General features: G+C 36.0%; 3 protein-coding genes and 1 pseudogene across 3 annotated transcripts; all 4 read right to left on the bottom strand.

The window, feature by feature from the left end:
* Positions 1 to 4,907: 4,907 nt before the first annotated feature.
* On the bottom strand, positions 4,908 to 32,981 carry LOC145689226 (uncharacterized). Its single transcript, XM_081763364.1, has 4 exons — positions 32,919 to 32,981; positions 21,636 to 21,691; positions 14,809 to 14,977; positions 4,908 to 5,952 (listed from the first exon to the last, which is right to left on the bottom strand). The coding sequence occupies exons 1-4, from the start codon at positions 32,979 to 32,981 to the stop codon at positions 4,951 to 4,953; spliced, it is 1,290 nt and encodes a 429-aa protein (XP_081619490.1). The 3' UTR covers positions 4,908 to 4,950.
* A 16,190-nt stretch (positions 32,982 to 49,171) lies between these two features.
* On the bottom strand, positions 49,172 to 87,875 carry LOC145689225 (venom serine carboxypeptidase-like). The gene is made up of 6 exons (XM_081763362.1): positions 87,576 to 87,875; positions 66,365 to 66,548; positions 57,542 to 57,688; positions 56,678 to 56,752; positions 55,132 to 55,298; positions 49,172 to 49,687 (listed from the first exon to the last, which is right to left on the bottom strand). Exons 1-6 carry the CDS (start codon positions 87,855 to 87,857, stop codon positions 49,172 to 49,174), a joined length of 1,371 nt encoding a protein of 456 aa, XP_081619488.1. The 5' UTR covers positions 87,858 to 87,875.
* Positions 87,876 to 101,023: 13,148 nt separating this feature from the next.
* Positions 101,024 to 126,144, bottom strand: LOC145688895 (venom serine carboxypeptidase-like). The gene is made up of 6 exons (XM_081763060.1): positions 125,816 to 126,144; positions 124,970 to 125,153; positions 123,842 to 123,988; positions 116,728 to 116,802; positions 105,739 to 105,905; positions 101,024 to 101,652 (listed from the first exon to the last, which is right to left on the bottom strand). Exons 1-6 carry the CDS (start codon positions 126,095 to 126,097, stop codon positions 101,140 to 101,142), a joined length of 1,368 nt encoding a protein of 455 aa, XP_081619186.1. The 5' UTR covers positions 126,098 to 126,144; the 3' UTR covers positions 101,024 to 101,139.
* A 5,421-nt stretch (positions 126,145 to 131,565) lies between these two features.
* On the bottom strand, positions 131,566 to 131,973 carry LOC145689224 (venom serine carboxypeptidase pseudogene; annotated as a pseudogene).
* Positions 131,974 to 144,179: the final 12,206 nt, after the last annotated feature.

Below are 144,179 nucleotides of genomic sequence, written 5' to 3'. Positions count from 1 at the left end.
GCACATTTTTATAGCGTAGACGGATTAAAGTGGGTACCAGAAGTAAGTGCGTCAGCGTCATATTGAAAAAAAATGAAATCCTTAAGTTTTACGTCCCACTATGTACTCGGTTTGGCTAAAGGAGACGGTGATGATGAGTAATGAATGAAATGGTAGAATGAAGAAATTGGGAGGAAACGGGAGAACCCCTAGAAAACCCACGCACACGGTGTTTGTCCACCACAAAATTCACTTGGCGGGGGCTGGGATCAACCCGGAACCCCAAGCAACCGGGTGAACGCTCTACCACTGAGCCACCGTGATCCAGCGTCATATTGAATTCAGTATGGCGAATGTCGAGCTCGAGGAGCAAATCCTTCCTGACCAAGTTCGGGCCTGACCCCCTTCCGTTTCAAAAGTAAAAGGTAAGAAACCTTCCCCATTCAAACATATAAAATCAATTTTAAAACATAAAAAACACAAAGCGTTATACCTTACACTCGGATGAAAGAATAGAGGTAAATTAATCTAGCCTAACTTACCCTACTCTACTAATCTAACTTACTCTACAGATTTAATCTATCCTATTCTATTAACCTAAAGTAACTTAACGTAACTTACTTTCCTAATCTAACCTGCTCTATTAAACTAAACTAACATACTCTACTTTACTAAGATAACCAATTTTACCTCACTTTACTAACTTAACCTAACGTAACCTACTCTAGAGTTAAATTTAGTAAACTTTCCAGTGATAAGGAAAGTGTGCATGCACGTGAAAAGTATGTCATGTAACAAAATTGTAATCAGTACGTCAAACTGAGTTCAGGTACATAGTTACCACTAAGTTTCATGTGCCAGCTGCGGTACCACAGTCGACGGTTTTATCCTGTATTCAGTGATGACTTGACATATTTCATTCAGACTCTTGACCATTCGAGTAATACAATGAGTTTTATAAGAAACAAACGAGATTTAGCAAAGTTTGTAATGTATTTGTTTTTATCTCGTGTCTGATGAAGTTAAAGTGTTAGTTGACGAAACTGTCACACGTATGTAGTTATTTAATGTAAAAATATTGTTTTGCTCAGCAAATAGTTTGTTTGTGTTTAATTATATACAAAGCAGAGCTTCTACTTATGGAAAATATATTTGTTTCCCATACTGTTAGTATCTAACAAGTAGACCAGATAAGATCCTATAAACGTATCGTCAAGTACATTAAACACACCTAGGTACATGTAATAAAAATACTTTATTCAGTAAAAAAGAAATAATTTATAGTTACAAAAAAATTAGGAAATTGCCTCGATACAGTAAAGTAATGGTAAATTTAGTACAGTATATCTTATAGATGAGTAATACACATTATACATGTGTAGATGTAAGGTACTGTTCCTTTACAAAACGATAGTTACTTGAGAAGTACATATAACTTACAATTAATATCTTAAGTAGCAAATTTGCTTTCTATTTTAACACACTCTATATTTAGCCTCAGCACAAAATCATAATATAAATATTTAATTAATAAAAAAGTTAACATACAATGAATAATTTTCTTGGTGTAATATCATTTGAAAAATACATATCCAAGTTGAGTTTGCAACTCCAACACAATTGTGAGTTTGTTACACTGAACTCCCTTGTACTCAAGAGGTCGAGTAGGTTAACTACGCAGGGAGGTTGGAACCCTCATCAAAGCATGCATGCGAGATTGATACAAATTTGAAGAGCCATTTAAATTACATCAACCGTAAACAGTTATCTAATTGTTCTTTGATACAATTTAAAAAGATACAAGTGTGGGTTTTATTAAACATTTTTATCAACGGTAAAGTTCATTCTTAAGCAAATGAAATTAATTTTACATAAGGCTCAAAGTTTAAGACTAACATTAAACTTGAAACCTGGTCTTTTCACTTTGTTTATAATAACATGAGAGTTAACATAGAGAAGCTTATGTTAAATAAACAGCATACTTTTGTATCTAAGTTTTTTCGTTACCTTCTTGACAGCAATATTTCTGTTTTAATACGTATACTTGTCTTTGAAAAGTCTAATAACTGTTTCCCTAAAAAGTTAGCAATTGTGCATCGAACGTTTTCTTACATATTGTTTCTGTTAATCTGGAGTTATATTGAGAGTAATGTTCTTAAAATGCACTTTGAAATGAGTTCTCAGACGTACTATTCTCGATGATTTTCTCATGGTCTAATTTTGCCCTTGGTCATCCTTATTCCCCCAGAAAGCACCTTTTGCTATATGCTTTTTAAAAAGTTTGAAATGATATTTTTATTTCCAAATTTTGAGCAGCTGCAACACGCATTCTTTGTATCGTATTAGTTATTCATATGCTGGTTAATGCAAATAAAGTCTGAGGAATTTAGTCAAATGATAGGACACAAATAACTACAGTATAATTAGACTATGAACACTCTTTGGTTTCGTTACAGCAACCGAAGTCTTTTAACGTTTAGAAACGCTAGTGCGCTGTCTGTTTCTCACTCGCTCGGCAATTTTCTTACAAATAACTAACAGCTTTAGTTATTATTATTATTATTATTATTATTATTATTATTATTATTATTATTATTATTATTATTATTATTATTATTATTATTATTATTATTTTGCCGACTTGCATGTGGCAAGTGGAGACATTTGTGAGTCTAATACATTACCAAGTCTTAGAATTTTAAGTTTTCAGTTTGTTTTTTTATATAAAACTTGCAGTGAATTGCATAAAAATTGCATTACATTCATGTTTGGAAGTACGTTCGATGAACCTCAAAATGATGTATCATTCTTTAGATGTTTGCTATGCAAAGAATGATCTGTATTTGAGAAAAAATCACAGCCATAATTTACAGATAGTAACTATATCGAAATATAACACATATTTAGAGTATATTCCTTAAAGCTGAGAGGGGTGGTAACACAGAAAAAATTACCCTAGGAGATAATCTTCGTATTTTATATCTTATTATTGAAATTTGGTCTACAATATATTCTGTGTCTTCTCAACGGGTGCTTAAAACAGGGAAGGGTACAAGAGACGGTTTATTTGGGTAAGATTTATTGGAAAAGAGAACCGGGTAAATGAGATGATTATTAATTTTGACAAAACATTTGATCGAACGTACTTGATTGCCTTGGTGGAAGTGCCAAAGAAGTTAGAATGGGAGTGAAAGGAACAAAACGATTTTAATAAACATACATATGACCCAAAGTGTTAGAAGAAAAGAAAGAATGACAGAAGAAAGTATGGCTTAAGGAATTAGAGTTAGAAAAGGAGAAAAATGACAGTGGAAAATATGATCCAAAGTGTTAGAGTTACAAAAGGACAAAGAATGTCAGATTATTACAATGGGAGAGGAAACTATTAGTTTGAAAGATAATGGCCTTCAACGAAGACTATTAAATGTATATTTAGAAGAAGCAGTTTAGAAAAATCTACATAGGGTTTACACTATTTCCGTAGAAGATAAGAGCATTCAGTATATGAAGATGATATGGCTAGTAAAATTTAATCTGAAATGATAATTAACAAAATATTGAAAAAAAATCGTGGAAAAGTTATGAAGAACAAAGAATAAAACGGAACGTTAAAAAAGAAAATAATTGAGAAAAAAGAAACAGAGCCAACTAAGAAAATTAGAGGAAAGAAAGTAGATTAAATGACTAGTTTGAAATACCTAGGTAGCAGCGCATTTGAGAAAATGAGAACGGCTAGTAAGAAGTAAGAATATGAATGATGGATGAGGGTATAGGAAGAAGAAAAGTATATTGTGAGGATTGTTAGGTAAAGAATTATGGAAATGTCTAATTAAATGTTTCATGTGAAGCAGTATATTGTTATAGAGCAGAAAAGTGACTATTACAGAAAAGTAATGAAAAAAAAATATTAAAAGCGTTGGAAATAAGGTATGGATAGGAATGGAGAATATTACATAGAAGGAACAGAAATCCATCAAGGAAATTGGAGACAGAACAACAATACTGGAAACAGTTAAAAAGAAGAAAAGGAATCATGATATGGCATATTTGAGAAAAAAAATCCCATTAGAGATTTGATAGTAAGTACAATACAAATTGTGAGAGAGAGGAGAAATATAAGACCAGAACCAATCGAAGATATTTACGCCAAAACATAGAGTATAGCGTGGTACATGCGAGTTCCTAACGTATGACAAGTGAACTGATTCGGTGGCAGAATAATTATGCTGATTCAGACTTTAGCTGGGCGTATCCAAATTTCCAAATTTTGTAATGTAATCTACAAGAGTAGAGATGAACGCCTTCACTCATTTTGCTCACATAAGGACAGTCCTCATCCTCACTTTCTCTCATTTTACTAAATTAGAGTGAAGTTGAGAGTTAGCACATAGTTTGAAGGTAAAAGGGAGTGATTGTTAGTAAATATATCCACTTTTACTCAAAGCTATTTGACTAAATTTACAGAAAGAAAAGGTGGTTTTACTTATCAACATATTATCTTTATATTCAAATTTTTAAATCTTCCATTTTCTTTTTGAAAATGTTTCCACTTTCGAGGCTATTTGACTAGCTGTACAAAAAAACTTTCAATTTTTTTCTGCTTTCAAGGCTGTTTGACTAGTTTTGTAAAAGATAAATATGGTATTATTTATCAATATGTTCGAATCAAAATATTTATCAATATGTTATATTTATATTCAAATTATTTAAATCCAGTGGCGGGTTTAGCCCAAGGCCAAAGGGTCTAGGTCCCCAGTTTTTTAATAACAAAAATAATTTTAGCTATTAGATCTATTTATGTATTTTTGAAAGTTTATAATAATCTTATGACATACCTATTATAGTTTGGATTCAGGCTGCTAACCCCTTCCAGTTTTCACCTTTTAGATTCGCCTCTGTTTAAACCCTTCATTTTAAAAATCTTTCTGCTCCCTATATTTTGGTAACTAAGTGACCAAAAGAAATAGTATATTACGAGAAAAAGTTCAGAAGAAAATTGCGAGGAGTGTGTGACGATTTCATTCTTAAACATTCCGGAACATAGTCACTCGGACTACAATTGACTCGACCGTCAGGAGACGGAATGAATCCGAAACCTGGAGGACAACTTCCTCTATCAACAATATACCCATTAACACAAACAATATATTTGCTGCAATCAGCTGGAAAATTTGAATCTCGGAAAGTGCCATCCCTCGAGGGACAAGCTATCTCCTTGTCATTGTCATAGTCTTCATACTCTTTCGATGGGGATGCAGCGTTGCATCTTACAAAATACGAGTTCATGCAACGCCCCACTCCGTCGTTGAAAGCCTCGCCAAAATCACAAACACGAGACACTGGAACAAGTTGGTTCATACGGCTTCCAAAACTCTTACATTCAAAGTACCGTGTGCAGTCTTGTGAAGAAGGATCAATAAAATTTCCCTCATAAGGGCACTGGAATACAGAAGACGTCGGTTGATTCGCTCTGAAGCATTCTGGAGGTGCCAACAAAGGAGACACACACGCTTTAAACGTGTTACTGAACTTTGTATTGCCTCTACAGAATCTTTTCCTAGGTCGAGCACCTGCTCTCAAGCACTCATTGAAGCTGGAGCAGTCTGTGGACTCTGAATTCGAGAAGACTCCTCTTCTTCGACAGCGGAAGGGTGCTAAAGGAAAGACAGGCGCTGCTGGTGGTGGTTGTTGCGGCAGCACTTGAGAAGGCTCTCTTTCTCTTGCACATTGGGGTACTTCAGAGACACACGTGCCTTGAGCTTCGTCACAATAACGTGCTCCTCCGTTCTCCAAGCAATTAAAACTCAAAACCGGACTAGCTGAGCCATCATAGTTTCTATTGCACAACAGTAACGTGCTACATCCTAAGCAGTTAACTCCAGGGTTGCGACATTGCGTGAAGGGAGACAAACGTTCTGGGATTATATAAGGATCATCAACTCCTCCTCTTGAGGTTGTTGCGCATTTGTTATACTGAAATATAAAGAGAAATTATTACATATTATAGTAAAACAGAATCATCTCTACTGTAAAAAAGCCGAAAGTTAAAATTGAAACCTTATTTAATTTTAAAAGTGTACATTCTGAAGCAAAAGTCTTAAGTTATCCCCTATTGAACTCCGGATACAGTTTTCTAAACATTAACAATATATAAAAAAAATCACTCAAGTATCTATATTAACCATCTGTTTTCTTTGAAATACACTGGAACTTTATTGATGAGATTTTATTTATTCATTTTTCAAGTGTGTTTAAATGTCCCTATTTTAAAACATGAATTTGCATTATACCTAGATATGTACCAGTTAAATAAGTGTATTGTCTGCTATGTATATTGTTTTATTGTGAATTTAAATAACTTTGCAGTAGAAATCAGTAACAGGAAACAAAATTTCAGTTTATTTTTTTTTTTAAATAATCATTAAAATAATTCCGCATAAAATTAATTGATTGAAATGCAAAAATGTCTTAAATGTTTAAAATAATTAAATCGATCAACAGGCAGTTTAAAATACTCTTTATTATATTACTTCAAAGACACATTTCAGTTATTCTTGTTAGTATTATTATTTATTTAGCTTTATTTTCAGAGCTAGAAGAGCTCGTGTAAGTGATCAAGCATGCATTTCAAAAGTAATTTCTCCAATACATTTTCTTCATGAGATACTTTTAAATAATAATAATAATAATAATAATAATAATAATAATAATAATAATAATAATAATAATAATAATAATAATAACGCTAAGATCATGGTCTTAATATGAACAAAATTTTCTTCCTTGGACTGGTAACTTATTCCGGAAGTATGAACTAAAGGTATTTAGTCGAAAAATATATCTTTTACTGAAACTAAAATATTACCACATATATATATATATATATATATATATATATATATATATATATATATAGGGCGTCCATCAGAGAGCAAGGTGGGACGCTTGCCCCCCCCCTCTAGTAGAAATTGTACTTCGGAAGATCGAAAACTCAATAATTTTTTTAGAATAGTTACCTCAAAATTTGAGACTACATTTGAAATGTATCTTATACTTGCCCCCCACCCTGGCGACCAAAACATGGGCACCCTTGACAATATAGATAGATAGATAGATAGATAGATAGATAGATAGATAGATAGATAGATAGATAGATAGATAGATAGATAGATAGATAGATAGATAGATAGATAGATAGATAGATATAATATAAAGTCAGATAAAAACTAAGAAGTTCGTGTTTTTCTGCAATATAAGTCTGAATTATAATTCGTTTCTTTCCCTATTTTTATGTTTGTTATCATGAAATTAAACGTGCTTAGAGTTCTTAATATGTTTTCTCAATGTTTCGGTTTACATAAGTCATTTTCGGTGCCAACAAAATATAATAATTTATTTGGAAGAAAGATATATGAGTCAAGGTTGTTATTTCATTGCACATTAGTTAGGCGTGACTTATTTACGCCACGAAGTGGCATCTCTTTCTTCCGTTTGTTAATATTTGTTTTTTCTTTAAAAAATAAAATTGTCGTTTTTATCAAGGAAAGCTTAAATTAGCTTTTAAGCTAATTCTTACTTTTTTCCTCTAATTTTCTTATTCATTTATAAATAGCTCACAAGAGCCGTAGTAGGGTAGCCGGTAAGGCATCTATTGTTATTTAGGCGGCCCGAGTTTGATCTTCTGCTAGGATATGAAATTATTTTCTCGTTCTACTCTCGGGTCAATGTACTCTCAGATTCAACCAACTTCATTAAAATATGCACCTGGTGCAACCTGGAGAAGCAAAGGAGAATTAAGTATGATGCTGCTTGCTTCACTTCCATGAATACCTAAATCATGAAAGTAGTTGAGTCCTTACTGCCACACACATAAACCTTGGTTCTTCATGGCCTCTTCCGAAATGGGGATGACTTTTACTAAATATTTACATATTCATAAATAATGTTGTAAGAGCGAATAATGGTACATACTGGACTTTAAAATGCAACAAAATCTTGTACAGTATTACTAATTTGTATCAGACAATGCCATTAAAATCTCGTCTTAAGACAATTTTATACTTTTTCAACCATTAAATCTTACACACAAAAATAAGTGTTTGTTTGTATGCTTGTCAGGTATACAAATCCACAACGTTGGCTTAGCATATTTCAAAGAAACTGTATCTAACAGACTGAGGTCTGGAAGAGACTGTAGGCTATTCAAGTTGTTTGATGCGTGTTCTAAGGGAGGAGGAGGAGAAGTCAAAGGAAAAGAGGTGGTCTAAATTTTTGTCAAGAATAGAATATCTCACGAGCTTTTTATACGTGTATTAGGAACTTGAAATTTGGTATGTGAAGTTATTTTTAATTGCACATATGACTCACAATCTGGATTTAAGTGTGGGGCTTAGACATCCCTAGCATCCCTAAAAATAATCGAAAATGACCAATTTCAGTATTGAATCCATAGCTTTGAGGTTTGCTGGGCTGAATAGTAAAACCCAATACTACTTAAGTCCAAGTTCAGCCCCTATGGGAATGCGGCTAAGAAGATGTGGAAAATAAAAAAATCGAATAAAGGACTGTCCATAGTTTTCGGTATCTCTAAATTAATGGTGACAGTCTCGATGACCCGAAGTTTAGTTAAAAACGTGCATTCTTCCCGTGCGAAGCTGGCCACTTCTTCTACTAATTAATACTTGTCAACCTTGCCTGAATCACACAAGTCTCGACGTATTTATCTAAACCCTCAAACATACACTTCTTTCTAGTATTGTTACATATCTTTTCGATCTCACAAAATATCCGTCACTTGATCCCTGTCATGCGTTGTCATAAGTTCTTTCTATTAAGCAGTTTCAGGAGAACGCTTCAATGCCACTGAAAATCACCTGCCATATAAATTTAAGAAAACTTAAGGTCAGAATCAAATTAGGTTCTTCGATCAACACCATCAGATCTTGTAAGTTTCATCAGACAGAGAGATATCCAAATCCATGAGAAGAGAAAACAGAACGAAATAATAACAATTGTTTCTCTGAGTTAAGTTCCATCAGACAGAATAATAATGAAATCCACGAGGAGAGAAAACAGGACGAGATAGTAACATGTATTTTTCAGAGTTAAGTTCCAGCAGACGGAAGAATAACCAAATCCACGAGAAGAGAAAACAGAACGAAACAGTCACATATGTTTTTCAGAGTTAAGTTTCATCAAACAGAAGAATAATCAAACCCACGAGAAGAGAAAATAGAACGAAATAACAACAATTGTTTCTCAGAGTTAAGTTCCATCAGACAGAAGAGTAACAAAATCCACGAGAGGAGAAAACAGGAATATATAGTAACACGTGTGCTTCAGAGTTAAGTTTGATCAGACAGAAGAATAATCAAATCCACGAGGAGAGAAAACAAGACAAAAGAGTAACACGCGTTTTTCAGAGTTAAGTTTCATCAGACAGAAGGATAACTAAATTCTTGAGAAGAGAAAACAGTATGAAATAGTAACACATGATTTCTTAAAAGTGTGTTAATTAGTTCAGTCTCTTACAGCACCAGTGACAATGAGCCATTGACATTGACCTCTGCATGTTCAAAAGAATAATAGCTGGAAGTACTATTTTTATGCATAAGTGTTTTATCTTGTTCACTCAGCTGATGGAAGTGATTATACATCATTTGATTTTATGCCTAGAGAAGCTCTCACTTCCTTTTACACAATCACTTTTCTCAATCACATTCATTACAAGTAGTATATTTGCATAACTACTAGGATTACGTTAAGAGTATATGTGTCATTATTAGGGGAAATACCAAAACATACAATCTGCTACGTAATAAACTCTGCTAAAAATTGTAAAGGTTAGAATTAGGAATTAGATTTCTGGGCTTTGGTATCTACGGCCATGTTAGCCCGTCACATATGAGGGATGACGTCCCTCAGTGATCACACTATACGAGAAAAGGGAAGGAAGGAAGCGTCTTAGGGCTTATATGATAGGTATCATCCCGGCATTTGTCTGGTGTGAATGAAGAAAACCCAGGAAAATCTCACTCAGAAAGGCTGGCCTGAAAACGTTTTGCACTTTTTTTGACTGACTGTTCCCACCGAGAATCGAACCCGGGACTGCTCGCACCAAAGACGGGAGCGTTTAGCGGCTACGCTATGCAGAGCCACAAAGATAGTACAGAAGATCAAGCGAAATATACAGGGTGTTTCAAAACAGGGTAATTCCTCACACCAAGATAAGACAAAAAGTATAGATCAACCTGGGTGCACAACTGCTTCCTTTCGGAACTATGGGCTGCCGAAAACATGAAAAAATGAACTTTAAAAGTCCATAGCTTCAAAACTATGGGATTTAGCGTAGTCGGGTCATAATTTCACTAAGGAACTTATATGTGCCCTATCCAAAAGTTCATGTTTCATCATCTTAAGATATTAAAGCAACATTTTTTATAGGAATTTGGCTACTGGCATATAATTTGAAGTATTTACCAACTATCTCTAAGAAAATTGTCGCGGAAGTAGCGCAGGATTCTGAAACATGGATATTTGGATAAAGTACATACTAGTTCCTAAGCAATCTAGATCCGACTACGGTAGATCACATAATTTTTGAGCTAAGGAATTTTTAAAGTTCATTTTTTTTTCATATTTTGGGCAGCCTATAACTCCGAAAGGAAGCAGTTGTGCACCCAGGTTGGTCTATACTTTTTGTCTCATCTTGGTGTGAGGAATCACCTTCCAAAACGTTGTCGGTGTTGTTTTGAAATACCCTGTATTTTAATGAATGATTGGGTCTGTGTTCATAATAAAAATTAAAAATAACTAAATATGTATTTTTACCAGGACATTTATGCGACCTGTAACTCTTTCATGTTTTAAGGACTCCATATTAGCGTTGCACGGAAACGGTATACACTTAGGAATACACCCGATATTCGCAGCCAACATTGAAGTTACCGTTACCCATGACGTTGGTAACGGATTGATTTCAGTAATGAACATGGCCGAGAGAATCGCTTTTAGGCGTTTATCGCAAAAATATAGAACTGAAAAACTGCTTTTGTTCAAGAGTTATCATGAGGACTATCGGATGTACTAACATTTCAATCTTATGAGATACAGCAGCGTGATCCTAGTAAAAAAAAAAGCTGTTCCAGCAGTTTAAAAAATTGAATACTTTGGGGGAAAACAATGATAACCCTCATTTTGAAAAAAACTGAGTTAGTTACAGAAAATCAATGATAATACTCATGTGAGCTGAATTGTCGAAAGAGTTTAAGTTTGAAACAATAGCATATTCAGTGTGCTATTTTTTTTCTATCTTGAATAGTTTCCGCCATTCAGCTCACACATATAAGTGTTATTATTGTTTTTTGAAACCAACTCACGCGGGTTTTAAAATAAGGGTTATGATTGTTTTCCCCTGAACTTTTCAATTATCAAACTATTATAGCCAAGGAATTAGATCGTTTTTAATGCCATAGAAGTTTACTTTTCTCAATGTTCTCATAAACTACACATGAGAATTTACCTTCAAGCATGCAATTTTGTGTCAGCTTGATGTGGTCTATTGATATATAAATGTCTCATCTTCGGCTAATGTTTAAGTTGCGTTAGCCTGGTCAGTTCCCATTCAGTAATAAGGCCTGATTGTTTTTTATTATTATTATTTTTCTTATTAAGTTATTCATTAAAATTTAAAGCAAGTAGTAGTCTTATGTGTAATCCACGTGAAAAGTTTGGCTTGTATGGTATTATATTCTGTAAATATTGAAACCGGAAATGGTAGTATATTTCTACTATTTTCGGTTTAAGTTGAGAAATTAGAGTGGAAATTAAATATATTCTTCGGACGCTTAACTGAATGCAGAAAACAGTTTTTCGCTATCTATTACCGTTTCACTCTCAAACGATCAAATTTTCTGCCACTTCCGGTTTGAATAGAGGTTTAACATAAAGGATGATATCTATTTTTAGGACGCTAAAAATCGATGGCCAAAAACCGCTTCTCGCTATTTCTCATTGTTTGTGCTCAATATAGATCAGGATTGAAATCAGAAGTTGTAGTGGACTTCTATCACTTCCGTTCTTAGTAAAGAGTTAAGGATAGAGAGGAAATGTATTCTTTGAACACATAATCGATTACAGGGAATCGATTCTCGCTATCTATTACCGCGTTTGCTCTATACTGATCAACGTTGAAATCAGGAATAGGGATGCGCACGAGACGAGTCGAGACAGGATTTTCCTGATAAATAGTGAAATATATAGCTCTTCCAATAGTGAAATATACATTTTTCGAGTCTAGACATCACTTTTGCATCACATTTTCGAGACGAGACAGCCACAAATCTTGTCTCGTGCGCATCCCTAATCGGAAAGGGTTGATTTCTGCTATTTTGATTTGAACGTCACTTCCATCATCGAGATTCATTCCTATCTTTTAAGCCTCTATATCCTGGTCAAAATTTATGGTGATCCATTAAAGTAGTTTTTGAGATTTTCAATCTCCAAGGTGGACACATACACCGGATAGACAGGGTAAATATGTAAAAAAAAAAAAAAAAAAAAAAAAAAAAATCGTAAACGAAACTCCTTTAAAAAGTTGACTTGACTTAGGCAAAATCCTTTCAATCTATTACATGTAGAAAGAAGTATTCAATCTGTGTGAATGATAAACGATAATCTCTATACCACAATACTAGTTGAATAAGTGTGTTGCTTATATTAATATATTATTGTGGCAAGAGTCCAATTATAAGAGCTGCTGTACAAACCAAATCAATTCTCTACGGATACTAATTACACTATATCAACTCAATCAACACACTAATTCATCTTGTCAAACACGTTAACAACATATACATGGTACATAATAATAAGTGTTCTACGGATATTACCTCTTAAGCAATTTAAATTTCTTTCCTCTTTGGTACTAAATCTATATCTAGAGATATTCAATGTTTATATCAATGCAAATTTTCTCTTAATTACAACTTTTAATGCCCTCTATGAACATTTAGTCAAGCTAAAACTCCATGACAAACTGTAAATATTTCACCAAATATTTTCATTATCTTTAATACACACTTCCAATACACAAAACTTTGCACATACTCATTTTTAAAACGAAAAAACTACTTCATTTACACCCATTTCTTATACATTGCTGGTTACTGAAAATACAAAACCAAGAAGGGTGCAACGAACTGAATCAAAATCTGTAGAATGTGTTCAAAACGGATGGCCAGTAATAAAGTAATTACCAGTGCAACCTCGCAACAGGAACGGGAACCGAAAGCATACAAGACAGCCACAGATTAATACTGACTGAGTGGTAAAGTGACTCGAGTGTACCTGGATACTTGAACAATATCGTGTCTTCGAACGAACCAACCAGCAATATCGCAGAAGCATTGTGGGATATCGCGACCGCATGTGACACAGAATTTCCTACATTTACTGATTGGACACGACGATTCATTGCTTCCTTGACCCTCAAATGTATCTGGATGCTTGAACAATGTCACATCGTTCAACGAACAAACCAGCAATATCTCAGAAGAATTGTGGGATATCACGACTGCATTTGACACATAATTCCCTACATTTAATGATTGGACACGACGTTCCATTGCTTCCTTGACCCTCGAATGTATCTGATGCTTGAACAATGTCATATCGTTGAACGAACCAACCTGCAGTGTCGCAGAAGCATTGTGGGATATCGCGACCGCATGTGACACAGAATTCTCTATAGTTACTGAATGGACACGAGACGTTTCATTGCTTTCTTGATCGTCGCTTTCACCTGATTTTACGTTATCCGATAACCTGTAAGTGTTGCCTTTATAAAACACATTTTATTTCCAGCATGAATACTTCAGGAATATAAAATAAATTTGGACACAGACTAAGAGTCAATTGCATCATCAATACCCAGTTCCGCTTGCTTATACTTAGATAATGCTATATAGAAAATTTTATTTTACTAGTACTCTTATTCGATTATAGAATTATCTTATCATTTATATTATAATAAAAGATTTAATAAGCGTGTTGGGATGTCCATAAAAAGTATCATCAGTTAAAAAAAAAAAATTGGGAAGCTCTGCTTTATTTGTCTGCCACTTTTAGGATTATTATCTCTTCTTCTTAATGTAGTATTTTTAAAGTTCTCTAGATTGTAAGAAAAAGTACTAAGTGAATTTGATCATCTTATATCGAAATACTCGAATATAATCGAAGTTTAACGTTTCCCTACATTACTGACGCTATGTTATTGATTAACCTTTATAACATTAATGCAATAAGTTAATGTTGTCAATATACTTAATTTCAAGCCATGAAGTTAAATACAAATACAAAATGGCAACAACGATAGCAATTACAAAATATGATAAATAATCACTCACTTCTTATCAATCTACAGTATGCTGTGGAACAGGACTCTGAACGACCTTATTGTTACTTCGGAAGTAGTTCTAATATTGACTTCTAGATAGCGGGAATGTGCTCTCACTTGCGGCTTCCTTACGGAAGATGAGATCTACGCGTGTAGTTGACGTTAACATGTGGAGTGTTTATTCAATTCTGTAGTACATGAAGAATTTATTTCTGCTTCGATAAACAATCGTGATCATTAAGGCACAGAATTATTACTTGCCATGTAAGGTACGTCAGTCAGTATATTTGCTTCTTATTGCTTTAGCATTCTTTCCACCGATATGAGTTTAATTGAGGAATATTACACAATATATATATATATATATAACCACCAGTCTGAATAAAGAATATTATTTAAAAAACATACGTGTCGCTCATATGGATAATAATTACCTTCGTTTCTGGAACGCATGTTCTGGCACTTGCTGAGAACACAGTACTTGGACTGCAAGACCACACACCAGCTAGAGCGATGGAGGATCCATTTTTAACACAAATACGGAACGTTCTACAATCTGCAGGATGGGGTAATATTCCTGCTGCTTCACACTTACGGTCATCGCTATAAAAACAGCAAAAAAACATACATATTTTCAAATTCATTACAGAGAAATGTCTCCCTACACTTCAGTAGAGGGCTATGGTGAATATCGGTGGTGTATTTAGAGAAGGTTTCACTGACATTAAAGTAAATTATATCGTATTGTAATATATTTAGGTGAAAGGAACTAAAGGAGTCCAATCCAATGCAATTGACATTAGATTATTTATTTCCTCCTGAGACCAATTTCAATTAAATTGTGCTTAGTGTTCTTGACTTTTCACTGTAAAATCTGTATATACAGGGCTTGAAAAATTTTGCTTGCAAGTACTTGCCAGCCAAAATATCTACTAGCCAAATGGAATAAAACATGTCTTTGATTGATCGGACTTTACTCGCCAAATGTAAAAAAAAAAAAAAAAAAAAAAAAAAAAAAAAAAAAAATACTCGCAACTGGCGAGCAGGAGAGTGGATTTTTCAAGCCCTGCGCATTTATTTCTAAACAAATACACTACACAACATATCGATACATGATTTCGGCGTAATAAACAAACCAAATTAAATGTCTTCATGCCATGGTATCCTTTCTCAAAATATATATCCTCCCAAATTGATTGCATTTTGGATATACAATAATTTTAATTCTATTTCTCAACAATAATTAAATATTTGGAAAATAAATAAATATATTTATTACTAGCTAAAATGCCAGTTCTTCGTATGGGAAGAATAGGTTTAATAGGTCAAGTACAGCGTGAGACCAACTGGTCTCACATAAAATATTTCTTTACGGCCACGTGGTGGCAAGTTGGTCTCACACAACCTCTTGTTAGCTTATGGCCTGTGGTGACTCACTGATCTCACGTTTTACATTAAAATCTATTACAGAGTATAATAGTCGATCTGGTAGTACGAAAAAAAAGCTTTGGCCTGTGGAATTGTGAGTGCAACGTGGTCTGACAAGGTTCTAGCCAAAGTGGCTAAAATAGATCGTGCTTTGCACATTACCCAAATGTCTAATGTACTTTACATTCAAGTCACTCAAAACTGAGACAAGGCAATAATCACGTGGAGTAAAAATATAAGAAAGCGTGCAGAAATTGCAATTATATCAAACTTGTTACTAACTTACTGCGTTCGCATTTTCCCGCGAAAATTTGACACAATCGGTTAAAATTTTCGTGATGACATGTTGGTCTCACGCAGCTACTAAGCCTATTCCCAACGTCCGTCTACATGGATCACGTAAAACTAACGTATCACCTGCGACGATGCGCTAGATTTATAATAAAACACGCCGAAGGTGCCGGGTCAAAAACCCACATAAAATAATTTAAAAGTTTTATACTTAGGAGTGTTGTACACTAAAGAGACGAGCAAATACGATAATCGTAGAATTCTACCAATCATATAATATAAAATTCCATTTTTATTAATTAAGATATAGTATTTTAATGATCACTTTAGTTCAGAAAGTTCAAACATTACACAGTCTTTCACAATAGCACTGAAAGTAAAACAAGTTCTCGAAATGTTCTATTCATTTAAGACCTATTAGACTACATTCGCATTCTACCATTCCCAATTTAACTTCTGAATGTTCATTTTCTTTTTCCAGAATTAAATTGAACAAAATATAATGAATATGTACACCTTACCAGAAGTTCATATTAGCATACCATAACTGGAACACAAAATATAGATTAGCAGGCACCACATGCGACTTTGAAATCTTCCAGAAAGTAGGATACAGTCGTGTTAAATAGACAAATCCACACTTAACTTCTTAGATTGCTATAAACTTTTTCAATATAATTCAACACTATATAATGTATAGCTTGCCAACCATTTTAAACACGTAGAAAATTCTTTATAACATCCAGAAAGTATCACTAAAAATTATAACTTTCTTATCGGAGGCCACTTAAACAAGTAGTATTATTAATGCACCTATTTTGACTTCTATTCAGGTATATGTTACCTGAGTCTCCTTCAGAATACTAATGGCTTCCCAGCCACCTCCACGAAGCGTTCATAGTTATCTAAGTCTTCGCTTAACTTTCGGGGCGCTAGTAGTAACTTACTTTTTTTTTCTAAGGTAATATGATTTTCCTCACAACATATTACACACCTGAAGAAAGTGTGCATAATACCGATAGTACAGAATTACCTAAAATGAGTAAATTACTACTTAGGACACACAGAAACCAGAAATGAAGAAAATGCATTTTGGCCATATTGGATGTTCTTGTTGTAATATGTCTGGCACAGGAAAATATTTCAACGGTATATTAGGACACCTTCCTCCTCTCTTATAATATGTATTTCAACCAAAATCAAATAAAAAGAGCTGAGTTCGACCTAAGTGCTCACGATATTTAAAACAGCATTTTACACGACGCAGTCATTATTCTAATTGCAATTTAAACGCCATTCCTACTTAAGGTACGCATTTCAATCAAAGTGAATAGATAAAATTCCAGATCTATCCAACTGCGAATTATTTTTAAAAATCGTTCTAAATGGTTAAGAGCTTTCCTCACTCCGGTCATTTTGTAAGTACAAGTGTGAAATTAGATAAATTATTTTATAAATTATATCCTAATCCATTTTAGAATCGGATTCTTCGAAAACGCTGGACCACTTATTCCTAATAAGTTTATATAACGACTTTCATCTCCCTGAGAGACCTGCAAGACACTCAATTTTTGGTGAACATGTTAAACTCTCTCCACATTTGGATACGCATTCTAAAGTAAATCACATGATAAAATCACAGTTCAAGGCAAGTGGTCCAGCCTTCAGTAGTTCATTCCAAACAATTTAGAGTTTCCTGTAATGAAGAGACACACAACGTTGTCATTTTAATATATTGAGAAAAAATAATGGAAATTGTCCCCTTGTCCCTTTAGTGGCATTTCCGAGAACGATTTCTGCGTTTGTTCACTTGCTTTTAATAACGATTTTTTACTATATCAAGACGGTGAGGAATAACAAGTATTAATGAATAAAATGGATATGATAGACTATATAACACAAGGCAAAAGAAGATAAGGAATAAGAAGACTATATTTAATCTACAAAAGGACTTGATAGAATGTATGGTACAAGGCAATAGAGAATAATGAATAGGAAGGATAAATTTAATGGACAAATTGATATGATAGAATGCTTGGTAGAAGGTAATAGAGGGTGAGGAATAAGAATACTATATTTAATGTACATAGGGAGGTGATAAAATGTATGGCATAACGCAATACATAGTGAGGAATAAGAAGGCTTAATTTAATTAATACAGAGATATGATAGAATGTATGGTAGAAAACAAAAAGGTGGAAGAATAAGAAGACAATATTTAATGTACAAAAGCAGATGATAGAATTGTGTTATAACGTAGTGCAGAATGAGGAATAAGAAATCTAAATTTAATGAACGAGGAGACATGATATAATGTTTAGTTTAAACAATAGAGGGTGAGAAACAAGATATTATATTTATAATGTCGAAAAAAATACTATGGAGGTAAGATATCTCTAGGGTCGGAGAAGAAGTGGAGTACTAAATATAAATAATCAAAAACGACAAATTCTAGTGTCCAATCCATAGTTTTCGGGATCGTTGACATGAATAGTAACACTTCCGATGCCTTTAACCCCAAGTTCATCCTTCACTGGCATGGAGTGAGAAGAGGTGATAAATAAATTGACAAAAAATCCCAAAATTGATGTTGAATTCGTAGTTTTCGGGGTCGTTAAGTTGATTGTTAAAAGTTACGTTATCTGTTATTTATGATTGAATTATATGAAAACGGTACATTTGTTGGAAATTAATTTTGGAACATAGTTAGTACCTAACTTGAGCTAGATTTTTATCATGTCACTTCCATTAAAGAGTGTATCCTATTGCAGTAAGAAGATTAAAAATTTAGCACTTATGGAAAATAAAGTGCTTATGGAAATTTATTATTACAGTTTCATTGAAATGTGTATCCTCAGTGGCGGAAAAGGGTTCGAATATTAATCATAAACATTCTCCCATGCCAAACCTTTAACCCCAAGTTCATCCTTCACTGGCATGGAGTGAGAAGAGGTGATAAATAAAATGACAAAAATTCCCAAAATTTGTGTTGAATTCGTAGTTTTAGGGGCTGTTAAGTTAATTGTTGAAAGTTACGTTATCTGTTATTTATGATTGAATTATATGAAAACGGTACATTTGTTGGAAATTAATTTTGAAACATAGTTAGTACCTAACTTGAGCTAGCTTTTCATCATGTCACTTCCATCAAAGAGTGTATTATATTGCGGTAAGATGATTAAAAATTTAGTACTTATGGAAAATAAAGTGCTTATGGAAACTTATTACTACAGTTTCATTGAAATGTGTATCCTCAGTAGCGGAAAAGGGTTCGAATATTAACCATAAACATATTTTCCCGTTCCAAGAACGGACATTTCATTTAGTACAAATAATAGGAGAAGCTGACAGAAGAGAGAAAAAGGTGTGAATTAGTTCTGCTCACCAAACTATTTGGTTGTTCAGACAAGAAGAAATTGAAGTATTACATTCAACCTCACGTTTTTAATATATAAATCCAGTCTACTCCTAAATTAAGATAACTGTACCGACAAACTGTAAAAGGTGATTTCTCATATCAAAATAAGAAAGAAAAAAAAAAACAGTTCATGTGGGCATGTGGCGAAAAGTGAACAATTTTGGAGCTGGGACCGTCCAAAGTGTGGGCAAATACATCGCAGCACGCGTTCTTCCGAACGCAAGCTGGCGGTTCCTCTAACATCTGTTTTCCCGCCGGTGCATTCTTTGTTTACTGCTGTCAAGGCTTACATTTTTTTTATCTACTTTGCACCCACGTTTATGTCCGAGCATATCTGAGAATTTTGTTGGAAGCAGGTGTGGGAATTATACCCTGTGAGAAATTCCTTACAGACACATTGCAAATTGCCGAAATACGCAATTTTGTATGGCATAGCCTATGTGTGATTTCCTTTACGTTGATATGGACTGCCGTTCCATAGCTCCTCATATTCGAAATAACGTGTGGATGACCCTAGTTGTGAAACTATGGACTTCTCCCCACAGATCCATATGATTTTTTTTTTATTTTGATGTGAGGACTAATCTCTTAAACTTTATCGATATACACTGCTCCACAAAACTTAAGCAACCCGAGAGAACGTGGTATAAGTGACGTGTGGGGCCCATTCAACACTGGTTAGTGGCATGCACTTACACAGAGACACACAGGCAAGTCGAGCACCCACTCTATCGCATAAGCAGCATCGTTGCAAGCGCGGTGAACAACTTATGCCATGAGCCGTACACACAGCCCAATAGTGTCCGAGGCTCCAAGCATTGAGTTAGTGGTTCTTGTGTGGGGTACACACCTTGCAATGGCTGGTAGACGACATTTGAGTGACTTTGACCGCGGGCAAATAATTGGGCGGTGGAATTCGGCCGATCGCAAGTGGAAGTGGCGCAGGAATTCAACGTGAACAAGAGTGTTATGTCGAGGCTGTGCAATCGCTTTCAAAATGGAGGTGAAGTCAGTAGACGTCATGGAGGAGGCCGTCCGAAGAAGACGTCGGCCGTCGAGGACCGATTTCTCACAATTTCTGTCAAACGTAAGCGTCAAGCTTCATGCTCTCACCTGGCCAATGAGTTGTTTCAGGCTACAGGACAACGCGTGAGTCATGAAACTGTTCGTCGGCGACTCAATAGAGCAGAACTGTATGCAAAAAGGCCTGCGCTGTGTGTGCCATGAAACTGGAACACAAACGTGCGCGTTACACATGGTGTCAGGAACATGTTGTATGGGGGGAACACCAGTGGGCGCGTGTCATGTTCTCCAGTGAGTCGAGATTCAGCCTGTCGTCAGATTCTGATCGAACTTTAGTGTGGAGAGAGCCAGGAGCACGCTATCATCCAAACTTCATTGCTAAACGGCCCTCCTATGGCGGTGGTTCCATTATGGTGTGTGGTGGAATTATGCTGGACGGGAAAACGGACCTCCATATTGTGTAACATGGCACTTTGACAGCACAATGGTACCTGGGTGAAATTCTCAATACACATGTGTGCAATTTCCGCGGAGCATTTGGCCCAGACTTCCTGTTCATGGATGACAATGCCCACCCACACCGTGCACATCGTGTGTCCGAGTATCTGGAGAGCGAAGGCATTACGCGTATTGCATGACCTGCATATTCGCCGGACTTGAATCTCATCGAGCATTTGTGGGATGCTCTTGGGCGGCGAATAGCGCAGCGCAGTTCACCAGCACACACTCTCTCTGACCTGCAAACAGCTTTCCTCGAGGAGTGGCGCCATCTGCCGCAAGACTTGATCAACACTCTGATTTGCAGCATGGAGGCCAGATGTCGTGCCTGTATAGCTGTTCGTGGTGGTTACACGCCATATTGACTGCCTATGCCCTCGCACAACCCAGTTTCACCTGTTGAGGTATCGTAGTGCTGAACTTTTTGGTCAACCTGTACATCCTAACTGTATTGTTCGTCTTCACTTGTGTTGCATTGTGCATCTGGACCGTCTGTTTGTTCATTATACTTAGTGCAGTGATCGTGTCGTTTTATTTTCTGCCACTTTCTTCGAGTTGCTTAAGTTTTGTGAAGCAGTGTAGTTCATTAACTTAATTACTTACATTTTCCTGTCTCTGATAGATGTCTCAATTACTCGTTCCAAAGTTTGTGTCAGTGCCTGTAACACAAAGAAACAAAAATATTAATTTAATTTAGAAATTTAAACAAAAAAGCATGTATTAGTCATATGTTAACAATACAAATTCCAGAAGTATTCTGTTTCTATAGTTCAGAAGCTATCTGAGAAGGACGAAGACAATTGCTCTTTATCCGTTATGGTTTTAAATGTTTCCACAAATTCAGAAATAGATAATTTGTTACTATAGTAATTATAGTATCGAATAATGATTGTTAGTAGTTGTTAATGATTATGATGTAACAATTAGTGCTGCAGTATTTTTAAATTGTTAATTGTTCATTAATATTGTGATTAGAATAATAGGGATTTAGTAATATACATTACACGGAGAAAAATGCATAATCCAGTCGGCATGTAAATGCTGTTTTTACCAGGTTACGCGCGTCACCACATTAAGTAATGTTGTTTCATCCGTAGTACGATCTACACTACCGTCCAGCGAAAATTTTGTGTTGTGGGAGCACCATTTCAAATCTAGAATTAACGCCATACCCATTCCGATGGTGGTTACTTACGTATATAATGTTGTTACCACCTTCCTACGGCTGTCCCCTCTTGCTTCTTTCTAAATCTGTGACTCCCTACCTTACGAGAGTTATAGTTTTTAACACGAAATCAATCATGTGAATAAAATTATGCAATCACAGCGAGTATAGTTCGACGCTGAACTCCAGACTTGGCATGGTGTTCCCACCCGCTGTACTTTTATACAGAGCGCACCCGCGTAAATACGATGTATCCACACGGAAATCCTAGTCCTTTTTTTCTCAGTGTAAATACTAGTAGAAGATCGCTAACGCTAGCGTAGTTGTAGAGCGCTCAACTCCGATCCCAACACAGTAAAGAGTGTGTTGCGAAGGAGTAACATGTTTAAATAATCGAAAACATCCTATATTAGTGTCCAATTTATAGTTTTTGCGATCGCCAAAATAAATAGTACCACCCCTAATGTCGTTTAACTCCTAATTCATCTTTCATCGACATGAGGGGTTCAGAATAGTTTAGCGCTGGGAGTGGAAAAAGAGTAACAAGTAAAAATAAAGGGGGTAACAAGTAAAAGACCGATAGTGGTGTCGAATCAATAATTTCAAGGATCGCCGGACACTCCCGACTGCCGTTTAAGCGCAAGTTCCACCCCCGTAAACATGAAGGGATGAAAACAGCAGAGAGGTGAGGTTGGAAGGGAGCGCCATTACAGATTTTTGTCATTACATTTTCCTTAAAATGCGTATCCCATGCGAAGAACGGGACATTTAAGTTAGTTTGTTCTGTCAGTAAATTTATATAGCTTATTTTACTTTCAAAAAAGGTATGTTTTGGTTATGGGGCGGAATTAAGAACCTGAATTCAATTTTCATTTCTGGACCATTGCTTCTCTGAAAGAAGGCTACAAAAGTTGGTTTTTATTTATTTTTATATGGTCATTCTTTTATCGTATAGAGGTTTCTCAACCTGGGACTCGGGACATCTAGGGGGGTTGCGAGAGGAATATATGGGGGTTGCAAAGAAAAATGAAATCTTTAAGTTTCACGTCCCACGATTATGCCGGCCGGGCTAAAGGCAGTGATGCCAAATGAAGGAAATGGCAGAATTAACAAAATGGGAGGAAACGGGAGACCGCGAGAAAGCCCAAACACACAGTGTTTGTCCATCACAAAGTTCACTTGATGCTAGCTGGAATCGAACCAAGGACCCCAGACACAAGAGGTGAAACCTCCGGGGGTTGCAAAGAGAGATGAGAAAGATAAATGTAATTGAGATCTATATTCCATGTCATCCGAATTAGTGTATGGCATCAGCCAATAAGCTCGCAGTGATCTGTTACCAAACCTACAATGAAGGAATCTAATCATTCATAATTGTTCGCAAATACGAACAAAATCAATTATGGACTATTAGATTCCTCCCTGAAGGTCTAGTAACAGGGCACTGCGATCTTATTGGTTGATGCCACACGCCAATTGGGGTGACGCAGAATATATTAGCGGGAAACAACATATTTTTAAAAATTAATTTTAATTTCTTAGCATATTTTTATGTTCATATTTATTGTCAAATATACGACAAATAATACTAAATAAAATTTTTAAACTAAAAAAAAAAGCTATTGGAATTAAACAGGTCAAAAATTACATACTGAATTACAAGAAAAGTTTAGCCACAACAAAAACTGCATATTGATGTACAATTGAAAATGAAAGCTATACGCACATTTAACTGTAAGCAATAATAAATCAAAGAGCTTATCACAAACCGGAAATTAGTTATGAAGGACACCTTAAAAGTGGATGTGATAAAAGGAAGAGAGTAACATGAAATAGGTTGAGAAAGCCTGTACTTAGAAGTTTCTGTTCTTATTGTTTTTGATAAAAGAATCCTTGCACTGAGGAAGGAGGGACGGGTTTAGTAATTTCTTTTATTCGGAAATTCAAGTGTTTGTTTAGTCAGAAACAACACTTTATTTACAGTATTGTGCTAATCTCCCTTGTCCGGTATTTCCTTGAAAGTTTCTGACGGCTCAGTCTTCTACATGCAGGTATGCTTTGTATGTGCTTGATACAGTTACGTATTTATTTTGTAATCAATTTTTCAATTTTCAGAAGCTTTTACAATCACATTATACTGTGGTAATTGTTCAATGTGTTTCCAATGTTTTCGTTTCTACGTAGCTCATGTAAGAATAAACTATAAATCTAAAGTGAATTGAAGACTCCCTTACCCCCTCTTCTCCCCTCAAAGAAAATATAATGAACTGTAGCTACCAAAATGTAACTTTCAATAAAATGTAACATTATCTGAGTATTAAATAAAGTAATATCATGCCCATACTGGCAGTTATGGTTTTAATTTCGTAATCTGAACTGATATTAGGTTCTAAGGAAATATCTCAAGTTCACAATAAAAAACTACCCAAGTGGAGAATGAGATGTAAGCGAAATTTTATATTAAACCTAAAATTGTTTTGTATCTATTTCTTGGTTTATGGTATTTTATATTGCCTCCCAGTTTAAGTTCTCTAAAATTTATCTGAATTCTGTATGTTTTTGCAGTAATCTATGTATGCGTTTGTGTGATTGTGAGTGTATTTTTTATTACGAGTATCTATTACAATGCGCAAAAACTCATATTTTATACGTATTGGATTACGTACAAACTTTTACGTCTGTATCTGTAGATATGTGTACTATCATTATTCTTACAGAGTGTTTTAAAACAACACCGACAACGTTTGAGACGTGGTTCCGGACACCAAGATTTAAAAAAAAAAAAGTATAGACCAACTTAAGTACACAAACACGTCCTTTCGGAGTTATAGGCTGTCAAAAACATGAAAATTTGAATTTTAAAGGTCCATAACACCAATACTATGGGACCTATCGTAGTCAGGTCAAGACTGCACTTAGGAACTAATGTGTGCGCTATCCAAAAATATATGTTTCAGAATCCTGCGGTACTCACGCAACAAATTTTATAGAGGTAGTTGATGAGTACTTCAAATTATATGCCCGTAGCCAAACTGCCAATAAATAAATTCAAGCAATCCTGACACACATAGGACAAGATATAGGGTTGCATAATGTGTACTTTTGCTGACTACAAATACAAAGTGCCAGCTAGCCCCGAATTAATGGACTCACAAGCAATCATCGGTCTAAAAGTTCTTTTTCTGGGGCTGAGAGGTAAACTATGACAAGTCACTTTTTAGCCGAACTTGAGTTATCATTATTTTCTTACTTACATTAGTATGAGGAACACTACATAAATTGAGATGTGGACAACTGTTACGCAGGAAGTGAACAAGTTTTCCGTCAATAAAGAATCGACACAATTCAACAAAATATTGTCTTTCACACACTTTTTCGCTTCTCCTGTGAAATTAATATTTTATGACTTATACTACTTTACTTCTCAGCCCTAGTTTTAGTTGTAGAATCCACTGCAGGAAGCAAATGACAAAATAAAATATCCCATCCACAAAAAAGTGTTTATGGTTTGCTTCTATCCTTTAAAAAAAGTCAAGTTTTTTGCATTTCTACTTGGGTCCGAAGTTACTTAATATCTTTATTTTTTTGCGATTTTTCTAGGTGCACTCTTACACCTGGATGTTATTTATACTCGTATATTTCACCCAAATTACTGTACTTTCATGACTTTGCACAATTTTTTGATGATTTTCTTCTGAGTTTAGAAAGTTGTAATGCTATACTCGTTAAGCCGAAATTTTGATTACAAATCCTTTACAATAACGTTAAGAAAGCTTAAACTCGGCTAATTATTATTGCCAATTAGTGTTTGTTCCGTTACTCACTTTAATTATAAAATTACTTGTTATCGTTTCTAAAATGAAAACCACTTTGTTTTCCTCTCTCCCTCTCTCTTCTCCTATTTTTTCACTCTTTTTCTTCTAAGTCTTAGTAGTTAAAATATCCCGGGAAATTTTCCGTGCTTTCCCCGAATTTATTTGTATTTCACGAGTTTTGTATTCTTGGGGTATGTTTGTGATAGGCTATCTTAAAAGCCTGATAAATTATTGAAACAGGGGGCACGGTTGCTCAGTGGTAGAGCGATTTCTTTTTGTGTGTGGGGTCCCTGGTTCGATCTCCGGCCAAGAAAATTTGTGGTAGACAACATCGTGTCCATGGGTTTTCTCAGGGTACTCCCGTTTCCTCCCACTTTCTGATTCCACCAAACCTTTCTTCATCATTCACTTGCTTTAAACATTGTGTCCCTTAGTCTCAAAGACATAATCGTGGAACGTAAAACTGAAATATTCCATTTCATTTCATAATTACTAAAACAGTGACGTACGAACCATGAATTTAAGGTAACTAGGGCATACGCAAATACTTTCTGAATTTCATTTCTCATGCTTCCAAATTTTACACCGATTTCACACTATACATACGGTTTGAAAATATTCTTTTTATCTTCGTACTTATTACCCATATTTCAATAATTCGGAAAACATTTATAGACCGGGGCATGTGTTATTTTTTAGGTATCAGCGCCCTGTGCACTGCTATAGATATACCCCAAAAATAATAAGTTGTCAAAATTCACGATCTATGGCGAATACAGGTTGAATACTATACAAAATAGAGAATGGACTCACTCCAAGCTCTGTAATTGGAGTCTTATTCACAGATGCCGTTGCAATGTGAAGAAACTCAGGCCAGCGTGAATGCTGATTTTTTGTGAGAAAGCGGAGCGCATTTTGAATATCGTCAATTCGACTTTTGGCGTGACCTAGTGTCTGATGATGGGCAGGAAGGGCGTACTTTATTTTTACTCCTATACTCTTTAAGAATTTTTTGGTTTTTATGGAGGTGTGGCTGGTTTGACGATTTAAATATAAGGTAGATCGGCACGAGAAGGGAATCACAATGTGATCCATGAAAAAGTTAATAAACGCTTTTGATGTTGGGGATTTAATAGGTGCGGTGATGACGTAACCACTGGCGTGGTCAGTCGCCAGGTAGAAGTATTGATACTTATCCGGATCAGACGGTATTAAACGGCCAGCAAGATCAATGGAAAAACATTGTAAAATAGTACTTTGGGGCAATTGTTGAATAGTTTCCACAGAAGGGTTGTAAGAGCGTTTGAATAAGGAACACTTATGGCATTTTTGCAGTTTACTATGCAACCATTTCTTTATTTGTGGGAAGTAATATTTTGCCTTCAACAATTGATACAGCTTAGTAAAGCCTGGGTGGGTTAAAGAGTGCGTGTGCAACTTAGCAAAAATAGAATCCCTTAGTTTGTTAGGGATACATAGTATAAGTCTATCCTGTGGGATAGCTTTAATTTTTTGATAAAGAATTCCCTTGGAAATCGTGAATTCCTTTTTCCATTGATTATACTGTTTGTGCGATGTGTTATTTGCTTGTAGTGTTTTTATCACTTTGCCAAAAAATGAATCTTGGCGCTGTAGTTCGCCAACATCAACACGCTTATCAAGTGCCAACAATTGAAATTTGTGGGGAGTTTCTTTTGCCTTTTTAATGGTGTCTTCAGAAACCGGAAGTGGGTTTTGACTAAGCAAGTTGCTTAATGTGTTATTTTGGCCCTTTATATGTTGGATTGTAAACGAGAATGTACTAAAGAAATTTCGCCAACGCTGAAGTTTGCCACTCAGATGATCCGAACTTTTTAAAGCCGTGACTGCCGTCGAGTTGGTGTAAATAATGAACTCCTGACCTATTAGATACTTATAAAATTTGCGTAAGTCAAAATAGATTGCATACAGTTTTAATTTATAGACGGGCGGAGGTGTTTTTCGTGGGGGGTGACGCGATGATGCATATTGCACCGGATGCCATTTTGTGTTGGATGAACGCTTTTGTAACAGGCACGTTTCAACGCCAATGGTTGAGGCATCAACTACTAAGGCATGGGTGGTGTTAGTAGTAGAGTAAATTTGGAGGAGGGGTTTCCAAGTATAACATCCAATAATTGAATGGAAAGACGAATAAAGTCTACGCAAGTATTAAGTATGGATAACGCGATTAATATATTTTGTTTAAAAATTATTAATAAATTGATTAACCAACTGACCACTAGTAAATTTTTATTAGTGTTTTTATATATAATTTGTTTTTCCCTTCTATTATTTTGTTTTTTATTTTTGGTTTTTTTAACCACAAAATTTATTTTTTTGTGACGTTAATTAGGAAGTTTTTGTTTATCTCGTCACAGGTTTACTTTTTTATGGTTAAAAATAGTTGTTGCTTTTTTTATTTTACTTTGTTTGTTTAAAATAAAAGGATTATTTTTGTAAATTAATTTTTTAGGTATTTTTTAAATCAATTGTTTTAATAAACAATAAAAAATTTCATCCTAGTCTCTATTCACGTCACACTATTTAAAAGCGCTACAAGCAATGAACTACAAATCATTTATCAGGGTACAAGAAGAAGCTTCCTAGATTAAAGTATTCAATTTCCTTTAAAAGTGCTTTATTTATTAAAAAAATGGTCAGAAACTTTCGCAACATTGGTGTGGAGGGGGTATCACTAATTAATCGTACTAGATATTAACTATGTTTCTTTTTAAGTTAGATTCATTAAAAATATGCGGGCTATTTGTTAAAGTGATATTACCAAAATGAGGGGTCAGCTACGTATAATTTAAGGCAATAAAAACCCTCTAATTATCTCATCTTCCAAATTACCGTGCTTAAATAAAAAATAATAAAGAGCTTGACTGTAATAAGCTTCTTTCTACCTTGAGCATTATAATCTACACATCTCTCGTGTTTCAGCGTGACTTTTCCCCACTTGTAAAATAATGAGCTATTTATTCGCTACGTGTTTTCGAGGCCTTTTATGTGTACACACGTTACCATTAAGGAAGGTAAACGCTATTCTCAGGGTACCGATTGAGTCTTGTTGCAGCAAGCGGTACGTTGGGTTAGTGGAGCAAGAGAGATGGAAAACGAGAGTGTAGTTGGGGGGAGGGGGAAGTAAATATCAATTATACAGAAATTAGGGAAACAAGGCCATAACGAGACGTAAAATCACAGAGCAACGGACAAGATCCTCTGGGAAACCGCACGGCAGTTTCACCCAGCTGGTTGCAACCGAGCAAATGCCATGGAAACGATATAATCAGAGGGAAACCAATGCTTTGTATAAAATGCAAACAAAACACTGGATGCTATGGTGGAAATCTTGCTCTGACCGTATTCTGTCTTATCTCTCCACAATGGTAAATCCATTGTTAAAGGTATTTAATTAAAATGAGAGGAGAAGTTCGGTTCAAATAGCAAGTGGTTCCCAACCCCTTGTTTACCCGCGGCACCCTTTAGCAAATTTTGCATACTTCATTCCTCCTCTTTCCCATGACAAAGACAAAATGTTACACATGTAGCGTATAATAATAATAATAATAATAATAATAATAATAATAATAATAATAATAATAATAATAATAATAATAATAATAATAATAATAAATTTTTAAATATACGTTACTTTCCTCAGTGATTTGTAATTTTAGCAGAAACAGGAATATAAAGTAGAAACTGGATCCAATTAGCTAAGGACAGAAATCAAAGGAGAGCTTTTGTGAACGCGCTATTGAAACTCTGGTTTCCATAGGCCATGGAGTTAGTAAGTTAGTTACAATAAGATTGTTTCAGATTTTTTTAACAGAAGTAACTGAGCTAACATGATTTTTGAATACTTTGAACCAGTACTTAAATCAGTGTTATGTAGTGACTAATAACCAGATATTGCAAAACATTGAGGGTTCTTAGATATTTACATAAGAAATGCTCAAATTGTATCGGTTTTAACAGGTTTGTCAACTTTAAAGTTAGTTTTCTTCGTGAATAAAGAATAAGGAATGACTTGTTGCTTTCTTAAACTAAATGGGTAATAGGAAGCGAGTAGTTCCTATAGCTGAATCGGGACTTAACTATGACAATAGTTTCTTTAAACTTTAAGCTACCAAGTCCATTCTGTAAAGAAGTTCGATGATACCGAGTCAGTTTTTTTAAGTATTTAAGTTTACCAAAACTCCTTTAGATATTTATACTGTCTGCCGGTGTATCTGTCCGATCATCGGAGAGACAAAAAATGTGTTCATAAGTTTGGGAGATAAAAATCTAACAGCTACTTCGTGAGTTACCATCCATTTTGGCTACGATATAGGTCAAAAGTTTGGAATCAAATTCTTGATGGAAGTGATATACAAAACGAAAGAATCAGAAATAAATCATTTCCTGTTTGAATGTTGTTCACTATAGAACGAAAGCGATAATATTGTAGATAGCGAGAATCGGTTTCCTGCAATTGGTATTGGGAATGAACTCTTAAGTGAATTACCCCTTCGTAGATCCATGACTTTATGCTCAAAACGGCTCTGTTGGACGACCGGTTCTGGAAGTTGGTGCTTGTTGAACCACTGTTTTAACACATTCAGACTTCCGAAAAACACCTACTTTTCGTCGCATGGGACAATCCGTTTCACGGGACGCACATTACAAGGATTTTGCAGCAGTTGTCGACACACATCCTCTCTCTGAGTCTGAGCTGGGATCAACTCATGTAGGCTACCACAATGCTACAACAGCCCCTGATGCTTTCCCGGGTTCGTGAAGGTAATGCAATATAGTGTGCTGAGACATATTAAGTTGGTCTGACAATCGTCTTATACTGCTCGATGGATTTTCCTCAATGGTATGTCGTAAAAGTTCAGAATCTGTTACCGTGTGCCAAGGGCGCTGATTTCTCTGTAAATTTGAGGTGGGGCATTCAGATGCAGAAGGGAAATATGAAGATTTTAAGACAAATTGCATTCAAATTATGCCAAATATTGTATATTCATGTAGGAGCCCACATAAGCTTTAGGGGGGCCCGGGCCCACGGGCTCCCGGGATCGGAGCCATTGCCCTGGACCGACCGGAGGTTGGTTAATCTTCGACATTTTTACAATCTGCACGAAATTTCTGAAACCAACTTTCTGTGCTGTGGTTCCCTGCACCTTCCCCTTTCGCATAATAGATTTTGGGTTGCTGCTCTAGCGTTATGCCCAAGCTTGAACTCACAGAGTAACAGTTCATGGATCAGATGTTGTTGAGCACTTATCGTCACTGTTATTAAAACTTATTGACGAAATGGCGGCCTCCGTATTAAACTGTCTGCTTGCCACACTACCTTTTAGGCCAGTTTGATCTTGTGTCTACAGTAAACCACGACGTATACACACGCACGCCACCTGTTTGAGTTCTGGAAATATTGCAAGACTTGTGACTAACCTTGTATTATTGCAAATTGTTAGTAATTAAATGTTAGTGTAAATTAGGGTAGTTGGCTCGCATGTTGTAGACTGCAAGTTGGTTAAAATAATAACTAAATATTTGGTCTAGGAATTAATTCGCGCGGTTGGTACGCACACATTGAAGCTGTAGTACAAACACAAAATACATAAATACCTTAAGAAAAATATTGTCCATCGCTAGCCACCACTTTCGCCCATCTGTCAGGCAATGTACGGATTCCGTGGCGAAAGAAGTCCTCATCCTTGGAAGCGATCCAGTCAGAGACCCATGTTTCGATATCTTCTGAAGAAGTAAACCGCTGTCCAATCAAATCGTTGTTCATGCAATCGAACAAGTAGTAGTCCGAAGGAGCAACGTCTGGTGAATACGGCGGGTGGGGTAAAACTTTCCATCCGACATTTTCTAAATAGTTTTTGACCGGTTTTGCGACATGTGGGCGAGCGTTATCAAGTTGAACAATAAGTTTATCATGTCTGTTCTCCCATTCTGGTCGTGTTCTGGCCAGAGCTTGCTTCAAACGCATTAGTTGTCGTCGATAACGTTCTCCATTCATAGTTTCACCCGGTTGCAGCAGCTCATAGTACACCACACCTTTCATATCCCACCATATGCACAGCATAACCTTTGCACAGTGAATATCTCGTTTTGGTTGTGATGGACCTGGTTCACCTGGTTTCACCCAGGCCTTTTTTCGTTTAGGGTTCTCGTAATGGATCCACTTCTCATCACCCATAATAATTCGATGCAGAAACCCCTTTCTGCTCTGTCGTTGAAGCAGCAATTCGCAAATGGTTTTTCGTCTTTCAACGTCTCTGTCTTTCAATTCATGTGGAACCCAATGTGACATCTTTTGAATCATTCCCATGGCTTTCAAGCGTTTGAAGACTGTTGTTTGATCAACTCCTAATGCTGCTGCAAGTTGTTCCTGCGTTTGACACGAATCCTGCTCGAGCAATGCTGTCAATTCTTCGTCTTGAAATTTTTTTGGCTGTCCAGCTCGCTCTTGGTCTGCCAAGCCGAAATCACCACTTCTAAACCGTGCAAACCACTTCTGACACGTTCGCTCAGCTAGAGCATGGTCACCATACACTTCCACCAAAATACGATGACTTTCAGTCGCACTTTTCTGCATGTTAAAGTAATGCAGCAGGACAACCCGCAAAAACACTTTATCAGGCACAAATTGCGCCATGTTCACTTAACTACAAACTGGTGTTGTTGAAGCTTTAATCCACTGCCCTATACTACGAACGATACGCGATGACAGGGGTTTGCAACACATGTGTGGATACACGGAACTGTGGGACGCTCCGTTCGTTGCGCCATCTCTTTTGTCCACCCGCACGAATTAATTCCTAGACCAAATAAATAAATAATTAAGTTTAAAGTACACAAATGACCTTTAAAATTGTAACTTACTATCGTATTGAAGAAGATACTACAAATTAGCAGTAAACTAGCTTCTAGTAAGACTTCCTTCATTCTCAATTCTTGGTGAATTCGATAATTACAAAAGATGATTTGATTTACAAGATCTGGATTGCACAAATAATAAGTGTTAATACATCTCTGCTAAGTTCAAAACGAATACTAAAACAAATGTCACGTTACTACACTATTATATACTGTACATAACTTCTTGAACAGGAAGTACTCACCAACATCAATGTTTCCAAAGGCATTTAGTCCGTAAAACGAAGTACATAATGAACATAACAAAAGAATCACGTCACCCGGGTAACTTAAGTGGTGATTGTTTTAAAAAAAATGTTTTGGAGTTATGCAATAATGACTATGTTACCTTTCTAGTAGATCATACTATATGTATAAAATTTTAGAAAGACATCTTATTGAGCCTTTTGGACATTTCCACCAAAAAGAAATCAACCAATCACCTGTAACTTATCAGTTTTAAGTAAATAAATTTATATTTATGTCTTCCTTTTCGGATTTTCCAACTCGTTTAATCTTATTGACCGCATTTCCGTTTGAACTTCTCTGCTTCTTTGTATCGACAGGTGGAAGGTAAAAAGCCATATCTGGTTGTGTACAATAACCTCGTGTATCCTATCTCTTAATGCATACAACTAACTGAATGACCATGAACTTCATATGAGTGGTACTGATAATAAGTCTGTTGTCAATATTTTGCGTGTTATAAAACCGTTTTATGAAGTACAAAAACAAAAACAAAAAATACCTTGACAAATCAATTAACAGTAAATTGAAGCCAAGTTCATTAACAAACTGTTTTGTCATATTAAAAATTTATCTCGGGCACATTTCATATCAATCGTTAAAATTGCCTTAGCATTATATTTGTCTTGTGATAATTTTACCAAAGTCTGTTGTTAAGAACCATTATAAACCATCAGTTGTTAATTTAAAAAAAAATTAAACTATCGTTAAATATTTTTAAACACTTAGAGTAAAATGGCGTGATAAATTAGTTTTTATTAACAGTTTAGTATAATTGTTGTTATAAAACCATCCAACAACAACAACAACAACAAAAGAATCATATGGCTCCATGCTGTTTTTCTGCTGTGGAGAGGTTTCGTTTAACATATAACATGTAACGTGAATAGTATAATTAATATGATGTTAACTACAGCATAACACAGCAGCATCAGCAGTATTGTAATACCTTACATACCATAATTTAAAGGAATGTCAGTACAAAAAGAATCTTACAAAACTATTTTATGATACTTGTTCCTTAATAAATAGATTGGGAAAGTGTATAGTTTACACCCGTAATTTGTTTCTAAAACTGTTTTCTACATTGGAGTCTATCTTCAATTCTTCATATAGCGTACTGAAATTTAAAATATCACCATATTCATATACTTTAGGAGCCAGAGACACAGTCTCTGGGAGAGCTCAGGTGCTCGGGCACCCGTGAATTTTGTGGGGAAGGGGATTCAACAGCACACAAAAGTATAGAAGAAAATACAAAGAGAAAAGGAAAGAAGAAACAATCTAATATTTCACTGTATTTCTTAAATCATAAGAGAGCTCAATATTTTCATAGAGCAAGAAGAATATACAGTTTGGACCTATTTCGTCAGGGATAAAAACACATAAACTTTCGTAATTGTGATACTGACAAGAGAACATCTTGTATTGATAGTAGCGTTGCCCAATCGACAGAGGAGTGAAGAAAAGTGAGAAATCCAAAGTTTTACGTGCCAACACCCAGAAACACGGGAGATACAGAGGAAAGAATCTAGAATCATGTATAGATAACAATGCAAAAGATACACTGACACAGAAAGAACTTCAAAATGATTAAAGTAATCAAAATGACATTTATACAACAGTATAGTAAGCAAACATTGTACCCTAAGACATGCTCAATAACATTATATGTAATGCAGTGTTGCCAGTTGAACACAAATTGAAGTTTTGTTAAATGGCACGGAACACAAATTATAACATCTACCAAATTTAATTATGAGTAGAACCATACCTGTGAAATCTTGATGTACAGTGTTGCCAACGTTTGAGGATAGGTCTATATGAATTCCTATATGAATCTTGAATGTAGAAGAGGACATGCAGTACACGATTCGAATTAGTTAAAACCAAAATATGCGACTACAAACAAGAATATAATCACTGAAGTACGAAAGTAAGGGACGAAGCACAGTGTCGAAGCAGTTTTGCTTAAGTGGAAAATCAGCTTATGTATTGTGTCTTGGTACTATTCTGGCATTTTCCTTTGGCGAAAATGCTTAGACACTGTGCTTCGTCCGTACATCAAGACTTCACAGCTATGGTTGGTATTGTCGTGGTAGTGGTATAGACGTTTGATCGTAATTACTCTATTTTTTTTCTTTCTTCTATCGGCCAGAGAACCTGGTCGCTCCGCTGGCAGCGTGCTTCAAGCAAGAACAGAGAATAATTATTATTTTGAATTCCTACCTGAAGATTATTCGCAAGCAAACCAATGTATCTTGCACTGTTAGTTTTGCACCTCTTTTACAGGTAGTCCTCCAGTATAGCCCTTATACAGTCACAAAACATCTTTAGCATCACATTTCCGCAGACACTAGAGTCTTGAATTTCTTCGTCATTAGTAAATCTTTGTCTTCCCCTCCATACTTTCTCTTTGGATTATGACAAATAATGGAGGTCCTACGTTTCATCGCCTGTGACTATTCTAATCACAACTTTGTCTCCTTGATTGTTGTGGAGATGCTTTGTTTCACGATTATACGGGAAAGAGCGTAAGCAGTATACTGAGACAAAATACGTCCCAGCACGAGTTGTTTCGCGGAGCTTGCGGTCCCTAACACTTCAAACTTCCCGCCGAAATATTCCGTGTTTACCGTTGTAAAGTCTTATCTTTAGTCTACTTTGGAATCTCCTTGAAATCAGAGTATACCTAAAAATTCTATTAAGAGCATGTGTGGGAATTATACCCTGTAGGGAATCCCTTGCGCACCCATTGCACATTGATGAAATATGCGTTTTTGGATTGAGTATGTGTGACTTCCTTTATGCTGCTATAGACCACCACTTCTCGGTTTCTTGAGTTCGAAAAAGCGCGTGTTGAAATTTACTTTTTTCATGATTTTGGACAACCCTAGCTCTCTGAAAATATGTACTTTTCTCCACAGGCACATGCGGACTTTTTTCTTATTTAGTTGTGAGGAATTGTCTCTTAATGTCCGTCGGTACAGTTCGTATGTAGTACCTGCACACACACTAATATATATAACAAGTTATTACAAATAATTGATCCGATTTCATAAATGCACTGTAGCTTTATGATTGGACATATTATCACAAAACTTTGCAAACGTATTGAAAAACTTCAACAGAAAAAACTTTTTTTCTGTTGCAGGTTATCTTCTGATTTCTGCTAAGAGAGCACAGCAGTGAGCATTTATTTAAGATGGCAATAGCCGCAGAGAGCTTATACTGTATTCCAGTTTCTATCACATCAGTCTGTCCTAACAGTACAAAGATAGTTATGAACAAAGTTCAAGGAAGATACACCAACTGTCAAGTCCATTCAACGATGGTATTCACAGTTTACAGCTTCAGAAGAGGAAATTAAGTGGTCAGCCTACAGTGAGTGAAGAAATAGTCGTGGTGGGGGTGATGGTCAGCAATTCCTCTTATGGCCTCCACGCTCTGCAGACCTAACCTCAAGAGATATTTTTGTAAGGGATTATGCGGAAGATACAGTGTTTACGCCTCCTCTGCCAACAAACCTAACAGAATGGAGAGTTTGCATCAACAGTGCTTTCCAACGGGTTGAAAGGGACATGCTGCAGCAAGCGTCCGATTATCGACTTGATATTTGCTGAATTGCTAAGGGGGGCACATATAGAACACTTTTAATATTTCACTAAAAACTTTATGAGGTTTTCAATACGTTTGCAAAGTACTGTAACAATATGTCTAATATTAAAGCTACAGTGACTTTATGAAATCGGATCAATTATTTTTTCATTTGTCATAAGCCTACGTGTAACCCTGTTCTGCTGCACACTTGTTCAATTAAAAATATACCTTTTTGTTGCCTTCATTCTTGTCATTTAATTATCCTTGTTTATGTTCCCTTATTCATTGGTTCTATTTCTTTCTTCTTCCTGTCCCTTTCTTCTTCTTTAGGCCTAAGTAAAAGCCTCTCTCATTCTTTATTTATAGCAAATTCTCCATTCCAATCCATTACCTTGTCTCTGGCCTTCAGATATCCCTCGTATCTTTCCATTTTGTCATCAAAGTTCTGTTTTCTGCTTCTATGACTGCTCCTTCCCATCGTTTTTCTACTTCAGACCCATCGTTTTTCTACTTCAGAGCCGGATTTAAGTTTGATAAGGCCGTAAGCTATTGAAGGTAATGGGGTCCTTTGTATGTCCAGCTCTGTAACCAGTCCATTCAGAACGTAGGACCCTATATATAGAACTGAGCAGAACAGTGATATTTTAGGGAGCATGCTAGTAGAAGACAGCCACTTTACTTACAGCTTAGAAGCCTACACAACAGAAATTACTGTTGCTATATGTAGATTTTGTTTATTTTTTTATTTTACAGTGTATTTTGGAACTGTACATCCAGTTTTCTTTTCCTGTAATTTTCTGGGGCTCCCAAGTGAGTGGACCCTAAGCAACAGCTTGTTTAGTTTATACGTAAATCCGGAAATGGCACAAAATGCAGTAGAGAGTGCGTCCCAAGAATATGTTCCATGTCAACCTTACTCTCTCTCTCTCTCTCATAAAACTGAAAGTAGCTAAAAACAACTTCTTCGGAAGTATACTACTTCATGAAAAATATACACAGGATTGGCATTTCAGATCACTTGGCACGGAAGTACTCAGTTTGAATCCAGACGCTGACCTTTTAGATCTTACCTTATCGTTATAGAGCAAAATTGGTGACGGATAGTAAAAAATCGGATTGTTTCTGTAATCAATTAAGCTTCTCAATAATATATTCCATCTGATATCTCTACTAAAATCAGAAGTGACAGATATCAACTACTTCTGGCTTAACCATTGATCACTATAGAGTTAAAACGATATTAGATAGCTAGTAGCGGTTTCCTGTATCCAGTTAAGCGTCCCAAAAATATATGCCGTCCTTATTCAAATCCTAACTATATAAGAGTACATGAACTGACATAAAATAAAGGGAAACTTCCGGTTAACGTGGAAAGCGGAAATTTGGCATGATTGTACCTTTCCAGGATTAACCGACAGGAAAATTACCAAAAGTGACACCAAAAGTATCTTTAAGTTTTAGAGGGTCTTAAGGGTCAATAAAGAAATTCCAATTGTTATTAAAATGGGTCTTTTTGTGCCTATAATCTCATATTTAATGTACTTGGAATTGGAATAGAAACTTGAAATTCGGTATGCTAATACTTTTCGTTAGTGTTAACTAAGTAAATCACCAAAAATAATAATTTCCAACTCTAGAGTGGTTTTATGGTGGACTGAAATATTTTTCCCATGTTATTTATATGGGACATCTCCTACACTCCAAAATGTTAAGGCACTTCCGGCAAGGTTAGAATGATGAAATTTGACATAAATGTAGCCTTTCGAGACTAACCCATAGAAAAATTGCCAAAAGTGAATATTTTTAGTTTCTAAGGGGTCTAAAGAGAAAACAGGCAAAATTACATTGGCTATAAAATCCGAATGAAATAACTACACAAAATTTTGTAGACATCAGGCGGGAAACTTCCAAAACTTTTAGAACAAAGAAACGCGATTTTCTGAAAGCTAAAATTAAGAAACTTGAAGATAATAGTAAAAATAAAAACATTCTTGACGTATAAGGGGATCAACGAATTTAAGAAAGGCTATCAACCTCGTGCTTATATATTAAAGAAAGCTGACGGAATAGTTCTCACTGATACGGATATCATCTTAAATAGATAGAAAGATTTCTTTGACGATTTGCTGAACACGCAGCAGCCAAAAACTAATGTGCATTTAGAAAAGGAGATACACAACAAAGAACCGTATATTTCAGAACCTAACCGAATATAAATAGAAACCGCTATAAAGAAATTAAAGAAACACAAATCTCCGGGTGTAGATAAAATTCCGTCTGAGTTAATTTTAGGTGGAGGCGAAAAATTGTGGAACAAAATAGACAAACTCATTCTTCTTATCTGGAACAAGGAAGAATTGCCACAGGAGTGGAAAGAATCAATCATTGTTCCAATAAACAAGAACGGCGACAAAACTGATTGTAATAATTATCGAGGCATTTCTCTTCTATCAACATCCTATAAAATCCTTTCAAATATTCTATTAGCAAGATTAAGCCCATACCCAGATGAAATTATTGGAGATTATTAGTGCGGATTTAGACGAAATCGATCAAGTATCGACCACCTATTTACCATTCGCCAAATACTCGAAAAAAAGTGGGAATACAATACCTCGGTACAACTATTTATTGATTTTAGAAAGGCGTATGACTCGGTTAGGAGAGAAACATTATACAACGTTCTTACAGAACTTGTAATACCGAGAAAGCTAATTAGATTAATTAAGATATGTTTAAATGAATCCCAAAGTAAAGTCGGGTAGGAAAATTTTTGTCCACGAGCTTTCACATCGAAAATGGACTGAAACAAGGAGATGCGTTGTCGCCATTATTATTCAACTTTGTTCTGGAATACGCTATAAGGAAAATCAAAGATAGCAACCAAGGTCTAGAGGTGAACGGTATTCACTAGGTTATGGCATATGCTGATTAGGTAAATTTAATAGGGGATGACAGGCGAACAATAGAAAGAAATGCAGAGATCTTATTAAACGCTTGCAGGGACATAGGTTTAGAAGTAAATGCAGAGAAAACTAAATACATGGAAGTGTGTCGGGACCATAATACAGCAAATTATAGAGGCGTTAAAATATTAAATAATACTTTTGATAAAGTGGATACTTTCAAATATCTAGGATCAATAATAACAGACGAAAATCATATTCACGAAGAAATTAAATGTCAACTAAAAGCATATAATTCATATTAATATTCAGTTCAAAATCTCTTGTCGTAGCGAATTCTATCGAATGCCTGTTGTTCTGTATGGTTGCGAAACATGGTCGCTTACTCTGAGGAAAGAACATAGACTGAAAGTATTTGAGAACAAGATTCTGAGACGAATATTCGGACTCAAGAGGAACAGAAATGTGGAATGGCGGAAAGTTCATAACGAGGAACTACATAATTTATACGGTTTACCCAACATTGTTAGGGTCGTCAAGTCTAAGAGGCTTAGGTGGGCAGGTCATGTAGCTAGAATGGAAGAAAGTAGAAACGCTTTCAAAGTATTGACTGGAAAACCAATCGGAAAACGAGCATTAGGAAGACCTAGGCGAAGATGGGAGGACAATATTAAGATGGATCTCGCGGAGATAGGAATACAAAGTAGAAACTGGGTGCAGTTAGCTAAGGATAGAAGTCAGTGGAGAGCTTTTGTGAAAGCGGCATTGAACCTCCGGGTTCCATAGGCCATAAAGTTAGTTAGTGAGTTTACGAGGGGCTTTAAATATTGTTGTTGTCCAGAATATTGTTATTGAAGATAAAAAATGATGAGTACAGAAACGCCGATTTAAACTTCGAAACTTAAGATTATTAGATAATTTTATTATATAATATTATTATTAGTAGTAGCATTATACTTTTTTCTGCGATCATCACGTGCATAACGAATATACGATATTTCTTTGTAATATATGATAATTTTAGAGACAAAAATAGATTATTTTGTTCTCTGAGGTTGGCAACTCTGTTTCAAACCTCCTCCATTATCTTATCTGATAATGACCAAACAACAAGCTCTTCAACGAGTACAAGACTAAAAAACAAAAGCAAATTGCGTTTAATTTAACATATAATAGATTTTATTTTTATGATAGGAGTTTATTATGTAAACCTGGAGAGACATATATTCTCTTGAAAACCAGCTGTTCTATTGTTTCCTATAATAAATGAGTGACACAATTTCTTCTTATTCTTCTTTCAACAGCAACGTTCCGTGTCTTTATTATAATGAAGCACATAGGCAAAGCAAGGAATTTATTATGAGCTTTTAGCGTAACGTAAGACGTTACACTGCCAATTTATGTCCTAATTATAAGTTTATTTAAGATTTTTAATCAAAATCTTATTATATCAATTCGTCCTTGCAAAATGCTAATAATATCTGCACGTGTTACTGGAAGAAAAATATGATACTCTAATAAACTAAATCAAAAATAGATTTAGAGATTCTTTTCCTTTCATTTCATGTAATATCTGGACGAACTTTTTTTTATATATATATATAGAAGCTACTGAATAAATATATATATATTTAGTATGCAGAGCAATCTTGCACGTGGACATTATAGAGCCAGTCACTATTTCATATAAATTGTTAAATGATCTCTAAATGAATTTTCTCGAAGTCGAAAATACGATAATTTGTTTTCTTGTGCGGCCGAAAATGGTAGCTATAAATACAATAATCCTTAAATTTTCCCTTAATATAGGGTCGATGCATAAGTTCGTGCGGTTTTTATATTTTACATTTTATTTTTATTCTGCTATTCTGTTAATTCAAATACAAACACAACATGGACATAACATTAACATATTCTATGAGTGTAACAATATATTGCATACAATTTACTGTCACTAACTCACAATCACGTAGTGATATACAGATGGTGATCAGAAAAATGGAAATACCTGAACGAAATTGCAACTTACCAGATTAATACGGTGTCGTGCCACCTTTCGCCTTCAGAACAGGCTTGATGCGATGTGCGATGGAGGCATAGAGGTCGTGAATGGTAGCAAGTGGAATTTTACACCATTCCTCGTGCAGGGCATCGGCCAGTTCTGTGAGAGAGGATGGAGGTGGAAATCGTCGCCGGACCACAGATGTTCCATTATGTTGAGATCTGGGGATTGGGCGGGCCAGGGGAGGTGTTGAACTTCATCCTGATGTTCCTCAAATCACGCTGGAAGATGGCGTCATTGTTCGGGAACAACATCCGGACCATAGAATGCAAGTGGTCTCCTAAAATTGCGACATAATCGTTGGCAGTGATTCGTCCGCTAAGTGTGACCACAGGACCCAATGAAAACCATGATATGGCGGCCCACACCATCACCGAGCCGCCGCCATGTTTCACAGTTGGGCGGAGACACTGCAGATCATAAGCTTCTTTGGGCGTTCTCCACACATAAACACGGCCCGTGGTTGGGAATAGGGTGAAAGATGACTCATCCGACCATATCACACGTTTCCAGTCCTCAACGGTCCAAGTTGCATGATCGCGGCACCATTTGCGGCGTGCGAAAGCGTTATGGTCCCTGATGAGCGGTTTGGCCCGTGCAACACGACCCCGTAAATTCATGTCATGTAATTCGCGGCGGACTGTGATTGTCGAAACAGGGTGGGGGAGGTGCTGATTGAGCTCCTCCGTCACTTGCTCTGCAGTGGCACGACGGTTATGCGTGACAATGCGCTTTAATACCCGGCGTGACCTGTCACTCATGATTTTCTTCCGCTCACTGTTCCGCTTCCCCGATGTGGTTTTCCCGTGTGTTGTGTAGGCCGTCATCACCCTCGACACTGTCCCACGCGACACACCTAACACAGTAGCCACTGCCGTCACACTCACTCCACATAACCGCGCACCAACAATTTGCCCTCTTTGAAAATCTGAGAGGTCTCCCATTTTACACTACCTCCTTCTGCTGCAGCCACTGGACACTGCTGTTCCACTGCGCCTGACGTAGTATGGAGACCGACCTAACACACCACCACCAGCGGTCCGGTGCTGAGGGCGCCACGACACCACTGCCAACCCGTACATCTGACGTGTTGCCAACTACAGGTGTTTCCATTTTTCTGATCACCATCTGTATTTACCTCTACTATCTATGACCTTCTGCCAACGTTCAGGTAGCAGTTCAATGACTCGCCTGTAGAACTGTTTTGGTTTAGACTGGATGAAATCTGTTACGAATTGGTCAAGAGAAGCTTTTCTGTGCTATTCTTTCAACAATTGTTTCATTCCCGTACACTTCACAAATTGTTCTCGCAGCTTCTGCTGCACTGGATCCTTGGCTAAACTCGAAGAGTAAAATGTGACGGAAATGATCACTTTTGTTAAACAATTCCATATTAGTTTGTCTGATATACAATAATACGTTCAGAATCAAGAAAACGTGTGTTTTACAACACACAAACTCCAAACTACGGTAAAACAACGGAATAACGATAAGCAATCGCTTCACACCGCATTCTTGCCAACCCAAAAGAAAACCGCACGAACTTATGCATCGACCCAACAAAATGACTCAAAAATTATGCTACCTCGTAAAATACCTGAAATTAAATATGAAATTCGATTGGTAATGTATTCAAGTTCTGAAGCTCCCCCATTATAGCAAGTTTATGTGGCTTGTTTTCTTCTTGCCCTTTTTACTTTTCGTAGTTTTCGGAGTTGCTAAGCTGATTGACGACAGTGCCGTTGAAGCTGTCATGAGAGTTGAAAGTGACACCTTCTGCATTGCTCCTCGTTATTTTGTTCACTCATCTCTTTAGTTTCATGCCCCATCGCCATGGAAATTAAGAATAGGTCAGAAATAAAATATCCAAAATAATCTATATATTAATGTCGAATTCACAGTGTTCGGACTCGCTGTTTTGAATGATGAGTCTCAAGCCTTTTAGGCAAGAACGGTGAAGTTATCCGGACGGGGAATTAATAGTGCGTTGTTATCTTTTATTTATTTTATTCATAGGGGCCGCAGTGGTTCAGTGGTAGAGCGTTCACCTCTGGTGCTTGGGGTCCCGGGTTCGATCCCAGTCCCCGCCAAGTGACCTTTGTGATGGACAAACACCGTGTGGGGGGTTTTCTCGGGGTTCTCCAGTTTCCTTCCACTTTCTTCATTCCACCATTTCATTCATTTCTCGTTATCACCGTCTTCTTTAGCCTAACCGGCATAACCGTGGGACGTAAAACTCAAAGATTTCATTTCATTTCACTTTATTTTATTCATTTCTTTATTGTCAAATTGTATAAACCTTATTATCAACGTTTCAAGAACGGGAATTTCAGCTCATATGTATTTTAACCCAAACGTTGTCGGTGTTGTTTTGAAACCCATATATATATATATATACACTGCTGTGCAAAACTTAAGATAACAAAAAATTGTGCGTAGTTTATGAAAATGAATGAAAACACAAGGAATAAGACGTTGCATGGCATAACATCAGCGTGACTACAGAGCCCAATGGGTATGATCCCTCAACGGAATCCAGTTGAATAAATAGAAAAGATAATGTGTATCAAGTAGAAAGCTGTTAGAACGCATTGTAGTTGTGTCATTTACAGCAACGTGACCCGGAGATATTTGGGTGGCTTCACACGGGCAAGAATCGTCGGGAAACTGTAAGAAGGACTAAGTATGATGAATGTAACCAGGAATTTGGTATAGAAACTGGAAATTGGAAATTTGAATCACTTCCGGTTTAAATAGAGGGTTATCAGAGGACACGGAACTTATTCGTAGGAAGCTGAATCGAATGCAAAAACCTTTTGCTCCATATCTCTTACCGTTTTTGCCCTGATAACTGTCGGCAGACAGACGAACGGACGGAGGACGTACGGACAGAGACGTTTTATAAGACTGCATGACACTTAAGCATAGCCACTGAAGTCTATAAAAAAAAAGATAGAGTCTGGTATAGAATTTTGAGTATCAAACGAAAGTGTAACGAACTATAATTGCATTTAAAATAGCAATACAAATTGACTTTCTACATAAAAGGATTTGTTGTAAATTATCTTGTATTGGTAAAAACATCAAGGTGTAGTACGTTCAAGGTTTCTTACGTAATGACTGTCTACAGAAGTAGAGATAAGATATAAGGACAACATTTCAGTGTGACATACATCACAAAGGAACTGAAGGCAAAAATTACGTAAACACGCAGACAATGAGGCATACAATGTGTGAGTCAGGTGGGGAAATTTGTACGAAAAGATACGGGTTCTCAGGTGCAAATGACAGACAGGATAAGTCAATATACAAGTCGTTCTTGTTCATCCTTTGTTTTCCTGTAATGACAGAAGATAATAACAGGATGGTGACTAATTAGAACTTAGAGGAAATCAGATGAGACAAAAGGAGAAAGGGAAATGTTCTAATTATATGCTTTTTTCAATATTAGTGAAAAAACAGACATTAGGTGTTAGGTTTCTATACAGTATACATATGTGAATTTCAAGGGAAATTCGATAAATAAGAGAATTCTACCATTCATGTTGAAATAAATGAAAGCTGGAATGAAGATCAGGTTTTTAGACTTCTGTCCGTCCGTACGTCTGTCGACAGGTATCAGTCCAAAAACAGTACGTGAAATAGAGCTGCGATTTTTTGCAATCGATTAAAGGTCCCAAGAATAGGTTGCGTTTCCTCTGTAAAACCTTCATCGAAACCCCAAGTGATTGAAATGATCAATTTTCTATTTCAATGTTTATTATCTCCATAGAACAAAAACGGTAACAGATAGCAAGAAGCTGTTTTTGTAAAGGATGCAGCACCTCAATGCAACATATTATGAATATTCGTAACACTTTACCAGAAACGGAAGTAGTTGAAATTTACAATTGCTTCCCGATTTAAATATCTACCGATTTTTCCATACAGGAAAAACGGTAATATATATCGACATGCGATTTTCAACAATCGGTTCAGCGTCCAAAGAATAGGTTCCATCTCCTACATTAGTTCTCCATTCAAACAAGAAATGGTTCAAATTATCCACTTCCGGTTTCAACATTTATCACTATACAACGAAAGTGATAATAGATAACGACTAGTTGTTTTCTACAATTAACTCATGGTCTCAAGAGAACATACCATCACAACCTACAACATTCTACTTGAAACCGGAAGTGGTTGAAATTTACGACTAATTCTGGTTTCAATATTGATTTCGATAGAACAAAAACTGTAAATGATATCGAAATGTAGTTTTCTGCAATCGATTTAGCGTGCCAAAAATATATTCCATCTGCTCCGTTTATCCTCTACTCAAACTCCAAGTGGTTCAGATTAACCATTTCTGTTTTCAGCATTTATCGTCATAGAACAAAATTATGATAGTGACAAGTGGTTTTCTTCAATCGATTCAGGGTTTCAAGAGAACATACTACCACAACCAGCAACATTCTACCGAAACCGAAAGGGGTTGAAAGTTACTAAGACTTCCGGTTTCAATACTAATTTCCATAGATTTAAAAAAAGGCGGTAAAAGAAGCAGTTTTCTGCATTCGATTCAGCGTCCCAAGAATAGGTTTCATCTCTTCTGATACCCTCTATTCAAACCAGAAGTGATTCAAATTAACAATTTTAGGTTTCAACATTTGCCGCCATAGTACAGAAATAGTAATAAATAGAGACAAGCAGTTTTTTTTTTTTTTTTTTTTTTTTTTTTTTTTTTCAATTGATTCATCGTCTCAATAACAACCACAACCAAAGTGGTTGAAATTTACTGGTACTTTCGGTTTCAATTTTGATTTTCATAGAAGAAAACGGTAAAACACGTCAAATTGCTGTTTTTACAATCAATTCAGCGTGCCAAGAATAGGTTACATTCCTTCCGTTAACCCTCTATGCAAACCAAATTGGTTCAAATTAACCATTTCAAGCTTCAACGGTAATAGATAGCGACGATTGTTTTTTATGTGCAATAGGTTTAAGTGTACATTTAAAAAGAACTTTCATTTGGATTACTTTCCTGATAACTTAGGTGGCGCGAGTGAAGAAATGGATAAACAGTTTCACCAGGACACAAAAGAGATTGGACAAAGGTATCAAGGTTGCTGGAATACTTCAATAATGGCTGATTGATGTTGCACCAAGAAAATACACACCAGAAACACAAGAGACAAGGCTCGAAAAGAAGTTGATACGTCATGGAATACGTCACGAGGAACTGGAATTTATTTTGCTTATTTTTTGAGTTCTTAACCTCTTTTTTTAACCTTCAGCGTAATTTGGAAAAATGTCTATGGGAGGGTGAAGGTTGTAATTATACTTCCAGGCTGAGCGTCACACACACACACACAAAAAAAAAAAATCCCACGCCATTCTGGATTTCGTGTTTTTGATCCAATGATTTTCTTTAAATACATAAATATATATTGTACTTCATTTTCTTTCATTTTGTTTAGCGGAAAATGTTTTGCGTGATAGAGACAAAACATCTTGTTTTCTAAAATTAGCTCTCAAAAATACTTAGGAATCTGTGATCAAGTCTTAAAAAACGTTTTAAAAGTTAAAATTCGCAGGCTTATGTTGTCTTTCTGATAGATTAGTAAGTATAGAAAGAAATATCAATGGTTAAGCCAGACTGGTTGCAATGAATAAATTCAAAATCGAAGTCGGCAAGATTACTACCGGTACCTTTAATTACCATGAACACTATTAAATCACTGCTTTATTTATTCAACCAATAATTGTACATGACGTTAACACTGTGATGAATACTACAGTACTTTTCTATTTTAAAGTCATAGGATATAGTAATTTTAATCTAATTGGTCATAGAAATGAGTTATAAAAATGAAAGTTGCAAGTGTTAGGCCAGGTCAACTGGATACATTACTAAATTTATCAAAAGTTATGAGTAAATAGTAAGTTGTGCTTAATAGCAGTCATTAGTTACAGTTCATGATGTAACTATAATGACACGGATATACATCCAAACTGCCTGTATTCGTCTAAATTGATTCAATTTCCACTATATAAATTCAATTTCTCTTGCGTATTATAGAAGCTTACATAAAAGTATAACTTTTCCATAATTCGAAGCGTATCAAATAGTAGGATAAATGTGTGCCAAATAGTGATTTCAGAATACTTGTATTTATGTGGTCGTCATTTTCTCTCGATCATCCTTTCATAACCTCATTTCATGTTTTATATCCTTAGATTCAGACCTTGGTCAAAGTCACCTCTATCATTGTGTGGACGTATTTCCTAGGGAGTTCCGGAGCCTCTATGACCAATACCGCGAGTATGTGGCGCAGGAAGAGATGTACGTAGAAAACTAACAGATTTTTTTTCTGGTATCCTTAAGTATATTGTTTCGAGGTGGTCCCTAAGCTAAATTGAACATACTGTGTATTTCATTATTTTCTACCAGTGGTATAAAATTTTAGTTTAACGTCCAACGATTATACCCTTTAGGCTAAATGAGACGGATGATTAATGAAAGTGATTGATTGTGAAATAAGTTTTTGTTGTATTTTCACACCGGGAATCGAACCCGGTACCACGTGCGCCAAAGGTACACGCGTTAGTCATTAGACAAGATGCGCTAGTCATTAGCCATCAACGTTTTACTAGTCGACATGTAGCTGACATTAAAACATCGGTCATTTGTTGCCAACCCTTATAATCCTCATTATTTAATACCCAACATCTTTGAGTGTGCAAAGTGGTTACGACTTATTTACACCGTTTCTCCATTTCTGAGAAAAGAAGTGTTTGGTATTAAAGGAATTTACAGTTTTTTGTGTAAGATTTCTATGAACACTCTCATGCAGACAAATGGGCAAGGTGTTTACTTTTGTTAGTTTGGATGTTGTTCCAGCATTGTGAGTTAGGAAATGAATGCCTGGAAAGAAGTACCCTTTTGAATAATGAACTAATATAAGAGAATCAAAGATTACAGAATTTGGAATTTGATACTTTTTATTTTCCATGAAAAAGGACATTCAATTGTGTGACACATGTGTCCCAGTGCATTAAAACAGTAATGCTGGACTTAGAAGAAAAAGAAATTAGAAACAGAAAATATAAAAGGGTCAAATATATCCCTTGTATGACAAAGGGTTAAATTGGGAGATTGCGAATCCAGCCTATAAAGCAGATATAATGGTGGTGGGGTATAAACTTGCTGACCATATGTCACAAAGTTAAAATGATGCTATTAGTTCGTTTTCAATAGTATAGTTTAGTGATACAATCCTATTTTTTTACATGTTAAGAAAAAATTTCCATAAGTAACAAGATTTTTTAATTCAATTTTTATTAAGGCATATTTTTACATCATATCATTTCAAAGAGCAGCAATATATAAATCATTCTTCTCATTAAGATCATTAAATTTTAATTTATTGAAATCCTCTTCCAGTAAAGAATCTATCCAACATGTCCAAAGTGTGCACGGGTTGCTCTGTAGGAACCATATGACCAGCATTTCTTACCATAACTTCTGTAAGGTTACCATAATTTTTGGCGTATCCAGCAATGTCGTCACCAACTCTCCAAATTACACGCTCAGCGTTTTTGAAGCCCTCTGCTCCTGTCCAATTGAGGGTTTGCAAGAAGTTCTCACTCAGAACGTATGTTACACATATATCCAAATGCCCATTATATACAAGAGTTGGATAGTTGTCAACTAATACTTCAAACCATGGTTTCACACCTTTGCCTTGATCCAGCCACAAGGCGCCGAAGACATCACCGGAATCGAAAGCCTGATTTCCTGTATGAACAGCTTCTCTCACTTCTAGCTGTTGCATGTAAGTGTCCCAGGGGCCACTAAGCGGCTCCTCCAGTTCCAAATAATTGTACGGGTTAATCTCACCGTATAAGCTAGCTCCTCCGAATGCAAGATCTTGAAACAGCTGCAAAACAAACAGTTTGTTTATATTCGTTATTAGAACCACACAACTTATATAAATAAAGTGCACTATCTCTCTAACAGATTACTTTAAATAAAATCATGAGAAAACATTTAGTGAGTTTGATATTATCCAGTAGAAATTGGTAATTTAAAATGTTCCATTTTTAAAAATGTTTGACCTGCATGACATTAGAGTGAGGTATATTAGTCTCAGTTTCCCTAAGTTGCACATCATAGAAAACGGTGTTATTATAATTTTAGTTATGGTATTAGTAACACTGCCTTCATGGTAACATACAGCACTGTTTGGTATCCCTGCGTCCAATGTCACGTGAAGCATTTCAGTTTTGAAGCTATGGCTGCTATGAGTAGTTGTAGGTACACAGTTGAGAAGCTGTTAGTGGCATGTGTGTGACTACACGAACGACCAAACGTAGGTAAACAATGACACAGGGATTGATTGCATTGGAAGGATTCACCTGATAACTCTGAAATTGCTTGACTGGGAGAAACATGCATTACCTTCAAGATGTGTCCAAGGTAGACAGGGAAATGGACGTAAGAAAATGCATGAGAAAACTTAGGTTGCTATTTGTCTGTAGTTGAACTGAACGTTCTAGTAGTACGTAGGTTCTTTTCGCGGCAAATCCCTGATGGGTAAAGCAATATTTATTTCCAAGATTGAAGAATGAAAAATATTAAAAGGACTCACAAATCAATGATACATAGACACATGTACAGAAATTGTTCGTTGAGATGATGTTTTGAAATTGTTAGATTAGATTTTGAGAAATATTATGAATTCACGGAGAAGATAGAATTTCTGCTTAGTTAAGAATCCAAAATAAAATAGTTTAGAAGCCTGCAATCAAAAACTGAAGTTTTTAGTAATAAGTTTAGCTTCTCTAGACGACCAACGGGAGAGAGTTTTCTTCTTAACACGTGATTCTGTACTGCCAAGTATGTACGTTAATCATTTGACGCTGACTTCTGTCAATTCTAGCTGTTTATGTATTAAAGTGTTGCTGATCTAATTTTGTTGTTTTCAAGTTCACATCTCACAAAGAGGTTCCAAAAAGGAAGAAATATTTAATCTATTATGCAGGTTTCTTATTTTGACTTTAAAACATCCGGTATATATTGCCACCTATACGTTTAAACGCTAACAGTCTTTTTATAGCCAAGCACTGACTTAACTGCACGAAACTAGCCACCAGAAATGTATCTACAATAAAAACAAGTAAATCGGGAAGCAGAAATATTATCTATGTCAACATAAGAAAATGTGAAGTAAAGAGAATTGACCTAAGTAAACAAAAATGGCAACCAGAAATATTATCTACAAAAACAGACAACTTCGGCAGTTGAAAAATAATCCACAAAAGAACGTATGTGGATCACACGTTACTTAATTCAACATTTACTTCAAACAATAGATTACAGAGTTGAATCTTTATCAGTTTAAGAGGAAAAGTTTTCGTTCTCAAGAATTCTTCATACAGAAGGATAATTACATTCCAAACTTAAATATGTAATATCTCAACGAAAAAGTATACTGGAGATACAGCCACATACTACAACTAGGTCATATGTAATGTATCCAACTAAATACCTTCTCAAAAGAGCAGCTGAAATGAACATATTGCGTTGAACAATGTATGATCACAGTGAAAAAGATTTGAATACGAAAGCATTTAGACCAATATTTGTAAATGAATTACCTAACAACGACATGGAACAACGTGTTGCAACCTGCCTTGGTTTGTTAACACAGTTCCCAAACCCTATATCTTGCTGACAAATGTTATTTTCAGATGAATGTGCGAGATATGGCAGTTCACAAGGGGGGGAATGTGGTATTCTGGTCTAAGGAGAAAATTCTTTATACGCAAGAACTGGAGGGAAACCCGTTTCATGTTATGATATAGGCCGGAATGAAATCACGATATTTGTTCTACTTTTTACCTTATTTACACTCCTATTTACACATGTTGCAAACATGGTTAATACCTCAGTTGTAAGAGAAAAAATAATTGATGGATCTTGTGTGGGTACCACAGGCCAGGGATCCAGTACATTTTGCTCTTCAGGTACGTGGTTTGTCTATTGAAGAATTTCCAGGCCTCTGAATTGGATGTACACGTAGTTCTCAATCTACATCCCCATTGAAATTACCCCCAAGAAACCCCAACCTTAGAAAACCAGACAACTCGTTGTGGGGAATAATCAAATCATATGTCTCCCATTGTCGTTACAGGAAGCAACTGTAAGTCCCCTTTCACATTATCCGGCGATTGTGCCGGATCCGTTTCCGGACGAGGTAGAAAGGCATTGCAAGCAATGAAGCTCTTCACATATGTGCGGCGGTCGCCGGACATTTATCCGGCGAGCAAAAACAGCCGGGTCTCCCTGCTAGAATCCGGCGCGGCAAATCGCCGTGTATAGCCAAGCGGGACATTACAAGCAATGAAGCTCTTCACATATACGGGGCAAACTACCGGATGGGTGTTGGGCGAGGAAGCAAGTGTTGCCAGAAAAGAGCAGGAAGTGGCTGCTATAATATGGGAGCGTGTGGTTTTGTGTGTGTGTGGAGTGTGTTTGTGTATGTGGTTATGTTCTAGCCCAGTACATCTGGAGTAATTAACCAAACCTGTACATACAATATATGGGGACTGATGACATGTAAAATTAATTGAAAACGACCAATACTACCGAAGTGTCGAAATCAATATAAATTATTATTTTCGATGTGTAATAGAAGATTGGGAGATGTCCGGGTAACACTGGACAAATGAGCTTCTATAAATTTGTGGTGATCCAAAATTGAAGTATACACTATCAAATATTTCAGCAATACAGTATTTTGCTATATATTTATGTACTATTTTGCTACGCAAAGCAAGAGAGAATTCATGATGTGATATTTGATAAATATACCGTACTTTATATATTTTATAATTATCTGGCTGTAATTTCTTGAATAGTCCTCTGAATTCAGGGACTAGACCAGTGCTTTAAAGAGACTTGAGTCAATAGTCGGAACGCTTAAAACAAAAGAATAAATCCGAAATAGTACAATAATAATAATAATAATAATAATAATAATAATAATAATAATAATAATAATAATAATAATAATAATAATATTCTAATATAACTAAATTAAAAAGTTTATGTGTCTGTCTGTCTGTCTTTGTGCGGCCTGGGGACCATACGAGTGGACCGAAAGTTACCAAAATTTGGTCACGGGTACCTTGGTGCAGGCTGCAGATCAAGCCGATGCGTTTTTTTTTTAAAAATTCGAACCAGGAGGTCTCAGGGGGGCGTTTACCAGGCCATGTAAAAGTAGTAGAAAATGACCGATATTAGTGTCAAATCCATAGTTTTCGCGGTCGCTGAGATCAATGGTAACACTACCATTAGCGATGACTTCAGCCACCATTTGTATGCGGGCCGGGGGTCACCAGAGGGGGGAGGAATTTCGAGACATGTAAAAATAATCGACAATGACCGATATTAATGTCAAATACATAGCTTTAGGGGTCACTCAACTCAATGGTGAAACTCAAGATAGCGTTTCCTTTCACATTTAATCCCCATCAGCTAAGGAACTTGGGCCAGGAGATCACCGAGACATGTAAAAATAATCCACAATGACCGATATTAGTGTGAAATTCACAGTTTTCGCGGTCTCTGAGATAAATGGTGATACTTTCATTAGCGATGACTTTCAAATTCAGCCACCATTGTATGCGGGCCGGGAGTCACCGGGGTGGAGAATTGCGAGACATGTAAAAATAATCGAAAATGACCGATATTAGTGTCAAATCAATAGTTTTCGCTTCACTGAGATGAATTGTGATACTCCCAAGGCGTTGACTTCCAAATACAGCCTCCGTCGACTGGGAACCAGAGGCGTAGTTTTTTTCAAAATTGGAACCAGAGGATCACAGAGGCGTTTACTTTCTATGTAAAAGTAGTAGAAAATGACAGATGTTAGTGTCACATTCATAGTTTTTGCGGTATCGGCTGAAGGCCAGAGGCGATTTTTTCACAATTCGAACCAAGGTGGTCTCAGGGGGCGTTTACCGGGACATGTAAAAGTAGTAGAAAATGACCAATATCTGTGTCGAATTCATATTTATCGAGGTCGCTCAGATGTATATTGATACTCCCGATAGGGTTTACGTTCAAATTCAGCCCCCATCGGCCTTCCCAATGAAAACACGTACTTGTTGGATATATATTCACACAAAATGTATCTAATTTTAGAAATGTTTCTTAATTCTTCTTTTATTGTTCAGTTTGTTTACATTGATATTTTATCTGACCCGTGCGAAGAACGGGCATAACAGCTAGTAATAATAATATTAATGCCTACAGACCAGTCTTGGGGTCAGTGGCTGAATGTTGGCTTGAGATTCTCGGATAGACCTCAACGGTTGACTATCCCGAGAGGACTTTAGCCTGGTTTTCTCAGTCACAACAGTTGAATACCGGAACGGTATTTTAAATATTCAGAACCGTTCAGCTATTTTGCCCAAGTTTATCAATTGTGGAAACAGTATAGAAAAATCTCTTTCAAAATACCGCTTCTCTAATAAAAAGTGCACATGTTTTCTGTATGTTGCATCTTCTCTCATTTCGGTAACAAACAGGCCCGTATCCACAGGGGGCTAGGGGAGCCGGGCCCCCTAAACTTTGACTGGCCCCCTAAAAGTTTCACGGTAGGCTTGCAAATTAACTATAATATGGTGATGAAGTGTACTATGATTGGGTCGCCCCCCCCTAACTTCTACCGGGCCCCCTCTAAATTTTTGGGCTGGCTACGGACCTGGTAACAAAGCGAATAAAATGCATATTATTTTGCATTTGTCCACTGCAGCCACGTTAAGAAAACTAATGAATGACAATAGTTGATGCGATAGACATACGAAAGTAATTAAAGAATCTTCCTTCGTCTTCCCTTAATTGTGGAAACAGTATAGAAAAATCAGGGTGAACCCATATGTGTCTCTGACGTTTTTTTTTTCTGCCTGTGTCTTAACAAGGCGAGTAGAAAACACATTTTGCGTCTGTCCATTACAACCACCACAACACGACAAGAGTCACAGAGTTTTGTTTCTTCAGTTGCACAGCAACCCTGTTCGCATATTTTTCATCCACGGCAAAACGCCGGATAATATGAAAGGGGCCGAAACCGGATCCGGCAAATCGCCGGATAATGTGAAAGAGGCCTTAAAGTGCTTACGATACTTACATATGAGCAAAAATTTCAAAGAATAAAAAAGGAAGAGATGAGTGGTTCTCTTTATATTACCTATATAAATAATAATAAGAAATTTGAAACTGGGCCTTTATCATATTTCGAGCCTCACTAACCCTACGAAATAGAATTTCCCAATGTTTCACAGGTTTCGAGAAGTAATTTTAAAGGCTACTTACATTACCAGCGAGATCCCAGTTTTCTTCTTCAATTGCTCGTTTTGCAGTTTGCTCTTCTCGCCGATATTCATCTCGTGCTTGGCTATCAATAAGTCCAATTTCGTAAAGGAAATCTCCGAATCCCATCATTGAATAAGGATCTGCTACTCCATTACCAATAGCAAGACCTATGAGATGAATAACAATCAGTATTAAACTTTGAAATCCAATCAGTAATTCATTTGTTTCTATATCGTAGTTGTATCTGTCTGTAATCAACAAATTCTTCTTCAACATTAGTTATATCTCTCTGCAATCAATATATTTACTTCTATATTACTTGTATCTTTCTGTAATAAATTAGTCTATTTCTATATTGGTTGCATATTTCTGTAATCAATAATTTACAACTTGACACAATACATTGTGAGTCTGTCTGTTGTGTCAGGGATTCCCCAAAGGAACGTAGGGATCCGATATAACCTGGCAAGTACACGTATCTTGCGGAGGTTTGAAGCATACATTTTTCAATGAAGCAGGTATGACTTCGAGCAGGCACTCTCTACGTTGTCTTGTTTTTGAATTACAATTCTCTGAAGTTCATTTTTCCCACGCTTTCGGCACCTTATATCGCCGAAACTATCCCTCACTAACCAAAGTTCCAGAGGACTTTTTTGTAGGTTTCAGTGTCAGGAGTCAGCTCCCGAAGTTTGTTCAAATAGAAATATATATTCAATATTTCAATCTCTTAGACTTTTACATTATATCCAAAACCAGAAACACGTCTCCCAGAAAACAATAATAGATTAAAGCAGGGCGCAAAATTTCCGGTCGCCAGGTCACCATTGGCGATTAGAAATTTAGAGCTGGCGACCAGTCTTCAGTAGGAATTGTTTCTGACTCAACTCACAGGGCTGCGCAGTTTCTGTTTCGCACTCTAATAATTGCCACTGAGTGAGAGAAAACATGGAATGTGAAGTCTTCAAAACTTTTGGTTTCTTCTTTGACACTAAAAACGAACTGAATCAGACACTAAAAACGATTTAAAGTGAAAACTTCATTACGAGATTCGCAAATTTGCTTCCAATTGTCACATTTTGTGCAGTTTTACCTGTGCGTATTGCTAAGAGAGGCTTCAGCAGTCTCAATAGAGTTAACACTGCCTATGGGAATTCACTGAAGACTGATTTGCTGACAATTTCCATCAATGACCCTTTACTTAAGGACTTTGATCCGAAAACTGCAATCAACAGTTGGAAAGTCAATGCACAGAGAAAGCGATATACAAACGTGAAGTCTTAAAGTAAGATATTTTTTAACATGTATATGAATTGTTCCATTCAAAATTGATTACCCTGAATCTAATTGTCTGGTTTGAAATTTTATGCCCTTATGTAATCTCTTTCTTTGTCAAACCAAAAGCCCTGGGGGGGGAGGGAGGACTTGTTATAATTTATACGTGAGATAGTGGCGACCATTATTTTTGGATTGGCGACTGCGTCCGACTTTGAAATTTTGCGCCCTGGATTAAAGTATGAATCTGAATACAAACAATTACATTACATACCTTTAAAATTGATTTTCAAATCTGCAGTAGGATTTTCAGTATGAATCTTGTATGAAATCGCAGGAACATATTTTCCTGTAAAAAATTAATTAAATTAAAAAACAAAATAATTAATTTTATTGTTAAATATTATATCTCAAAGTATAGTGTAGAAAATAATAATAGTAGTAATAAAGGAACTGGGTTTTGTAACTACTGTATTTTAAAATAATTGTTGAATATAGTATGAACATATATAAAAGATTATATATAATTAGGATAAGTTACAGAAAATGCGTAATGATAGCTCATAACCGTTTATTTACAGAAATCATGAGGGCTACTAAAACCATCTCCCAGAGACAGGCGGGCACCCAGAATTTTTTGTTGGAAGAGGTCCAAGCATTGAAGGAGCCACTACATCTATGTAATATTGAACGGGTATTTCTGTGCACCTTACTCCACTTATATTTTCAGAAAAAAATATTATTGAACTAGATTGTTTCTATAAGAGAAAGAATATAGATGAAGCGTAAAATCAAAATTTCATGCTACATCAATCATTTCCTTGTTAAACAAGTATAATTTTGTTGAGATAGTGTACAAATGAATGTTGAGTTAGGAAGATTCTTTTTAGGTGGGGTAAAACCAAATTGTATCTTTTCTTATTTATTTCCTCCTAACCTTGACAAACACACTTCTAACAGTTATGTTCATATTACCTATAAATATGAAGATAAAAATAGGATATCCTTTCCGTGTTTTCTAAATATTGAAATAATATTTGGGACCACACATCACACTCCTGTATGCGTACATGCCATTGCTTTTACACACCACACTATCGCTACTGATATTAAGTACATTGCAAGCAAATATCCTTACCCGCATAGGATTCTCCAATAATGTAAAAGTCATTTTGTTGAAATTCAGAGAATAAAGTGAAGAATTGAACAAGACCGGCGTATAAATCTCTGGCCACATCTGATTGGTCTTGAGCCAAACCAGCGTCATCATCAGTGAAACTGTAACCTATAAAAGAAAGTGTGTTCATTATAATGATACATATGATCTAATAGTAAGATAATTATTTATATAATGTGCACTACATGATTTACTATAATTATCAATTCAAACGTCCAAATGATTTGACGAAAATAATAAGTAGTATGTAAATTTCGTTTCTTCTTCATCTTTCTGATATCAGATTCAGTTATTTTTATTCAAAACTCATTTCTCTGTATTACTACTCTACATTTTTATTGCTTTTACTTTTTTCTACTTACACGTATTTCTTCTTTACATTCCTCTCAGTATTACATCATATATTTAAGTATAATCCTTATTAGTGTTGCTCACAAGACGAGACGAGAATTTTAGTGTCGAGGTGCAAAACGAGACAGACCACGTCCAATAGAAACATACGAGAATAAGTCAATAAGAGTAACTGCAATATTTTTCTATTTCTTTTCAGGTTGCTTCTACGATATGTGTGCTCACCAGACGCTAGGTCACCGTTGGCTTCGCCTCTGGCAAGTTGCATCGTTATCACATCAGTCCGCTTTGAGCTATTGGGAAGTAATAGTGGCTGCGCCACTTTCTGTGTGCACCAAAGAACAGCCTTCTGTCATCCGTTTTTTGTGATCTGAAGGTGTATCCGCAGTAGAACTTCATTAAAGACTTTCAACACTATAAGGGAACAATGTGTTGCTACAGCGAAGTGTTTATCAGTGGACTGAATAGTTCAAAAGTGGTCGAAGGATTAGCAAGGAGCAGGGCGTCCAGCTACAGCAACAACTGGTGACGTTATTGAATGAGTCTGTGCCTTGGTTCTGAATAACAGACGAGTGACTGTTGATGAAGTGGCAGCCCATATACAGATTGGTCACGGTTCTGCATATGACATCATGCATAACAGGTCCAAATTTAATAAAGTCTGTGCAAAATAGATTCCGAAAAAATCTCGATGAAGAACACAAGCGAAAACGTGTGAGAACCTGTTAGCATTTACTCAGTGGTGCTATTCTAAATTTTTAACAACCGGTTTCTTATTATTAATATATATATATATATATATATATATATATATATATATATATATATATATACGAGGCCTGTCTAAAAAGTATCCGATCTTAATTTTTTCCACGCAAAGTAGTGATTCTCAGGCGGCGTCACTGTGCACGGTGGAAAGAGGAACCTTAATGCGCATGCTTGAATTTTTTCACCGCGTTCGCGTGTGCCAGTCGTGAGCTGGTGGTCGCGAAGTGAGGTGCTGTTGGTAGTGTTCGTCGGATTTAGTGTTTCTCGCAAGATGACTGAACGAATTGAGCAAAGATATTGCATCAAATTCTGTCAAAGGCTGGGTGATTCTCAAAGCCAAACAATTCGTAAGATTCAGCAGGTGTTTGGAGAAGATGCGATGGGTGTAACACAAATTAAACAATGGTTCAACCGATTCAAAGATGGCCGCACATCAGTCGAGAGTGAGCAGCGTAGCGGCAGGCCCCAAACTGCTCGGAATGCAGCTGTTGTTGAGCGGGTGCGAAATTTGGTGATGGCAGATCGCCGTTTGACAGTGCGGGTGATTGCAGAAGATGTTGGAGTGAGTAAAGATTCTGCACATGCAATTTTGCGTGACGATTTGAACATGAAACGAGTGGCTGCTAAATTTGTACCCAAGTTGTTGTCTCAGGAACAAAAAGACACCCGTTTTGACGTTGCACAGGACCTTCTGGACACCATCAACACTGATCCTGGGTATCTGAATTCCGTGATAACTGGAGATGAGGCATGGGTGTACGGGTACGACCCAGAAACAAAACAACAATCGTCTCAATGGAAGCATCCCGATTCTCCAAGGCAGAAGAAAGCGCGGCAGGTGCGAAGCAAAATCAAAGTGTTGCTGACTGTTTTCTTCCATGCCCGTGAAATTGTGCATCACGAGTACGCACCGGAAGGACAAACAGTGACAAAGGAGTACTATCAAGATGTTCTCAGGCGACTCCGTGACGCAGTCCGGCGCAAAAAACCAGACATGTGGACAGCGAAGAACTGGCACGTCCATCATGACAACGCCCCAGCACATTCATCCCAATTGATCCACACGTTCTTAGCCAAACATGGAATTACAACCGTTCGCCAACCTCCCTACTCTCCAGACCTGGCTCCTTGTGACTTCTGGTTGTTTCCAAAATTGAAGACGCCTCTGAAGGGATCCCGTTTTGAGAGTAGAGAAGACATAATGCGGAACACGACGACGAAGCTGAACAACATTCCATAAGAAGACTTCCAGCGGTGTTTCCAGCAGTGGAAGGATCGGTGGGCTAAGTGTGTGGAAGCACAAGGGGCCTACTTTGAAGGGGATTAGGGTCCCAAAGCTGTCAGGTATTCGCAACTATTTTCCTGGCCAAAGGTCGGATACTTTTAAGGCAGCCCTCGTATATATATATATATATATATATATATATATATATATATATATATATATATATATATATATATATATGTGTGTGTGTGTGTGTGTGTGTGTGTGTGTATGTGTGTGTGTGTGTGTGTGTCCAAAAAGATAGCATAATCCTAATCCACAGGGACCAAACATACCTGACTGTAGTGCTCTCAAACGGGTCGGGTTGACCCGACCCGACCCGTAACCCGACCCGACCCGAGTCGGGTCGGGTCAGTTCGGGTCGGGTTACGGGTCGGGTCGGGTCAGGTCAACTCGGGTCGGGTTATCGGGTCGGGTCAGTCGGGTCAGCTCGGGTCGGGTTGTCGGGTCAGGCTAATCGGGTCGGGTTGTCGGGTCGGGTCAGTCGGGTCAGCTCGGGTCGGGTTGTCGGGTCGGGTTATTCGGGTCGGGTTGTCGGGTCGGGTCAATCGGGTCAACTCGGGTCGGGTTGTCGGGTCGGGTTATTCGGGTCGGGTTATCGGGTCGGGTCAATCGGGTCAACTCGGGTCGGGTTGTCGGGTCGGGTTATTCGGGTCGGGTCAATCGGGTCAGCTCGGGTCGGGTTATCGGGTCGGGTCACTCGGGTCGGGTTATCGGGTCGGGTTGTCGGGTCGGGTCAGTCGGGTTATCGGGTCGGGTTGTCGGGTCGGGTCAGTCGGGTCAGTTCACTTTGGTCAACTGAGTTTAGGTTGAGTTTAAACTCGGCTGGAGTCGAAAGCTGCTGTTTTTCACTAGCTGCCTAATTAAAAATAGCAATTTTCAATTGATTTTATAGAAACCATAAATCTATTTTGAACACTTGCAGCTAGTGTTTTTATGATAAATGCTTATTTTTCTACTTGTGTGTACTTTAATTTTTAAATGTGGAAGATTGATTTTACCAATCGACTGTAATATTAATATCTACGCCAATATGGAGTCTGGATTTAGAACAAAATTAGAAGTTGTGCCTAGCGAACAATAGTAGATTTGGTCGACTTGTTTTCTTCTCATTGGATCAACTTCGATTGGAAACAAAAGAAAGGTAAAACAAGTTACGTAACTTGTTTGTATTTGTCCACGTTTTAAGTTTTCAGTTTCATATTTTGTTTTATTTAAAACTTCTTTTTTCTGAAACATTATTCTCGGCTTCCAATATTCAGAGGATGTGCTTATAACAGCTTAGTTTGCAACTACCAGGGCTTAATTTTTTGAAGGAGATAAAAAGAGTTGTGTTTTCCCTTCCTGCAAATGATAATAAAATTATGGAATGAAATTGATTCCCAATAAAATGTATTGTCAGAGTGCTGATCTTTAGTTAGTAATTGGTTTATACTAGTGCTCCTTTACTTATTTTGTTTCAAAGTACTGACGTGACGTCTACCATATTGACTAGGAACTGCTGAAAAATTCGTAGCCCAACCCAGAAGGAGTGCACGTGGATTGGTGAAGTTTTACTTCTTCTTCTCTTCCCCCGAGAGTCAATATACTACCTTGTACAGTGCTCCAGCTTTTGCAGAAAAGTTAAAAAAATCTAGATTTCCTCGCACCACTGTTCGTAGCACTACCCCTATCAGATCTAAAATGGCGTCTTTCAAGTCTTATTTAAGTTTGGGAAATAACTACACGTAATAGTTAGACGGAGCTAAATCTGCGGAATAAGAATGATGATCTAGACATTGAATTTCTGGATTATGCAATGTCAGTTATGTTCGCAGGGGCTTGATGGACAGGTGTATTCTCCTGAAGAAACAGAATTCCTTTCTTTTCATTTTCCGCAGCGTTGAACTTTGAATTTTTCTTTCAGTTTTGTAAGTAATGTAGAGATTCTGGATTAAATATCTGACCATTGAGGAGGTAGTCTACCAGTCCATACTTATACCAGAAGAATGTTCCAAACAGTTTCTCAACCTACTTCTGTGTCTTGAACTTCTTGGGGCGATGGAGAAATGAGTGCTACTGCTCCATTGACTGTTGTTCCGATTCAGGATCATAGTGGTACAACCATATTTCATCTATGGTTACTATTCGTCAGCGAAATTGATCAGCATTACGGTCAAATTGGAAGAATACTTCTCTTAATGCCGTTACCCTTTTATTATCCTGACATATATTTTGGGAACCCATTATGCCGAGAACTTGCGCATACCCAAGCCATTCTGAATTATGCTACCGACGAGTTCCAAAGAAATGCCCAGAATCCCTGACACAAGTTTTTCTGAGAAGGTAAAAACTGAGAAAGCGGGGTGCAGACCTCAGACTATAATAAATATAAATAGCTTAAATTATTTTTGTCACACAAAAACTGGGGTGGCCTAGGCCCTCCGGCCCCGGGCTATATCCACCACTGGCTGAAATGCTGCAATTTTCAAGAATAATGTCACAAATTGCATCCATGATTCCAGGAAGAGTCATTGCTTTTAATCATCCTGGATGTAAAGCATAATTTGTTGAGAAATTGCTACGTTTATACTAAGCCACTTACTTCTTCACCACTATATATAACGGAGGAGAGTCCCGTGGTGTTTCACTGATTTCCTAATTAATTTACTTCGGTGACTTTCCTTGGTGGAACAAAAATGTTATAACAGTAAGAATCTGGATGTTAGTGAAATTATCTGTTTGGGCACACATAATCACTTCAGAGGCCTGAGAAACAATAAGAATTTCCTTATTAATATGAAAATTTATATTTGTACATACAGAGATATGTTTTTCTAAACTACGGTTTCATTTTTCTACCTAGTACCTACACTCCTTCTGGATTGGACTACGACATTTTCAGCAGCTCCTCGTAAATTCTCTCTCTGGCTCTCTCTCTCTCTCTCTCTCTCTCTCTCTCTACATATATATATATATATATATATATATATATATATATATATATATATATATATATATATATACAGTGACGTACTTAGGGGGGTGGCTTCCGGGCTTAAGCCCCCCCCGAAATCTTACTTAGTATAGTAAAGTAAAGTAAATATCTTGCAGAATTTTCACATTTCCAGGCAAAGCCCCCCTCCCGAAAGCTAGCAAAGCCCCTCCCGAAACAAAATCGTAAATACGCCACTGTATATATATATATATATATATATATATATATATATATATAGAGAGAGAGAGAGAGAGAGAGAGAGAGAGAGTGATACGTAGCATATAGACGAATGTATTACTTGTAGCATACGCGAAAGTAATTCAATTTATGTTTAGGCTTCAAAAGTTTCATTGAAAAATATTTCATGTGCAGACGTTATTTATTTGTTAGTTACAAATTTTATTTGAAATAAGTTTAATTTATAATCATATAGATCTAACATGAAAACAGCAACGAAATACACAATGTAATGTAAAATAAGTCAAACGTAATAAATAAGTTATTTTTGGTATGGCAAATAGCCGCCCCCGAAAATGTATCTGCCCCTCCTTCACCCCCTAACAACTTAAAGCTGGCGTTGTCACTCGAACAATATGGTATGGAGTTCTTGCATACTATTCATTGTTGGCGGAAAATTTTCTTCGTTTACTTTCTTTTCTCCACATCAAAGGATTACACCGAAAAGTTTACAGAAATGAAAATAAGCTTTTCATTGTTGCATTGTTATGTTCTCAATGATTTTGCATTGTAAATATTTGCTTTAAAAAATATTAACACAGTATGTTAAACTTTCAGTTAAAGAGAATTTTCCAAGAACTGTGCTATATATTTTAAATTATGCTTTATGCTTTATTTTCTAAAATAATGCTTTTAAAACTAGTTTCCCAATGTGAGTGCACTTTGGCGTTCACCCAGTGTCGTGACCATAGTGCTCTCAAACGGGTCGGGTTGACCCGACCCGACCCGTGACCCGACCCGACCCGACTCGGATCGGGTCAGTTCGGGTCGGGTCAACTCGGGTCGGGTTGTCGGGTCGGGTCAGTCGGGTCAGTTCGGGTCGGGTTGTCGGGTCGGGTCAGTCGGGTCAGCTCGGGTCGGGTTGTCGGGTCGGGTTATTCGGGTCGGGTTGTCGGGTCGGGTCAATCGGGTCAGCTCGGGTCGGGTTGTCGGGTCGGGTTATTCGGGTCGGGTTGTCGGGTCGGGTCAATCGGGTCAGCTCGGGTCGGGTTGTCGGGTCGGGTTATTCGGGTCGGGTTATCGGGTCGGGTCAACCGGGTCAGCTCGGGTCGGGTTATCGGGTCAGGTCAATCAGATCGGATCACGGTTCGGGTCAGTCGGGTCGGGTCGGGTCATCGGGTCGGGTCAGTCAATTCGGGTCACGGGTCGGGTCGGGTCGGTCTTCAACCCGACCCGACCCGACCCGTTGAGAGCACTACCTGACTGATCCTAAGCATCCAAAACGTGGACAACTCCGTGAAAAAAGTGTGCAAGGGAAGAAGAAAACACCCAACACACAGTCCCAACACCTTTATTTGACAAAACTCACTATAGTTGAAAATGAACTAATGTGTGTGGCGAGAATACAAATGAGTTTGTAGTGGATCAAAAGTATCAGTAAGGCGTGTGGTCACCCTCTGCGGCTACACAGGCTGCACAACTTCGTTTCATGCTTCAGATCACTTCGTTGATTAGGTCCATCGGTATCCTTGGCCACTCCGCCCGAAGAGCAGTACATAGGTCCGGAATCGTTCGTGGTGGTGGTTTTCGGGCTGCAATCCAAATTCCCAATGCATCCCAGACATGTTCTTTGGAGTCGTGTCTGGGGATCGTGCAGGCCACGGCATGCGTCCAATATCTTCCTCGTCCAAAAAATCATCCATTACACCTGCCCGATGACAACGTGCGTTGTCATCCATGAATATGAACGATGGTCCAACTGCACCGTGAAACAGCCTCACATACGGTTCCTGCATCTCATCACGGTACCAATCAAAGTCCCGCCCTGATAGACGTGTAGGTTAGTACGGCCATTCAGCATGATGCCCGTCCAAACCATCACACTACCACCACCAAATTGGTCCCTTTCAATGATGTTCTGCGGGTTGTGGCGCGTCCTCTGTTCTCTCCACATCAGTGTCCGTCAAGAATCGCAACTCATCCGAGAACAGAACGTGACCCCACTGTTCCTTGTCCAGTGCCTGTGTTGTAACTCAAGCGGTCTCTGCGCTGCACACGAGAGAGAGCGACACACACGAGGGGGCTTCTTGCGTAAAGACCAACCTCATGCAGTCACCGGTACAGCGTTTGTCTTGAAACACGTACTCCTGTAGCAGCTGCGAGCTCTGATAACAGTTGCTGTGCTGACATCGACCGTTTTCGACGTGCTCTTACCGACATATACCGGTCCTGTTGAGGGGTTGTGACTCCTAGGCAACCCGGAATTGGTGCACGTGCGATGTTGCCGGTGGTTTGAAACCTGTGCCACAGCCGTGAGATCACACTTTGTGGTACATTCATTGTTCTGGACACCTCCGTTTGTGTTTGCCCAGCTTCCAGCCGTCCGATTATCCTGCCCCGCAAGACAGAGTCTAATGTGAGTCCTCGGGGCATGTTGAAGCCTTCACGACGCACTAACACTATTGCGAACACTTCTGCTTTGCACACGACTCAGCAATCGACTGTGGTGCGGTGCGCTGTTATCAGCTCTTCTTCGGGCATTTCTCTTCTCTCCCTTTAGCAGCCCTTGTATGACCTTCAGCACGCTTTCTTCTGTGTGGCAAGGTCATTTCTGATCGCACTGTTCTATGACGGCTGTATGCTGCTGTTACCATTGTGTGTTCCCACGTTTTCCCAGTTTTCGTAATTATGCTATCTTTTTGGACACCAGTATATATATATATATATATATATATATATATATATATATATATATATATATATATATATATATATATATATATATATATATATACATGTGTGTGTGTGTGTGTGTGTGACCCTATATCTGAGAGATAGGTATAATTCTCTTGTAACTTTTTATGACTTACATAGCATACTAATACAAGGTGTTGTGACGAAATTAGGTATCACTTCAAATATGTTGGAAACAAATGTTTGAAAAGCTGGTTGAATATGTCGAACAATAATATGAATAAAAACATGCACTCTCTTGTAATAAATAATAAATATTGATTGCAGATACTTAATTGACTCACCCTTGTGTATACTTTTCGAGACGAAACTGCGCTCTCATTATATTTCTTCAAGACTAGAAATCCTCAAATCTCGTATCATAGACAACTAGTCGTTATTATTTTTACATTCAATATTTGGCATATGATGGATTACAATTGAATAAATAATTGAAAAAGAACAAAATAAATATTACTGATCTTCTAGTTACCTGTTCCAACAGGACTGTCTATGTAAACAACAGAATATTTCGTGGTCCAAGCATATTCTCTGGGGAATACATTCAGATCTTCATCAACAGAGATAGGCCCATTTTCATTGAACAGGGCATAAGTGGAAGCTACTCCTGGACCACCCTGTAGCCACAGAATTAGTGGAGTCGTTTCAGGGTTTTCCTATAAAATAAAGGTTTTTCAAATTTGCTCGTTATTTTTCAAAAATCTTAAAACAGAGTCTTATAAAACTACGTTGTTGATAATATTGTTGATTACACCTTAAGTGTGCCTAATTTCGAATCATCCCCGAATTTATAGTTCCTACCTCATAAAATGCAAAAAAGTACAAAATTGTAAAAGGTTGCGGAAATAGTTTTCTTCACTGATAATTGAGAAATCTCTCAGTTTACGGTCACACGATTATGCCTTTTAGGTATCGGATGATTACGGTAAGTGCATGATGATGGAAGAATTGGTCGAATGAGAATGTAGGAGAAGATAGGAGTATCTCCAGAAAGTCTACGTCACGATGTTGTCCAATACAAAGTTAATTGACCGGGAATCGAACCAGGGACCCACGCACCATAGATAAGTACTCTATCACTGACCCATCGTGCTCCACAGTTCCAAAATTGATAGAGTATGTCTTTTTGTTTTAAACTTCTATTTTAGATAGATTTATTTGTGGTTTAATATTTATTTGTGGCAGTGATACTATATAACACATACATCCTTTGTTTAACTTGACATTTGAACTACATATGACTTAAATGTAAAGAAGTATTGAATCTTTCTCAAGAAAGGAAGGAAGAACTGTTGGTCATTTATAAAGGACATTATTTCCCCTTAGGACAATGGTATGAGTGCTATTGTGTTCTGTTAAGAGCATTTTGTATAATACTACAAAAACTTAATCCTATTTAGTTTATTGGTAAAACTGCAAAAGGAAATCTGATTATTAGAATGGAGAAAACCAAGACTTCATTTCTAGCCAGTCCAATTGTAAGGTTTTTTTCTTATTCCTCCTCCTTAAAAACGTTCTCCATTTTAAACTGCTTTTGCGTGAAAGCGTTGTCCGAGGCAGATAACAGAAGAATTCTTTATCAAAACGATCCACATAGTAGTGAATTGTTCTCACTAAAATAAATGCCACAGAAGACGTTTGACTAGTTAAAGCTTGAGCAAACGTTCCAGTGTGTCAGTCTATGTGTCACGGAAATTAGCCTAAACACTACAAGTACAATCTCATTGTGTCTGTTTCTTTTTCTTTAAGTAATAATCTATTATGTTAGTGAAAGATAAAGCAAACAAATCTGCAGAGAAAAGATGGTAATCCTTTTTATAGTATTCAATATCAAGCAACAATCTCAATAAATCAGTTTGCAATTCTAGTGCAACTAGATCTTTTATCTTTATTTCTTAAATTTTCTTCTACATCTGTTATAAAGTAAAAGAAAACTTGTTTCCACATTCAATGATAAGGAACTCGTTTGTGACAAAGACAAGAATAGTTTTCATATTAAAACTGTGATAACTAACTACAATGGAAAAGATGTTTCTACTATTCGAGAATTGAGTTATTGTATTTGCCAACAATCAAGCAATTCATGCTGGGATTTGTTTGACCATTTGCTGTCTATGTGATTTTAAATTCATGCAACTTAAACATGATTTAAGAATGTAGTATTCTAATAGGTCAACGTAGTGAATTTAACCATCATCATGAAGTCTGTTTCCAACAAGAAATATTTATTTTAAATAATATAGTTATGACAGAGTTTGCCATCCCTCGAAACTTGCCACCCCGTGAAAATGCACATGCTGCACATACAGGCATAGTAGAGCCGATCTGCATGTACCATAAATTCCTTGAAATCATTGTAAATCGTTGTAGAAGCTACTTTCAGTATTATTAACAATCTATTATATGGAGTTGTTTTTATTACATACAGGCCCGCAACTAGAGGTTATGTTACCCGGTACTTCCCCTCAATGTATACATATTACCCTTTTATCAACCCTTCCAACTAGTGGAGACCGGGACTAGTTGTCACACGGGTTAGTTGTCACAACAGCAATTATTCAGTTCATAGATGACCCATAAATCTGTTCCTCTCTTCAGTGACGTGTAATTATCCAGAGTGCATTGTGAGTTAGTTGTAGCAGGAAGACGTCATAAGTATTTTTGTGGCTTAGATTGTGCGTCGTGTTTTGCTTTTCACCTAGGAAACCTGGAAGTTTCAATAAAGTATTATAAATGTTTATAATGCTATAATTTTAATAATTTATATTTCTTGGATCTCGTTCTATGTTCCATGGAGATCGTACAAAAATTAAACATGGCGAGTGGGGTTGGTTGTCACATACTGAATAGGGTTGGTTGTCACGTTATGAATGGGTTTGGTTGTTTCGGTTGACTCTTTTCAGAGCACAATGGTTTGGAATTTCAAAATATCAACCAACAAAGGGGAACTCCCGCCCGATATTACCAGTAGCTAGAAGTGTTAAATTGGAAGGACATTAATTCCCATTCAGGCTGCTAGAGACTTTAATGTGAATTATAGGTCTTGAGCTCAATACGTATAGAAATTTCCTGACAGCGATCTTAGTAATAAGAATGTATCGACACCAACAATACATAAAAACCAACAATGCCCGTTGGATACGTAAAAACCGCTAATATTTTCCAAATGCCGCAGAACAACAATTATCTGCGTACTTGCTACGTGCCGCCGATATTTACTTTAGATTGAATACAAGAGAAGTTCGTAAATTGGCATTTTAAGTTGCCGAAGCAAGTAACCTTAAAATGCCGTCAAATTGGCGTGAAAATAAAATGGCTGACGCAGATTGGTTGACTGCTTTTTTGAAGAGGCATCCTAAACTAGCTGTTCGTGTACCAGAGACAACTAGTTTATCAAGGACTTCAGCGTATGTGTGTGAACCTGGCAGAACCCATTTTCGGAAATTGAAAATAAAACATGTAGATCGTTTGTTCATCGTTTGTTCACGATTGTTCACATAAAATTTTCGTTTGTTCACGATTTATAAACAATTTATACGAAAAACAAAATGGGCGGTGCCAACTTCACGCAGCAGAACCCATTTTCAGAAATCGAAAATAAACCATGCAGATCGTTTGTTCATCGTTTGTTCACGATTGTTCACATAAAATTTTCGTTTGTTCACGATTTATAAACAATTTATACGAAAAACAAAATGGGCGGTGCCAACTTCACGCAGCAGAACCCATTTTCAAAAATCGAAAATAAACCATGCAGATCGTTTGTTCATCGTTTGTTCACGATTGTTCACAAAAAATTTTCGTTTGTTCACGATTTATAAACAATTTATACGAAAAACAAAATGGGCGGTGCCAACTTCACGTACCTGAAAATTATTGGAAATCGAAAATTAACCATGCAGATCGTTTGTTCATCGTTTGTTCACGATTGCTCACAAAAAATTTTCGTTTGTTCATGATTTATAAACAATTTATACGAAAAACAAAATGGGCGGTGCCAACTTCACGCAGCAGAGCCCATTTTCAGAAATCAAAAATAAACCATGTAGATCGTTTGTTCATCGTTTGTTCACGATTGTTCACATAAAATTTTCGTTTGTTCACGATTTATAAACAATTTATACGAAAAACAAAATGGGCGGTGCCAACTTCACGCAGCAGAACCCATTTTCAGAAATCGAAAATAAACCATGCAGATCGTTTGTTTATCGTTTGTTCACGATTGTTCACATAAAATTTTCGTTTGTTCACGATTTATATACAATTTATACGAAAAACAAAATGGGCGGTGCCAACTTCACTTACCTGAAAATTATTGGAAATCGAAAATTAACCATGCAGATCGTTTGTTCATCGTTTGTTCACGATTGTTCACAAAAAAGTTTCGTTTGTTCACGATTTATAAACAATTTATACGAAAAGCAAAATGGGCGGTGCCAACTTCACGCAGCAGAACCCATTTTCAGAAATCGAAAATAAACCATGCAGATCGTTTGTTCATCGTTTGTTCACGATTGTTCACATAACATTTTCGTTTGTTCACGATTTATAAACAATTTATACGAAAAACAAAATGGGCGGTGCCAACTTCACGCAGCAGAACCCATTTTCAGAAATCAAAAATAAACCATGCAGATCGTTTGTTCATCGTTTGTTCACGATTGTTCACATAAAATTTTCGTTTGTTCACGATTTATAAACAATTTATACGAAAAACAAAATGGGCGGTGCCAACTTCACGTACCTGAAAATTATTGGAAATCGAAAATTAACCATGCAGATCGTTTGTTCATCGTTTGTTCACGATTCTTCACATAAAATTTTCGTTTGTTCACGATTTATATACAATTTATACGAAAAACAAAATGGGCGGTGCCAACTTCACTTACCTGAAAATTATTGGAAATCGAAAATTAACCATGCAGATCGTTTGTTCATCGTTTGTTCACGATTGTTCACATAACATTTTCGTTTGTTCACGATTTATAAACAATTTATACGAAAAACAAAATGGGCGGTGCCAACTTCACGCAGCAGAACCCATTTTCAGAAATCAAAAATAAACCATGCAGATCGTTTGTTCATCGTTTGTTCACGATTGTTCACATAAAATTTTCGTTTGTTCACGATTTATAAACAATTTATACGAAAAACAAAATGGGCGGTGCCAACTTCACGCAGCAGAACCCATTTTCAAAAATCGAAAATAAACCATGCAGATCGTTTGTTCATCGTTTGTTCACGATTGTTCACATAACATTTTCGTTTGTTCACGATTTATAAACAATTTATACGAAAAACAAAATGGGCGGTGCCAACTTCACGTACCTGAAAATTATTGGAAATCGAAAATTACCCATGCAGATCGTTTGTTCATCGTTTGTTCACGATTGTTCACATAAAATTTTCGTTTGTTCACGATTTATATACAATTTATACGAAAAACAAAATGGGCGGTGCCAACTTCACGTACCTGAAAATTATTGGAAATCGAAAATTAACCATGCAGATCGTTTGTTCATCGTTTGTTCACGATTGTTCACATAAAATTTTCGCTTGTTCACGATTTATATACAATTTATACGAAAAACAAAATGGGCGGTGCCAACTTCACGCAGCAGAACCCATTTTCAGAAATCAAAAATAAACCATGCAGATCGTTTGTTCATCGTTTGTTCACGATTGTTCACATAAAATTTTCGTTTGTTCACGATTTATAAACAATTTATACGAAAAACAAAATGGGCGGTGCCAACTTCACGCAGCAGAACCCATTTTCAAAAATCGAAAATAAACCATGCAGATCGTTTGTTCATCGTTTGTTCACGATTGTTCACATAACATTTTCGTTTGTTCACGATTTATAAACAATTTATACGAAAAACAAAATGGGCGGTGCCAACTTCACGTACCTGAAAATTATTGGAAATCGAAAATTACCCATGCAGATCGTTTGTTCATCGTTTGTTCACGATTGTTCACATAAAATTTTCGTTTGTTCACGATTTATATACAATTTATACGAAAAACAAAATGGGCGGTGCCAACTTCACGTACCTGAAAATTATTGGAAATCGAAAATTAACCATGCAGATCGTTTGTTCATCGTTTGTTCACGATTGTTCACATAAAATTTTCGCTTGTTCACGATTTATATACAATTTATACGAAAAACAAAATGGGCGGTGCCAACTTCACGTACCTGAAAATTATTGGAAATCGAAAATTAACCATGCAGATCGTTTGTTCATCGTTTGTTCACGATTGTTCACATAAAATTTTCGTTTGTTCACGATTTATAAACAATTTATACGAAAAACAAAATGGGCGGTGCCAACTTCACGCAGCAGAGCCCATTTTCAAAAATCGAAAATAAACCATGCAGATCGTTTGTTCATCGTTTGTTCACGATTGTTCATATAAAATTTTCGTTTGTTCACGATTTATAAACAATTTATACGAAAAACAAAATGGGCGGTGCCAACTTCACGTATCTGAAAATTATTGGAAATCGAAAATAAACCATGTAGATCGCTTGTTTATCGTTTGTTCACGATTGTTAACTTAAAGTTCTTTTGTTTGTAGAGAAATTTTCTATGAGCGAAATTCACTCAGCAAACTTTACGTACGGGGTATAGGCATAGTTGTTTGTCCTCGAAGCAGGCCCGGAACTAGACGGAGGGCTAGGAGGAGCCTTGCCCAGACCTAAACTTTGGCGGCAACACGTAAGAATGATATTAGCTTAAATCACTTATACAATGCCTTATCTTTAATTTGGCACCAGAACGAAGTTTGTATCTCAGTTCCGTGATGAGATATTACCGCATAAGCATAAGTAGTCGTAGTTGCGTGGCCGCCATATTGATGACGTAATTTCAGGCGGTTGCCCACGTGGGACTTTTTAGGACTTTTGTGTGGAGTATCAGGGGAGTCCATAGAATGTGTTGAAATGAAAATTTGAATTCTCATTTTTTTCCGTCTCCAACCCTAATTTTCCTACACTATAACGGATTTTGTACCTCAAGAATTTCTGTAGCCCACTGCACACAGAACCTATCTACATAAGGCTAATTTTCTTTGAAATTTTACTCCATTTCTCTAAGATTTCCTGACCAAAATATTTATTATTCATGACTGAAAATCACAATAATTATTTTATTAATAGCTATATCTCAGTTCATGTTCGGTAAGGACCAGTAAAAAATTTAACTTACGTCAAGTTGGCGACCACACTTGTAGCCACCACACTAATATTAACAAATCTTTTTGTGCTCAATTTGTGCTAATTTATGCTGCAGTTATCAGAATTTGTGCTACAATAGTTACGGAACTAAGTGAAAAAGAAAGTTGGTCGCCAATTTGATGTCAAGATAGCGACCACATTGTGAAAAATAATTCATACCATAGAGATATTAACAAATTATTTTGTGCTCAATTTGTGCTGATTCATCCAGCAGTTATTAACTTTTTTTTTGCTGCAATAATTACAAAAGGAAGAAAAACAAAACAGGTTGGTCGCCAAACTGACGACCAGTTAGCTACCACATCGCGGAAAAACAATCCCAAACGCACTATACCAACAACTTATTTCGTGCTCAATTTGTGCTAAAATATCTGCAGATTTTAGAATGTGTTCCGCAATAGTTACACAATAGAATAGAAAAGAAAGTTGGTGGTCAAATTGACGTCAAGTTAGCGACCACATTGTGAAAACCAACCCCTACAATACAGATATTAACAAAAAAATTTGTGCTCAATTTATGCTGATTTATGCTGCAGTTATTAGAAGTTTTTGCTGCAATAATTACAGAATGAAGAAAAAACGAAACCGGTTGGACACCAAGATGACGTCCAGCTAGGAAGGGAAATATTAAAATTTCAGCACCACCCATTCTACACTTGAAAGAGGAAATTAATGCGTGCCACAGAAGTGTCTCTCGATGCTTGTATTTGTGGAGCACAAAGCAGAATTTGTGCTCGCACAGTTAATTAGATACAAGGCATTAATAAAAAGTAGAGGGAAATATTAAAATTTCAGCGACCACCCTTTCTACACTTGAAAGAGGAAATTAATGCTTCCGATGGAAGTGTCTCCCGATGCTTGTATTTGTGCAGCACAAAGCAAAATTTGTGCTCGCACAGTTAATTAGATACAACTCATTAATAAAAAGTAGAGGGAAGTATAACATTTCTGCGACCACCTTTCTACACTTGAAAGAGGAAATTAATGCTTCCGATGGAAGTGTCTCTCGATGCTTGTATTTGTGAAGCACAAAGCAGAATTTGTGCTCACACAGTTAATTAGATACAAGGCATTAATTAAAAGTAGAGGGAAATATTATAATTAAGCGACCGCCTTTTCTACATTTGAAAGAGGAAATTAATGCTTGAGATGGAAGTGTCTATCGATGCTTGTATTTGTGCAGCACAAAGCAGAATTTGTGCTCGCACAGTTAATTAGATACAAGGTATTAATAAATAGTAGAGGGAAATATTAAAATTTCAGCGACCACCCTTTCTACACTTGAAAGAGGAAATTAATGCTTGCGATGTAAGTGTCTTCCGATGCTTGTATTTGTGCAGCACTAAGCTGAATTTGTGCTCGCACAGTTAATTAGATACAAGGCATTAATAAAAAGCAGAGGGAAATATTAAAATTTAAGCGACCACCCTTTCTACACTTGAAGAGGAAATTAATGCTTGCGATGCATCGAGAGACACTTCCATCACAGTGGCGACCAACCTGTTTTGTCTTTTCTTCATTTTGTAATTATTGCAGCAAAAAATGTTCATAACTGAAGTCTCATATAGCTTCGATGCTGAAACTAAAATATATTAGTATCCCCTAAAAATTATTTTAATTTGATTTGAGTTCAGCATCCCTTTCAGCATCGAAGCTATATGAGACTTGGATCTACAGCTTAATGTGGGATCCCAACCACATAAGCTCCCGCCGGCAATCGAACCCGGGTCTCCCACGCCAACGTCGCATATACTAACCGAATAGCCACGAGGAGCTCCAGAAAAAGGCGAATGTGTATTGTATTGAATTGTCAATAATACTCAAATATAATCTTGTTCGCTTTCTTTTACTGCGGAGCTCCCTCGTGGCTAAGCGGTAAGCGTACGTGCCTTTTGCATGGGAGACCCGTGTTCGATTTCCGGCGGTAGCTCATGTAGTTCGGATCCCACGTAAAGCCACAGGTCCAAATCTCACGTAGCCTCGCTGCTGAAAAGAATGCTGAACTCAAATCAAATTAAAATAATTTTTAGGGGATACTAATATATTTTCATTATTGCTATTATTATTTCGAATAAAACTTCCAGTAGACCCGCGTAGCGTAGCCACTAATGCTCTCGTCTTCGATGCGTGCGGTCCCGGGTTCGATTCCTGGTGAGGCACTCGGTAGAAAAAGCTTTTCCAGGCCAGCAATCCACAATGCGGGTTTCCTGGGTTTTCCCATTCACACCAGGCAAACGCCGGGGTAGTCCTATCTTACAGATTCCTTTCTTCCTTCCCTTTCTCCGGATAGTGTGCTCGTCGAGGGACGTCATTCTTCTTACGTAATGAGCTAAATGGCCAAAGCCCAGAAATCTAAATCCTACATCCCTAAATATAACTTCCCTTTTCCACTTCGAAATTCAATGAGAAGTTAGTTATCTTACAGTGCAATTAGAATTCTAACCGAATTCTTGCTCAAAGAACGTAAGAATCTGCACTGGGTAGTATTTTCCTTCTCTTTTTGTGTTACATTGTTTTTTGTATGTATTGTCATCGGTGATTTCAAATTTGAAATCCGTTTTCCTGTAATGCTACAGTTTTCATGCAATTTCAAACTTGTAATCTTTCCGGAGAAACTTTGGCATGTTGCGTAAATGTTTTTACCTCTGTGTCAGTAGTTTATCAATTTGTACTGTAATCTGAAGTAATCCTGTCATTGCTCTCAACAGCCAAAACCAACAACTACTAGTAGTAGTACTATAATAATAATAATAATAATAATAATAATAATAATAATAATAATAATAATAATAATAATAATATCAACAATGGTTAAAGTAATTTATTGACGTTAACTAGGAAGAATAATCTTTTAAGACGTGCCTGAAGTTGGCCCCCTCACTTCTCCCAAATTACACCAAACATCGCACATCGTTAGTGCATCGTTAGTGCACTAAGAACTAACGTTAGTGCTATCGATTTTACGAGTTATTGAAGATTTTGGCGCGAGGCCTAACTTCATATTAAATTAATTCTCCCGCCCCTCGTTATGAAGACAGATTTTCACCAAACTTATCACACCGTTAGTGCATCATTAGTGCACTAAAACGCACTAAGAATTAACGTTAATGTTACCATATTTTGGGATTTATTTGAGATTTTTGGTGGAGGTCAACTTCAGAAATATTACATTGCATACAAATTGATGTAGAAACATGGAGTTAATGGCAACTGTTAGACCATCGTTAGTACACTTAAACGCACTAAACACTGTTAGTGTTACCACATTTTGGATTTTTTGCAAGATTTTTGGTGGGGCACACCTTCAGAATTATCAATTCCATACAAACTGTTAGTGTTTTCTAGAAGCACTAACAGTAAGAATGCACTAACGAATTGCACTAAATTTTTCGTTATCGCTTGAAGTGGGACAAGTTCAAGCTGACCACCAAAAATATTTTACTTGTAGCACCTACACTAATGAAGCACTAACGTTAGGGGTTGGTGCACAAAGAAGCAGTAACGATTGCACCAGAAGAGATCATTATTGCCTTGAATTTTGCGAAAATTTGATGCAGTGAAAAATTCTCCATAAATTTCTTATGTGAGTTTCGTGTCATGTAATTCGTCATAACTACACTAATAGTGAAGCATTAACGAACTTTAGTGTTTTCTAGGACCACTATTTCCTTTAGTACTTAAAGTTGGAGCCAGGTTCACACTGGCCCCCAAAGGTTTTCTAACTGTAGCACTTACACCCATCAAGTACTAGCGATAGGTGTTGGCGCAGTAAGAAGCACTAAGGATGCACTAACGAATGGCACTAATTTTTTCGTTAGTGCTTGAAGTAGCTGGGGCAGCGTAAACTTGGCCTCCCAAAAGGTTTCTATTTGTAGCACGTACACTAATAAAGAACTAACTTTAGTCGTTGATGCACTAAGAAGCACTAACGATTGACATTAAATTATCGTGCATAATGTGGGGGCCAATTTCGTGGACGTCGTTAATACTTCATTAGTGTAAGTGCTACCAGTGAAAATCTTTTGTGGGAACAAGTTCACGCTGGCCCAGCCTCTTAAAGCACTAACGAAAAAAATAGTGCCATTCGTTAATGCATCGTTAGTGCTCCTAGATATCACTAGCAGTTTTGATAGTGCTTCACTATTAATGCAGTTATGGCCAATTACATATTATGAAACTCACAAAAGAAATTTATGGGATATTTTTCATTGCGTCAAATTTCTGCCAAATTCAAAAGCACTAATGACCTCTTCTAGTGCAATCGTTAGTGCATCGTTAGTACTTCTTTGTGCACAAACTCCTAACGTTAGTGCTTTATTAGTGTAGGTGCTACAAGGAAAATATCTTTGGTAGTCAGCGTGAACCCGATTCCCACTTCAAGCATTCACGAAAAAATTAATGCTATTCATTAGTATAAAAAATTAGTGCTATTATACATCGTTAGTACTTGTAGAAAACACTAACAGTTTGTATGAAATTTGATATTTCTGAAGTTGTACCCCCACCAAAAATCTTGAATAAATCCCAAAATGTGATAACACTAACGTTAGTGCTTAGTGCGTGTACTAACGATGAACTAACGGTTGCTGTTAACCCCAAGTTCCTAGGTATATTTGTATGGAATGTGATATTTCATATCCCTCCTCCAAATCTTGAATGAATCCCAAAATATGGTAACAAAAACGTTAGTGCTTAGTGCGTTTAAGTGCACAAATGATACACTGTCGGTTGCCGTTAACTCCATGTTTCTACGTTAATTTGTATGGAATGTGATATTTCATATCCTTCACTCCAAATCTTAAATACATCCCAAAATATGGTAACAATAACGTTAGTGCTTAGTGCGTTTTAGTATAATAATGATGCACTAACGATGTGATAGGTTTGGTGCAGATCTGTCTGCATATTGATGGGTATTCAATCTTAAAAAAAAAACTCTGCAATAACTCGTAAAGTGCGATAGCACTAATGATAGTCCTTGCACTAACGTCCATTAACGATGTGCGACATTTGGCGTAGTTTGAGAGAAGTGGGGAGGCCAACTTCAGACCCCCGTGAAGATAGCGACCAAAAGTTTAATAAATCGATATTTTTTTTTTTTTAGAGTTCTGAGTAGCACTCAAAGAGTTCTAGAGTTCTTGCTAGGTCAGACCAATAGTTCTGGGTAAAAAAAGGTTTTTTAGCGATTTTAAAGTTTCGGTGCTAACTTCACGAAAAACCAAAAATCTTAAAATATCTATATTTTTTTTAGAGTTCTGAATAGCAAAGAGTTCTTGCTAGGTTAGACCAATAGTTCCGGGCAAATAAAGATTTTAGAGCGATTTTAAAGTTTCGGTGCTAACTTCACGCAACACCAAAAATCTTAAAATGTCTATATTTTTTTTAGAGTTCTGAGTAGCACTCAAAGAGTTCTAGAGTTCTTGCTAGGTTAGACCAATAGTTCTGGGTAAATGAAGATTTTATAGCGATTTTAAATTTTCGGTGCTAACTTCACGCAACACCAAAAATCTTAAAATATCTATATATTTTTAAAGTTCTGAGTATCACTCAAAGAGTTCTAGAGTTCTTGCTAGGTTAGACCAATAGTTCTGGTAAATAAAGATTTTATAGCGATTTTAAAGTTTCGGTGCTAACTTCACGCAACACCAAAAATCTTAAAATATCTATATATTTTTAAAGTTCTGAGTAGCACTCAAAGAGTTCTAGAGTTCTTGCTAGGTTAGACCAATAGTTCTGCGTAAATAAAGATTTTAAAGTTTCGGTGCTAACTTCACGCAACACCAAAAATCTTAAAATCTCCATATTTTTTTAGAGTTCTAAGTAGCTCTCAAAGAGTTCTAGAGTTCCTGCTAGGTTAGACCAATAGTTCTGGGTAAATAAAGATTTTATAGCGATTTTAAAGTTTCGCTGCTAACTTCACGCAAAACCGAAAATCTTAAAATGTCTATATAAGAGATTATAAAAAGTTAACGGACCGATTTCATTTTGTTAGAATAAAAAATAATGAAATTTTCATTGGGCTTAATTCAACCATTCTTCAGTGTAGTATGTAAAAATATTTTTAGATAACACTACTTGCATTTAATATGCGATAATTTTGTATAAAAATAATAATTGTACCTTTTACTAGAATGAGATAATTTCTAAGGCGGAACTATGTGGACCACTTGATGGTCACCTTAAGCTACTACTACCGCTACGTATACAATTTCAGCTGAAAACAATTTATTTTATTATATTGTCAATGTAAATTTCATTTTTTATATATAAAAGGAGTATATAGTATTTTTTATGGTATTTGCTGCAGAGTTCTTGTTGACATTGTTAAACACAAGGATTATTGTTGACATTGTTAACAAAAAAGTCGGGCGACAAAATTACTTTTTTAAAATTATAAACAGGTCACAAAATATACGATAATGCCCATTAGTCAATACTCGAAGATTATGCTGTTTCCTATCCGGGAATGGTTAACTTTTTATTTTATAGCAACTTAAATCAACAACTGAGGAGCTTGTTTCTAAAATGTACTATATCACAGTTAGGAATTTTTAAAGGAAATAGAAAAAACAAATATGATCATTAAATTTTGCTGTAGAATGGTGATTCAGTTTCATGTAGGTAGAATATTTTACAATTTATTTTTATGATACATAATTCGGTGAATACATGTAATTAGTAATTTTTAATAAAATATTTAAAATTTTAGAAATTATGGATATGGTACCTTCTGGTTTTATATGTGGATATAGTACATTTTGGTACTGTACATTTTGGTGCTGGGTAAGAGTTCCGAGTAGCATTCGTAAAGTTCTACAGGGTTCTGTTGGTAGAATGGTTAAATATTTGTTTGTAACAATTTAAATTAACAATTTATGCGCCACTCGCAAACAGACTCTGAACAAGGTGATAGAACTCTTTTATTTCGCAATGAAATAGAGTTCCGATGAGAGTTCTCACTAGCACTACTCAAGCTCTATTAAAATATTCTATAAGAATTTAGATTAACAATTTATGGGACGCTTGCAAGCCGACTGTGAGCAAGGTGTTAGAACTCTTTTATTTCTTGATGAAATAGAGTTCTGATGAGAGTTTTGAGTAGCACTTGTCGATTCCTATGTTTTGGGTAACATTGTTTAAATTTTATTAGGCACGTGTTATATACTTGTTAATGATTTGCACCGAATGCATGTGTGGTCAGTACATTATGACGAAACATTTATTTCCAAATTTATTCCCTTATTTTGCGAGAATTGTTCTAAATTTTCATGAGAAACTTTAGAACTCTTCAAGTGCTATTGACAATTCTAAATACATAAAGACATTTTAAGATTTTCGGTTTTGAATGAAGTTATCAGCGACAATTTAAATCGCTATACAATCTTTATTTACCCAGAACTATTGGTCTAACCTAGCAAGAACTCTAGAACACTTTGAGTGCTACTCAGAACTCTAAAAAAATATTGATTTATTAATCTTTTGGTCGCTAACTTCACGGGGGTCAATTACCGGCACGTTCTTTTACCTTGTCAAATGCATCTCATATTTGCCAGATGGTGATTGTTGTTTTTATTTTCTCAAATAACTTTTAACTGGACTAAATGATGTAATTAAAAATATATGGTTTCACAAGAACTAAGAAAGTTGTTTAATTTTTCCTTCTTAAATATGATTCGTCTGTATACGTTCTTAACACACTCTTTTTCCAGTCTTCCAATTGGATCACGGCTTCTTCAACTAAATACAGATGCATAAAACTAAGCCTGATGTCTTCTGCTACATATGTGGCTGTATCAAACTTCCCGTCAAAACCGGAATCTGGTTTGTCAAGGTTTATATATAAAAATAATTTTAAATTCTCCTGGAGACTTTATTTGCAACATCCACTATATTTCTAGGTACGTGAAGATGTTACTATCAACTCTCTTTTTGGTATAAATTGTTTATAAATCGTGAAAAAACAAAATTTTATGGCAACAATCGTGATCAAACGATGAAAAAACGATCAGCATGGTTAATTTTCGATTTCCAATAATTTTCAGGTACGTGAAGTTGGCACCGCCCATTTTGTTTTTCGTATAAATTATTTATAAATCGTGAACAAACGAAAATTTTATGTGAACAATCGTGAACAAACGATGAACAAACGATCTGCATGGTTTATTTTCGATTTCTGAAAATGGGTTCTGCTGCGTGAACTTGGCACCGCCCATTTTGTTTTTCGTAGAAATTGTTTATAAATCGTGAACAAACTAAAATTTTTTGTGAACAATCGTGAACAAACGATAAACAAACGATCCGCATGGTTAATTTTCGATTTCCGATAATTTTCAGGTACGTGAAGTTGGCACCGCCCATTTTGTTTTTCGTATAAATTGTTTATAAATCGTGAACAAACGAAAATTTTATGTGAACAATCGTGAACAAACGATGAACAAACGATCTGCATGGGTAATTTTCGATTTCCAATAATTTTCAGGTACGTGAAGTTGGCACCGCCCATTTTGTTTTTCGTATAAATTGTTTATAAATCGTGAACAAACGAAAATTTTATGTGAACAATCGTGAACAAACGATGAACAAACGATCTGCATGGTTTATTTTCAATTTCTGAAAATGGGTTCTGCTGCGTGAAGTTGGCACCGCCCATTTTGTTTTTCGTAGAAATTGTTTATAAATCGTGAACAAATGAAAATTTTATGTGAACAATCGTGAACAAACGATCTGCATGGTTTATTTTCGATTTCTGAAAATGGGTTCTGCTGCGTGAAGTTGGCACCGCCCATTTTGTTTTTCGTATAAATTGTTTATAAATCGTGAACAAACGAAAATTTTATGTGAACAATCGTGAACAAACGATGAACAAACGATCTGCATGGTTAATTTTCGATTTCTGAAAATGGGTTCTGCTGCGTGAAGTTGGCACCGCCCATTTTGTTTTTCGTATAAATTGTTTATAAATCGTGAACAAACGAAAATTTTATGTGAACAATCGTGAACAAACGATGAACAAACGATCTGCATGGTTTATTTTCGATTTCCGATAATTTTCAGGTACGTGAAGTTGGCACCGCCCATTTTGTTTTTCGTATAAATTGTTTATAAATCGTGAACAAACGAAAATTTTATGTGAACAATCGTGAACAAACGATGAACAAACGATCTGCATGGTTTATTTTTGATTTCTGAAAATGGGTTCTGCTGCGTGAAGTTGGCACCGCCCATTTTGTTTTTCGTATAAATTGTTTATAAATCGTGAACAAACGAAATTTTTTTGTGAACAATCGTGAACAAACGATGAACAAACGATCTGCATGGGTAATGTTCGATTTCCAATAATTTTCAGGTACGTGAAGTTGGCACCGCCCATTTTGTTTTTCGTATAAATTGTATATAAATCGTGAACAAACGAAAATTTTATGTGAACAATCGTGAACAAACGATGAACAAACGATCTGTATGGTTTATTTTTGATTTCTGAAAATGGGTTCTGCTGCGTGAAGTTGGCACCGCCCATTTTGTTTTTCGTATAAATTGTTTATAAATCGTGAACAAACGAAAATTTTATGTGAACAATGGTGAACAAACGATGAACAAACGATCTGCATGGTTTATTTTCGATTTCTGAAAATGGGTTCTGCTGCGTGAAGTTGGCACCGCCCATTTTGTTTTTCGTATAAATTGTTTATAAATCGTGAACAAACGAAACTTTTTTGTGAACAATCGTGAACAAACGATGAACAAACGATCTGCATGGGTAATTTTCGATTTGCAATAATTTTCAGGTACGTGAAGTTGGCACCGCCCATTTTGTTTTTCGTATAAATTGTTTATAAATCGTGAACAAACGAAAATTTTATGTGAACAATCGTGAACAAACGATGAACAAACGATCTGCATGGTTTATTTTCGATTTGTGAAAATGGGTTCTGCTGCGTGAAGTTGGCACCGCCCATTTTGTTTTTCGTATAAATTGTTTATAAATTGTGAACAAACGAAAATTTTATGTGAACAATCGTGAACAAACGATGAACAAACGATCTGCATGGTTTATTTTCGATTTCTGAAAATGGGTTCTGCTGCGTGAACTTGGCACCGCCCATTTTGTTTTTCGTAGAAATTGTTTATAAATCGTGAACAAACGAAAATTTTTTGTGAACAATCGTGAACAAACGATAAACAAACGATCCGCATGGTTAATTTTCGATTTCCGATAATTTTCAGGTACGTGAAGTTGGCACCGCCCATTTTGTTTTTCGTATAAATTGTTTATAAATCGTGAACAAACGAAAATTTTATGTGAACAATCGTGAACAAACGATGAACAAACGATCTGCATGGGTAATTTTCGATTTCCAATAATTTTCAGGTACGTGAAGTTGGCACCGCCCATTTTGTTTTTCGTATAAATTGTTTATAAATCGTGAACAAACGAAAATTTTATGTGAACAATCGTGAACAAACGATGAACAAACGATCTGCATGGTTTATTTTCAATTTCTGAAAATGGGTTCTGCTGCGTGAAGTTGGCACCGCCCATTTTGTTTTTCGTAGAAATTGTTTATAAATCGTGAACAAATGAAAATTTTATGTGAACAATCGTGAACAAACGATCTGCATGGTTTATTTTCGATTTCTGAAAATGGGTTCTGCTGCGTGAAGTTGGCACCGCCCATTTTGTTTTTCGTATAAATTGTTTATAAATCGTGAACAAACGAAAATTTTATGTGAACAATCGTGAACAAACGATGAACAAACGATCTGCATGGTTAATTTTCGATTTCTGAAAATGGGTTCTGCTGCGTGAAGTTGGCACCGCCCATTTTGTTTTTCGTATAAATTGTATATAAATCGTGAACAAACGAAAATTTTATGTGAACAATCGTGAACAAACGATGAACAAACGATCTGCATGGTTTATTTTTGATTTCTGAAAATGGGTTCTGCTGCGTGAAGTTGGCACCGCCCATTTTGTTTTTCGTATAAATTGTTTATAAATCGTGAACAAACTAAAATTTTATGTGAACAATCGTGAACAAACGATGAACAAACGATCTGCATGGTTTATTTTTGATTTCTGAAAATGGGTTCTGCTGCGTGAAGTTGGCACCGCCCATTTTGTTTTTCGTATAAATTGTTTATAAATCATGAACAAACGAAATTTTTTTGTGAACAATCGTGAACAAACGATGAACAAACGATCTGCATGGGTAATGTTCGATTTCCAATAATTTTCAGGTACGTGAAGTTGGCACCGCCCATTTTGTTTTTCGTATAAATTGTATATAAATCGTGAACAAACGAAAATTTTATGTGAACAATCGTGAACAAACGATGAACAAACGATCTGCATGGTTTATTTTTGATTTCTGAAAATGGGTTCTGCTGCGTGAAGTTGGCACCGCCCATTTTGTTTTTCGTATAAATTGTTTATAAATCGTGAACAAACGAAAATTTTATGTGAACAATGGTGAACAAACGATGAACAAACGATCTGCATGGTTTATTTTCGATTTCTGAAAATGGGTTCTGCTGCGTGAAGTTGGCACCGCCCATTTTGTTTTTCGTATAAATTGTTTATAAATCGTGAACAAACGAAACTTTTTTGTGAACAATCGTGAACAAACGATGAACAAACGATCTGCATGGGTAATTTTCGATTTGCAATAATTTTCAGGTACGTGAAGTTGGCACCGCCCATTTTGTTTTTCGTATAAATTGTTTATAAATCGTGAACAAACGAAAATTTTATGTGAACAATCGTGAACAAACGATGAACAAACGATCTGCATGGTTTATTTTCGATTTGTGAAAATGGGTTCTGCTGCGTGAAGTTGGCACCGCCCATTTTGTTTTTCGTATAAATTGTTTATAAATTGTGAACAAACGAAAATTTTATGTGAACAATCGTGAACAAACGATGAACAAACGATCTGCATGGTTTATTTTCGATTTCTGAAAATGGGTTCTGCTGCGTGAAGTTGGCACCGCCCATTTTGTTTTTCGTATAAATTGTTTATAAATTGTGAACAAACGAAAATTTTATGTGAACAATCGTGAACAAACGATGAACAAACGATCTACGTGTTTTATTTTCAATTTCCGAAAATGGGTTCTGCCAGGTTCACACACATCTTCAGCGTTCAACCGCACAAGTATAGAACGATTTTCTCGCAATCTTTCTGACGACTTGAAGAGGCACAAGTTTTTGTCACAAGACATTTGGAATATGGATGAAAGAGGAGTAACAAGTGCAGAGACCAGACAAAGTAATCACTCGAAGAGGATTTAAGCATGTGGGAGCCATGGTTTCTGTCGAAATCGGAAACTTAGTAACTTTAGCTACAGCAGTTTCGGCAGTCAGAAATCACATACCACCCTTCTTTGTTTATCCGCATGTTTACTTCCAGGATCATTTTATTGCACGTGGACCTCCAAGCTTCAAGCAATATGCTAACTCGTCTGGATGGATGACAGAATCACGTTTTGTTACATTTCTTCAACACTTTGTTTCTGTAGTTCGATGCTCATCTGAGAAACCAGTTTTGTTTTTCCTGAACAACCACATTTCCCACCTAAGCATTGAAGGTCTTGGCTTCGCAAAGGAACACAATGTAATCATGTTATTGTCCCCGCCACATTGTTCCCCCCATCTACAGCCCTGGGACCGAACTGTGTTTGGACCAATAAAAAAGTACATTTATTCGGCATGTGACTCTTGGATGCTCAACAATCCTGGTAAGACGATGACTATTTATAACACCCGTAAAATAATGGCTAATTGTTATCCCCTTGCTATGACACCAGCAAACATTCAATCTATTTTTCAGTGTTTTGGCATTTATCCTTATAATGAATATATTTTTTCTGAAGCGGACTTCCTTCCATTGTATGTAACTTATCGACTAGAATCACAAATGGATCTACCTCATAATACTTCCAACCAAATTGATTCTGACGTTGGACCTAATCCTGAATTTTCAACTGATGACAACCCTGACATCCAGACATATCCTACTGATCAACCTCAACCTACGAACAACTCTAAAATACATAGGCCTATCCAGATTGATGTAATTTGGCCGAACATAAACAGTCCAGTTGGAATCCCTGATGATGTAGTAAGCAAACCACTACAAATTTCCCCTGAAATGATTAGATCACTGCGAAAAGCAGAACAGCGTAGTACAAATTAAAAAAAAAAAAAAACATTCGCTAAAGAGAAACCGCTATCTTGAAAGACACTCCAGTGGAAAGAAAATTAGGAGATGAACAAAAGAAAAGAGAGCATAAAAATAAAAAGATTGGAATCAGACAACACTTCCAATGAACAAGGACAAAAATCCAAAGAGAGAATGGCTAAAACTTCACGACAACTTTCAAGAAAGCAGTTATTTTCTGAAAATGAAAGTTCATATAAATCTGCAGCCAATTCAGACAGACGAGATAGGCCTAGAAGGACAAAATCCGTACTTGACATTGACACTGACTCTGAAAGTGACGAAGAAGAATCTTACTGTTTAGTTTTCTAGAATCATTTTCAAATAGTTTGTTCAGAGAAGGTTGGGGACAATGTGTTGAATGTAAAGAATGGTCGCACGACCAATGTATCCCTGATCCAGGATGTAGTTCTTATGTTTGTCATAACTGTGAGTCCTCTATTTCTTGCGCAGAATCTGACTAATGGGCTAAATCACAGCCTCTTATTCTTCTTTCATGCTTATATTTTAGTTACGTAAGTTACAGCCTATGAATCAGGTAACACAAGTTATTTTGTCTTTAAATTCTAATACACATTATCTGTCCTTCTACAAACTGTATTATGTGAATTCACATTTATTTATTGTTGTAGGTACAATTTGCTGGTTTATTGAATTATATTTTTCCATTATTGTCCTAATAAAGATTAAGTTCAATTTTAAGATCTCTAATACCTGAAACAACTATCCTTGCACAAAGTATGTTTTTTTGTATTATGTTTTATAGTTTAAAATTTCTAGCGGATGAACAATTTTTTGAGTTTTCTTTACTGCACTTTTGAAATAAATTATTTTGGTTGAAGTTAAAATTTACTGTATTTTCTATTTAAAATAGCTGGGACAACCGACCCTGTTCAGTGAGACAACCAACCCAGAGATGGGACAGGCTGTCACATACCGAAGACATTTTTCAAACATCAAAAATGCCTCTTTTGAAATAACATTTATCAATGAAAACCATGGTATTGTGTGAAAGAGATACCAAAGTTAACATAGATTAATCGATACTTTCATAAGTTTCTTTCCTGCGGAGTTACATTCCAAAATCCAAAAACTGTGACAACCAGCCCCGGTCTCCCCTACACGTCTGGAGCACATGGTCTGTTTACTTCCCCTAGTTGCGGTCCTGATTACATATTAGTTCACTTACCTAATTAGAAGTAGATATTATTATAACTTACCTCAGCAAGGAAGAACCAGAAGAACAGGTTCGAGTTATAATCAGGGTTCACAGTTAGATATCCTGCATAGCTGGTAAGATTAGTAATATTATAAACAGCAGCTAATTCTTTAGCTTCATCCAAGCGACCATCTTGTATTAGAGGGGTCAAAAACAGAGGATCTCCAACATCTCTTTCAACAGGTAGAGACTTGCTTACTTTCTGTCCTCGGCGAAGAAGCATACAGCTCCCAGGCTGCATTGCAACAGCAAATAATAACAGAAGTGCTATTATGGATCTCATGATGATCTATGTAAGATGTCTTTCTACTGAATGAGAACGAATTCAGTATTTTGTTGTCTTTTATACATGTCTGGAAGTTTTGACCTTGGTCAAAAAATTTATCAAATATACATTAATCAATTTAACTCTTAATACTGTCTGTAAGGTAAGTAAAGAGATTTCTTTTTTTAATGAAATCATTCTGCTTCTTTCTGATAGATATTATTTATGAGCTATTAATACAAAAAGTTGTGTTATCAATCATCTTGGATTTTGCAAATGTCACCGCTGCACGTTCTATCACATACATACAAAATGAGAAATCCGTTATTTTGTCTTAGTAATAACAGAAGGTCTATCACTTGCATGTTCATTTGCGTTTACTCTTGTGAGCATTCTTTATCTCACTTTTGGGATTTAGGGTTTAGATTTCTGGGCGTTCTGCATCTGTGGCCATTTAGAACGTCACGTATGAGGGATGAAGCCCCTCGTCGAGCACACTACACGGGGAAAGGATTGAGGAAGGAAGGAAGCGACTTGGGAGCTATATGTTAGATACTACATCGGCATTTGCCTGGTATGAATGAGGAACAACGTCATTCGGGGTGGCTGCCTGAAAAAGCTTTTTACACTTCTTCGATGGAGTGGCCCCACCGGGACTCGAACCCGGGACCGCTCACACCGAAGGTGAGAGCATTAGCGACTATGCTACGCAGGACCACTATTGCACTTTTGGATCAAAATAGGAATGACAAATACATTATGTAAGAACGAAGAAATCAAATTCGAGATTTCAATAGACTTTCACGTTTCTTAACCTCTAAATTCCGAATTATAGTTGACAGTTATGCGGAAAGGTCGTTCTTTGATTTTCAGAATCGATATAATTCTTTATCATACCAAAGCAGTTCTACTCTTCACTGAAGCGAGACTTCCTAATATGACTGCATCATTCAAAAGTTCAAGAATATTTAGAACTCTTGTCATATTTATAACTTTTTTTTTTGCACAAAAAAAATGGAAAGTGCCCATAAGTTGTGAAAAATCTTTTAGTTCACCTATCGCATACATATTATACCTAAAGAGACGACCAAGATAATTATAAACTAAACGAAACTAACTCTCTAGTACGAAAGATTCCTCGTAGCGTACTTTCTTCATGTGTATTCTGCGTTCAATTTCCCTTGGAATAGCACCTCTTATACCAACTTGGACAAAGAAGATATAATGGGTCAAAATCTTCAAATTTTGAATTTTTGACAATTTTTTTATCCATAAAAGAAACTAATAGAACCGCCAAATTTATAGAAATTTATTTTCGAGTCCTAGATATCCTAAATCTAGATTCCGAGGCAATTCCGAAATTTTAAAGTCATAGTCGTATATGTCCCATTCAAAATTTAAGTTGATTACACTGTGATACCTGTGTCCTATTCAAGAGAACGGGTACCTAAATTCACCCATATTACCAAATTATATGTTAAAGTATCGTAAAAGAGGATAATCTACAAGAGGATGGGGTACAACGTATTGCACTTATATATCATTGGCAATTTTTTACCCATAGAGGGGTATACAAAGATCATCCAAATTTACAAAGTGATATATTCGAGTCCTATGAAACTTTTCCAAATTTTGTTTCTTGACTATTCTCAAATTTAAGGGATAGTCCTATGTACCCTTTCCGAAATTTAGAGGATGTGTTAATATACCTATGAAAGGGAATGGACCTCTTTACTCAACCATATAACTATAATAAGTGATAAGGCCTCATCAAAAGGGATACAATTAATCAAAACCCTCATTTGGCAGTTTCTTACTCATAAAAGAGAACGAGATAGATCGACCAAATCCATATAGATACATGCTCCCATTCTATACCATCATACCGAGCTTTTAGTTTTGTTAATTTCCAAAATTTTATGGGATACCTAAATCAAGGTGGGCCAAGGTATCCATGCCAAAATCAAGATATCATTGATCCCAATGACTTTATTACATGTAATCAGTATGCCTGACGTCTCCCGGCCAATTAGAGCCTAGTAAGTCATAAATCAGCAGGTACTACTCTCCGGCTACGTCACTGGATCAAGTTGAACGTACACTCAAAATTCTCATTTACAAATCAGGAGCGTTTTTTCAAAACTCGATAGAGCACAAAACATTTTCTTTACAATAATTGCATTTTTGTTGTTATTATACATAACCTCTATCGACTTCTGACAAAACATTTATGATTTAGCATTTTTCGATATTTGTCAATTCTGATTTCACAGCTCAATTGGTAGCATAAAAAGTATGCCAGAAAAAAGCATAGGTCCGTTTTTCAAAATTTGCTCTATCGAGTTTTGATAAAACGGTCCTCAAATTTATTCAGAGTGCAAATTAGCTATGTGAGAGTGGAATTTCCATCTCCTTGATTTACAGTGAGAACGTGCTACTAACAAGATAAATTCGCGAAATTTCCCCTCGGGATTCGTCTAAAATTGATTCAAATGCAAAGTTCTCAGCAACCCAATGTGTATTGTACTAATTTTAGCGGTCCATAGGGGTAATTTGCAAATTTATGGACCTTCATATGTTCGGAATTCAATCATTCACTACTATAACGCTTGGTCACAAAATTGCTTTTAGTTTCTTTAGATGTAACTGGACATGCATGTGGGTATATGCAAAACAAATTGAATCAGCTACTGTTCCTCTGACACGTGTTACCCACCCCGAATGGCATCTTGGATCCGCCATATTGGATTCAACTTCCGAGTTTTTCAAATCGGAATAGGTGCATCTGATACAGTACATCAAATTCATATAAAATTTCCTCGAAAATTCATTGGTGCAGTTTGCAAGGTGTTGCATGTTAAATATCAGGCACATCACGAATATTGAACCAAATAGAAAGTTGTGCACGGCTCGTTGTGTATATGTAATCTTTTACGTGATTTATCGTTGACGAAATATTCTCTGAACGTAGATACATATAGACACACAAACTAAATACGGAAATGGTACGTCTTTACCCAAATCTGGTCGTGTCTGGATTTAGATTAGGTATTTTGACCATAATACAATATTTCCTTGTTATAGTATAACATGGAAGTAATAACAATCACTGAAAGAAATGTAGTAAGATTATGACACCAATGTTATAAAGAGTTTGTTTATACCTACAGTATTTTTCCAGTTAGAAATTATTTCGAATTGTCAACATCAGAAACGTAAGCATAACTAATATTACTCTGCAATGTCTATTCGCGAAGTGCCTGAAGGGATTTTACATACAATACCTTCCAAACGATACAAGCTAGGGTAAAATTCACTACACCAATGAATTTCCGAGAAAACTGCACATGAATTTGATGTATCACTTGCACCTATCCCCATTCGTAAAACTGAAAGTCGAATCCAAGATGGCAGCCGGGTTTAGTAACATGTGTCAGAGAAGCAGTACTTGATCCAATTTGTTTTGCATATGCCTACATCCATTTACATATAAAGAAACTAAACGCGGTATAGTAGTGTATGATTGAATCCTGGATATGTGAAGGCCCATAAATATGCAAATTACCCCTATGGACCGCTAAAATTTGTATAATACACATTGGGTTGCGGAGAACGTTGCATTTGAATCAATTTTACAAGAATCCCCAGGGGACACTTCGGGAATGTACCTTGTAAGATACAATGTAACGTTTAGAAGAGAGAATAACAACTAAGAATTATTGTACAACTAACAATAAGAAGGATTAAGAAAATAGCAATTAATGGTTTATTCCAATTTTATTCATTACTAGCAATTATTACCCGCTTCGCTGGGTTGAAATGATAATTTAAATGCACAACTCCGTATCTCATGAGTTTAGTACCCGTGAAATATGCTGTTTTCGTTTTTAATGGCATCGATTTAAACAGCATCGGAAAGATCATCTCGGCGACCCCAAAAACCATGAATTCGTCACTAATGTCAGTCATTTTCGATCATTTTATTATCTCCCCCTCTCCCAAGTTGCGGGGTTGAATTTGGCTTTAAACAGGATCAGAAGTGTCACTCTTCATCTCAGCGGCCCTAAAAACTACGGATCTGACACTAATGTCGGTAATTTTTGATCATTTTTATATATCTCCTTCTCCTCCTCCTCCTCCTCCTCCTCCTCTTCCATGTTCCGGGGCACGGCATCGGAATTGTCACCGGTCATCTCAGCGACCCCAGAACCTATAAAAGCGAGTAATATATGCTAGTAAGGGTTATTTTTGATCAGTTTTATGTATTTTCCTTTCCCCCTCCCCATGTTGCGGGCCATGGCATCGGAAGTGTCACTGTTCATCTCCGCGACCCCAAAGATGGGAATTCAGCACAAATATCGGCCATTTTCGATCATTTTAGAAATCTCCTCCTCCTCTCCCCCAAGTTGCGGGCTTGAATTTGAATTTAAACGGGATCGAAAGTATCACTGTTCATCTAAGCGACCCAGAAAACTATAAATTCGACACTGATAGTGGCCATTTTCGATCATTTTATATATATCTCTTTCTCCCACTCCCCCTGCCAAGCGAACTTTGTAGTGGACAAATACAGTGTGCGTTGGTTTCCTAGGGGTTCTCCCGTTTCCTCCCACGTTCTTCATTCCTCATCATCACTGTCTCCTTTAGGCTAGCCGGCATAACCGGGGTACGTAAAAGTAAAAAATTACATTCCATTCTCCCCTCCCCTAGGTGGTAGGGCTGATTTTGAATTTAAACCGGATCAGAAATGTCAATGTTCATCTAAATGATCCCGAAAACTGTGGATTAGACACTAATATTGGTCATTTTCGATTATTATTATTATTATTATTATTATTATTATTATTATTATTATTATTATTATTATTATTATTATTATTATTATTATTATTATTATATATAGTTCCCCCTCCCTATCCTCAGTGCTGCGGCACACGGCATCAGAATTGTCACTGTTAATCTCAGCTACTCCTAAAACTATGGATTCGACACTAATTAGTCATTTTCAATCATTTTTAAATGTTTATGCCCCTCCTCTACCTTGTACCCTCTCCAACTATCAGGGCTCAACTTGGATTGAAACAGCATCAGAAGTGTCACTGTTTCTCTCATCTACCCCGAAAACTATGAAATCAACACTAATATCAGTCATGTTTGATCATGTTTAAATTTCCCTCCCATTCCCCCTTCCCTACGTTGCATCGTCAAAGTGAATAGCCTAAAATAGTCCCTGCCCCTAAACTCATGTATGTTGAAAATTTGATTGAGATAGGTTGGGTAGTTCAAGAGTGATGAAATCACAAATGCAGTCATTTTAATTTTTTTTACATATATATCCCCCTCACCGTCCCCTAGGTTGGCTCGTCAAGGTGAAACGATAAAAACTCTCATATATGTTGAAAATTTGATCGAGATTGGTTGGGTGGTTCAAAAGTTATTATGTTTTATTATTTTTATTTATAAGTCCCCCTCCCCTAGGATCTACTGTTAAAGTGAAATCACAAAATTGTTTCCAGATCCGAACCTCATGTATCTTGAAAATTTGATTGAGAGCGGTCGGATAGTTCAAGAGTTATTAAGTTACAAAAATAGTCACTTTCAGTCTTTTATAAATTGATTTTTATATATCTCCCCTTCCTTCCCCTCCCTTACGTTGCTCCGTCAAATTTAAATCATAAAAACGATTTCAGTCCTGAACCTCATCTATGTTGAAAATTTGATCAAGATCGTTCAAGTGGTTTAGAAGTTATTAAGTTTTATTTATTTGTATACCCCTCCCCCTCCCCTCAGTTCTACCATCAAGGTGAATAGCCTAAAACCTGCCCAGCCTCAAACCTTATCCATGTTACAAATTTGATCGAGATTGGTCGGGCGGTTCAGGAGATTTACAGTCACATACATAGTGATTTTCAATTTTTTTATATATACAGATAGATTTTAAAGATGTTTCGATTGAAAAAGAATTACCTGTACACAGAAAAGGTTAGTGGCAATTTTAACAACAAAATTGGTCAAAATTCTAACTAGTAGCTAAACTATGTATTCCCGCTGGCCAAACACCGCGTGAAAATGGCTAGATTTGGCCATAAAATTGTTAAATAACAAAACTGTAAGACAGGATTGTTGTATTTGCTTTGTGAAAAATGCACTCTGCAATTTACAACAATTATTATTGTCCTTCCTATTAACTGTTACTATTGAAGATTTCGAAACAGAAAATTAACTCTACAGTTCAGTGGCGTATTTACGATTTTGTTTCGGAAGGGAGCTTTGCTATCTTTATTCCTCGAAATTCTTTAAATGCGAAAATTCTGTAAGATATGTCATTTAGTTTAATATAGTAAATAAAATTTCGGGGGACTTAAGCGTGGAAGCCTCCCTTAAATACGCCACTGCTAGAGTTCATTCGAAACTAATTGAAACGGGGAGTGAACAAAGAACATTCGACAAAACCTTAATTTTGGCAAATGATAAACAAAATCCCTTAACGGAAATGCATTGCTTATCTAAGCAATGCCTGGGAGTGTGTATGATTTCACTTTGATGGTTCAACTCAGGGGAGGTGAAGTGGGATATATATATATACATTAAAATTTATAAATTCAGACCGCAAACCAAACATTGCTGGAGATCCATCAGTACGATTCTTAAAACTCTGTCTCAAGATTCCAACGAAAAATTACGATTTTTCATTTCCAACGAAAAATTACTGATAGAGAAAACGTCAGGATCTTTGGATGATATCTCCAAATTTTTGAAAACACTGCTTCTTCCATTAACTTCTTGTCATTTCCAAACCGACATTACACTATTAAATGACAACACTGAGATATGTCCGTGTAATCATCACACTGTAGGGCAAAAAATTGAGATTTTCAAACCTTTCCAACTATCTGATCTTTTTAATCCAAGATATTTTATTAATTCTACGTTTCACAGTATTGTCTGAAAGATATATTTCGTCACTTTTTCCTGGCTTTCTTCCTCAAGTACAATTTTGGTTGCCTTAAGTATGCAAGGTTTGATAAGTCTCACCAATAGTATTAGATTTTTTTATCTTTGAAGAGAAAGTTCATACAGTGCTTCCAGCACCTTCTCATTTTGCTCGTAGAAGCTTCCAGAAGAGTCTAACTCCATGGTCTCAGCGGGATTCTTTTCATAATAAAAGTTTTTTTTTTTTTTTTTTTTTTTAAGATTTGTCTTTGAGGGTTGAATGTACTGTTAACAAATGTCATTCCAATTGGACGGGGTGAAGAAGCATGACACACAGCACACTGTGGTAGTTGAATATCATATTTTTAAATGAACGTAAAATCATATCAGACGTAATCTTCACTATACAATCATTTCTTTGAACTGCAAGCTGCAATTTTACTTTATGCGTACACTGACACAAATGTGAAATTACAAAGTCAATATAATATTGACAAAATAAACTTCTCAGATCGTAACACCGGCCTGAAAAATTACTGCAGATGACGACAGTCTGTTCGATGTTTATTATTCAAAAGCACATTACGTAGTGATACTGTTGAAACGAGAAAGATCCCGTTATCACGATCACTAATCAGCTTCAAACTAAGTAATGTAGGCTTTTAGTAAATTAATTGTACCAACAGTACCGAAGATACTAAATACTACTCTGTTCTATTTTGATTACCCGTAACTTTTCGTTTTTAAAGCTATGTGTTAACAGTTACATTTTTCAGATTGTCGATTTGTTTGAAAGTACTAAAAAAAATTGAAAGCTACATTTAAACAATTCATAACTGATTTACTGCACTACGATAGATGCAGAAGTCTTGATATAAACAAATATAAACTTATGAGAATAGGATAGTAGTATTATTATTATTGAAGATTTGGAAATTCAAAGCTATATCTGAAGTCGCAGAAGGAGTTAGCCAAACACCACGTATGACCAACGATCAAAAGGGACAGGGGAGGGGGATGCGTGAAGTATGCAAAGTTTATGAAGGGACACCAAGTAAACAAGGTTGGGAACCACTGTCATAGACAATCGGGACCTCGAATTTTGCTGGTTCTGGAACATTAGCAAAGTTTTTGAGAACTTTTATAATTAACCCTTTGCTTTTATAGATTAATGTATGTGATACGGTTTATAAGTTAAACGGTTAAGTGATGTATAGTTGCTAGTCCGTCCCTGGATACAATTAATGATAGGTAAATTAATATTTGCCTTTAAATTAAGTTCCTGGGCCAATAGAATGTTTTTAGACCCTGCACATTCCGGGCGGAACCCATAGATTTGTCAATGTTACTTAATAGAAATAATAACAAACAGCAATTATTTTAAAGAATATATATATATATATATATATATATATATATATATATATATATATATATATATATATATATATATATATATATATATATAATCTCACATTTTAAACTATCTTTGAAGGACACACATATCACCTGATCAATGACAATGCATTCTACAGTCTCTAGGTCACGAAGAAGATACACTTTGGAACAATCTCTTCCGGATAGATTAATAGCGTGTCTAATTTGTTGATATATTGCCGTTATCTTATCTCTGAATAACTTTATTTTGAGATTTCAGAAATATTTAAATTATCATGAGAAATTCTCAGCACCTTTTTTATCCTACATTTGATTTTTTTTTCTTTGGAAAGATTACATTACATACACAGTTCTTACTATTCTTCTCATTTTATTTTATTTATTTAAAGAAGAATGCAACAGGCTACTGCTCAATTATAATATTCTAAGTTACAGTAATTATATTCAAGATATTATCTAATTAATATAACAAAGTAATACAATATTATTATGACTATTCATGTACGTTATTAGAATATAAGATGTACAAGATACTGATTATAACTAAACATAATTTATCAAGTTGCATTTTTAATTTATTCTCATTATCTTTAACAATATCTATTGTTGACCCAAAGTAGTGAAATCTGTTTTAGGACGCACATATCTGCTATGCAGCAGATGTTTTTATGATATTTTTCATATTTTTGAGCTTATTTTAATCTCCCGTATTTGGATGAAACACTCTAAAATGAACATTTTCTAACAAGTCAACGTAGTCAATTCTATTGTGTAGTATTTTATGTAAAACTACAAAATCATGAATAAATCTTTTTTTCCTAGGATGGTAAATGAACATTAGCGTTTACATGAGAAGCTGAATCATATTTGGGACAGTTCTGAATCTTATGGAAAGTGAAAGGAAGTACGCTTATTTGTAGGAACACATTTAGCAAATATATTGTGAAGTAATTCGTAAAACCTCTCAAGTGCAACATTGACATCCTGGTGTGACATCCCAAATTGGTCCAATAAATTTGGGTTAATTTCCTATAAGGAATTTCGAAATAGGCTTTCCGAAATTTGTAAGTCCGAACATTAGATTTAAGTTTTGATCTATAACTCATAGTAACAGCTAAGGTGTGACAATTAAAGCAAGATGTTGCATATAGTCTGCAGCTAATGGGGTGCTTTCATGCTGCACTATGGTGTTATCAATTTTAGTCAAGACTAGATCAAAGGTGGACCATTTTCTATTTAATATTTGATTGCATAATTTTAAATTATGAAATTAGTTAATTCTCCAAACCGTGGTGATGCGTCAATTTCGTAAAAGTCACCCAAAACCCAGATTGTACTTCCCGGAATGTAATTTTCCTCTAGGCACGGACACAAAAACAACTGTTCATAATAATCCGACTTACATTGTTGTACGAGGTTTAAAATATACGAGAAAAAATAAAACTTTGGAAACTGATTTGCATATGTAATGAAAATACAATCAATGTCCAAAAATAGATTATTATTACTTAACATCATACCCACGAGCTAAGGCAAGAAGAATCGCTCTCCTCTACGTTTTTCTATTGTTTCAGTATGTTTTTACTTTAGTCATTCAAAAATAACTATCTTTTAAAATAGTGAAGATTTTACTTTATTCCTCAAAAACTTTATGCAGTACTAATGCAAAGCAGGCGTGCACCCAGATATATTTGTTGGGAAAGCTCCAAGCTTTGTGATGGGTGGCGCAATGCTACAAGCCACTACGTCTGTTTAGTATTGAATGGATATTATTATGCACCCGAAAAGACGATAAAAAAAATTATAAAATATTTCCACGTATATTTTCACAAAAAATATCGAACTAGATTGTTTTATAAGAGAAAGAGTACAATTGAAGATAAAATCAAATTTTCATTCTACATCAATCATTTCCCTGTTAAACGAGTATAATTTTATTGAGAAAGTGTACAAATTTATGTTGAATTAGAAAGTTTTAGGTTCAGTTCGGACCCGGTGTATTCCCCGTGGGTGCACCCTTGTGCAAGGAAATAAAACAAATTTTACTTACGTAATAATTAAATAAGAATCTCAGTTATTTATAAATTTATTCTATTTTCTTTACAAGCAACTGGACTTTAGTGTTTTATAATTACGAAACTTAACACTGCGGTAGAGTTTCATATTTAGTACATTTCATTAAAAAGAAACATTTATTCGAAAGCTTTTCCAGTAAAAAGTCGACCTAGTGTATCCAAAGTTTTCACGGATTGATCTGCAGGGTTTGTGTTAACTAACAATAATTTTTTAGCGTGTTCAGCGATTTCCTCACCAATTCTCCAGATTGAGCGTTTAGCATTACTGAATTTTTCCGCGCCTGTCCAGTTAAGTGTTTGCAAAAACTTATCACTCAAAACGTACGTGACACATATATCCAAATGTCCATTATAAAAAAGAGTTGGATAGTTTTCCATTAATACTTCAACCCATGGCTTCACACTTTTAGCTCTATCCAAATCTAAATCTGTGCCGAACACTGAATCAAACATTTGATTTCTAACATGATTAACTTCTCTCATGGCAAGAAAACCACTTTCGTCTGTTTCTCAATTCGTTCAGTATGTTTTTGCTTTAGTCATTCGAAAATAACTTTCTTCTAAAATAATGAAATTTTTACTTTATTCCTCAAAACCTTTATGCGATACTGATGCAAAACAGGCGCGCACCCAGAACTTTTTGTCGGAAGAGGTCCAAGATTTGTAGGAGGGTGCAAAACAAACGCCACTATGTCTATGTAGTATTGAAGGGGTATTATTGTAAAATATTTCCAAAAAAAGAAATGGAACTATACGAGGTTTGTCCGGAAAATACGTATAAATGTTGAATAATAACTTTATTTTACAGGTTGCAGTCACCGCCAGGTGGCACTACTGCTGTAGCCAATCCCATCAACGCTCAGTTGGAGTCAGAGCGCTCTGCGTGTCAGTAGGAGTGTGTGGCTGCTTGTTGAAAGTTACCCTGTTTCACCTGCCGTCGGCATGGAGCTCTCTCTGATTGAGGAACAGCGCATCAACATCAAGTTTCTTGCAAAGCTAGGTAAGAATGGCCGTGAGATTTTTGAGTGTTTGAAACAAGTGTACGGAGACAATTCTCTGAAGAAACCAACCGTGAACAAGTGGTTAAAAAGGTTTCGGGAAGGCCGAGAAGACGTGAAAGGAGACCCTCGCCCAGGACGCCCGTCGACATCGAGTTCTGACGAAAATGTTGAACGAATTCGGACTTGTGTTCGAAATTCTGACACAAAAACTTGAAATGAAGAAATTGTGTGCGAAAATCGTACCGAAGCTCTTGGCTCCACAACAGAAACCAAAGAGGGTTGAGTGCTGTGAGGATTGGTTAGAAGCAGAGGAAAGAGGGGACTTTCTCAACCGAGTCATCACTGGAGACGAGTCCTGGTTTTACGAATTCGATGTGGAGCTCAAATCTCAAAGCAAGAAATGGAAGCTACCAGGAGAACCGAGAACAAAAAAGTCGCGAGAAGCAAGATCCAATGTGAAGACAATGTTGATTGTTTTCTTTGGTTCTAGGGGCATTGTTCACAAGGAATTTGTCCCTCCCGGCCAGAGTGTGAACGAACAGTTTTACGTGGAAGTTTTCAGACGTCTCAGAGCTCGTGTGGCCCGAGTTCGACCGGATTTGGCACAAGGAGGCAGGTAAATCTTACATCACGACAATGCGCCCGCTCACACGTCGCTCGTTGTGCGTGAGTTTTAGGCCCGAAGCTCAATCACCGTGACAGACCACCCGCCTTATTCACCCGATTTAGCCCCTTGTGACTTCTTTCTGTTCCCGAAATGCAAAATGGTGCTTCGGGGGCGGCACTTGGGAGATGTGGAAGCCATCAAGGCAGAAACGACACGGCAACTGAACAGTATCTCAACTGAAGACTTTCAGCAATGTTATCAACAGTGGAAACGGCGTTGGCAGAAGTGTATCTTATCTAAGGGAGAGTACTTTGAAGGAGACCATATTGTAATACCTGAATAATTGTAAAATATTGTTCTTATTCAACTTTTATACGTATTTTCCGGACAAACCTCGTATTGTTTTTATAAAGGAAATGAAAGAAATGAAATCTTTAAGAGTTTTACGTCCCATGGTGTTATGCCGGCTAGGCTAAAGGAGACGGTGATGATGAGAAAGCAAGGAAAATAGCGGAATGAAGAAAGTGGAAGTAAACATGAGAAACTCTAGATTATCCACGCAGACGGTGTTTCCTCCTCAAAGTTCACTTGGCGCGAGCTGGGAGCGAACCAAGGACCCCATGAACCAGAGGTAAACTCTCTACCACTGAGCCACCGCAGCCCCCGTTTATAAGAGAAAGAGTAGAGATGAAATGTAAGATCAAATTTTCATGCTACATCAATCATTTACCTCTTAATGTGGCCGCGTGGCTCAGTGATAGAGCGTTCAATTCTGATGCATGGGGTCTCTGGCTCGATCCCAGTTCGCGCCAAGTGGATTTTGTGACAGACAAACACCGTGTGAGTGGGTTTTCTCAAGGTTCTTCGTTTCCTCCCACTCTCTTCATTCCACCATTTCATTCATTTCTCATCATTACTGCCTCCTTTAGCTCACACGGCATAACCATGGGACTTAAAACTCAAAGATTTCATTGCATTTCATTTTCATTTCCCTGTTAAACAAGTATAATTTTATTGAGAAAGTGTATAAATTTATGTTAAGTTAGGAAGTTTTGGGTTGGGTCCGGACCTGGTATATTCCACGTGGGTGCATCCCTCATGCAAGGAAGTAAAAAAAAAAAAAAAAAAAAAAAAAATTATCTACGTAATAATAAAATAAGAATCTCATTTATTTATAAATTTATTCCATTTTCTTTGCAAGCAACTAGACTTTAGTGTTTTACAATTATAGAACTTAACACTGTGGTAGAGCGTCATATTTAATACATTTCATTTACAAATAACATTTATTCGAAAGCCTTTCCAGTAAAAAATCTATCTAACATATCCAACGTATTCACCGGTTGCTCTGCAGGGACCATATGACCAGCATTTCTTACCATAACTTCTGTAAGGTTACCATAATTTTTGGCGTATCCAGCAATGTCGTCACCAACTCTCCAAATTACACGCTCAGCGTTTTTGAAGCCATCTGCTCCTGTCCAATTAAGTGTCTGCAAGAAGTTTTCACTCAGAACGTATGTGACACATATATCCAAATGTCCATTATAAACGAGAGTTGGGTAATTGTCTACCAATACTTCAACCCATGGCTTCACACTTTTAGCTCTATCCAAATTCAAATTTGTGCCAAAACCTGAATCAAACCTTTGATTTCCAACATGAATAGCTTCCCTCACACTTGCTTGTTGCATGTAAATGTTCCAAGCTCCATTTACAGGTTGTTCATACGCATACTTCAAATAATTGTATGGACTAATTTCTCCATAATCTTGTCCAAATGCAACTGAATTGAATAGCTGAAATTTAAGTGAAAGAAACTTCAGTAAGTCATTTGGAAGATTATCAAACGTACTAATAATAAATCAACGTTGTTCCGTATCTGGGTAATATTAGTAGATATATTGAATCTACCCAAAAGATATAACAGCAGCGTCATTTTAGAATTTGCTAGAGGGACGGCAAAATTATCCACTCATATAAAAGATTCACCGTTTTTATTAATATACTACTATACAATCGATGAAAATATGTATTTCTCAAACTCAGGGTAGAGCAATTGTCCCCTCTGCTCAACCCAAATGACGCCCCTGATATATAATTGTAATATTTAGTCGTAAATCAGGGTAAAACTAGAAGTTGTATTATAATTCAAGAAAACTAGTTTGGATTTAGGAAAGTAAGGTCACCAGAAATTGTAATTGATTTTTTAAAAAGAGTAATTGCTGAAAGTTAATAGAAAAAGGAAAGGAGATGTATGTTGTGTTTATTAATCTTGAAAATACTTTTGATCCAGTGAACTGTAAATTGTGGTTAAGAGTTCTGAAAGAAGGTTGGGTTGAACGGTCAAAAGTGTTTTCAAGATCAATAAACACAACATACACCTCCTTTCCTTTTTCTATTAAACTTTCAGCAATTACACTTTAAAAAGGTCAATTGCAATATCTTGTGACATTACCCTTCTAAAAACAAACTAGTTATCCTGAACTATAGTACAACTTTTAGTTTTATCCTGATTCAGAAACTAAATATTACTATTATAAATCACGGGCGTCATTTCGGATGGGCAAAAGGAGCAATTGCCCTCATCTGAGTGTGAGAAATACATACGTTCATCAATTGTATAGTAGGTATTAATGATATCAATGAAAGGAATGATTAAAATCAGTGCCAGGGGTAAAAGAAACCTTGAATGTAGCTGGCACCTATGTTCCGCAAGTTGGGTGTGATGAGGAGACAGAGCAAGAATTTTGGATGGAACTAGATAGTACTCTGCAGAATCGTACGTTACATGAAAAGCCTATTTTAGCAGGAGATCTAAATAGGCATGTAGAGCTATCAAGATCAGGGTGTGAAAGAATACATGTAGGATATGGATTGCAAGAAAGAAATGAAGAAGGTGAAAACATAATACGAATGGTAAAAGCATATGCTCTTGCTATCCGGAATAAATTCTATAAGAAGAAAGAAACACCTTATTACATATAAGAGTGGCACCACAAGGTCTTAGATCTACTTCATCCTATGGAGGAGACAAAACTTACTTAATGCAAAGGATTGCAAAAGTGATACCAAGTGAGAGTTTAATGGAGCAAAACCATCTAATAGTAGCGGATGTCTACATCAAGAAAAATGGTGACAAAATGTTCCAGTTCGAACAAAGTGATGGAAACTAGATGAGATAAGTACTGAAAAGACTCGAAAGGAAATTATCTCATCGCAAGTCCTGCAAATGAAGGAAGAAGAAGTGCTCGTGGAAGACGAGTGGACTAGAATATCAGTAGCACTCAAGAAAACAGAAAAAAAAGTCGTGGGAGAAAAGAAAAGTTAGTAGCATCATTGTTAAAGGAACATGGTAATGGAATAAGGAAGTTCAAGCACTGTGAAGTACAAAAGGAGCGATACAAACAATATCAGAACTATTGCAATCAACAAAATCCGAAGGAATACTAGAAAACAGAGAGGAATACCAAGAAAGAAGTCGTTGTGGTAAATGGCAAGAATTATGATGAGCTGTACGACAATCTGGATACCAAAAAAAAAAAAAAAAAAAAAAAGTGAAAAGATACAAACTTTCGCAGGTAAGAGAGAGGCAAAAGATTAATATTTCACATGAGCACTATATCAAAGATGAAAATAATTAAGTGCCGACAGGTGAGTAGAAGAGAAAAAAAAAGCGGTGGAAAGAATATTTTCAGAAACTTGTCTATGAAGAAAACTCAAAGTAAACTTACAAAAATCTACCCATGAATCAGGAACTGGTTCAGCCTGAAACTATAGTAGAGGTAGAAAATGCCATAAAAAAAAAGATTAAAATTAATGAAACCCCAGGGTCGATAATATCCCTATTGAAGCACAACAAGTAAGGTTAAGAAGGGATCCAGTTGTTTATTCAACTTTTTAATGGGATGTCGCAAACATACAATATGCCAAAAGAATGGAGAAGCAGCCACGTTATGCGACTTGTAAACATAGGAGATATGGAAGTATATGGCAAGTATAGGGAAACGAAACTTATGGGTCATGTACTCAAGCTCTGGAAGAGAGTGATAGAAGTAAGATACAGGGAAGAAATTGAAATAATATAGAATTAATTTGGTTTCATGCCAGGACGGTGGACAACGGATGCACTTAGGATGCTAATGGAAAATTACTGAGAATACCAGAACTTCCATCTGGTTTTAATCTACCTAGAGGAAGTGTATGATAGAGTGCCGCGGGATCTTATTTGGTGGTCACTGAAAAAGAAGTGTGTTCCAAACACATGCATCTGTAAAATTCAAGATATGTACTATCAGAATTGAAGAGCGTGCGTAGAAAAACACAAGAAGCCACAGTTCAAATGAAAATCCGGGATCTAATCTTAGTCCATACTTTTAGGTAATTGTGATGGACAAGCTTACAAAGGATATTCAAGCCTTTGCACCTTGTAATATTCTATTTGCGATCGAGATTGTGCCGATGAGTGAGATCAATTCAGTATTGAAAAAATAATTTAGATAACGGGAGAGGAGAATAGCAGAGCAAAGGACTAAGAATTAGTAAAGCCAAGACAAAATCTGTATATTGCAAATTTAGCAAAAAATATAATTGAAAATGGAAGAATAATACTGGACAAAGAAGAGGTGTTAATGATGAAGATATTCAAGTACTAGGGATCAATACTACAGGAAAAGAAGATGTTTACACCATCTTCCGTAGATGTTTAGTAACACCATTGGTTGGACAAAATTTAGAAAAACAGCAAGAGTATTGTGTGACCGAAAGATAGCAGTAAGCCTTATACGAAACGTTTGGAAAACAGTAGTGAGATCTGACATGTTATAGGGAGCAGAATGTTGGAGAACGAAGAAGAGAGAACAGAAATTGCATATGTGGAGATGAAGATGTTGCGGTGGATGTGTGAAGTCACGCGGGAAGGCAAAATTTAGAATGAAATGATCCGAGAAACAGCAAAGATGAGACCAGTAATAGAAAAACTGCAAGGTAGTAGTAGACTTCGATGGTTTGGACATGTAAGGAGAAGACATTCGGAATACGACCTCACCTAGTAAATGCTATAGAATTCGTAAATGAGAAACGAGCCTGAGGCCGATCAAAGAAGTGGGATAATTTGATGAAGAACGATTTTGTGCAGTGTGGTGTTACAGTGAACATGACAAAAGATAGAAACAGGTGAAGGACAGCGATCTGAAATGTTGACCTCAGCTAACAGGTAATAAGGTTTAGAAAAACTAGAGTAAGAAGAGTGTATTAAGGCTCTTACAGGATCCCCGGTGCTTGGAATTGAAGTCGGTCAAAAATGAGGAATTATTTTACTCCCCTCACTTCCCTACACACACAAACGATAATTTAAAAAAGAAGTTTCACGAAAGCTTGTGCAAAACAAAATTGTCGATTTTGGTGGAATGTGGCTTTTTCATTAATTTTTATTTATTTATTTACAATTTGCAACAGTTTTTACTGCTTGATACGTGTTTGAGTACGAGTATACTGAGTTGATACGTGTTTTGGAAAGACTGCTCCCACCTATCCTTCTAGATTGCAAATTAAATTTTTCCATCAAAATTTCGTAAAAATACTCCGATATTTCTAAAATATAATATGTATTTTTTCACGACTAGAGAATTGCTCCTATAGTTAAGGTTTGAAAATTAATATGAAAGAAGGGACAACAAAAGAGATAGTTTACTTGCTTCTATAGTGCACAGCATATCTAGTACAATTTCAATTTCAAGAGACATAACTTGCCTGCCAACAATAGAGATTTATTCAAGCTCGATGTTTTCATCAGTATGAAACTCCAACTGTCATCATAACATAGTGCTACGTCGATTCCAGATTTTATATAAATTCACTGTACTTACTCCTTAAATGTTACTCACATATTCTGCAGTCCCCCAATCTTCCTCTTCAATTGCTTGTTGAGCCAGTTTTTGACGTTGGCGATATTGTTCTCTTGTTTGACTATCTATGAGCCCAATCTGGTAGAGAAAATCTCCATGTCCCATCATCGAGTAAGGATCTGATAGACCGTTGCCAATAGCAAGACCTGAAGTATTCATTAGTATTAGAGCCAAATATTATTAAAGTACATAAAATAAAACTTTTGATGTTCATAAACAACGATAGCTGATAAAGTACATTTTTGGCCTATGACATTTATATAGATACTATATATAAATGCATGATTCATAATCATTTATTGGCGATGCAAGGGATTCCTCAAAAGGAAGTGAGGAATTCCTAATATTCCATTAGGAAAGGTGGTTTAATGACAATGGCATCTTTAATTTTTTGGAGAGAAGGCAAGCGGAGGGCAGAGTATTTGGGGGGTAGATATATCTTATACTAAAAATAATTGTTTTATGCGTATTAATTGACGTACATTATAACACATAATATGTTTTGTATGTAGTAGAGTTGTGTTGTGTAAAATGTTTCCCCATATTATATAATATCTACCATTCGGCTACTATAACGTTTGACATTCTAATACATGCTCAGATTGCGTTGAATTTGATAGCGTGAAACTCTTATGTTGCCATCACTATAAAAAGTTGAACTGGAATACATATGAAAACAGGCTCGTTTATCACTCAATATGCAGCCAAAGTGTTCATAGTATCCTTGTGTTCATGTGCCAGTGTAACCTTGTGTCTAGTCAATCCAGCGTTCCACATACGCCGCCGAACCGTTAAAGAGCTAACACTATGAACGACGCTGTGGCGTCCGCGATGGCATGTGGACATGATATCTATAATACTATGACCAGAGCCGTAGCTAAAGGGGGCGAGCGGGGCTGTGGACCCGGGCGCTGACAGCAAGAGGGCACCGAACGAACAAGAAGAAAGAAAAAGTGTTGGAAAGAGTAAATGACGCGGCGCCCCATGTGAAGGGACACGCGCAAGGTGTTGTTTGCGCGGAAATATTAAAAATGAGGGTAGAGCAGGGGGAATGATAACATTTTCGAACTTGTAGAATAGGGGCTTAAGAGGTCAAAACTTAACCAAACGATTTAGTCTTTGTAAAAGACTGATTACTACCAGTGATTTTTAAAATCCATTGTCATATGAAATGCTTCCAATTTGAAGAAATTTATTGGGATAATTTCTCCATCAACTACTTGTATCGCCAGGATATTTTTTTCTGTGCATACATATCTAGTTGTGTTGTGTGTGTTAACATATTAGTGTATTTTTAATATGTTAATTATTAATAAGTAATCTTAACTTCAGAACTTTCATTCATTAAGAAATTAATTAATTACTATAATTTCAAGCATATGTAGTAGACAAACAATATGTTGGATTTTGAGTACAAACATTAAACATATTCTTCACCCCAATCGATCAATATTAAGAAATTCGCAAAGAAGGCTCCTTCTGAATTTCATTACATTTTTCAAAATATTTTTTACAGTAAAAGAACTGATTCTATGGCTTATGGAACCTGGAGGTTCAATGCCGCGTTCGTAAAACATTTCCAATGACTCTGTCCATACCCAACTGGATCCAGTTTCTACGTCAACACTTCTGCGAGATCCATCTCAATATTGTCCTCCCATCTGCACCTATGTCTTCCTAATGAACGTTTTCCGATTCGATTTCCAGTCAAAACTTTGAAAGCGTTCCTACTATCTTCCTTTCTTGCTACATGACCTGCCCACCTGAGCCTCCTAGACTTGATGACTCCAACAATGTTTGGTAAGGGGTATAATTTATGCAGTTCCTAGTTATGCAGTTTCCGCCATTACTCATTCCCCTTTCTCTTCGGTTCGAATATGTCTCAGGATTTTATTCTCAAATATTTTCAGTCTGCGTTCTTCCCTTCAAGTAAGCGACCATGTTTCGCAATCATACAGAATAGGCATGATTATCGTTTTATATATTTTAAGCTTCAAATTCCTCGACAGAATTCGCGACGACAAAAGATTTTGAATTGAATGATAACACAAATTCCCTGCTTTCGTTCGACATTTAATTTTTTCGTAGATATGATTTTGATCTGTTAATATTGATCCTACACACTTGTAAGTATCCATTTTATCGAAAGTATTATTTGATACTTTGATACATCCATAATTTGCAATGTTACGATCCCAGCGAACTTCCACTATTTAGTTTTCTCTGCATTTACTTCTAAACCTGCAAGCGTTTAATAAGGCTTCTGCACTTCTTTCTCCTATCAGATTTACATCATCACCATAGGCCATAACCTGGTGAATACCATTCAGCTCTAGGCCCTGGTTGCTATCTTTGATTTTCCTTATAGCGTACTAAGTTTTTCTAAAATCAATAAATAATTTATGTACTGGGTTATTGTATTCAAATTTCTTTTCGAGTATTTGGTAAATAACTGGTCGATAGTTAATTGATAATCTGCAATAATTTGACCTGCATATGGGATCAATCTTACTAATATAATGTTTGAGAGCATTTAATAGAATGTTGACAGAAGAGAACTGCCTCGATAATTATTACAATTCGCTTTGTCGCCTTTCTTATGAATTGGAGTAATGATTGATTCTTTCCACTCTTGTGGCAATTCTTCCTTGTCCCAAATAAGGAGAATAAGTTTGTATATCTTGTTCCAATTTTTTTCCTCTCCAGATGAAATTAACTCAGTCGGAATTTCGTCTGCAGTCGGAGATTTGTGTTTCTTTAATTTCTTTATAGTGATTTCTACTTCTGTTCGGCTAGGCCCTGCTGGAATATATGGTTCTGCTGTGTGCATACCTCTTTCCCGACGAACATTAGTTTCTGGCTGCGTGTTAAGCAGATCGTCAAAGAAATCTTTTCATCTATTCAAGATGCTATATGTAAACGAAATCTTTGAGTTTTAAGTCCCATGTTATGCAGGCTAGACTAAAGGAAACAGTAATAATGAGAAATGAATGAAATGATGGAATGAAGAAAGTGGGAGGAAACGGAAGAACCCCGAGGAAACCCACGCACACGGTATTTGTCCACCACAAAGTTCACTCGGGGCAAGCTGGGATCGAATGAGGGATCCCATGCACCAGAGGTGAACAAAATGCTACCTATATCAGTGAAAATTGTTTCATCGTCTCTCTTTAATATATACGCGCGAAGTTGATACCCTTGCTTAAATTCGTTGATGCCCTTATACATGTCTCGAATATTTTTGCTCTTTTTACTGTTATCCTCATGTTCATTAATTTTAGCTTTCAAAAAAATTGCGTTTCTTTGATCTAAACATTTTGGAAATCTCCCGTCTGATGCCAACGAAATTTTGTGTAATTACATCTTTCGGATTTTGTAGCCAACGCAGAATCGCCTGTTTCCCTTTCTCCGCTAGTTTGGTGCATTCTGGTCGAACCATGACTTGTTCCTACGTACTTTTGTCTCATTTTTTCTCTTTCTCAAATTTTAATGCTATCCATAATTTGAACCTAAGTATCCTCAACACTAGTGCTCTCAAAACCTTCTAACAGGAAATCTATTTGACACTTCAATCTGGCATTCCTCTTTCGCTTGGTTCTCCTCTAATTTCTTTCAACTAAACCTCTCCTTTTTCAGATGTTGAATATTTCTTTATTCAACTATAATCTCTCTCTTATTATCGCTGTTACCAGATAGTGATCACTGTCACAGTCAGGTCCTCTGAACGACTGAACATCAATTATGCCAGACGGTCTTCTTCCATCTACTAAAACGTGACCAATTTGATTGTGTATTCTTCTATCTGGCGAGGTCCATGTGTACTTATGAACGTCGCGATGTGGAAATTTTGTACTCTTCACGATAAAGTTTTTGGATGTTTCAAAGTTCACTAGCGTATTGTCGTTGTCATTACTTTCGTTATGCAGACTTTCTTTTCCTATAATTGGTTTGAAAATATCCTCTCTCCCTACTTTCGCCTTGGAATCCCCCATGGGCGGCGATTAGGGGGGGGGCAAAGGGGGGCAGTTGCCCCCCCACTTTTTTGAAGTAACAAATTAGTGTATATAGTTTCGTTTGGAAATGTAAAGTTTTTTGTATGTAGTACTGGTTCATATAAAAAAAAAATGGTGCTATAATATTTGCCGTTGCGTGTGTACGTATTGCTTTTCCCGTGGAGTTAAGAAAGCTACAGGAATTGCTACAGGAAACCAACTGAGATAACATTTCGCAAAAAAAAAAAAAAAAAAAAAAAAAAGTCTCACAAGTAATTCTTTAATTGCACAAAAATTGAAAGTTACTAAAATATATTTTCCTCTTTCTATAAAGGTGCCGAAGAAAATTGTGTCGCTTTTTGTGGAGGTCTGTGTTCAATTGGTCCTTACATCGTGAGTTGAATGCGAATGGAGATAAGGCGAAGGTCAGTTGCTGGTGTGGGTATATCCAACATATTACCTGGTTGCGGCAGTTCAGTTACATTGTGAACTTACGTAAGGACAGAGTGAACATGGGGCCTCTACAGAGCGTCATAAGGGCGTATGCTCTACGAGTTCAAACGGGTCAAACGCCGTTGCAGCGAGGCGGAAGATATGCCAGGCCTTTGATGATGGTGTTGTGACTACGCGGACAGTGCAGCGGTGATTTAAAAAGTTTCAGAACTGTGACGAAACACTCGAAGACGCACCACGTGCCAAAATACCCACACATGTGATGAACTGGGACTACAATTCCGTGTCAGTGGAGAAACCGTTCGGTAGCCTGGGGAGCATTACAAGTTGGGTCGATGGGTCCCATATGATTTGACTCCGGGCCAGAAGGCAACGTGAGCAGACACCTGTATTATTCGCTGTCTCGTCTGAGGAAGGAGCTATTTCTGGACAGAGTGTTGACATGTGATGAGAAGTGGGTCCTGTACAAAGCTCCGCGGTGCAGTCATCATTGGTTAGTATGGAATGAGCCGGTTCCAAAACAGATGAAATCAGCACTGTACCTGAAGAAGATCCTCCTGTGTTTTTGAGAGACTGCTCGCGGGATCGTGCATCTAGAATTGCTACCAGGTGGTGAGAGTATCAATGCTGCTGTGTTCTGTCAGCAATTAAGCCGTATTCAAGAAAACTCAAAACTCTGGAGCCAGCATTCCTGAATCGCAAAGTTGTCCTGTTACAACACAATGCTAAGCCCTGGATGAGCCGGAACACTATTCTACACCTTGGATGGGAATCACTATTGCTTCCACCATCCGTTCCGGACATTGCATCGTCCGATTATCAGCTGTTTCATTCCTTGGCCAATCACCTTAGAGGACGCCAGTTCAAATCCCTAGTAGAGGTTCAAAATGCACTTGATACCTTCTTCGCTTCACAGCCCACCAAATTATACCGCGATGGAATCCATGGCCTTCCAGAACGTTGGCAGAATGTCGTCGATGCTGATGGGGACTTTTTAATCTTCCATGTACGTCTTAGGTGACATATCGCTGTTCGAAGGTGGTGGGTGAAAAGTGACAGACAGAACTTTCTTGGTTACTTTTATAATATTAAGGAATATTGATTAAAAAGAAAGTAATAAGAAACAACTTCTCCTTTTCCATTGTGTTGCATTGTAATATACGAGTCAAATGGTGTGTTTAGTCGTGTACGAGTGTATACCCTATATACAATTAAATTTAGCGAATTCAAAATAATTATAGGTTTTAGGATTATTTTGTATAACTGGAGTGTGGAGTGAGTCTAAGTATTGTGTTTTGATGTATTCCGAGAAAGTGAAAACCACCTAATGGCAACGAACATGTCGCGGGAAGCTGCAAAAGTAAATATTTCTTTAAATGTCATAACATATGCTTGTATGTATTTACCGTCTTATATTTTCTAAGAGAAATAATATACGTTTAATAGCATGTGTAGGATTAAAAATTAAGTTGTTCTTCAATACCCAGTTTCTATTTAACTTCTACATACAAACCTCATTATTCATTGCTATGATTAATGTTATTCTTTCTATTTATTTGTTTTTCAAATTTGTTATTAAATAGTCTGATTACACAGTTTTCTCAGACAGATTTTTAAGATGTTCATGTGCAATGAATCAAATCTCTTCTTACACCTTATTTGTTTAAGAGTGCAAAATGCTAGTACATCTACATCTAATACAAGGGTCTGGAGCTTACTTCCGTTGTTCTTGTCAATTTACTTAATAAAATATGAAGTACGATACGGTATTTTAAACGAAAAAGATAGTATCCTATTAGTTATACATTTCGTCAAAGTGTTAGAAACAACCAGGGAAATAAGATTGATATACAAATATTCAGATCATGTCTTGCTCCCCCACTTTCAATATCCAATCGCCGCCACTGGAATCCCCTAATAGAATTTTCATATAGTATCGCGGAAGTTGGTCAAATACCCGTTCTACTACCTCTTCGCAAAATCTATCGTTTATATCGTCATCCTTATCTTCTGTTGGGGCATGTACATTTAAAAGAATAATATCATACCACTGACCATTAAGAGTAATAAAAGAAAATCTATCATAACAAATTCAACCAATTTAATTGCTGATATTAAAAGAATCGAAATTAAAATGCTATTTGTGTGGTCACATACAAAGTAATATTACAAAACTTTACAATTATTTCTAGAACTTATCTATTTCGAATATTTTAAAAAAACACAGTTTCTAATGTCTTGAAATTTCATTTCTTATCGATAGTATGAAACATTAGTATGATAAGTATAGGGGGCGCCGAATTCTACTTCATCCCGGGCGCCGTAATTTCTAGCTACGGCTCTTAGTGTGACATAATGACACTGTACGATTCACGCTCAAACGTTGCAAACTTTCCCCTTCTGTCTATCGCTTACACGCATCATTGTCATGGCAGTATGGCGCATCACCTTCGTGATTCAAGAAAAGATTCCTGTAAGCGTGTCATGGAATTTAATCATGTGTTTTTGTTACGTTCATTGATATAGATGAGTCATAGTAACCCTTGTCCGCATATTTATTGTTCTCTTGCCCAGAAGCTCCACTACCTAACGGTAAGTATGAGTAAACTGTCCTTTCGCAGTGCTACCCCTAGTAACAAACCGAAGATGGCCAAGCATATGTCATACTGCTAACATTATAATAATTCGTACTTCATGCTATATTGTACAAATCCCGTCGGTTCGGACCCATGTCCGTCATACCTTCCTAGTGTTGAGATTTTGTTTACAAACAGCACTGTATATGTACTCAACGGTTACAAATCGAGAATATAGAGAGACGACTACGTATAATCTTTGTTTGTTAACATTTTAGTCGAACCAATTTTATATTTTCATTGAATTAACTAGAACTGAACTTACAACAATTTTCTCAATTTCTAATTCTAAAATACTATTATATTAATGTTTAACGGAAAGATGTCAAGAGATTAGACATATACTAATCTATAGAATTCATTAGACTGATACAAATGATATAAGTGACCTTAAATTATCATGCGTAGTTTTCGAAAAAATCGATAAGATTTATGTTTGAAAATTAAAAAAAATTATGCTCTACGACACCCATGTCATAAATTAAGACAAACTGATACTGATACAAACACTAATCAGTCTTTTCATTATGACACTACTAAGATAACAATATATTGTACGGTTCATGATATATAGCCCAAAATTATCTTCAACTCTTTTTTTTAAGTAGTTAATCAAAACTTGAATTTTTGTTTAACTATAATATTGCTGAAAGGTGATACATATATCAACCGATAGGTAACATCTATTACACGCTAAAAGTAAATTATGATATATTTTGGGCAATTCATTTTCATAGCGTTAAAATATTATGTCCTTTAGTCAGTGGTGCTATTCTAATTCTCTAACAACCGGTTCTTTCTCCCTCTATCTATCTATCTGTCTGTGTCTATCTATCTATATCTATATCTTATCTATATCTATATCTGTATATCTATCAATCTATATCTAACTATATATATATATATATATATATATATATATATATAGAGAGAGAGAGAGAGAGAGAGAAGCATTTTTTTTTATTGAATACCGTAAGTGACAAGTAGAGTGCTGCACAGCATCTGAATACAAGGTGGTGTAACGAAATTAGGTAGCACTGCTAATATCTTGGAAAGAACTTATCGAAGATAGATGCTTGTCAAAAAAGTATTGAAAAGATCTCAATTCAGGAATGGATCAACAATTGTTGATAATGATATATGCGTTTCAAATATAATTAACTTTACCACTACACTCATGTGATCCTAGTCCTCATTCTTGATATTTAAGAATTTGAGATTAAAAAATAAAGCTTATACCTTGCCCTGAGTGATCAATGTTTAACCTTGTAGCTGTAAGGATTTCTAAAAACGAAGGTACTTAAACTAAAATTTACTGCCATGCCTGGGAATAACAAACGGTTCTGGGAACTGTAAATACTTTAACAACCGGTTCTAGCGAACCGGTGCGAACCGGCTGAATAGCACCACTGCCTTTAGTGCATGTATGTTCAATCTGACGTACTTGATAATTTTTATTCTGTTGGGACAGAGTGTTTATTTCTGTATACAAAAAATATACTTTGTTAAGTAGCAAATTATGGCGTGTCTCAGCATTACAAGATTTCTGTAGCTGATAAGGGAAGGTAAGACAATGACGTATGGGAAGTGGTGACGACTGTGTGTTATTCAGTCAAAAGAAGCAGTATCGAAAACTAGAGGAGATAAGCGCAATAACAATATGTTTCGGAAACACGAATAACATGCGTGGATCAAGATTGAAGTGGTACGTGAGCACAGTGTACAACAATGTGTTCAGTGGCTCCGTGACAACCTTTTTAATCAAAATGAAGTCACCATTTTGCAGGAAGCCATCATTTGTGCCATATGGCTACGGTTGACAACTTTCCTTAAGAAAAAATCGAGACGGGGCAATCAGTGTTGGAACCCCTTCCCCCTCTCCCCTGGAGGCGAAAAATGAAAAAAATTAAATCTTTGAGTTTTACGTCCCACAGTCATGCCGCTTAGGCTAAAGGAGACGGTGATGATGAGTAATGAATGGAATGGTAGAATGAAGAAAGTGGGATGAAACGGGAGAACCCCGAGGAAACCCACGCACACGGTGTTTGCCCACCACAAGGATAACTTGGCGGGGGCTGGGATTGAACCCGGGACCCCAAGCACCAGTGGTGAACTCTCTACCGCTGAGCCACCTCGGCCCCGCCCCCGGAGACGACTGCACGTACAGCGAGTCGTTGAAAACAATGCAAATAATCAGCTGAATAACACGAACCTAAATGAATGCGGCACTTTACTTTTAATTTTCCCACCCACTGCTCATCATTAGGCATAAGCACTATATGCAACAAATTCAAACCAAAACAACTGCAATTTATTTAATATAAACAGTTTTGAGAGAAAACTATATAGATTTTTTTTCACAAATGAGTGTATAACAGTGTTAAGGAAGTACTGACAAAAAGTATTACTAAAATCAAATCTTATTCTTTGGCTATCATCATACAAAGTCTTTGACCCAGTAAAATATTAATTAACTTTGAAAATCGATAAATCGGGACAATATGCGTCCCGACGAATGTCCGGTCGGGACGCGGAACAAATAAGTCAAAAATAGATTCTGTCGGGACGGTTGGCAACAGTGCATATGGCAGACTTTGTGGGACAACGACAAAGCTTGACGCTTTGACAGTGTAGGAGGCCTTCCACACGTGAGGCAGAAGGTGATAGAAATGGGAGAAAATTACCTCGAAGGGATGTAACAGGTGTCCTTCTGTGCATAAAACCAGTTACGAATTATAACAATGTTGGCATTACTTGTTAAGCAGCATTTATATTATTGCTTGATTTCTTCTAACGGTAACACAAATATTCATGACAGTGGCACATATATTTAAAGCAATACTACTTGCACAGCCACATTTAGATTTGGTGGGGCCCTAAGCTGTTGAAGGTAATTGGGTCCTTTACATATCTCGATAAACATATACGCCCTATATAAAGAAATGAAGAAACTAGCGATATTTTAGAAAGCAGACTAGCAGAAGAAGCCTCATTACTTACATTATAGTAGCCTACACAACAGGAAGTAATGTTGCTACGTATATGCATATTTTATTTTATTTATTGATTTTCTTGGAGCTAAGTTTCAAAGTTGATCGTCCGTTTCTAGCGAAATTTTGAAAATTTACCGGCAAGAAATTAATACTTTTCTTGTTTGTGTGCGTGATAATGTGGAAGGAGAGAGAAAGTTGTGTTTATTTTTTGATATAAATGGTTCTAAACATGGAACTATTTGGCAAGCGGAGGGAACTACTTGGCGCAAGGTTACTTCATAGTAGGATTATGGGAATGTAACGAGCATTTGATTTGTAAACATGGCTGATAATCAGGAAAATCAATTAAAAGTAAGTAAATGTCATGGCTTAATAAATCTAAAAATAGATTGAAGTAAACGCGGTAAACAAATAATTGTAAAGAAACGTGGAGAAAGTTATACTTGTCAATGTAACGGTAAGTAACGTAAACAACATGGCGGCAAGGTTCCAGAACACAGATCCTCGTTCTATTTAACTGTAATAAAGACAGAAAACAACGTGCCCTGCGGGGCTCTAACCCGCTTTCACTCGCTAACGCTTGCTCAGCAATTAAATATTAAACTTTGATACACAAAGTAACGAATTATTACTCTTTTATCTAAAATACTATTCGGATGACCAACTTCGGAATAAATGCCTTTTCTTGTATTTTGGAAATGTATGTCCAGGTTTTTCTTTAGTTTGTTGGGTTTCCCAAGATAGTGGGACCCTAAGCTATAGCTTGTTTAGCTTATACGTAAAACCGGCACTTACTACTTGTAATGACTGGAATTATTTTATTTAAGCTAAAACAAATAATTAAATATGACAATTTAACATTACAATCAAATAATATTATCACGAATTACGTACCTTTGAAATTGATTTTCAGCTCTGCTGTTGGATTTTCAGTGTGAATCTTATATGAAATTGCAGGAACGTACTTTCCTGTAATGTGAATAATTTTAATACACTAACTTTAATGACACATTTAAAACAAATTACGTATATGACACATATTACGTGTATGTTGATAGAATTTATCCAGAATTGATATTTCTTTAATTATGAGTAACGATTTTACCTAGGTAATTAGGTTTTTCTTATTTGTTAAGCAACAATTGATCAAACCAGATCGAAATTATAACATTACTTTATTTGTATGGACTTTACAACTGATGCGTTATAAATTAAAATATATACACACATTATCATTTATATATATATACAGGGTGGTCGTGCATGAATGTCGGAAAATTCGTGAGATGAATCTACAGGTAAAAACAAGCAAAAAATGTCATATGAACATTGGGTGAATGCGGCTTCGTTTGGACGCTAGAGGCGTCTGAAATGTCACCTTCCGAGGCGGCAATTTGCAATATCTCAAGAACGGAGAGAAATACGAATGTCGGGTCAAAACATATCAAAGGAAACCCCATCCGAAGAATCCAATTATGCATAAGTGGTGGCGAAACAGTGGCGGCGCTAAAGGGGGCCACAAAGAAAGTGAATGAAACATGGAGAAAATTTAACAATTTACACTGAAAAATTATAGGAGGGGATGTTACTTGGAATATGCAACAACAAATGTTAATGAACAAAGGCAACAGCGGCTAGTCTGTAGGGACTTTATGAGAGGCGGATTGTAGGAATACAGTATCTTTGTAATGGTGAGAAATAGGAATGTCGGGTCAAAAGATATCAAAGGAAATGCCATCCGAAGAATCCAATTATGTATAAGTGATGGCGAAACAGTGGCGGTACCGGGGGAAGCATAAAGAAAGTGAATGAAACATGGAGAAAAGTTGAAATTAGTGAAAACACAACTATTTGAAAGCAATCAGGAAACAAGGAATACAACTCTAGGTGTACTGCATGATACATGTCCGATGACAGAGGGCGCATAGCTACAGTAGGTGGAACAAGGGGGCGTGCAGAGCGTCGCGTAGTAGAGTTAGTTATAGGAGTAGTGAAAGCGTGGGTAACGAGAGCGTTCGCATCGAATGTGTAGAGGACAGCGCACAGTTCATTCGTACTGAATGGGGCAATGACAGTAACAGCAGAAGCGTTTTAGTGCTACACTCTACAGGCAGGGCAGTAATCCATGTGTATGTGAATGTGGTTTACTTTGTGTCGTGTGAAACAGTGTTGATGTTGACAAGCGCTATATGTAATGCACCACAATGAATAGGGTAGTATACACTAACGCCGAAATGGCAGATATGCATTTGATGTACGGCTTAGCGGAAGGTAATGCAGAAGAAGGACGTAGGTTATATGCGGAACGCTACCCAGATCGACAAATTCCAGCACCGGGGATGTTTATTCGTATTCATCAGCGATTGCGGGACACTGGGTCATTCCTTTCCAACACAGACATTCCGAGACGACGACGCGTTCGAACACCCCCTTCCCCTGGAAGAGAGGGTACTCCGACATGTGACCCGGAACCCGAGATTTGTACCCGACGAATAGCAAGGCAGGAACACGTTTCGCATCAAGTCGTGCTAAGCATCTTGCATAGTAATAATCTCAGACCATACCACGTACAACGAACGCATGCGTTATACGATGGTGACTATGAAACCCGACGACGTTTCTGTCGTTGGTTATACCGCCGCTGCCGTGTATCACCAGCCTTTCTAACACAGGTATTGTTCTCGGATGAGGCATTATTCACACGGGATGGCATCACAAATTTCCACAATGACCATCGATGGGCACTCAACAACCCGCATGCAATTGTAGAGACGAAGCATCAACAGCGTTTCAAATTGCATGTGTGGGCTGGTATTATTGGCGACAACGTTGTGGGACCACATTTCTTGCCACAGCGATTGAACGGAATATCGTATCTCCAGTTTCTGACTCAGAACCTACCTATTCTGCTTGAAGATGTGCCACTGAGGACACGACAGTGTATGTGGTTTATGCATGATGGCGGCCCTGCCCACTCATGTCATACCATTCGTGCATATCTGAACAAAACATTTCCACGCAGGTGGATAGGTCGTGGTGGAAGACAAGCATGGTCCCCATGTTCACCCGACCTGAATCCCCTAGATTTTTTCCTGTGGGGTTACGTGAAGAGTCTCGTGTATACACGGCCCCTGCATGATGTTGAAGATCTTCGCCAGCGTGTATGTGCTGCATTTGCCACATTACGGCAAACGCCAGCGATATTGGCACCAGTGAGACAATCCTTACGCCATCGTGTAACTGTCTGTCTCGAAGAACAAGGAGGACATATTGAACAGCTGCTATAGAATGGCATTATGTTGACCATGGTAAGTACAATACCTCTTGTTTTTACAGTACACTGGGTCTCATCTTCCATTCGTGTTTTTTACGATCTGCACGTTTTATCACTAAGAGTGTTTAACAGTTTCTTTGCAGCTCCCATGCGCCGCCACTGTTCCGCAGTACGTGTGCATAGTTGGATTCTTCGGATGGGATTTCCTTTGATATCTTTTCACCCGACATTTCTATTTCTCTCCGTTAAAATGATACTGTATTTCAACATTCCACCTCTCATAGTGTCCCTACAGCGTAGCCATTGTTGCCTTTGTTCATTAACATTTGTTGCTGCATGTTCCGTATAACATCCGCTCCTACAGTTTGTCAGTGTAAATTGTTCACCTTTCTCCGCATTTCATTCACTTTCTTTATGCTTACCCTGGCGCCGCCACTGTTTCGCCATCACTTATACATAATTGGATTCTTCGGATGGCATTTCCTTTGATATCTTTTGACCCGACATTCCTATTTCTCACCATTACAAAGATACTGTATTCCTACAATCCGCCTCTCATAAAGTCCCTACAGACTAGCCGCTGTTGCCTTTGTTCATTAACATTTGTTGTTGCATATTCCAAGTAACATCCCCTCCTACAATTTTTCAGTGTAAATTGTTAAATTTTCTCCATGTTTCATTCACTTTCTTTGTGGCCCCCTTTAGCGCCGCCACTGTTTCGCCACCACTTATGCATAATTGGATTCTTCGGATGGGGTTTCCTTTGATATGTTTTGACCCGACATTCGTATTTCTCTCCGTTCTTGAGATATTGCAAATTGCCGCCTCTGAAGGTGACATTTCAGACGCCTCTAGCGTCCAAACGAAGCCGCATTCACCCAATGTTCATATGACATTTTTTGCTTGTTTTTACCTGTAGATTCATCTCACGAATTTTCCGACATTCATGCACGACCACCCTGTATATATATATATATAAACAAATTAATGTTACGTTTAAAATACTGTACTAGTGAATTTGTTGAAAATCTATACTTAACCTCTTCACGGATATGGCATCAAATGATGTCACATATTTATCAGGAAAATAATCCGAATTTTTTTCACGAAGAAGAGTGCGAACTGAAGGTAAGTAAAAATAATATTTTGAAGCACTTGTTTTTCTTACCTTCAGTTCGCACTCTTCTTAGTGAAAAAAGTTCGGATTATTTTCCCATAAATATGTGGCATCATTTGATGTCATATCCGTGAAGAGGTTAAGTTGCTATATAAAAGTTCGTTACATATATTTGATTTTTAGACTAATAATTATAGTAATAATAATAAGAAGAATAAGAATAAGAATAAGAATAAGAATAAGAATAAGAATATAAGTTTTGAACTTTGGTGCTAGTGACTATATAAGAATGCCATAAAATAAATTAAAGAACAAATAAAAGATCATCTTTAGATTTACATTCCTACCGTATGATTTGAATTTCCAAAGTTATCCCTACGGAAAATAACATTGAACTTCCTGACTGAACAAGTATCCTGATCATTTTTATGTGACAATGGTTTGTAATAATAATAGTAATAATCTAATCCAAAGTTTGGAATTTTCACTACATGCACTCTGAATATATACAGGGTGATTCTTATAGGACTGGCTCCATAAATTTGCTAATTTTTCCGTAATTTCTGCTTGAAGTTGCCAAGATTTGTGACTAATCCTTAGGTCTTGTGGAGTCGAATAATGTTCCTTCCAATTGGCAGACGGCAATCCTTACTCTGTCAAGACCATAGAATATTAAGCTCTGTATTTCTGAAGCATAACAACATTGAGTATGTGACAACCATGAAGCAATGAGTGCTTCTTGTTCACACATACTAGGAGACAGGTTCAATTGTCACCTCGCAAGTGGAATTCAGAAAGAAGTTTGAAGTGCGAACAAGAAACACTTGCTGCTTCACGGTATATTCCATGGTTGTCACGTGCTCACTGTTCCTATGCTTTGGCAATGCAAAGCTTATCGATCCATGAACATGACCGTGACCATCACCGCGTAAGCGCTGTCACCGGCCAATTGGACTGAACATTGTTAAACTCAACAAGGTCCAAGGATTAATATATCACAATTGTTAGCAGCCTCAATGAAAAACGATGGAAATATTAGCACATTCATTAGACTGGTTCTACAAGAATCATCATGCACCAGTTGTTGAGAGATAACGAAATGCGATAGTAGGAAACTGATCTAGAACCTTGACAAATTATTTAGAGTGTATATTTGAAGATTATATATAAAAAATAATAAGGTGCCTTCTTGGAAGAACCTTCACTCCGTATTTCATATGATTTTTGTTCAAAAACTAAATGAAAGTCATAGTATAAATTGAATGTGCCTTTTAAGGATGCATCCAAACTTATAGAGATCGTCGAGTCTTTCCTTTGGGACATGTTACAGACATTGGTACAACGTGTGTAAATTTAAACGTCGAGTCTTTCCTTTGGGATATGTTACAGACATTGCTAGAACGTGAGTAAATTAAAACATCGAGTCTTTCCTTTGGGATATGTTACAGACATTGCTAGAACGTGTGTAAATTAAAACGTCGAGTCTTTCCTGCCTACATGTGTCATGTATAAAACGAAGGAAGAGACGCCGAACATTTATAATCGTATGATTGAAGCTTATGAATAATATTTGACAAAATAAAATTTGATTTAAAATTAACTATTTTTGTTCCAAAGCTAGTGGAATTAACATTTATGTTTTCAACTTAATCCAAATTTTCGAAAATACCGAGACAAATACCGAGAAAACGTGTAAGCAATTTCATCATTAAAGACCAGAAGTTATGGCAAAATAAAACACCAAAAATGGCATGCAAAATAGCAAAATAAGTTCTAAAAATTGCTCTAAAAATGGCCAAATAAATTTCAAAAATGGCACCTTATGTGGAAGAAATGAACATATTCATTTTACTTTTAAGGCTTCGTCTTAGTAAAAAAAAAAAAACGTTGATTTCTAATAACTACGCAGATTATTAAAATTAATAGAAAAATAATGACGAATAAAATAATCATTGCAAGTATCACTAATTTCATTCGTGATCTTGGAATTATGAGAAAACAGGACACCTCATTTAAAAAAGAGTACATAGTACATAAATGAAGCGCTTAGAGGATAAAGGTGGTATGTAATAAATTAAATATTTCAGGAATTGACTTTTACAACTTCGTCCGTTAACGTACCGCCTTCGTCGTTTCTAAACATCTGCATTCAGACGAGAACTCACTAAATAATGTGTTAGGTAGCACGTGCATGAACCGCCAGAACGCAACATATAACATGTGCATGAACCGCCAGAATGCAACGTTTCAAAAAAAAAAAAAAAAATCTAACATAACACCTTTATCCCCTAAGCGCTTCAAATATTAGCAGATTTTGTAGCACAAGACAGTCTTAACAGAAGTAAACTATGAAAAAGAAACTTCTAAAAAATGATCAGAGATAAGCCTGCCTTGGTTCTTGAGAAAGCAGTCCTGCTACAGTGCATAGTTCACTCCTTGTTGCATGAAACAATAAGAAGTTTTCTTTCTTTGTTTATTTTCCACCATAAGATTATGTCGTCTGTGTGTTAAGATTCATTTGAGACGCGGAAACGATCTTTTAACATTACCGTTGTGAAAAGAGCATATTGAAAGCACGCGACAACAATGGGATCCAAACCCACATCAACCTTGCTCTTACCATCCAAAACTTTGGCATAGTGACAGAGGAACAGCAACTCACAGAACAGCACCAAGAAACTAACAAGACTGAATTCCTTTAACTGAAGAAATTATTTGTCATCGCAGCATCTGCTACCTTTGTTTCTTTCCAGGAATTTGTGGGACTTGGTCAATTATACGGTGATTCAGCCCCTGAGGTGAACCAGCTAGAAACCTTAAATTCCCTATCTCATTGGTGTGAGCGACAATGCGTTCCGCTCTATCAATTAGCAACATTACATGCATTTTGCGTTGCAAGGAAAATTTTAAAAGAAGAAGCAGTCAGGAAATGGCAAATATGACAATTAATTTAAGAAATGGCATTTATCAAACATTTTTTTCTTAAAAATGACAAAATATGGCATTTACTGCTCTTTACTTATCATGTAGTAGAAAGTACAAGGAAAAATCCAAATGCATATCGTGAAAAGCAGAGTTAGAATCCTAATCTAACTGAATGTTATAACCATTTGTATGTTAAATCTTCTGTATTTTGTATGTAAGAGAATCATGACCTGATTTGGTTAATTTAGAATCAATGAAAGCTTATTTATTCGACGTTACACTTTACTATTCACTATATAGCTAATATTTTTCCAGCACACAGCAAGATTATTTCTAGTCAATGCTATAATTGCATGAAATTGGCATTTTACATGTGACTCAAGTCAGCTTAAAAAGCTTCAATCATTAATTAAAAGGCCATTAAAGTTCAATCTTTATGAATATCGTAATTGCCCATGAATCAACAGTCCTTATACTATTCAAATATTACTAGTTCTTAAGCATTCAGAATATAGGGCACGTCAATACACCCTGGTATGAAATCCATCTTACTAAGTTTCAAGAGTTTCACTGTAAATCTGATGTGTTTTAGCTTCCTTTAAAAAAGAAAGAAAAACATTTTTTTTCTACAGCAAATAAAGAGTTTAAATCTTGCAAAAACAATATTCACTCTAATACAATTGTTTTCCTACCTCCATAAGATTCACCAATAACGTAAAAGTCATTCTGTTGAAATTCGGAGAATAAAGTGAAGAATTGTACAAGGGCTTCGTATAAATCTCTTCCAACAGCTGATTCGTCTGAAACTATGCCTGCCTCACTTTCCGTAAAACTGTAACCTATAAAAAAAATGGAGAATGTTAGTTATTACATATTTTTAATAAATTGTTGTTTTACCATTATGTTCACTAACATTAACTAATTAGTTAGATTTGAGTTTAGTGTCTCTTTCCATTACGTTCACTAACATTAACTTATTAGTTAGATTTGAGTTTAGTGTCTCTTTCAGCAGCAAGGCAATATGAGACATGGACCTATACCTTAATGCTGCTAATATAGCTGCAGTATATAAACGAATGTAAGTTTGTATATTACCTCGGCACGCAATAAGTACTGAACCGATTAAAATGATGCTTGATATGATTATGAATCTTAGGCCTCTCAAGGATTTGATGATATTACATTGATAAATTTTCACAATGGCGGAGAAGGGGTGGGAAATAGTGACGTAAAAATAACCTAAACAACCGACACTAGTGTCCAATTCATAGCTTTTGGAGTCGCTGAGAGAGAATAGTGACAGTTTCGATGCCATTTAAGTCCAAATTCAGCCACATGTAAAGATAATCGAAAATAGTCTCTGTTACTTTCCAGCCCATAGTTTTCTGATTTTTCTGTCACTATACTTTCATTAAAATGCATATTCTAATTAGTAAGATGTCAAAATATTTTTCACAAATCTATTTTTCCCGTGCGAAGAAGGGTCATATATTAAATTTAAAGCTCTTGAGCATCAAGAAGGTCTATAATCAGAGAAAAATAGTGTACATCTGGTATGTTTATGCACTATTAGTTTTAACAACAAAAATTATTTACAAAATTGTGCTTCATAACCCTTGTGACAGCTATTAGCCATGATAACTATCCCTCTTAATTTTACCTCACAAATGGTACTAAGAAGTGCTATAACTTGATAATTTTCTGCCACAGTCAACATAGGACATAGAACTTCACTGATATTGTTTTAATAAATCGATTCAAGGGATCTTTATCAATCAAAATTATTAAATGCTTTAAATTCACTTGTTTCTTACACTTACCTGTTCCAACAGGATTGTCAATGTACACAACAGAATATCTTTCGGTCCAAGCATATTCTCTGGGTGATATGTTCATATTATCATCAACAGAGAAAGGTCCATTCTCATTTAACATAGCATAAGAGGAAGCTACACCTGGACCACCTTGTAGCCACAGAATTATCGGAGCCGTTTCTGGGTTTTCCTGTAAACATGTTTTAATATATATATATATACTATTTATAGTATATGTAAATACATACGTTTCATGTCACATAATTATATAATTGGAAGTAATTAAATTACAAGTTGAAGCCAGGAAGCGTTAACCATGATTTTCGTTATACACTTTGGGTTGTTGATTTAATTTCTGAGATGTAATATATTTGCTTTATACGAAATCTCATTTCAATTCAAACAATTTGAAACACGTTTGAACTTTTTATCATTATTTTCTAACAATTGTCGTTTTAGTTTCAGAATTGTTATAGTTTATTATGTAGTATATTAATGCATTGTGAAGCCTCGTGTACTCCTTGCCTCGTCTATTGTATAGATAACACGGTGATCCTCTTTCCAGGGGTTTACTTTGTTTTACAAACCCTTATATTTTGAGATAATATATCAAAAATATTTCTATATTATTTCTTGACTTTTATGAAGTTAAACCTTAATTTTTACATAATATTGTCAGATAGTTTCTTTGCTAGCAGTAACTGATAAATCAGTTTTAGTGAAATATTCATACTGAATCATATACTAAAACATAAGCTTTCACCCTTTTAAATATGCATGGCATAGCACTCAAGAACAGCACAATTTCGCCATGATAAATTGATTGTGAAAATAATAAGTGTTCAAACTTACCTCAGCTAGGAAGAACCAGAAAAACAAGTTGGAATTATAATCAGAGTTCACAGTAAGATACCCAGCGTAACTGGTAAGATCTGTAATGTTATGAACAGCGGCTAATTCTTTAGCTTCGTCCAGACGACCATCTTGTATCAGAGGAGTCAAAAACAAGGGATCTCCAACATCTTCTAGAACAGGCAGAGATCTACTTATTCTCTGTCCCGGAGGGAGAAGCATACAGCTTCCTAGCTGCATAGCAACTGCAAATAATAAGAAATGCGATACGTAACACCACATTGTAAACAGTATCAGTTGCCTTTCTACTAGTGATGTGGTATTGTGACTGCTACGTCTACTTTATATAAAGATTTGCTCATGTATAAAAGTATGATTTAAAATTTCTTGATATCAAGTTATCAAGATAACTAGATAAAGTGTGTCAAGATAGCAGTATGGATATCAATCTATCCACTTATTTTTTTTAAATAAAGTTTTTTCAAGCATTTGTCGATCTCAAGGTTGTAAGATTCTGTAGTACCGGGAGTTTTTCAAACTTTACCTTTAAATATATGTTTTCTTCCCTCTATTTGTTTGTTTCTGAGCATAAAGTTGAGCGTCACTATTCGGTCAAAAGTGTTTTATTCTATGTTGTTCCTAGACTGTATTATTTTAAAAACCAAGTTCAATAAGCATAATATGCATTTTTATTATGTTTAGAAACACTAAACTAATTACACAGATTTCTTTACTCAAGCAGCTACAAAATAGTACATTATGCAACCACACACTTTTCTTTCTCCTTCTCTATCCAAAATGGTAAGTAGTATATACTTAATACTAAATATTAACTACGGTCACCCATTAAGATTTTTTCGACCATGTCACTTCAAAACTGTTTTATGCAGAGATTGATTAAATATCAAATTAGTTACGCAATTTGAAGTTTATACTGCAAAGTACGGATAGCACATTCAGAGCAGAAATCGCCTGTTTACACACTAAAAAGTTTTCCATCAGTAGATTATCGTAAACGCAGTAATAGTCTGACACTAAACGTCATGATATTAGGATTATAATTAGGAATTAGATATCTGGGCTATTGGCATCTATGGAGGATATCTGGGCCAGTCCCGTCATACATATCAAACTGCCCGGGGAATTGGAATATAAGGTATCAGATTATAGTAGACATTTGCAGTATCGTATGTTACTATATACAGGTTTTGTCAATAGAGAGAAAAGATATATTTTACCATGAAAGTCAGGACTGGCCCTAGGCAATTTGCTGCCCTCTTCTCCAGAAAGAACAAATATTAAAAGCAATAATTTTAAGTATCATGAACAACAGATGCACAGACAGCAAGAACTGCATCATGAACAACAAAGCGGAAGAGCACTCAAACTCAGAAAGGCCTAAACACTACAAATATAGTCTCGTTGTGTCTGTTCCTTTTCTTTTAATAATAATCTATTATGTTAGTGAAAGATAAATCAGACACACCTGCAGGGGAAAGATGGTATTTTTTATATAAAATTCAACATCAAGCTTCAATCACAATATAAGTTTGAAATTCCAGTGCAAATAGCACTTTTATTTATATTTCTTGATTTTCCTTCTACGTCTGTTACATTCTTTTTTTTTAAAAAAAAATCTCGTTTCCACCTTCAATGATAAGGAACTTGTTTGTAACAAAGACTAGTTTTCATATTTAAAACTGTGATAACTAACTAAATGGAACAGATGTTCTCTACTGTTCGAGAATTGAGTTCTTGTATTTGACAATAATCAAGAGATTCATGCTAGTATTGGTTTGACTATTTGCTTTAGCATTGTCCATGTGACTAAACTAATGCGACCTAAACATGATTTATGAATGTAGTGTTCAAATAGAAGGTGAGCTTAGTAAATTTACTTATCATCATCATGAAGTACGTTTCCAACAAGAAATATTTATATTAAATAATATTGTTATGACAGATTTTGCAGCCTCGATCGGGACAGTAATAGCGCCACAATTACTACGGTACCCATCATTTGCCTCAGGGACATAAGAAAATGAAATCACAGCAATATTGCCACTTTAATCTAAATGACCGTCGTAATAATATACACGCAATCGAAGAGTTCCTTATTATATATTTTTGATTATATTGTATTAGTGTTGAACTTTACATTCTACTGTTGAACTCTACACCAACATTCAGGTAACTATAATAAATATATTAACCTTCTTTACTATGATCCTCGTTTTCATACAATAAAAAAGACGAAAATATGTATATCTACTGGCATGCTTACATTACACGCTCCAGTGTGCCTTCATATACGTACATCAAAAAGTAGAACTAGTTTAGAAGTATTTGTATTTTGCGAAAAGGAACCAAAAGCCTCCATAACATAATATTTGACACGCTTATTTAGCAGATAAAGATCTACCACTATACCACAATTGACCTTGATCAAATGAGTTCATTGTATGTGATTTTTGATTTCGCAAATATGATTGCTCATAACCTGGGAAATAATATATCACACGCTTATATAGAAGCTCAACTTCTACCACCATCCCAAATTTGATCTCGATCGCATGAAGTTTTATTTTCGAAATACTCAATAGACCCCCTACTTAAACTAGATGTAGTAGGTTTATAACTTAGAGGATAAGGTCAGAGATGGAACGTATTCTTGCGGTACTGAATCCGTATCAAGAAACGGACTTTCTTATCTTTATCGTCTTAACTGCATGGCGACCAACGTTGAAACCGGAAATGGATCATTTTTATCCCTTCTGGTTTGAATAGATGGTTAACGGAGTAGATGGAATCTGATGTTAGGACATTAAAGCAATGTTAGAAATCAGTTTGTCGGTATGTTTTACAGTTTTTGCTCTCTGGAGGTTTATATGTTGAAACCGGAAATAGTGGCAAATTTCTAATATCTTTCCCAGTTTTATTAGAAAGGCGGGAAAGATTGTATCTTGTCTTTAAACGGTGGATAGATTCCAAAAGCCGCTTCTCGCTAGTTGTTGCCGTTTAAATTTTACAAGAACAACGTTGAAACCAGAAATGGTTAATTTCAGCCACTTCTAGTTTAAATAGAAGGTTCACTTATGAGGTGGAACCTATTCGTGTGATACTGACGCGATTCCAAATAATCACTTTTCGATATCTTACCGGTTTAGATTGGGTACTTGTCAATATACAGACGGATATAGCTATTCTGTAAGACACAGTTATGCATAAAGTAGTTTGGAAGTCAAAGAAAGTCGTCATATCAATATATATATCAAACTATATATGTTAGGGTTTCCAACCGCCCGGTATTTTACCGAACAGTTCGTTTTTGATTCCTCTGTGTGGTGTCCGGTACTACCTCAAAACCGGACGTTAAATGTGTAGTATTTTAATTTTTTCTCTTACTAGCCCTATTCTCTGTTCTATTCAGATTATTTATGAATTCCGTGGAAAGTAGATTTAGTTGAATCTGAATCCTAAAATGAACAACATTTGACAACCAGCTAATCACGGTCATATCGTAATTCCATTCCACAACAAATTTGTTGTTCCGTCGCAGTGATGTATTATTGATGGTAGACTACAAAAATTGTGCGTGCTGACTCAAACAAAACTGGAGTAAGTAAGTTTAATAAATTCTTCAAAAGTAAATAAGTTATTCAATTAGAACTCTGAATTGAATTTTATGTGAAGTAACTACTTTCAGGTTGTCCAAATTTTTGACAAGCGATAATGTATACGTACTCCAAGACGGTGATCGGTATTTCCCTTTTTCAAAAGTTGGCAACCCTTTTATATGTATATGTTTGTTGAGTAAATAACCAGAAGGTTGGTTTAGTTCCGTTTTGGAACCCTAAAGAGTAGCTAGTTGGACGTCATCAGGAGCACACTTGATGTAGAATGGCCAGTTTTTTTCCCTTAGTGGTAGTAGAAGGAATGTAAATTTAGTGGAGAAAACTGATAATAGTCAATATAGATAGCTGTGTAGTAAATATTGTGTTACCTAATACTTTATATCTACTTCAATCTAAAATTACTGGAAAAAATGTCTCTTCATTGACAAATGTTCCAGGTGATACAAATAAGCAAAGGAAACGTCCAACTCACATGTTCATTTTGGGTAAATAACTGACAAAAAATAAATATCCATGTATTTTACATCACTAGATAAGCATAGCGCTTGCTTTCAGCTCTGCAAAGAAAGTAGCAGATCTCGTTTCGCCGCCACTATTTATCAAATATAGGTTGTCTTACCGAAAATTTAAATATGAGAGACGAATGGTACTCAACAACTATTTCCGTTCCTACCTCTTAGTATGTTCGAGCTCATGGGTATGATTGCAAAATGGTTCGAGAAACGATCGAGACCAAATCGACCTGCCAAATCCATTTGTTTGCATTCCACGAGTATTTTCTTTAAAAAAGTAACTTCACGTCATTAAGACAAGTCATTTGTTTGTTTGTTTATTTTATTAATTTGATGAAGTCATGTCAATTCAGAATAGGCGTTGTAGTATTATTTTATTTTCTCGCATATGGTTAACAATCCAAAGTTTAACAGAATACAAATAAAATTTCAATATTCTCCAAATAGCGAAAAGTACAGAGGTTGAGATTAGATGGTCGTGGTGTACTTTCCACAAGTTATCAACTAACTGGCTCTCCCACTGGGAATCGACGCCGGAACCCTATGCGTCACAGGCTTGCAAGCTAGCCTCTGGACCGATGGAGAGAGCCAGCAATATTTATTAGTAGATAACAATTTTATATACCAAGTTGTCCAACATATCATCCAGGAGTGGAGGTGCTTACTAGTATTGTGTTCGGAGAATATTTAGTTAACTGTCAGAGTGCTTTATCCGCAATGGAGGCTCATCTCCGGGAGGCACTAATTAAGAATGCAAGTACTATAAGAGATATAATACTATCTTTTTATGTTAATCGATCTGACCGATTGCCACAGCCTTATCGAAAAGAACTACATAATGCAAAAACATAACAAGATGGAAAATAAAATGATGTCATACCTCGTCTAAAATTTATAATGAATTGAATACTTCAAGTAGCGACTACTGGTGGGCACAAAAACCGGTTTTTCGCTTTGCGGTTTGTATAAAAACCGAAACCAGTTTTGAAAATGTTCAAAAAACGGGTTTTCGCCGAAACCGATTTTCACCGAAACTGGTTCGGTTTCCACAAGATTCGATACGGTTTTCTCCAAAACCGGTTTCAGTTTTTCAAAAACGGGTTCTATTTCTGACCAGAATAGTGCTTTGTTGTTATCCGGAAACCAATTCCATTTCCACTGAAATAGTCTTATGTATTTTCCAAAACAGTTTTTACCGAAAACAGTTTCGAATAAAACCGAACCTTTTTTGAGAAAACCGAAATGTCGGTTTTTCGGATTTCGGTTTTTCTACAAACCGGTTTCCGATTTTTATAAAAACCGGCTTTGCTCATCCCTAGTAGCGACTCAGTATGTACGCTGTTTTTACTTTATGCTTTTACTTCAGTCATTCGAAAAATAAATTCCTTTTAAAATAACGCTTTTACTTTTTTCTTTAAGAATTGTATGTAACACCGATGCCAAGAAGTTAAAAAATATCTCGTGTACGTAATAATAAAATGAGAATCTCAATTATTTATAAATTTATTCCACTCTCTTTATAAGCAATTGGACTTTTGTGCTTTACAATTATAAACCTTAACACTGTAGTAGAGTTTCATATTTAGTATTATTATGAAATCTTTTATTCGAACTCTTTACCAGTAAAAAATCTATCTAGCATATCCAAAGCGTGCACGGGTTGATCTGCAGAAACCATATGACCAGAATTTCTCACCATAACCTGTGTTAAATAGCCATAATTTTTGGCGTATCCAGCGATTTCCTCACCAACTCTCCAAATTGAGCGTTCAGCATTACTGAATCCTTCTGCACCTGTTCTGTTGAGTGTCTGCAAAAAGTTATCACTCAGAACGCACGTAACAGATATATCTAGATGCCCATTGTACAGAAGGGTTGGATAGTTTTCCACCAACACTTCAACCCATGGCTTCACACTTTTAGCTCTATCCAAATCCAAATATGTGCCAAACACTGAATCAAACATTTGATTTTCAACATGAATAGCTTTTCTCACGCTTGCTTGTTGCATGTAAGTGTGCCAAGGTCCATATATATATCTTCAATATACTTCAAATAATTATATGAACTAATTTCTCCATATGCATTGCTTTTCCAAATGCAATTGAATTGAATAGCTGAAATTCAAATGAAAGAAATTAGTAAATCATGTGGAAGAAATTAACTATGGTAATAATAAACCAACATCTTTCGTATCATCATAAGATTAGATATATTAAATTTATCTACAGTATATATCGTCGCATGAGAACCAGAGGAGTGTAACTCCAAAAATGCGGTTTTCGTTTTCTTCATGTTTGGACACGATTTTGAAAACCCCACTTGGTGTAAATGAAACGAAACGCCATTTGTTCTCTTTGTCGATCGTCTCTCGTAACGCAGCTCATTTACCATCTTACTAAAAACTTATTTTCTAAAAACTCTGAACATAATATTTTTGTACTCTGCTCTGTAAACCTACGAAAATGGAGTTACGCTCCTCTGCTTCTAATGTGACGATATATAATAGATGAGTATTTCCGACTGGGTAATATTTAATTCTCAAATCAGGATAAAATTATAAGTTGTATTACAGTTATAAATTTAGGATCAATATTAACAGACGAAAATCATATTCACGAAGAAATTAAATGTCGACTAAAAGCAGGGAATTCGTGTTACTATTCGGTTCAAAATCTCTTGTCGTCGCGAATTCTGTCGAGGAATTCGAAGCTTAAAATATATAAAACGATAATCATGCCTGTTGTTCTGTATGGTTGCGAAACATGGTCGCTTACTCTGAGGGAAGAACATAGACTGAAAGTATTTGAGTACAGGATCCTGAGAAGAATATTCGGACCCAAGAGGAACGAGAATGGAGAATGGCGGAAGCTTCATAACGAGAAACTACATAGTTTATACGGTTTACCCAACATTGTTAGGGTCGTCAAGTCTAGGAGGCTTAGGTGGGCGGGTCATGTAGCTAGAATGGAAGAAAGTAGAAACGCTTTCAAAGTCTTGACTGGTAGACCCATAGGAAAACGACCATTAGGAAGACCTAGGCGCAGATGGGAGGATAATATTAAGATGGATCTCGCAGAGATAGGAATACAAAGTAGAAACTGGATGCAGTTAGCTAAGGATAGAAGTCAGTGGAGAGCTTTTGTGAACGCGGCACTGAACCTCCGGGTTCCATAGGCCATAGAGTTAGTTAGTTAGTTATTACAGTTGAAAAAAAAAAGTTCGGATTGAGGAGATATAGGGTCACAAAATATGTTAAGGAGTTATTAAGCGTAATCGGTGAAAGGTTTAAAGGAAAAGACAAGGAGGTGTGTGTTGTGTTATTGATTTTAAAACTGCTTTTGACAGAGTGAACTGTTAATTGTTGTTAAGAGTTCTAAAAGATGATATCTGTGCAACTTGTAACCTGTAATATATAGTGTAAAGTGTGTTGTATTGAGTAATAAACGAATATTAGTAATGTAAAGGAAATATTTTGCAGTGATGATATCTGACAGTTTGACTAATACACACGAAATACAATAGGTTAGGTTAGATTGCTGACCTAACCTAACCTAACCAAATTAAGTTGGGTTAGGTTCGGTTATGTTAGGTTAGGGTAGATTACATTTCTAACGTAACCTAACCTATCCTAACAGAACCTAACCTAATTTATTACATACCCGGAATCTGAATATTTTGAATTATGTTTGTTTATGTATTTTACTACCTGAAATGCTGTCATGGAAAGGATTGGTTTATAGAAAGTATTTGAACTCAGCCCCCCTTAGAATTCACGTTTCAATGAAAGTGTAATGACAAAAATCTATAACCCCACGCTCAAAGAGGATGAATTTGGATTTATACGGTATCGATAGGGTCACTATTCACTTCAGTGACACCGAATATTATGGACTGGACACCAATTTCGGCTGTTTACGATTGTTTGTCGTCTCCTTCCTATCTCCCCTCACCCCCGAGCTGAAAACTGATAAGATCCTGAGTTAGGCCTGGCTGCATTAAAATACCAAAAATACTTGATACATTAAGTTGGTCGAGGAGGAATTAGCAGTCAAACATTGTTACGATGATTTTTATTTATATGAATACAAAATGCCCCTTCTTCCCCTTAAAACGGAAATTTTCAAAATAATGGGACATGTTTTCCCTTAAGTTTAATGAGGATATATTGTGTTTCATCTTCTAACTTAATAGGCTCGTGAGATACTATATTTTAGGTGCAAATTTTGGACCCCTTCTACCCCCTTAGGATTCGCCCTTTAATCAAAGTAATGTGATAAAAATTTTAGTCAGGCCATTTCAACTCATGTACTAAAAATTATAAAAATCGGCCCAAAGGTCTAGGATAAGTTAGTGAGCAAACATTATATTCAGTTTCATTTGTATACATAATTAATCATTATTGGTGGTATTTATTTATTTATTAAATAATATTTTCTCATCTGTGAATAGCAAAAACTCATTATTTGTATTTGGAAAGACAAGGAAGTTCATAATTATGTTTTGAATCCATTTTTACGAGTATAGCGCGAAGTGTAACAAGCAGGCAAACAAAAAAAAACTATTCAGGGATACCTCCACATGACGTCACAAACAAGGAGCCAATCAGAACGCTAATCGCGAACTGGGGCTACCTGTTATTTTATATACCTTGGATAAATGCCATTTATAACAAACTAGGAGAATGACCGTTCTTCTAAAGGGAAGATTACGTTTCATTTTGGACATAAATTGTACTAAAATTTTTACCAATCAACATAGGAACTCCAAAAACTATTAATTCGACACTAATATCTGTCATTTTCAATTATTTTTACATGCCACCATCCTCTCTTAGGAGTACTAATGGGGGCTAAATGTAGATTTAAACGGCATCGAAAGTGTCACTGTTCATCTCAGTTACCTCGAAAACTATTGATTCGTCATTAATATTGGTCATTTTCGATCATTTTTCTTCCCTTAATCTGCACCGTCAAATGGAAATGATAAAAAACATCCCAGACTCAAACTTCATCTATGTTGAAAATTTTATCGAAATCGGTTGGGTGGTTCAAGAGCTATTAAGTCACAAACATAGTCCTTTCATTTATATATTTAGTTTCAACACATATACACCTTTGAAATTGATTTTCAGCTCTGCTGCTGGATTTTCAGTGTGAAATTGCTGGAACGCACTTTCCTGTAACCTGAAATAAGATTGATACTCTTCCTGTAATTACGCTTTAACTACAAATTACATATATGACATGGATTATATATATTTTGATAGAATTTATCCAGAAGTGCTATTTTCTTTAATTGTAAGTGTATTGATTTTAATTATACTTTTCTTACTTGTTTAAGCAAGTAGGTGATCAAACTAATTGGATAAAAATTCAAACATTACTATACGTCACATTCTGATTAATATTATTGTGCATTGTTTCCAATCCTATATTACGCTGAGTTTGTGGAAAATCTAGAATCAAGTTTTCGGTTCATTAAATATTTTTGCCTTTAATACCACAATCATGATTATATCATAATTTTCGAATATTTTTATGATGGTAACTTACACATTCTTATGTTTCCATATGCCTAAAGTTTTCCCGACGGGACATACAGTAAAGTTGAGCATCCTGACTGAACACTTTAGAGGAGACGTGAGAAATTATGGTCACCTAAGAGAAAATTTAATTTATTCTCCAAATATAAGTATAAAGCAAGGAATATCTTTCTGATGGTTATAGTAATATTTCAACTACAACATTGCATAGTTACAAGCTCATATTTATGTATACCGATGTTCATGATTTAAAAAATTGAGTAATGCTGTTGATTGAAATTTCCCATGCTTTCGGGGAATGGCAGTCAGTAGCTACAAATGAAAATAAGATAAATTATAAAGTATGCCAACTTTGTATTGATCATTATTTTGCTTATGTTTTTTTTTCTTTTTCAACTTAACAAATAATTGCGGAAAACCATAATTTGTTTCCAGTATTGATACATATAAAAAGCATAAATATCAAAGATAATTATGAAATTTTTGGCTTATAACAATATGTTTTACAAATAATTATCAATATTTCATTAATCTAAAGTAACAAAAACGTGTGTTATTTTTCTTTCATATAATGAAATGTTTACTTCAAACATAGAATATACAGTACTTAAATAATAATGTGGAATGAACTACAATAGACTTATGTAGACTCGTATTAGCGAGATTCCGGGCTCTACAGTTTTATATTTGAAAGATTCCGTTTAAAGGCTTAAAAGTTTCATCTAAGCTGTAATACTTCTTTCTTCCCATTCTTATTAGCTATTTTTTAAATTACAAATTAATTTGCAAGAGAATCACATCCACTGCATTCCTCATGAGCTCAATAGCTACACTATCTACAACGGTAACAGGATTCATGATCCCTAACAAATTCTCTACAAATTATACAGTTCTCGTTTGCAGGAAGGCAAGCAACATTCTTTCTTCTTTAGTACTAAGATTATATGAAAACTTCGTTTCCTTGTTCGTGGTTTCATCAAACTTTTCAACTAAACTCATACGATAACTTTTTCCTCCTTTCGACACAAGAATTTTCAGATCATTAGAATGATTTCTTCGCTTGTTGTTCACTCCATTTTTCTTTTCTTTTCTTTCTGCGACTTCAAAATTACTTTTGTAGGTGTTCTTATTAATATTTCGGAATGCCTCTTTCTTACGTTTAATCTTTGACAGTTTGAGGAAGTTTCTGTATTTGAAGGTAAAGGAGGCAAAGGATTGGCAAAAGACACATCAACAACTGAAAAGGTGCTAGGTTGGGGATCGGAAACGTTATTTTTCTGTTGCAGAGAATCTGAAATTTGCGACGATGGAAAAACAACTTTGGTTTGATTAATTATTTCAAGAAAATCTTGGTCTGAAAATATGGATGTTTTCAGCTTCTATATACCACATGCCTTGAAACCTAACACAGCATTTCCGATTGTGGCGACAGTACAATAAGCGTAATTGAACAATGCTGCAAAACCATTGGGTCTAATGACTTTCAAAATTTTTGGATTAATGAAGAAATCTCAAACAGAATTGTATACTTTCCTTAGTGGTGCGAAGAACGCGACATCCAGTGGTTGTAGTCAATGTGAGCAATGAGGTGGAGTTGAAACTATTATTATCCCACTTCCTTTACAAATGTTGTACAATTCGAGGGTGATATGACTGAAAAAAAATATTTAGAATTAGCAGAGCTAGTTTCAGTATAGTTCTTAAAGTGTTCCAGCCAAATGATGAAGAGTTGTTCATTAGTTCATCCATTTTTCGAGCAGTGCTATATTGAATCAGGGGATCGTTTCTTTTAAAATACAGGATTCATTTCCTGGCGGGAAAAATGAACATTGGAGGAATATATACACCTGAAGCGGTAATAAAACACCCAAAATTGATATTCCTACTTCGTTCTCTGCCTGTTGCTGATCCTACACGCTTTCGTCCTTTAGATGTAATAACACAACGAGTTTTTTGCACTGTTTCCATGCCAGTTTCATCTATATTGTAAATTTTGCTAAGGGAAACAATATACCTGATACAAATTTTAAACAAACTTTATCGCAAGATTTTTGTACGTATCTCCAGATTGTATTTCTATGAAAATTGCAGAAAAAATAATTTGCTCTTAGATGTTAGTTCTTTCTCAACGATTTTCTCAGAAACGATTCAAGCGATTTGGTTTCTATTTCATAAAAATATCCTTTATTTCTAGTACTATATTGTCAATAAGTGGTTTCTAGTCTTTAAAAAATCTGCTAGTGCTAAGCTATTTTGGATGTTTTTTTCGAACAGAGCTCAGGGAATTTAGTTTATGTTTCATAAATAAATATTTCATTAATAACTCTACAATATAGTTAATTCACTTATAATGAGTAGATTCACAAGGTAAGATTCACTCTTAGGGAAGAGTTTCTTGGACAATTTTCTCAAAACGATTCAGACTATTTTCTTAGATTATTTCATTAATATCCTTATAACGTTGTATAAATCACTTCACACGAAAATATCCCTAAGGGACAGTTTACTTCTTTTCATAACTTTGTCAAATATGATTCAAACCATCTTTTTATCTCATAAAAGCAATAAGCAATATTTCATTAATGCCCCTAATATATGGCATAATTAATTTTTCATGAAAATCTACAATAGGTAGTTTGAGATGAGTTTTTTCGAACGAAGTTTACCAAAAACAAATTCTTTTCGTATTTCATAAATAAATACTTCAGTAGTATGTGCAACATTACGTCATGTATTTTAGTTTAAGAAATTGTTACGAGAAAGTTTAGTGCGTTAGCTTACACCTTTTGTTTTATTAGTGTGTTTCTATAAACATTAATTGACTATTTCATATTTGGATTATTGTTATTATTATTGAAATGAAAGTTTTGAGTTTTACGTCCCACGGTTATGCCGGCTAGGCTAAAGGAGACGGTGATAATAAGGGATGAAAAAAATTTTGGATTGAAGAAAGTGGGAAGAAACGGGAGAACCTCGAGGAAACCTACACACACGGTGTTTGTCCACACATGGTGTTCGTCCACCACAAAGTTCACTTAGCGCGATCTGGGATCGAACCAGGGGCTCCGTGCACCAGAGGTAAACACTCTCCCACTGAGCCACGGCGGCCCCTATTATTATTATTATTATTATTATTATTATTATTATTATTATTATTATTATTATTATTATTATTATTATTATTATTATTATTATTATGTTTTCTACTGAAATGATTCTTGGTATTTATTTGTAATAATGTATACATCACAATTTGTTGGATTAACTTAATTGTAGTAAGATATACACCTATCACAGTTGCTTTTGTTGATGATGACATAATGATAAGTATAAAATGTTGTTCAAATAATGACTTTACAGCGTAAAATATGATACAACACCCACCAGGCCAATAACGAAGTCCAATGATCAGTGCTCATAGGGAGAAACACTGGTTGCGATGTTGCTAAATTCAACATCACGAACAATTAACCAATGGTCTTAACCGAAATATTACCACACATCCATAGATACAAAAGAAATTGGTTAAGTGTACTATATTTAAAATAAATTGTGCATACCGTTAGTGTATATGGTATGTAACGGTATGTATGTAAAATTAGTTATACTGTACATAACACAAAACATATCGTTATATCTATAGTAATGTGACTATTGAGATTAATTTGTTACTTTCAAAGGATAAATTAGAATGATGTTCAAAAGGAAATTAAGAATTGTTTAATAATTTAATTTTTAATATAAGCTTTGTATGTTTATTTTTAAATTTTTAATCTTCTTGAGCTTCAAGAAGAACAAAGAGGTGTATTACATGATTTCTTTTGAATAATAAGGAAAAAATATTGCATCTGGCATTTTTATGCACTACTTGTTTCTTGCACTCTACCATAATTACTTTAAAGTGAATTTAACAACAAAGTCATTTACAAAATATGCATGATCGCGTCTGTGGAATTTATTAGTAACAACAACCGTTCCTCTCCATTTTAGCTTCCAAGATAGATTTCTACTACGTATCACCATGGAGCACCGAAGTTTGTTCATGGTGCTTCAATGAAACAATATATTTCTTTTACCATTCATAATTATTGTATATCTCAAAACTCAATTGATATTTAAACTTACCTGTACCAACAGGATTGTCAATGTACACAACAGAATATTTTTTGTCCCAAGCATATTCTCTGGGTGTTATGTTCATATTATCATCAACAGAGAAAGGTCCATTCTCATTCAACATAGCATAAGAGGAAGATACTCCTGGACCACCTTATAGCCACAGAATTATTGGAGCCGTTTCTGGGTTTTCCTGTAAACATATATATAATCTGGTTAGTTTCAGAACTTTCTAAGCAATATACGTGTGTTTATAAAGGTTCTTTATTTAACCAGTATTAACTAAAGAAACTAATAGTAGACTTTTCACAAATATTTTTAATGAAAATATACGGTTCATTACGTAACGCTCCATATACTTGTTGTTATAGTTTATGTATGTCGCTGGCAAGTATAAATGTTTGTTTATATGTACAAATGCATGAGGTTCTTGTCTATTTGAAATAATTATATAATATAACGTATCTATTTTATATGGATAAAATATTATGAATTTCTGGCAAAAAAAAAATGCACATCTTAGAGCCAGAATGCGTTGATGAGATTTTAAATGTGTGTTTATTGACATGATTTCCGTTGTATGTGTTAGAACATTGATGTAACCTCTGCGATGCTACTATATTTGTTTTAAATATTATTTCAGTTCAGTCTAATAATAGCTAAAGTGCCGATCTCTATTCGGCAACAGGTAAGACAAACAGCAAGTATTTGAAACATATCGAAACATATTTTTTTCTCTCCTTATATCGCTTTAGTTTCTCAACTGACCGTACTGTACAGCAACTGTAATGAATTCAGCTGTTCAAACGAAATCATCTTTACATGCACTTCAAGGAAAATAACAACCAGTTTCTCGCAATTTGTGTCCAGTTTCTCGCACTATCAGTGTGGAATTAGTGATATTATGCAAGTGTATGTGATAAATATGTATTATGTTTATATACATAAAAATCATTCATGTAACAAATGTTGTGTTCTTATCTACAAAGACTTAAAAGAAATATTCGCCGCCTGAAATTCAAAACCGCATATCTCCAATTTTGGGGAATTTGAGTTTTTGATACCATTAAAATCAGTATGTAGAACGAAATACTTTGGATAGATTATTAATTACCTGTACCTTGGGCAGAAAGTGCTCATACATGTGCACTATACTTAATAGAATGTTAATTTAATATTAACAAAAGAAGAATGTTTTTAATATCTGTAAGAGATATTGAGAGTGTTATGTAATGAGTTGCTATGTAATTGTTTATGGATACCTAATCATCATGTCTGTGTGCATGACAGTTTGAATGAAAATATATTATAAAGTGGATCAACTAATAAACCATTTAGTACCGTTCATCGACTTTATAATTCTTATAGAAAAGGTGAGAATAATAGTATATATAATTATTAAAGATATTTTTACATGCAAACAATTGCTACCACTCGAGATTCATATATATCAACGATCGAACCAGGTTAACGACTACCCTTGGTGAGTCGTTATAAAAATTTTGGTGCCTTCACACCGGGATTAGTTAAAAATTTTGGTTTACCTCACCCGGGACTTGCTGTAAATTCATATCCCGAAGCAAAGTAAGGGTGAATTTACTTTTGTAATAAAGTTAATGAATACAAATTTCACCAGACTAAGAAGTGGTAGAATAATTATAAGAAAAATGAACGGTGAGGCAATTGAGAAAGAATCCAATAATAGTGACGACGGTGAACATAGTGTAGCACCAGGAATGACATCAGAAGACCGAATCTTGCTAGCCTTACAGCGACAATTGATTCAGATGTCTACCGAATTAAAGCAGACGATAGAGCAGAAGTCCGAAGAGTCCAACAAGCAATGCGAAGAATTGAAGCAGACGATAGAGCAGAAGACCGAAGAATCCAATAAGCAACACGAAGAATTGAAGCAGACGATAGAGCAGAAGATAGAGCAGAACTCCGAAGAATCCAACAAGCAATACGAGGAATTAAGCAGACGAATGGAACAGAAGTCAGATGAAACGAAACAATTAATTATCCAGACGATGAACGATATCACCTCGCAGTTCGAGGAAAAGTTAAAAGGAATATCTGAGGAATGCCAGGATAATCACAACCACCTGAGCCAAGAAATCAGTGATGTAAAAAAGGATTTAAAAGTAATAGAATCTTCTGTTCAACAGCAAAAGATTCAGGTCATCAATAATTCTAACAACATACGTGCAAATACGCAATTGATAGCTACTCTACAGGAAGAAATTAGAACGCTACAGGTTAAGGACAACACATACCACAATAATCTGGGTAGTGATCGCTTGGAGTTTCCTCACTCACCAGAGATGACTTCGCCTTCACCTGTGTCTGATGAGGATATTATTTTGGAAAAAATTCATCCGAAGAGTACAGATGGGCGGAAAAGGGATGGTGCAACGACACATCACGTCATGGATAGGAATTGTCACCCAATAAGTACACGGAATGATAAAAGGGAGGTAAAGTTAAGTGTTAAGATGAGTGAAATACGGGCTATGAGTAAATTCAGTGGTAAATGTAATGAAAACGCTACTTCTTTCCTGGAAAAATTTCAGGACGAATGCAATATAATGTGTATAGATAGATCACAATATATGACATTAATCCCTCATGTATTACTCCCACCATGTTCTTTATGGTTTAAAGCCGTACGTGATCACATCAATACTTATGAGGAATTCAAAGCAGCGCTAATTGCGAATTATGAAAATGACTTTTTGCTTGCAAATCGAGATGCCACCATTAGAAATCAACATTTCAATTCTCGTTTGCACAAATCTGTTGTTGAGTTTGTTGTAAATACATACAACGAATTAAAAGTCGTTAATCCATTACAATCGGAATCTAGAATAATAGCCTCGATTCGAAATTTGCTCCCATTTAAGTTACAACAGATCTTGTTTTCTACACAGTGTATGAGTTTCAACCATTTATTAATGCTTGTCCAATGCTATGAAACTCAATACCATGCTATGAGTCAACAAGCAGGAGTAGGTAAAAATAAGAATAATTCAGATCATTTTGTACCTGTTCGGAATCTAAATATCAGAAGTGTGAACGATACGGAACACAACCTAAGCCGAGTAAATTCTAGCAATCAGAACGAGCAAAATAGGCCAAGTTATGTAGGGAATCCGCCTAACCTAATTAATCGTAGCAATCCTTATGTTAGATCATATAATCAAAACAGGTTTAAAAATAGACGGAATGTACGGCGAATTTCCAGGAATACAACAAACTACGTGGATAGACGTAATTGGAGGTCAAGAGATGGCACTTCGCATCAAGATCCAGGTATTGAAGTAATTCCTGTACAGAACAGTAATACGGGACATAATCATGATTGTGCTGTACAATGTACTTTATTGGAACCATACACGAGTATGAATTTAAACTAATTGCGGCTGATGTGGTAGGGGTTAAACCCATATCAGCTGTAGATTCTCATGAACATTTATCTACAAATTTAAGCGATAATTCTTATGAACATTTATCTTCCAATTTACATGTTCATGTTAATGATGAAAATGATCTTTCACGTGACGTCTCTGTAAATAATTATTCGGAAGTAGCAATTAATAGATGTCAGTACCAATTTATACCTGTTGTAAATCGTTGTTGGTTCGAAGATGATACTGTCAATGATGGTTTTAATATTGAAGAAAATTTTGTATTTTTAAAATCATATAGTACAGCTAAAATACCTATTAAAGTCAATGGGTTAAGTACTGAAGCCTTACTTGATACAGGAGCAAATGCCTCTCTATTATCGTATTCGTTGTGGAAAGCAATTACTAGTAATTATTCGAATCCTAAGCTACAAAAGGCTGAGAACCTTATTATAGTTGATTTTACCGGTAAACATAAAAAGAGAGTAGCTGGAATTACTCGTGTGACAATAACTATTCAAGATTTTGAAATATCAATCCCTATTCTGGTAATAAAGGAACTTAACGAGAAATTAATTATGGGTTTAGATTTATTACCTCAATTACGTGTCATGCTTGATTTTAAAAACCAAACGTTGACTATACCTGGTATACCTCAGGAAATCGTTCAGAAACTGCTTCCAAAATTAGATAATATTGCTTGTCAATATAATAATATTTCTCATGTAGTGAATAATGTTTCTGTTAGTGCAGAAAGTGGTAAATTAAATGATCAACGCATGGAAGACACACAAAATTTGGTGGATTTAAATGACGATGTATTGTTTTCTGAACGTGTTAAATCACTCGAAAGCAATCTTGATTTTACAGATAATACAGTAAAAGCTGACTTTAAGAATATCCTATATAAACATAAAAATGTATTTTCAGAACGTTCTGGGCGTTGCAAGGATTTTGTTTATTCTTTTAAAGTTAAAACAGACAAACCCATAGTAACCAAGCCTTATATAATTCCATATAGATACAGGGAAAATGTACGTCAGCAAATTACAGATATGTTAAGAGATGGGATCATTAGGCCTTCACGAAGTGTGCATCTTAATCCATTACATGTTGTTCCAAAGAAAAATGGTTCTCTACGTGTGGTAT

The sequence above is a fragment of the Thermobia domestica genome, chromosome 7 (genome assembly GCF_964235325.1).
Source record: "Thermobia domestica chromosome 7, izTheDome1.hap1.1, whole genome shotgun sequence".
Taxonomy (NCBI): domain Eukaryota; kingdom Metazoa; phylum Arthropoda; class Insecta; order Zygentoma; family Lepismatidae; genus Thermobia; species Thermobia domestica.
The sequence above is the reverse complement of the archived record's forward strand: the minus strand, read 5'-3'. Positions and strand labels throughout refer to the sequence as shown.

What these genes read in the sequence shown, in the direction of transcription:
- LOC145689226 (XM_081763364.1), bottom strand. Translation starts at nt 32,981, where the DNA reads ATGAAGGAAGTCTTACTAGAAGCTAGTTTACTGCTAATTTGTAGTATC. An exon ending in TCTATCAGAGACAGGAAAAT is followed by an intron (nt 14,978 to 21,635) that starts GTAAGTAATTAA and finishes CTGTTTTTATAG; the next exon opens with CGATGACCGTAAGTGTGAAG. An exon ending in CATGCGTTCCAGAAACGAAG is followed by an intron (nt 5,953 to 14,808) that starts GTAATTATTATC and finishes TTTATATTTCAG; the next exon opens with TATAACAAATGCGCAACAAC.
- LOC145689225 (XM_081763362.1), bottom strand. Translation starts at nt 87,857, where the DNA reads ATGAGATCCATAATAGCACTTCTGTTATTATTTGCTGTTGCAATGCAG. An exon ending in AGACAGTCCTGTTGGAACAG is followed by an intron (nt 57,689 to 66,364) that starts GTAACTAGAAGA and finishes TTTCTTTTATAG; the next exon opens with GTTACAGTTTCACTGATGAT. An exon ending in TATTGGAGAATCCTATGCGG is followed by an intron (nt 56,753 to 57,541) that starts GTAAGGATATTT and finishes AATTTTTTACAG; the next exon opens with GAAAATATGTTCCTGCGATT.
- LOC145688895 (XM_081763060.1), bottom strand. Translation starts at nt 126,097, where the DNA reads ATGTGGTGTTACGTATCGCATTTCTTATTATTTGCAGTTGCTATGCAG. An exon ending in TGACAATCCTGTTGGAACAG is followed by an intron (nt 123,989 to 124,969) that starts GTAAGTGTAAGA and finishes TTTTTTTTATAG; the next exon opens with GTTACAGTTTTACGGAAAGT. An exon ending in ATTGGGGGACTGCAGAATAT is followed by an intron (nt 101,653 to 105,738) that starts GTGAGTAACATT and finishes CTTAAATTTCAG; the next exon opens with CTATTCAATTCAGTTGCATT.